The sequence below is a fragment of the Paramormyrops kingsleyae genome, chromosome 17 (genome assembly GCF_048594095.1).
Source record: "Paramormyrops kingsleyae isolate MSU_618 chromosome 17, PKINGS_0.4, whole genome shotgun sequence".
NCBI lineage: Eukaryota > Metazoa > Chordata > Actinopteri > Osteoglossiformes > Mormyridae > Paramormyrops > Paramormyrops kingsleyae.
In genome coordinates, this window is record NC_132813.1 from 13992055 (window position 1) to 14133574 (window position 141520).

The 141520-nt window shown below is 41.9% G+C and overlaps 17 protein-coding genes across 23 annotated transcripts; 10 read left to right on the top strand and 7 right to left on the bottom strand.

The window, feature by feature from the left end:
• Positions 1 to 2604: 2604 nt before the first annotated feature.
• Positions 2605 to 7140, top strand: LOC111841408 (THAP domain-containing protein 5-like). Of its 2 annotated transcripts, none has more exons than XM_023807112.2 (5): positions 2605 to 2736; positions 4730 to 4922; positions 5125 to 5933; positions 6039 to 6225; positions 6493 to 7140. In XM_023807112.2, exons 1-5 carry the CDS (start codon positions 2729 to 2731, stop codon positions 6652 to 6654), a joined length of 1359 nt encoding a protein of 452 aa, XP_023662880.1. In that variant the 5' UTR covers positions 2605 to 2728; the 3' UTR covers positions 6655 to 7140. The 2 variants fall into 2 exon arrangements, with proteins under 2 accessions (XP_023662880.1, XP_023662879.1); XM_023807111.2 differs by lacking the exon at positions 2605 to 2736 and adding an exon at positions 2978 to 3254.
• A 689-nt stretch (positions 7141 to 7829) lies between these two features.
• wdr62 (WD repeat domain 62) lies at positions 7830 to 26072 on the top strand. 5 transcript variants are annotated; one of them, XM_023807236.2, is made up of 33 exons: positions 7830 to 7897; positions 8184 to 8340; positions 8777 to 8868; positions 9096 to 9158; positions 9487 to 9544; positions 9987 to 10157; positions 15591 to 15728; positions 15820 to 16002; positions 16146 to 16306; positions 16806 to 16995; positions 17172 to 17324; positions 17432 to 17595; positions 17906 to 17997; positions 18077 to 18202; positions 18842 to 18912; positions 18993 to 19114; positions 19324 to 19399; positions 19493 to 19604; positions 19691 to 19754; positions 20067 to 20186; positions 20282 to 20436; positions 20683 to 20744; positions 20826 to 21101; positions 21494 to 21651; positions 21799 to 21941; positions 22062 to 22184; positions 22259 to 22397; positions 22505 to 22607; positions 22845 to 22917; positions 23177 to 23296; positions 23548 to 24333; positions 24425 to 24519; positions 24822 to 26072. In XM_023807236.2, the coding sequence occupies exons 2-33, from the start codon at positions 8215 to 8217 to the stop codon at positions 25065 to 25067; spliced, it is 4761 nt and encodes a 1586-aa protein (XP_023663004.1). In that variant the 5' UTR covers positions 7830 to 7897; positions 8184 to 8214; the 3' UTR covers positions 25068 to 26072. The 5 variants fall into 5 exon arrangements, with proteins under 5 accessions (XP_023663004.1, XP_072557329.1, XP_023663005.1 ...); XM_023807237.2 differs by having other exon boundaries at positions 7833 to 8340; positions 22068 to 22184; XM_023807238.2 differs by having other exon boundaries at positions 7834 to 8340; positions 22286 to 22397.
• Positions 26073 to 26727: 655 nt separating this feature from the next.
• On the top strand, positions 26728 to 42721 carry LOC111841480 (protein Atg16l2-like). 2 transcript variants are annotated; one of them, XM_023807233.2, is made up of 18 exons: positions 26729 to 27270; positions 27849 to 27918; positions 28271 to 28352; positions 29058 to 29131; positions 29830 to 30081; positions 30465 to 30521; positions 31271 to 31360; positions 31608 to 31661; positions 31883 to 31988; positions 34248 to 34353; positions 34667 to 34737; positions 35189 to 35260; positions 35663 to 35783; positions 36277 to 36382; positions 38005 to 38154; positions 38932 to 38979; positions 40012 to 40113; positions 40627 to 42721. In XM_023807233.2, the coding sequence occupies exons 1-18, from the start codon at positions 27180 to 27182 to the stop codon at positions 40718 to 40720; spliced, it is 1746 nt and encodes a 581-aa protein (XP_023663001.1). In that variant the 5' UTR covers positions 26729 to 27179; the 3' UTR covers positions 40721 to 42721. The 2 variants fall into 2 exon arrangements, with proteins under 2 accessions (XP_023663002.1, XP_023663001.1); XM_023807234.2 differs by lacking the exon at positions 31608 to 31661 and having other exon boundaries at positions 26728 to 27270.
• A 1369-nt stretch (positions 42722 to 44090) lies between these two features.
• On the top strand, positions 44091 to 63615 carry arrb1 (arrestin, beta 1). Its single transcript, XM_023807335.2, has 16 exons — positions 44091 to 44296; positions 53878 to 53908; positions 54733 to 54793; positions 55114 to 55158; positions 55414 to 55610; positions 55749 to 55808; positions 57245 to 57312; positions 58008 to 58143; positions 58748 to 58832; positions 58922 to 58994; positions 59319 to 59456; positions 59536 to 59619; positions 59713 to 59736; positions 59903 to 59973; positions 60361 to 60412; positions 60742 to 63615. Exons 1-16 carry the CDS (start codon positions 44277 to 44279, stop codon positions 60851 to 60853), a joined length of 1257 nt encoding a protein of 418 aa, XP_023663103.1. The 5' UTR covers positions 44091 to 44276; the 3' UTR covers positions 60854 to 63615.
• Positions 63616 to 67272: 3657 nt separating this feature from the next.
• On the bottom strand, positions 67273 to 68256 carry LOC111841451 (olfactory receptor 52K1-like). The gene has a single exon (XM_023807177.2). The coding sequence runs from the start codon at positions 68254 to 68256 to the stop codon at positions 67273 to 67275; it is 984 nt and encodes a 327-aa protein (XP_023662945.2).
• A 9595-nt stretch (positions 68257 to 77851) lies between these two features.
• Positions 77852 to 79339, bottom strand: LOC111841450 (olfactory receptor 52E8-like). The gene is made up of 2 exons (XM_023807176.2): positions 79230 to 79339; positions 77852 to 78825 (listed from the first exon to the last, which is right to left on the bottom strand). The coding sequence occupies exon 2, from the start codon at positions 78791 to 78793 to the stop codon at positions 77852 to 77854; it is 942 nt and encodes a 313-aa protein (XP_023662944.1). The 5' UTR covers positions 78794 to 78825; positions 79230 to 79339.
• A 2727-nt stretch (positions 79340 to 82066) lies between these two features.
• On the bottom strand, positions 82067 to 83008 carry LOC111841496 (olfactory receptor 52P1-like). The gene has a single exon (XM_023807272.2). It carries the CDS (start codon positions 83006 to 83008, stop codon positions 82067 to 82069), a length of 942 nt encoding a protein of 313 aa, XP_023663040.2.
• A 5814-nt stretch (positions 83009 to 88822) lies between these two features.
• LOC140579076 (olfactory receptor 52P1-like) lies at positions 88823 to 89764 on the bottom strand. Its single transcript, XM_072701413.1, has one exon. It carries the CDS (start codon positions 89762 to 89764, stop codon positions 88823 to 88825), a length of 942 nt encoding a protein of 313 aa, XP_072557514.1.
• Positions 89765 to 93110: 3346 nt separating this feature from the next.
• LOC111841449 (olfactory receptor 52K1-like) lies at positions 93111 to 94049 on the bottom strand. Its single transcript, XM_023807175.2, has one exon. It carries the CDS (start codon positions 94047 to 94049, stop codon positions 93111 to 93113), a length of 939 nt encoding a protein of 312 aa, XP_023662943.1.
• A 3867-nt stretch (positions 94050 to 97916) lies between these two features.
• LOC111841519 (olfactory receptor 52E8-like) lies at positions 97917 to 98855 on the bottom strand. Its single transcript, XM_023807323.2, has one exon. The coding sequence runs from the start codon at positions 98853 to 98855 to the stop codon at positions 97917 to 97919; it is 939 nt and encodes a 312-aa protein (XP_023663091.2).
• An 8481-nt stretch (positions 98856 to 107336) lies between these two features.
• Positions 107337 to 108311, top strand: or60a1 (odorant receptor, family 60, subfamily A, member 1). Its single transcript, XM_023807174.2, has one exon. The coding sequence runs from the start codon at positions 107337 to 107339 to the stop codon at positions 108309 to 108311; it is 975 nt and encodes a 324-aa protein (XP_023662942.1).
• A 3181-nt stretch (positions 108312 to 111492) lies between these two features.
• Positions 111493 to 112419, bottom strand: LOC111841447 (putative olfactory receptor 8G2). The gene has a single exon (XM_023807172.2). It carries the CDS (start codon positions 112417 to 112419, stop codon positions 111493 to 111495), a length of 927 nt encoding a protein of 308 aa, XP_023662940.2.
• Positions 112420 to 118090: 5671 nt separating this feature from the next.
• On the top strand, positions 118091 to 119014 carry LOC111841446 (olfactory receptor 4S1-like). The gene has a single exon (XM_023807171.2). It carries the CDS (start codon positions 118094 to 118096, stop codon positions 119012 to 119014), a length of 921 nt encoding a protein of 306 aa, XP_023662939.2. The 5' UTR covers positions 118091 to 118093.
• Positions 119015 to 124410: 5396 nt separating this feature from the next.
• On the top strand, positions 124411 to 125346 carry LOC140579210 (olfactory receptor 8I2-like). Its single transcript, XM_072701612.1, has one exon. The coding sequence runs from the start codon at positions 124411 to 124413 to the stop codon at positions 125344 to 125346; it is 936 nt and encodes a 311-aa protein (XP_072557713.1).
• A 3894-nt stretch (positions 125347 to 129240) lies between these two features.
• Positions 129241 to 130176, top strand: LOC140579211 (olfactory receptor 52D1-like). The gene has a single exon (XM_072701613.1). It carries the CDS (start codon positions 129241 to 129243, stop codon positions 130174 to 130176), a length of 936 nt encoding a protein of 311 aa, XP_072557714.1.
• A 3991-nt stretch (positions 130177 to 134167) lies between these two features.
• Positions 134168 to 135572, top strand: LOC140579212 (olfactory receptor 11H6-like). Its single transcript, XM_072701614.1, has 2 exons — positions 134168 to 134253; positions 134625 to 135572. The coding sequence occupies exon 2, from the start codon at positions 134628 to 134630 to the stop codon at positions 135570 to 135572; it is 945 nt and encodes a 314-aa protein (XP_072557715.1). The 5' UTR covers positions 134168 to 134253; positions 134625 to 134627.
• Positions 135573 to 139563: 3991 nt separating this feature from the next.
• Positions 139564 to 140968, top strand: LOC140579213 (olfactory receptor 1D5-like). Its single transcript, XM_072701615.1, has 2 exons — positions 139564 to 139649; positions 140021 to 140968. Exon 2 carries the CDS (start codon positions 140024 to 140026, stop codon positions 140966 to 140968), a length of 945 nt encoding a protein of 314 aa, XP_072557716.1. The 5' UTR covers positions 139564 to 139649; positions 140021 to 140023.
• Positions 140969 to 141520: the final 552 nt, after the last annotated feature.

Here is a 141520-nt window from a genome sequence, read left to right on the forward strand (position 1 = left end):
AAGCAAGAACCTAATAAAACTATTCATGCAACCATAGGAATATTCAGGGAGCAACGGACGACAGTCTGTGAAGCCCGAGGACTGAGTCTCTGATTGTAGGATACATCAGCAATGACGATTAGTCAGAGTACAGAGGACTAGTGAAAGGACGTTGTCTTTTGCAATACCGTCACAGACTTCATGGAAGACAGAGACAAAGAAGACATTCAATGGAAACCTTCATGGGTAGGGAAATCGTGCTGGACTGCACAACATCGGTTTGTAGATACCAGCATCATCTTGTGTGGAGAGTAATGGGGGTTCAGACTGTTTGACTAGAATTTGGCTCCAGGTAAGTCAACAGACGTCATACTCAGTGACTGTATGTTAAGTTTTGCCTTTTATATAACAAAGTTTTGTTAATACTCAATATTCTAGTTGTGACATGTCACAATCTGTAGCGTACCAGCCAGAGTATATGTCACCTTCACCATTGCTCAATGTAAGATACCTCCTGTATTACATCTTTCAATTTTCATAATGCGGGAGATTCCCAGCATCGCCCCTATCTCAGTCAAAACACAAAAACACACGCCCCTGCTTTCTCTGCATTTCCTGGTCAACATTTTTTATTCTGCAGAAAACAAAAGATTGATCTGTGATCCAGATGTAATAATGAATTAAAACTTTTCACCAGCCAGTACTTTGAGACCAGCTCTAATTGGTGAATGAGCCGATGAATCCCTTGTTCTACACAAGGGGAAATGGCTCATCGTCCAATTCAAGCATTTCCATTATTTTAGCAATGTCTTCAGCTCTAATGTGGCTTAAATTAAATATTGATATGGTTTAACAATTAGCCAGCAATAATTGGCTAAGGTCGACACATTGGACCGCGGCCAATACCTCTATCTTTAATGAATCATGGCAGATAGCGATATGTTAACTGACACTTTGTGCATCTTTAGTGGGCAGGTATGTATTTGTTTAAGGTTGACAGATATCTGATTAGGTTGGACAGTCCAGTTTTTCAGCTTGAAAATCTGGCCTAATGCTCATTTGTCCTCTTTTTCACCTTCGATATCATTTGTAAGGCATAATGTGCAACTACTTACCAAATAAATAATGTCATATACCACAATAAATGTTAATGATTTTATTACTAATTACAAAGTCCAGTTACCATTAATGAACACTCAGAGATCATAAAGCACTTCATTAAGACTGCACTCCGCTCTCTTCAATGCAAGAACTTCAGGTTCACATTCATCAGGAACCTCAAAGAATTGCATTTCCATTAGTGAAGGCTTGCACAGAGATGCAAAAACTTCCTAGCAAATACCAGAAGTTTTCCAAGACCTTCAAGATATCTGTGACTCGTCCAGAATCATGGCCAAATATCGCAATGTTCTTAATAATCAGAAACTCCAGCATCCCATAATCCACCTCTTCCCAGATATCAAGAAGGACCTTATGATGGTAATAGTCATTCTACGTTCTATATAAAATAAATCCTTGATCACATTTTTGTCACCAGTGCTACTTTTTATTTTGGGGTGGTTAGTAGTTTTCCATCATGTAACTCCTTATGCTTTTTCAAGCGACATTTGTGAAATTGATGCTTTGGTGAATTTCATCATCTTTACTGTACTTGTGAACCAGTTCTTAATGTACGATTTTACTTGTAGCATATATATATAGAGATATTTGAGTCTGCACTTTTGCATTTTAGTTTTTCATGGGCATGGTGGCTCTTGCAGTTATGATACAAACACCTGTTTAAATCTACCTACCAATGAGTGGGATCCAGTGGTGTTTCCATTTAACTGCATTTAAGTTCTAAACTCAGTTTATTTGAAACCATTTCAGGACAAGCCAACCGTATAAACATGTCTCGCTGATTTTTTTGCTGGTATGGCTTTTTTTCTTCCCATTTTAATTTCATGACCATCCAATTTTTTTGTTAATGATGGGATAAAACAGGACCAATGTGTCAAAGGTGACAACAAACCTACAGAACACAGCATTTCCATTTTTGGCATTCCAGGCATTTGGACCAGATACAGTCCAAAAAAACCAGCCTCTGGTTCTCTTCTTTTTTCTTCCTCTCCTTTTAAGAAACAGTTCGTTATTACTACATTCTATATTTGTCTTGCTTCTGAGTAACATATTTGATAAATCAAGCCTAAATGGGGTGAAACTCTTTATCTCTGTCTCAGCATTCAGTGACTCATTTCCGTACACTAATTTATTTTTGGTAAAACAAAAACATGACATCAGTGCTGTTGAAGGGGCAGTGGACAAAGAGCTTACCAAGAGGAAAAGAGATTTAAGTTCCCATGGTTGAAACGTGTTTTGTCAAGAGTGAAGGAGAGGCAGTGCCCAGGTTTTCCTTAAAGCTCCTGCTTTAGCAGTAGTTTTTTCTTTCCTTCCTGAACTCTCAGTAGTTTACCCTCTTCTAGCTAAGATGAGGATGGATGGGTGTCAGGTGACTGCATGGACTGCAGAGGCAGCAAACACTCTCACGAGCAGCCAGAGGCCCAGCCTTGTCATTGTCGACTTGGGGGTACACAGTGTGATTTCAAAATACAGCAGCATCTCCGCTTCCCTGTCTAAAACAGAATGCGTTCTTCTTCCCTCCTAGTCACTGACATCAGGCACCTCATCTATTGAGAGTAATGTGGACGAGCACCGGTCCCCTTTGCTGGTGACAGAAAACACCACAGCTAACGAGGGACCTTTCAGCTTCATGAAAAGGTAACCAATATAAGTGTGATCACAGTGGCAAATCTGTAATTAACTCTATTTAGATGTTGGATCCACTCTCGGTTAATAAGCTCCCCCATGGGTTCGACGTCTAAAAGTTATTAAGATTTCACCAGTAAATTAGTCGTTCAGTTGTACAACAAATGGAGTTGCAGGATTAGGGGTTTGTACCAAAGGATTTAGCTGGATGTGTCGGGTGATAGTTCCACTGCTGTTCCCCAGCTCACCTGTAGGTGGCACTCTAGTAGATTCCGGCTTGGCGGCTATGCGCAGACTCGCACAAACGTGGATACTATACCCTCAGACCTTTGACATTTCGAACGTTTGTTTCTTTGCGACACCATGGTATAGCCGTACCGGTTGACGTTTGCGTGACCCAGGGTACAGACTTGTGCTCCGGTTTAGTTCATTATTCGTCGTCCATTAAGCGAAATGCCTAAATACTGTACGGCTCCCAACTGCAGGAACGACGCTGGTAGCACCGGCTCAGACAGGAAGAGCTTCTACAAGTAAGCTGGGTAGATAACAGTGAATGTTTTTGCAAAACAACTTGTCTTTGTCCGCCATGCCGGGTGGTGCGTTTCGATTTCATACTAAGTTTGATAAGTTATATATGCAGCCTTTTATTCGCTGATGTTTCCCATGTGGCTTAATATGGAGCTTTACGTGCAGCTGAATGAGCAGCAATATGCGGAAGCCCATCCAAGGTGACATCTGCTAAGCTGCCTGAAACTCGGTCGTGTTTTTGGCTTAATGACAATGTAAATGCCTCTTCTTCATTCATATGACCATTATAGTTATGGATGCATGTGCACGCTTATTCACGTTCCACATATATTTGGCTCTAGGCGCTGTAATGGTTGTCGCAGAAGGAAAGTACAGTACCATGGCACGCGTTGTACAACAATAACAATGTGAATAGGTTGGACTTTGCTTATACGGTTGCCAACTTTGTCGGTATAAAGAAGTCAACAAGTATATTCAGTTTTCTGAATGCTCAGATATACAGTGTGTTCAGAAAGTGTTCACACCCCTTCGCGTTCTTCACATCTTATGTTGTAGCCTTATACTAAAATCGTCTAAATTCATTTTATCCACTCAACAACCTACATTTAATACTCTCTAATGACAAAGCAAAAACAGAATTTTACTTTTTTTTTTTCAAAAAATAAGGAATTGATACATCACATTGAAATAGAAATTGAGACCATATGCTATAACACGTGAAATTTGGCTCAACTGCATCCTATTTCTATTGATCAACTTTGAAATGTTTGTACCCCCTTTTGGGGTTAACATATGGTTAATTCAGTTGATTGTACCGGATAGGGAAAGGTGCACAACTGTCTGGACAATGGTCCCATAGTTTACGATGTATTCACCTTAGCATAGGGCTGCATCATAAAATATGAAAAAAAACTGAAGGGGTCTGAAATCACAAGATACATCTAACAGATTTTTTATGTAGGAGTTTCTCAGTGAAATGTGTGTTATTTTAATGAAATTAATATTATTTTCTGGTGCTAACTGAGGAAAGAGCTACCAAGTTGTTGCTTGTGTTTTTTGCATGTGTGAATGTGTTAGGTTTGGTATATGTACAGCACATCACTTAAAAAATACAAAGAAACAGTATATTATCTTCAGTCCTGTAGGTGGTGATCAATTTATGTGCTTATAAGTTATTGCTATATTTCACATTTTACATACACATGCCAGACGCTACAGTACTGGAAGCTGTGTTGGCCCTCACCATATTCACTGCGGATGGGACTGATGCTGTACATCTCGCCTGCACTACACAGAGTAGCAGTTCTGGGTCCAGGGTCTGTGTGTGTAAGGCCAACTTGAGATTTGAGATCTTGTTGGGTGTGCTGCATTCCACACAATGTGTTGAGTATCCACCCAACCTTGTATGGGTTTATGATGCCTGTGTGATTGTTCTGTCCTTAAGATTTTGTGTAATGAAGGTGTTGGTGGTTTCCAGGTTTCCACTGCATGACCAAGCCAGGCTGCAGCAGTGGCTGAAAAACATGGGCCGGGAGGGTTGGACGCCTTCACGGCACCAGCACATCTGCCACGAGCACTTCACACCCTCCTGCTTCACCATGCGATGGGGGATCCGCTACCTCGCCAGCGACGCCGTGCCGACCATCTTCCAGCTCTCTGAAAATGCAGAGGTATTAGGAGTTCTCTGCATGTCATTGCTGTAACCCCTGAAAAACAGCCCTCTCACTAGTGCCTACCGTGGTGTATAACTGCTTCTTTACTTCACTTTGTCTTGAGAAAACAGATCCTTCACTAGGTGCAGTTTCGGTGAACATGCAGGCAAAGCATGGAGTTAGGAGGACATGAGCTTTTCAGTCTCTCTTTCCTCAACAGAAACGTAGAAGCACCAGTAACGCTGACAGGAAAGCAAAGAGAATACGGCCTTCCAGCAAGAAAGCTGTGTTGACTGTGCCATTGGAGAAGACATCCAACTGCGATAGTGTGCACCAAGATGGCAATGTTGGCTCCGTGCAGCTGTACACCATTACGGTGGAGCCTTCTCTGCTGCTGGAATCAAGCACCATGGAACAGTCCATGGGATCTGCCCCCACTGCCTTAGCCCTACCAGCAGTTGACGGACAGGATAGCCTGGGAGATGATTTTCCAATGACGCTGTTTCAAGCTGTGGAGGATTTCAGCATGTCTGGCGGAGGGGAGTGTGCCGAAGTCATGGTACTGTCCAAGGGTGCATCGACGGACAGTGAAGATGCAGTGGAGGGCATAGCAACTGCTCTCTTGGCAGAAGGCCAGGAGGTGGTCATACATGATGCTGTTGGCCAGGGAGCAGTGGGCCCCTCCTCACTGGTTATTGAGAACATGGCCCTGGAGACAGTGGAGCCCCCTGCAGGCCAGGATGACCGCGGTATCCAGATCATTGCTTACTTCGAGACTATTCCCAGCGTCCTTCCAGCCGGCCCCACTCATTCTGGCCTAACACCCGACACAGTGCTGTCCTCTGCCCTCAGCCCTCAGCCCATAGTCTCCACTCTTCCCATTGTGTCCAAACACATGACCCCCTTGCCAGGCTCCCTGGTTCTCGCTTCAGAGAGGCCTGAGAGTTCAGAGACGGAGGTGGAGGGGCAAAGGGAGGAAAAGGAAGAGGATGGTGTAGAGCACCAGGGGAAACAACTGGATGAGCACCGGTAAGCATTGAAAACCTGGCCTTGCCCACTCTGCTCATACAGTTACTGGGTAACACTTCGCCATTAAGTGAATGGTCAGCGCCCGGCTCTTTGTCTCCTGGTCAGCTACCACAAGAACAGCCTGAGTAAGGAGCAGCTGGAAGTCATTGTGACAGAGCTGCAGAAGAAGGTGAAGGTGCTGCAGCAGAGGCACCGGAGGCACCTGGACAAGCTGCTGGGCCTGGAGAGCACAGTGAGCCAGCTGAGGCACAGCAAGCTGCTGAGTGAGGAGCGACTGAGCCTTCTGGAGAGGGTGAGCATGGGCCCAGCCTTCGCTCAGAACATCCTGCCCCGTGCATTCAGATGGATATGAGTGTGATGAAAGACGTTAAATCCATTCATATAATTTATACCTGATTGAATGGACCTATTTGTGGTCTTGAAGTGAATTCAGTAGTTTACAGATTCTCTTTAAGTTTATGTGTTTCTCAGCAATAAAGCAGCGATCTTGCTACCTATAACCATTCTGTCACAGGTCTCTGACCTTATTCCTTTGGTTTCTTTACCTGTCTCCATGCAGGCCTACGTTCAGACGAGTGCTGTTGTGTCAGATGCTGGGGAAACAGTGGCCATCATTTGTGAAGATGAGAAGATGGCGTACCTCTACTCTCTGCCGGAGTATGGCATCGGGGAGGGACTTGAACAGGACATGGAGGGTCCCGCTGCACTATCGGAGAGCTGACATCCATTCTGAGCTGTCCTTACCAAAAAGGGAGGGGGATATGTAGAAGCACTTAGTTTCTGTCTTCTGTGTGGTAGAGAGGACCAAGTGTTCTTCCTAAAACACTAAACAGACCTGCACTGTGGCACTGGTGCAATGAGATTGGAATTGTCCCCTTGGGGAATCATACTCTCCCCAGGGTTACACTGGTTTCTTGTTATTTGTGAATTTTCCTGGACTGGTGAACCCCCTCTGTGATTTATATATCTTTGCGACTGGAGCAGCTTGAAGTTCATCCTTTTCTCCTTTCCTGAACTGACTTAATTTTTCTGCGAAACACCCGCCACTGCTTAAATCCTGAGGTGGTGACCAGTGTTTAATGGGGATGAAGTTAATTTAGTGAATCGTGCAGGGAAAGAGGCGTGTGATTCTTGATTTATATACACTGCAGAATGCCTTTTGGAAATATGGAGCTGGAGCAGTAAAGTGTATTTGTACTTTGCCAAACCCTTGCTTGTCTTCTTTCACATCACAGGATAAACATGGTCCCACTGATGCTGTTAGCGCTTGTATTCTGTTTGTCCTCAGATCAGTCCTTGTCCTTATTTTAGTCTGCATTTTTGTTTGTTTTAAATTTCGACTATTAACTCAGGTGATAATTCTGCACTTATCCTTGTTTTATGAGCAATACTGAAACCAGCTACAGTTTAATTATATACAATAACATATACAGTTTAACAATATACAATATATGAACTGTATGAGATTCCATACCTGGTGTCTTTTTATGTACAGCACTTAAGTTTTCTAGGAAATCTCTCATAAGGAGTGAAAGTTTGCCATCAGAGGATAATAAATTACCAGAAAAAAATTTCCTAGTTCATTCATTATCAGTATTTTCGTCCCATCAACAAATAAGCTATTGGCAGTATTTTTGCGATTGCTCTTAATCGCATTGGACAAACCAAAGCAAACGCGGTTTACACATTACACGATGATTAAAAGACCCTCAAGCCGGAACTGAAAGGGATTCTTTATTTTGACCGGCGTGCCACTCAAGAACGAAGAGCCAATCCTGTCGTTCTATGAAGGCGGGGCTTCGCCTGCTTTGTCTGTTTTAGAGGTCCACGCGAATCAGCTCGTGGCTTGAGTTTTGAAAAGTGTTTCGCCGTTTCCAATGGCTACGACGAGGACCTGCACATGCGCATGCGCGTGTAGTTCATAAATCGCGCTTGCTATACTGCACTCCGCGTACGTTACTTAAGTGAGTGATTTGCTCTCTCATGCGAGACTCGAATTGCTTTATAACAGCAACAATACTAATAATAAACATATGCAAAACATGTACAAATATATTAAATAAAAACGAATGACCTTAAGTAACTTTGGTGCGAGTTCCTGGTTGCCGGGCGTAGTTAAACGAAGTTAGCTACATATATAGTTATCAGCTGGCTTTTTCGTTAGACTGGTAAGCTAACAGGATAGCGTTAGCTACGAAGACGAACCGTGGATGTGAACTTTATTTTTTATTGTTTTTTTTTTTTTTGAAGTTTTTATTTCTTGGTTGACATCACAATCGCCATGGCGGAGGCACCCTTTTTCGGGGGAGGTTTAAATGCAGTTTCCTTCAGTTCTCGGGTGAAAAAAGTGACGAGCCTTCGGAAAAAAGGGCGACAGAATCAGCCGAGACGGAACATCCACAACCGGGTGAGCTCAAGCTGATCGGGCGTGGGTCTGACTGCATGTCTTTGTCTTTTAGTTGTAGTGTGTCCGAGGTTAAATTTAGAATTGCAAATAGGTTTCCCTTTAGGAGATGTTCTCGGGCACACTTTCAAAAGTCCTGCCATTGCCGGGGTTAGGGTGCCCGGCATTTGGCTGTGTTTCATGGCAGAATGGGGCCCTCCCACGCCCGTCCACTTGCACAAAATTGTGAGCATAAAACTCACGAGAAGTCCCAGAAGGACTGTTTCGGCAACAGCGAACGGCCCCGGATTACTGACACTCACTTGCTCTAAATGAGACTGGTGCAGGCGGCTGGAGAAGTCATTTAAGTGAACGCCTATTCTGATCTGCCTGGATTGATAATCACGTTTGATGAATATAACTGTTAACTAGCACCAGTGTTTTGCCTTATCCTGTCTAGGTGTTTCTGGAGAAGGTCCTGGGCATCACCACATCTAGCAGTAGTGGCTTGGCCTGTGACCCAAACAGTGGATTGGTGGCTTATCCAGCTGGGTAAAATATTTATGCTTAAAAAATCTTTGATTTATCATGGATATGCATTGGGACGTTTCACTGGATTAATGAAAGCAAATGAAGTGAGTGTGCGTGCATGTTTACAAGATGAGGTAAAGCAGTGACTCACGTTTATAATTTTTGCATAATGTTGCTGGTTTCAGTATTTGGACAGGTTGTCACATGCAGAGATTTTTTTTTTCTTTCTTTTATTCATATCCTCCCAGGTGTGTTGTGGTCATCCTGCACCCGAGGAAAAACAAACAGAGCCACATATTGAACACTTCCAGGTTAGATAGCTCGCTTGCACTTGCACTCACATGTCTGGGGGACCTTTACAATTGTGCCTTTAGTATTGTCCTCACTGTCTGGTTATACTGTAAAACATTTGCTTTTTGTTTGTAATTAAAAAGAAATCTATCAATTATGTGATTATGCATGCAGAAGACCTTATTGAGCTTGGTCTTTGAAAATATATCTGCATTTTATTGTTGACAAAGCATTAGGCAGGCACTTTATATAATTTTACAGAATTGCTGGTAGCGGGATGAGTGTGCCCCTCTCTTCTCTATGAGAGCAGCACTCTTATTAAGCCTGTCCTGTGTTTGTGTTTCCCAGAAAAACCTTCACTGCTTTGGCATTCTCTCAGGATGGAAAATACTTGGTCACTGGTGAGGTAAGCACTAGAAAACGCAAAAGCGAAATATGGCTCACTGTGCTGCCATGGCTTGTAGTGCAACACAATTGAGCTGTTTGGTGAAGCGCCTTGATCTGCATGTGTGGAAAGTGGTCATGCTGCATAGTTTGGTTGCTGTGTTTTCCCTGAGAAATTGATACAAGTGCACCTCTATATAACCAGAGCCGCGGATGAATCGTGCTGCATCTTCCTGTTCAGAAGCAATTCTTTGCTCTGTGGTTTCAGCTGTAGTCAGTATGGTAAAGCTGCAGACTTGTCCCTCACACACAAGGCTTTAACTTCCTTAATGTTTGTGGTTTTGCTTTAGTCTACTTGAAGCACTCACCTGCATAATATTTACACGTTAGTATGTATTCTTTCGTTCCAAAATCAAAATGTCAGGGCTAAAACGCCCAAAATGTTTCTCTCTTTGCTTGTTCAGAGCGGTCACATGCCATGTGTACGAGTATGGGATGTGGCTGACAGAACCCAGGTAGCTGAAGAACAGTGCCATAAGTATGGGGTTGCCTGTGTGGCCTTCTCGACCAGTGGGAGCTACATTGTATCGGTGGGATACCAGCATGACATGACGGTCAGCGTGTGGGAGTGGAAGGTGAGCTATGGCATGTCTCTCACTGGTTTATTGTCATGTTATGCAAGTGTAAGATAAGATAAGAACTTTATTTATCCTGAGGGAAATTCTTAGTACTAATAGTACTGTAATGTGTGATGATATGATGATTTATCATGACCGGTTGCAGTTGTACAAGGGAGGCTAATAGAACAGCACAAATGTTTGTGCTGTTGCAGGGCTTGTCCTTTGAAAAATGCAGGCGCACACAAATTTGTGCACCTAAAAAGTGCTAGGTGCACAATTTTTTTTTGTGCACCCTAAAAGTGCTAGGTGCACAATTTTACCTTTTTTTGTGCGCCTAAAATGTGGTTGGACTTTGGTGCAATGGGTCAAAATGTACTTGTATTTGTACATATTTCTGTTTTTTTGTAGTCCTGGTGTTAGTTGAGAATTTTGTCCTAGTTTTAATGCTTTAACATATTTTGTAGAAACCAATTTAAAGTGAATCACTTTTTATTGGTGAATAAAATTTGCAATTCAGAATTCAGTCTTTTTTGCATCAATACTTTGGAGATTGTCCTCAATTTGCATAACACTTGCTGCAGAAGGCTCAGAGGGGAAGAGCACCATAATATTAAGATTATATGGGCCAAAACTTAGAGATGGCATCCAATAATTTGTATGAGCCAAATTCTGTTTCTCCACTGAAATTGCATTTGTTAGCCAGTGTCTTCTCTGAAAACTTCATTCTTGGATGAAGAACACATCAGCAGTCGATCCCAGCAGCAGCCAATCCTTAACATGTATACAGCAAATACTAACTAGTTATGAAGATGCCATCTCTTACAGTAAGTGCTTGAGTAGTTTTGAGTAGGTTGCCTTCCAGGATAGAATCTGCAACTAGACCACAGGGGTGAGTAATGACAGTAGCCAAGGATATTGCTGTTGGACTAGGACTAGGAGTGGGGATAGCTCAATATTAAGAGTTGGACAATAGGATTGGGTCGACAGACGATGCCATCGTCCATCGCCGATGGCCGATAGACATCACGATGCTGAGCTGACATCGCGATCCTCCGCCCCACCCCCGCCGCAGCAGCAACCAGCTCACGAAAAACACACTTAATCACACTATATAGCCAAATTAAATGCATGCTTTCAATTTCAGCATCTTTACTTATTTTATTATTATTATTATTATGAGGAAATAATAACAAGGAAGTTGTTAGCGATCACAATACAAATTACAGTGAACGCCAAACGAATTACACGAACTAGTTCATTTACATTAAATGAGGCATATAGAAACAGCAGAAAAAAAATCTAAATAATTTTAATTAAAATAAATTAAATAAACTACACCAAATATGCCTTTTTCATGGTTTTACCATAACGAACAGAACGTCTGCGCATCTTTTGCGCGGATAACTTGACCGCAAATCCTACACACCACTTCAGACGTATCTCGTGGCTGTCCTGTTTCATTTGGTCTAAAGCCAAAGTATTGCCAGAAAGGTGAATTTGCACCTTTTTTGCCAACCAAGTTTGTTGACGCCATTATAACGACACAGATCACTGTGCCTATTCATGCCAGAGTCCCGCGGAAAAAGTGATTGACAGGTGGTAATTTGTGTGTAACATCTTTATTTATTTATGGTTTGGTTATGGGTAAAACAAAGACCATGCGGGTCAGGTAGTGGAAACGGTAGGCTACAATTAATTAATTCGTTATGAATTAATTATTTAACACCAACCATCGCTCCCCTCCCCAAAAACATTGCATTCTGACACGGATGACCCTTGCTATCCATGCTTTTTTTCAATGCCATTGTTGTCATGAATAATTCCGTGGAGCGTCGAGTGGTCACGTGACAAATTATGAGGCGCGTATAATTTAATTCTTTTTTATTGATAGGCGCGCATTTCTTTGCGCAGCTCTTCACCATTTTAGGCGCGTGATGGCGTGCACGCGCAATTGCGCACCTTAAAGGACAAGCCCTGCTGTTGAAGAGTTGGCTTGGTGCAAGTGCTGCTAAACTGAGCCTCCAGTGAGTGCCCAGTTACTAGTGTGCTACTTAATACTATCCTTATGATGACAAAACATGCAACAGTATCACAACATAAACAGGCCTATGAGAAACAATGTAGTGTGCTGCCTGTATATCTCACTTCTTTGTCAGCTATCTCAGTGGATCTGAACTACGTCTTGAACTAAAAAATGTATAGAACTTTGCTAATCGGTTAGCTAAATGCCATTTCACACAGAGTCCCATTTTTGTGCATGATAAAACCAAATGACATTAATCTTGCTACCAAATCCAACAAGTATGCATCATCTGAATCATGCTTTTAATTTGGTTAGAGCTCAATATCAGTTTTCAGATGCATTAAAAAACTAACAGTAGTATGGCAGGTTTTACACGTGATCAGTTTTTTTTTTTTTTAATAGGAAAAAAATATTTAATTTAACAGTAGCGTGTAGTGATGGGTTATACCATTGATGTCAGTCGTATTCTGCTCTTTGATAAAATACATAAATACATATAAAAAACTTTATAGCATGCGCTGTCTCAGGAAAACCAAGAACATCCTGAAAGACCCCAGCCACCCTGCATTGGCACTTTTTACTTTCCTGCCATCAGGCAAGAGACTCAGGACAATTCTCACACGCACGACTCGATTCAGGAACAGTTTCTACCCCAGTGCCATCAGGCTATTCAACAATCAGTAATTGTGGTAAAATCCCTTACTGTGCAACTTCCTCCACACTATGCACTGTCACTGTATATTATGCACACTCAAACTATGCAACTTAGACTGTTTATTATTATTATTGCTGCTACACCACTTTGTCTTTGTCTTCTATGTCTTGTGTGTATCTTGTCTTATGTTCTGTCTGTGTGGGGGGGGGGGGTTTCAAGTAAGAATTTCATTGTGCTCTGTACGCTGTACTTGGTACACATGACAATAAACTTCAAACTTCAAAACTACATATTTTAATTTAATTTTAATTTTTTTTTTAATATTATACTCAGTTCTCAAAATGAAAACATTCAGATCAAAAATACACAACAGCCTACTTTACTCACACGTAGATATATGTAAATAATTTGGACTCCGTTTACTTACCGCCAATTTTGCATGCATAGATATTTTGATTATATTTAATGTCTGTAATGCATGATGTCTTTTCTCTGTCTTGACTGTCAAACTTGTCCCCTTTTCCATAGTCTGGCGCTAGGCAACCATGCATTTCACTGCACATTATACTCAGCGTAATTGTGTACAGTATGTGACAAATAAAGCTTAAACTTCAGTACTGATTTCTACATCCCTGCAAGCATGTCTTTCTTATATATAAAAAGAAGTATGTTAAGCTGTTGGAGCTTTTCTGGTCGCTTATTTTTGTTGGGTTTCCCTTAATTTTTAAAGGCTTTGTAATATACCTCTTAGATTGTATTAACTGGCTATTTATTAATATTTTAATTTTTGCATGATTTGTAGACCTATCTGTATACAATCAATATCCAATAAAAATATAAAAACAGTAAGCCCCGTTTTCTCCATTCCTGTAGTTAACTGATAGTCGATGTTGCTGCTATGTTGTCCATATTAACTTTGCTTATCCTGAAGTACCGTCTGAAATGATTAAGATAAATTTGAGATCTTGATACTTTTAGAATTGGATGTATCCATTGTGTTCATTTTCTTTTCACTTGTTTGTTCAAAAGAAACAAGAAACTCATTGTCACTGTTGCTAGTACTTACCGCCATTTGGCCGGTTCTTTTCAGTATGCAAACTTTTCTTAATCAGTTATGAAAATGTCACATCGTATTTGGTGTGAAAGTTTTTGATTAGTCAAATTCGCCTCTGAATATTTCACAAATTTGTGTAGTTTTTTTTGTGTTGTGTTCAGTGTGAAGCGGCTTTAACTTTTTTTTATTTTTATTTTTTGGAACTTTGTGTACCATTGGACTGTTTAAAAAATTGCATTTGTCATGTGGTAAACAACTCATTGTCAGTAGATGGGTTGTCTGTGATGTCCAATAAACGGTGTGCAGCATGGCAGATGAGGAACAATTGGTTCAAAAAAAGGTTCTACATTGATTGTGGGGAAATGGTTTGGATTTCTAAAATCTGATGTGGACTAATCTGTCATTTGCAAACTTTACATGCATACCATTCTAATAAGAGGTGGAAATGCATCCAGAGTAATTTATCTATTATCTTTTGTTTGTATTGTAAACTGAGTTCAGAAGTACATGGTAATTGTCCAACGTGATACATGTTCCTTTGTACTTGTATCCTTTGAAACTTTAGTGTTATCTTAAAAAGCACTTTTGCTATAATGAGTTGGGTTCTTTCACATGTACTGTATCTTGGATCGTGATTCTAAAAAAAATTATTGTGATATGACATTTTGGCTATATCTCCCACTTCATCTCTGCTGCCTGTTAACATCGGAGGACACAGGTAGTGAAAGTGATCGGGCGGGGGGATGTATCAACACACAAGGTATAGGATGAGACACTACTGTTTATTTCGATATACTTTTCTCGTGTGCTAAAATCAAGACTGACAAATTTAACGACTTAGCGTTAATTTTAAAGTTATAATGCATTATTTCTATGCATTAGTGCATATGGTATTTTGGGGGATAGGTATGAGCAAAGATCTTTAGTGGAGACCTATAGTATCCCTTCATGGTTATAAACGGTGCAGAAGCTTTAGTCGTGATATTGCACAGAATCTTAGATTTCAGAAAATCAAAACATTGACTTGGTAGAGGGGAAAAATGAGCGAACATTGTTACTTGGTTCATTTCATTTTATTGACGGATGGCTCAGAGGGTAGAAATATTGTAATTTTGATTTTTTTTTTTTTCTTTTTAAGGCTAATGCCTAAGAATTCTGCTTTTATCAGTTAGTATTGCATTCAGTTGTCAGGCTTTTGTGTTTAGAGCTATTTTCCAGATTTATATTTGGTTGTGTTTTTTTTCCCCCCTAACATTCACGTTCTGTTTTGAGAGCGATGTCATAACCGGAGGGGGAAAAGCATGTTGTGGACAGTGGAATGAAATGCTTTTATGTCATGGCTACGTTAAATGACCCACACTGATACAGGCATCATTTATTTTTGTCTTGATTTTGAGACTTCTGGTTGGAAAAAATACATTTCCTTAATGAATTGTTGTAGTTGTATATTTATTTGCATACAGCGAAAGAAACCCTGTATTTGCATTTGATTTTGACCACACTCTGTGTTAGTGTTCGTGTTTGCCATCTCGCAGGTAGTTTTCTCAACCCACTTCATAGAAAATACCCCAATGCATATACCGTGTATTGCTATTCCGTCTATAAATATCGAGATATGGATTTTGTCCATGCTCCCCAGCAATAGAAAATGATGAACCTAAATGTCATTTCCTTCTAGTTCATTCGTTTTTTTTTTTCCTCCCATTTTCAAAACAGAAGGGGACTGTTATTGCTTCAAATAAAGTGTCCAGCAGAGTTGTTTCCGTGTCATTCTCTGAGGATAACAGCTACTTCGTCACTGCGGGGAACAGACACGTCAAGTTCTGGTATCTGGATGCCTCCAAGGAGAGGCGGGTGAGCAGATGAGACGGTCGGACAGTGTGTGGAGATGGTCATATGAAGAGCTGTCGTGTTGTGCTAAATGAATCCCATTCTCTTTTTCCAGGTGAATAGCACAGTGCCTCTGATTGGTCGGTCAGGTTTACTTGGGGAACAGAGGAATAGCATGTTCTGTGGTTTGGCATGTGGATGGGGTGACATGGCTGGCTACACTTACTGCATCACAAACACTGGCCTTTTGTGCCAGTTCAACAGCAGGAGGCTCCTGGATGCTTGGGTCGACCTGAAGGTCAGGACCTCCATCTCAGTCCTTAGATTGCATTTAACCTCGATTCATTAATTTTCTTTTTCGACATTTGATGATACCATGATTTCTACTTTGCATGCAAAATGTCTGTCTAAGGTGTGGTACTGATCTTTGTCTGCCATTAGACCTCCTCAGCGCGATGTCTGTATGTAAGCGAGCACTATGTCTTCTGCGGCTGTGCGGATGGAACCGTCCGCGTCTTCAAACCTCAGAACCTGCAGTACATCACGACGCTCCCGCGCCCTCACTGCCTCGGGGTGGACATCACAAAGGGAGTGCACTCGGGGTGCGTGTTGTGACGGGGTCATCAGAAGAACGAGGTGCACAGGCACTCAAACACAGAGCTTTGCTTTCTCGGCTTCTGAATTTGTGATTTTTCTGCAGTCTCCTAAAGACAGTCTAAGGAGACTTTTTTTTTCTTCTCTTGAGGCCTTTTGGATTCCTAAGGTCACCCCAGTAGATGCAGAAAAAAAGACACTCAACATGTCCCTTTAGCTCTAAAATAATTTTTTGTCTTAACAGTTACCTATATATTTCTGTCACCTAAGACCATTACTTTGGCGATGTTGATAAATTCAGATTCTTTGTTATGGCACCTTTTGGGTGGTTCCCAAATTACCCTTTTTTTGGTCACAAGTGATTTTTATTTGCTGAATGTCTGAAATCAGTTGTGAGGATATAAATCTTTACCTGAATGTAAAGCTAGTTTCTTAACTGTGTAATATAATCTGCACTCGTGTCATATTATGTAAAATGCTGTCTCTCTTTTTTTTCTTTCCTCTTAGACACTTATTTTCCAGCAGTCCAGATGCAGAGTACCCAGATACCCTTGCTCTGACCTTTGACCCAGTGACAAGCTACCTGACCTGCGTATACAATGACCACAGCGTTTACGTGTGGGATGTCCGTGATGTCAGGAATGTGGGGAAGGTCTACTCTGCACTTTATCACAGTGGCTGTGTTTGGAGTGTGGAGGTGTGTATCACCCCCCCCCCTATTGAAATACAGTATCAAGTGTTATGGTTTGACACAGACCACTGTAATAGAAAACTTTGTTTTTCAAGTTATCCTTGTTAATGTTGAAATTTGCAGATAGTCCTTGCAGAAACTGGCAATGTGTGGTGTCTATATATGTATATTTAATCTTTCAGACCTACCCTTGTGTGGTGGAGCAGTCTCCATCCTGGTTGAGCCCTGGTTCCTTCCTCACCTGTTCCTCTGACACTACCATTCGGCTGTGGCACGTTGATCCCCAGCAGAACATAGGCCCAGACTCCAACTATGGTCGGAACCTCTATAGCAATGTAAGGGGAAACATGTTGCCACCTCACTCTTATTGCTCGTGTCTGCACGGGTGACACTTTGTAGCCCACCACCCTTCAGACGGCACACGTGTGCCTTTGTGTGGCAGGATCTTATGAAGATTGTGTACCTGGGGAAGGACATGCAACATCTGCAGCAAGAATGCGAGCGGGGAGAGGGTGCAGGCTCCGAGGCAAAGTCTGGTATCCGTGTCCTGAGGATCAGTCCTGATGGGCAGCACATGGCAGCTGGAGATCGCCATGGCAACCTGCGGTGAGCAGTTGATTCTGCTTTGGATGGCATATAAGTTCACGAGGAAAATTTCTAATTGAAGTACAAATCGGAAGTAATATACACCCAAATAAAATTACTCTATATTGCTATAAACATTGCCTGGGTTCTAATCCTGTGGCTGACAGTGTGATTTCCCGGCTGGGTCCTTATGCCCAGTTGCTCCAAGGGCTCTGTCTGATCCTAAATTATATGTTTCTATGGATATGTAGCGTCTGTTACATGCTTAAATATAGATGTAAACTGTAATCTAGGAAGTCATGCATAGAATATGACGGCCTCTCTCTTGCAGTATTTTTGGACTGCAGTCTCTAGATGAGCTGTTGAAGATTGAAGCCCATGACTCGGAGGTTCTGTGCCTGGAGTTCTCGCCGACTGAGACCGGTAAGTGCAGCTCGGTTGGGTAGATACACGCTTGCGGGAGGTGGGTATAACTGATGCTGAGCGACCTGTACCCATGCAGGCCTGCGCCTGCTGGCATCAGCGAGCCGAGACCGTCTCATCCACGTGTTCAACATGGAGAAGGGCTACAGCCTGGAGCAAACTGTGTATGACCACTCAGCTTCCATCACCGCCATTAAGTTCACAGGTGTGTGCTGTATATGCACCCCCTCCCCCCAGATGGAATTCAATGCAGCATGCTACTGTGCTTGCAGTAGGGAGGGGTGATAACACTATTTTTAATTTTGGTCCAATTCAATCCAATACAAAGGTTTGATGGTAAAATTTGCTATGCTGGGGGGTGCTAACGATAAATTGCTGGACAGTTGGGGGTGTGGGGGAAGATGGATCGATCAATCGAGTGATCAGGTACCCAATTTCCAATTCTTCATGTTTGTTTCATTCACAGAATCGATTCTTTCAGTATCAAAACAGGGTACTGCAGTCATAGAAAACCTGGATAAGTTTTGGAATTCCTGGATAGAGAGGAAAAGTTTTGGAAACTAGCCTTGTTCATTTTTGTTTCCCGCTTCGTTACGCAACGTGGAAATGTACAAAGCCAATAATTAACTACCTTCTACAAATACTGTTCTATCTACTTTAGTTTTACAAACTTGTGGGTTTTGGAAATTTTTCTTATGGTACTGGAAAAGTCATGGAAATTTATAATGCCAGAATTGGGGCAACCCTGTCAGAATAATCAGTGTTTCAGTATCGATTGGCACAATCTTAGCTTGCAGCCCTGTGACACCTGTGATGGGGATGTGGGGGATGATGTCATCTGCAGGTGAGGCTTCAGATGTGCACATGGTGAGCTGTGGGGCTGATAAGAGCATCTACTTCCGCACAGCGGAGAAGGTAACCCTCCTTCCCTGCAAAAGTCGCTTCTCTCTCAGGTTGCAACGTATTCAAATGAACATGAATGCATTTCTCAACAGTCCACGGAGGGCCTGACGTTTTCCCGCTCCCACCACGTGGTGGAGAAGGCCACGCTGTACGACATGGACCTGGACGCCACACACAGTCATGCAGCCATTGCCTGTCAGGACCGTAACATCAGGTACTGTGATGGGGCAGCATCCGATCTATTATTTGATGCCTAATTTCAGGCTTCAAGATAATCCCGTTTAGAGGAAAATTAATTTCTTAGCATTTTCTTCACACTTCGGTTGCTGTTGGTGAATTATGTGATAAGACTTTTGGGTGGAAAGTTGTACGGTTTCCTAGCTGAAATTAAGGTGACATTTGGGTTCTTACTCTGTTTCCCAGGGTGTATGATGTTAAAAGTGGCAAGCTGAAGAAGTGCTTTAAGGGATCCTTAAGTGACGACGGTACGCTCCTTAAGGTAAGAAAAGGTTTCTCAGGGTGTCTTGGCTTGTGTTTTGGCTTCTGCCAGCTCCTGCATGTGTGGTTTGGACCTTCGGCTCTTTGTTCTCAGGTCCAAATGGACCCATCTGGTTTGTTCCTGGCCACCAGCTGCTCAGATAAAAACATCTGCATCTTTGACTATGAAACTGGCGAATGCGTGGCTGCCCTGTTTGGGCACTCTGGTAGGTGCTGCCTGCCCTCGCTTAACCTCCACAAGCTCTCGGCAAGAGGCAACTGCTGATTGCCCCCCTCTCCCCACCCTACACAGAAATTGTGACAGAACTGAAATTTACCCCGGATTGCCGGCACCTCATCACTGTGTCTGGGGACAGGTAAAAGCTATTGGTGTCTATTCTAGCCCTACTGCCTGCTTTGGGCGCATACATCTTATGGCTTATGTAGTAGTGATGGCCAAATGAAGCCTCATGAACCATTTGCTATATTTTTTAAACCCACTAGATGGTGCTCTTGACTTGCTTTGGGGTGCATGATTTGAGACTTTTGTTTTTTTTTTGAAAAGACAGCACCATCTAGTGGGGTCGGAAAATACAGTAAGTGGTTCATGAGGCTTCATTTAGCCATCACAAGATCTTGGCACCAGTGGTAACCAGGAGTGATTTGTAAGTTCGCTCTCTCTGTGTTAGCTGTGTGTTTGTATGGAGACTGGATACTTCTATGACCCATGCCATGCGAAACAAGCTGGCAGAGCTGAGGTTGCAAGCCGGACTCCGTGGGCCAGCCTTCACCAAGTGCCCCCCCATCAGGTTCGTCACGAACGTTGTCATTTGGGCAAATTATGCATGTCATTGTCTACTTTGGATGCTAGTGTCTCGCTGCTCATGTGCTGTCTTCCCTCCAGGAAGGAGACTTATATCAGTATACCTAGAATCATGCTGCCAGAAATGGGAGAGGAGGAGCAGGTTGTGGAGGAGGAGGAAGAGGAGGAAGATGGGAAGAGTGAAGAAGAACACGAGGACCCCCCCAAGACGCCTGCCCGGGAGGACTCCCTGCAGGGTGAGCTGGCAAAGGATTGACAGTGCTGTGACTGCTGGGGGGTCCCCTGACGGGAACTTTGGACCAGGTCCAGGCTCTTCAAATCCTTTTGTTCTCACAAACTAATTCCCTCTAGTGTCTATTGTGAGCATCTTTGGGTTTTGATAAGTGCTGTGTAAATTTAATGTATTATTACTGAATCTACCTCCCCTCCCCCCACTTGGGCTAATTTAAGTCTATGTTCATACTGTGCACATGTTCCTTCAGATGCTCTGGATCCCATGTTCCTGCAGACCAACGGCAAACTGCCCATGTGGGCCAGAAGACTGGTACGTTATCCTGAACCAGGCAATTGTTCGTCTGGATCGTGTTCTGTGCACACAACTGAGGCTCCGTGCTGCTTTTCCTAGGGAGCAGCTGGCTCCTCTGGAACAGACCCTGTTGGTGCCGCGGAGGTTGGCCCCTACCAGCCGCGGGGGCGCTGGGCGGAGCAATCTGACCCCCAGGCCATTCGTTCAGTCTTGGAGAGTCGTAGTCTGCAGCTGCCCCTCTCGCCCAGTCCCAGACAGCCTGAGAAGGATGTGGAAAAGGAGCCAGAAGAGGATTCCTGCTTTCACCCGCAAAGTCTGGACAGCCTGCTGGAGCAGGAAGATGAGGAAGAAGAATCCGAAGTGGAGGAAGGCGAGGTCAGTTTCAGGGATTTCTCTGCTCTTGGTTTTGTAGTAGGAGGAGGGGAATGTGACTCCAGACTGCTGTGTTGACTGAGCTGCATGACAATTGTATGAATTCATGAAACTCTTTGGAGTCGGTCCTGGCAGGTCACTGCTGCCATCTGCTAATTGTGTGTCACCAGAGGTTGGTGACAGACTGATGAATATGAACTGGCAGCTGCTGTGTTTAGGACATGAATGTACAGGCAGATAGGCTGAATAGTTCTGTTGTGGTATGAGAGAGCATTTGGTACAGTACCAAACTTGCCCAAGTAAGTCGAGAGTTGTAGATGGTGGGTCAAAGGCTGGTGGAACCCTGCTTGTTGGCTTCCCAGCGACATCTGTAGCCCATTCTGTGTTCACCATAGCTGCCGGACAGTGAGCTCCTACCGGACCACCAGAGGCCAACCTTCCTGCCGTTGTCGGGCAGTGAAGAGCTCTTCGCGCCAGGGCTGGGCTCACCGGAGGCGCAGGACTACATCCTGTACCCTGCCAACAGCACCACCCTCTCTGCTGGCGGGGAAGGGTAAGACTAACACAGGGGACACATCCATGCAGAACTATGTAGATAAACTCCGACTTTATTGAAAATGAGCTACAGCAGCCTACAGGCTGTTCTTCCTGGCAGTGTGTAGCAGTCAGCCAATGTCTCAGTGACCACTGTCATCCCCAGGGAGTTTGACGTGAGGGAGCAGTGTGAGGCCATGCCTGAGCGTCGCCGTGGAGCCTGGGGCGGCGAGGAGCTCAGTCCTGACAGTGCCTGCTGCGTGGGCTCTGCTGAGAGCCAAGCCTCCAGCCAGGACCCCCCCCAGGATGGTACGTGTTATGCGGCCTTGGCTCAACTTTGAACAAGAAGGCCTTCAGATGGATGTTCCAAAGCATGTTTAAACAGGCCATGTTTGTGCTTCCCCTGTACCGTTTCCATGCTATTGGCAGATACAGACTCCCTCAGTCAAGTGAGCTCCACAGGCAGCTCTGGGGTGGAAGAGGAGGACGAGGACCCAGGGGTGCTGTTGAGGCACCATTTTGACACTCTGGCTGACAGCCTCGCTGCGAATGGTGAGGTCCGGCTGCCTCTTGCTGTGCTGTGTGGAGGGTGCTGCTTTTCATGTGTCAGTATGACTATCTTACAGCTCTTCTCCCTTCCCTGTTTCCTTCAGAGAAGTTTGATACAGACCTCAGGAAATTACAGCCACCCACAGAGAGCATCTTCCTAAATCCGCGACTCAGCATCTCCACACGTTTCCTGTCCCGCTTCCAGGGTCGTGCAAAGTTGGTACCTTTTCCCTGTTGGATTTCTGTTCACTCCTTGAATATTAATGCATCTATTCATTTGAAGTGCTGTTGTGTGTTTACCCGACTGTCTGTTCTTACTTCAGTAAACTTGGAATTTGCCTCCCGCTTCGGCCTGCGGGGCTACCTGCCCTGTCTGTCCCTGTGATCACAGAGGAGCCCTCTGGCAAACTGACTGGTGCCCCTGAGGTATGCAAGTGTCCTGTGGATCCATTACCTTTGCATGTAAATGCTGTAGCATGACAGAGGTTAAATAGTCTGAGTTGTGCTGGAGGACGCTGCCCTTTCAGTTAAGATGCTGGTCTTGCAGACGGGTTTGTCTCCTGTCCACTGTGATGTTTGTTGATATGTATGGTTCGGTGTGATTCCTGAGGACCCTTCCATCCGCTGTCTGTCTTTACTAATGTTTCTCTTCTACCTGCTTAGGTGACGTCAAAGCTCTTTTCTGATGAGGCTGTATCAGAATCTGTCACTCCACAAGAGGAAGGTGGAGAAGTGGGTGAGCATTAATTCAGACTTATAAAAAGAATATCGAATATCCCCTATGACTGTTATTCAGATGATAACGTTTTCTTTCATGATTGAGAACCAATATCTTTCACTGCACACATGCAGCCTCCATTGGTGCGGTCTACACTGCCCTGGCCTTCTGTTTCATTCTCCTGTTTCTACAAAACTTGTTGTGTAAACATACAGCCAGTGAGCTTCTTGTTGGTATTTTACCACTGTGACATGAGACTCATTCTTGGCCACTGCAGTGAAAGTGGTCAAGTCTCGTTCACTGGTGAGAAGTTCCTCGGTCTTGGCTCGGCGGAACCAGAGGCCTGTACAGGGTCGCAAGACCATAGCAACCTACCAGTGGCAGGGCATTCTGGGAGGTGTGTGTATTATAACAGCAAATGTGCTGTTACAACCCATTGTGGTGTGTTGTCACTGGTGGGGGTGTTCTGGACTGTGGGCTCATTCTACACCTTAGCACCTTACTGGAATTTACCTGGCTGGGTTGTATTATATCTCTTTGGATTGGTCCCTTCTATCATGGTCATGGATTTGGTGAAACTTTTTCTGTGACATGTTCCCTCTCATCCTTGGAGTCCCTGACTTGTTCTTTCCTGGTACCTCAACTCAGATGTGTCAAACAGGATCCAGCTAGAAGAGTCCACCCCTCAGATTTCTGTCCAGAGCAGTGCAGAAGCCAGCCTCCAAAAACAGGCCCTCTCTGGGCCCAGCAAGTTCTGCGCACCAACACGGCCAGCTGTCCGGCCTGGTCGCCAGAGCTACATGTGCACCACTGCCAGCTCACGTGCAAAGATGTCTTCTGAGAACCTTAATGTCACACCAACAGATGAGCAGCCCTCCAAGACCCCGCCTGGTCTGAAGGGTTCCTTCCCCCAGGACCTCAATGTTCACCAGGAGTGTAAGGAGAATCGGCCTCATCCACTGACAAATCGCCCCACTGGACCCACAGCCAAACCCCCCAGCACATCTGGCAGCCAGCCCCCACTGCCACCAGGCAACCACAGCGCCAGGGCAGCCCTGCACCTTGACCTGGCTGGGCCAGAGCGCACTACAGGCCTCAAACTGCGGAGACGCTCTGCAGACGTTACCCGCCTCCTCACCCTGACCACACCCACAGAAATGATGTCCCTGGGTGCAGAGGGGAAGAGTTACATCAGCAACATTGAACATAGTCTGGTGTCTCAGGGCATCTCCCGAGGAAGGAGCCTGTCCGCCTTGGGCAGTTCCATGATGCCTGAGAGTGGCACTGCCCCTGTGGACCAGGTTCCTGCTGTCCCCCCTGTGAGGGGCACTGAAGGGAAGCATCCCCCATCTGTGTCACAAGAGCTGCCCTGCAGGCCCGGGTCTCCTGGTCCTCTCAGGGACAAGATGGCATCCTTTCCGTCACCGTCAGAAGGTATCGCCCTTTCGCACGCTGTTCGTACTTGGAGGGTTCTTGCATTTGTAATCTGAGTGTATTTGATGCTCTGCTTGTCTTTTATGTGCAGATGTCATAATTGATCCAGTGAGCATACAGACTTGTAAGGAGATCGTGAGTGATCTGCAGCAATCAATGAAAAGAGCACTTTCCTTATACAGCAAGGTGAGATGCTGGAGGAGACCAAATGTGGCTGAAGTTGGTCGCTGTGGTGAAACTCATCCCAAAAAGCAAAATACTGTCAGAATATTAGACATTTTTTTTGCATTGGCCAGTGTGGTGGGGAATGGAAGACAGCTTTATATAAGTGGCCTCAGGTCCTGTTGGGTTCTAGAGGGTTAAGAGTCTCAGATTGTGCCACAAAAGACAGTAATAAGACTGGTCCAGGATATGGTGGTGCTTACTGTGCCTGGGTAGCTGCATCTGAACTTGGCAGCCTGTCTAACCTCTTCTCTGTCTCTCCCCAGCTCTGCTCTGTGGAAGATGGCACAGAGCAGCAGCTACACATGAGGTCTATCCTGACGGATGCCTTTGCGGCGGTCCAGAGTGAGCTGGACTCCGTGCAGGGACAGCGCCCCCCACCAAAGGCTATCTGCCCATCAGCAGAGGAGTCTCCTGGTCGACAGCTCAAGGACGACCGCACTGTGGCTCTATTGGAGAAGTACTCTGAGATGCTGCTGAGGATCGCAGAGAAGAAGATGGACTGTAACTGAGAATGTCGGCACTGTTTGTGACACCTGAGTTACCTGTGAGAGACTCAACCCCATGATCATTAAAGATGCTCAGTATTAGTGTTGGGAGAGTGCAATCATGTGCTGAGTTTGCCTGATTTAACCCAGTGGGAAATGGGCTAAATCTGCTGGACAGTGCACAGTAATTCCTCCTTCCGTTGGTCTGGGAGAAGCTCTTCCTCCCTCCATGATTACATAGTACAGTATGTAAAGGCTGTGCTGGACTTTGACAGCCTTGGGTCTCTGTCACCAATTTGCTCCCTGATTGACAAACCATAAACTGATATATTCACACCTAGACAGCAATATACGGACAGACAGCAAATCCAGTGCTCGCATCCCTTTTTGAAAGTGTTAACTTTTTTATTGCATGGTTTATTTCATCTGTATTTTTTTAAACGTATTCATACATGCATTACCATGCAATAGTCAGCATCCCCCACTAATGCATGGTGTATGATTTTAGATGGTATTCTGAATGAAACCAGCACCTGAAATTCTTAGTGTATCTAGTCACATACACTGAGGTTTTAATGGCAGTCATGAAATGCTTTTTCTTTTAAGAGTAATGAATGCGTGGAGTGGTACATCTCTGTTAACTACAGCCTTGTGGTTTACATCACTCACCAGTGTTCTGTTGCAAGCAGTCAAGCACGGTGTTCTGTCTGAATTCAGGTTGTGAAGCTGGATGCTACAGGCGTGTAATCTGAATCTGCTCTGTTCAGTGTAGCTTTATGTAGTTGCAAGGTGTTCAGCAAAACTTTCCTTATTTGCACTAGACAGTTTTTTGCACTTGATGGTTGTCTTTTGAGTTGTTTTTGTAATCACGGATATACAGATGTGCAGTGTTTTTGCTTTTTTGTGTGAATATTTTTCATATTCATTTGTAAATATTTTATGCTTTGCAGTACCCATCACAATTGTGTCTCTGCCTTTTTTTTAGTAAAGTAAAACGTGTTTTATTAAAATATTTTATGTGGCACAATATATAGTGTGGGTTTATCAATCCACAACTGCCTTCTTCACCCTCCTTTATTTCCTCCCACTGTTGACTGGGGCAGTTCAACTGGAACATAAATTAGTTGAAGCTATATATAAACATTGTGTTGGTAGTGTTGCACTCAGGCATATCACTGTACTGCACATCTCAGCAGCCCTCATCTCACAGATTCTCCTCTGATTTTAAATATTTATTTTGGAGCAGTTTGCAGGGATTCAGAGTTTGCCCAAGTGTGCTCTCAAGTGAGGTATGTAAAGCTTCTGCAAACCAAAGCTAAGTTGTTGTTCCCAGAATGCTAAATGTGAGTGCTACCTGAAACCTCCACACATACCACGCGGTCTTCCGGTTTTAAGTTTGTGGATTCCTTCCTCATGTAAAAGTATGTCAAAAAGCACACCGGGTTATATTCATACTCATATGCATTACAGGGAAGACTTCCAACCTGCTGCATGACTAGCCTCTCATGTTAAACGAAATCTGAATAATCTAATAAACAGCTCTGACATGTCCCCTGGGAAAGAGGCATATTCGCACCAAGCCTATCACGCTAAAAATGTCATTCCACCTGACCTGTGGACTGTGGATTTCAGTAATGCGAGTCCCCCCCCCCACCGCGTTAACGACGTGGCACATGACTCAAATGAAGGGTTAACCGGTGCTCCGCTAAGTACAGAGTTATTAAACAGACAAAGAGAAACAGCAGCGTATTTATTATTTATTTTCTAAAACCCAAAATGTCACGCTTACAGCACTTACACAGCATCGCACACAGCTCGACAGATACATTTACTGCATAAACTACAAAAAGTGCAACTAACATGGCGTGCGTAGGCGACAGGACGGGCGTGTCCCGGCGTGTGTTTTTAATGCAGCCGATGACGCTTCTCTCTAGTCCAGAGAAACAAAAAAAGAGAAAAAAACAAGTCTTGGTGGTTAGTCAGGCAGGCTGGTGGGGCTGCTAGAAGCGCCTGGGTGTGCGCTGGCAGCGACGGGCATGAAAGGCGGCTGCACGGAGCCGGAGGAGCGGAGGCTGTAGTCAGGATACGGGGCACCGCAAAACGGGGCCCCGGCCTCGGGGCACGGGGGCGAGGACCATGGCCGATCCGTGGAAACATCACATCATCCATCAACTAAAACTTCGGGACAGGACGCAGAAGATCATGTTTCAGGAGGTCATACGGTCATGTAGGTTCCATAATTTATCCTACCGTTAAGATATGCTGTTGAGGGAAATTACTTATTGCTTTGTTCAGTAGTTTCAGACAGATCAGCATTTTTTTTAGAAACCGAAAATGGCACGAGAATGACAAAGCTACTAGAGGATCGTCTTTAAATGTCGGGTCTTACAAATGCAGGATATGTGTCAGTTTCGGCTTTTTGGTCACCCTTATACTGCACGCATTGCAAAAATCCCAGTATTGACTCCTGCATATTAAATCCAGCGGCTCGCTTGCTTGCATACATAAATGTGGGCATCTGCTTTTGTTATGCACCTGCGTTTGTTATTAACATAACCATCTCTGACACCTTATTAAAAATAAGCGACGGAGATGCCATGGCACCGTCACTCGAGATGGCGTACAAAGTGCCCCACTGTGCATTTCAACAGATCGCACACTGATGTATCTCGTCGCGAACAAGTACTTTTGGATCTGAACCAAGCGGCACGGGGAAAACTCCCCTTCTGTCAGTCTATATACTTGTGATCTGCCTTTGCGTGATTTGTTCAGCCCTGTGCGATTTGTGTTCCCCTTTATTTTCAGATGTCACACTGCTAGAGAAGTCCAATCAAAGGATCTTGATCGCACAAGGCATCTTGGGGTCTGCAGCAAGGTAAATCAGGCACAGGAATGCATGACAGTCAGCTTCATTTTATACCGGAGTCTGTATTTTTATCTACAGTTTACTTCATTGTTGTATGTAAAACATAGGGGTAGTGGGTGTTAGGAGACAGACAGCTTAACACATTTAGCTGAAGTTTGAGGAAGTATGTACCATGTCGGCATTTTCTTGTCAACGCATCCAGGAAATTGTTGCAGTACCTAGAAAAAATTGAATGGTTTTTGTTTGCTCACTGATGAGAAGATCTGGCACTCAGAATTATGCTGTCACTCAACAGTTATCAGTTATCAGATATCAAGATCTTCATTTTTTTCCATGTAACTGCTATGTATGGATATTACAGGGTCCCTTCATATACCTCAAAAGAGTCAATAGTTTCTGAAGATGAGAATAAAGTAAAGGACCTGAAAAAAACAAATGGGGAGGTATGTTAAAATTTAATCATTAATAAAATTGTGACACCATCTTCTGTTTTTGTCACTGTACTCAGTTTCCTTTACGTTACATGTGATTTTTTAACTACAAACGTTCCCCTTACTATAGAGCAGGGGTGGCCAATCTTATCTGCAAAGGGCCGGTGTGTGTGCAGGTTTTTGGGGTAACCTTTAGATCAGTTGTTCAATTCAAGGTGTAAGGACTCTTCAGCCAATCATTCCTCTAATTAGCAATCTAATTAGGGAGTTGCAGCGAAATCTCGCATACAAAGTGGCCCTTTCTGGATAAGATTGGCCACCCCTGCTATAAAGTTATAGTCCTGTTTCATTACTTAAAGGTTCCTCCAAGGGTCATGTTTATTGGCTTCTCTGTGATGTCACTTCCTCTGACGGGAAGTCCAGGCAGCAGTTATTGGTTATGTATCCGAATCTCGGAATAGCTGTAAGATGTCTTCTTCACGTAGCACCACTTTGGAATATCATGCAGATTTGCCCCAGTGCTTGATGCATATCCAAGCTGTTCACACATCGCAGTGATTGATATGCTTTGTGGTTTGATACTTCTGTCAAACAAGATAAGCTGTTAAAATGGCATGAAACTCCTAACCTGACAGTAACTTTATGTTTGCTTTATTGAAAGTGACTTCATGGCAGGACATGAAGCAGAACCATCCAGTCTCTGTTTCATTTCTCTAGTTGGCCTACAAGGTTGTGGAACTTCAGCAGGAGATCACAATCAAAGCCTCCATCCTAGATGAGCAGTATACCAAGTGAGCTTTTTCATCTTCCATTTCAAAGAAAGGTTTGACATCCCTGCAGAAGACCCTGTCTGCATTAATATCTGCCAAGATGACTGAAACAGGTTGGAGGAAGGCTGTTAGAGTGAATGGGGTATAACGTAACAGGAATACTTTTCAGTATTACGGTTCAATGCAGCAGCTCATAATATTGGTTAATTGATTCTTAACCCATGGGTTGCGACCCAAATTTGGGTCACGGCAAGGTCTGAAAAGGTCGCAAGGCAGTGCTGGAAATGTAAACATTTTCAAACCAAACTCCTATGCTGATCCACAATCAGATTTCCCAGCCCCAGTCCTAGAATTAACCTATATTAATGGGTCTTGGGTCTGCAAATGATTAGCGCAAAACTAATGAACACTCAGCCAATCCAAGAAGCCAAACGACAGATGTTTAATTTAAAATTCACTGGCATATCCAATCAGATTTGTGTGATAGGCATTGATTGGCGTAAATTGCAGAGTGCACTGCGTGCTCGATCATAGCGTTAATTCACCTGATATAGGGTCGCAACTACAGTATGCTGCATGGTAAAAACTTGGTCGCGGTGCAAAAAAGGTTGAGCACCACTGATCTATACTTGAGACACGCATATGTGAAGTGTGGACAGTAGCCGGCCCGGCTTGTGAAGAGAACGGCTCATGGTCCTCGGTCTCGCACCACTCTGCAGGATGAGTGAGCTAAAGAAGCAGCTGGAGGCTGCAGAGTGCAGGTTTGGGAAGCTGCAGGCTGAGGTGGTGGAGGTGCGGGACGGGAACAGCCGGCTGAAGCAGGAGTATGACGCCCTGCTGAGGCAGCACCACACCATGGACGAGAAGTACCGCGAGGAGAAAATGCGAGGCACCGAACTGCTGGAGGACATGATCCGGCAGAAGCAGCTGGCCGCCGCCAGGATGAACAGCAGGAACGAGAAGAGAGTCCGGTAAGTGACCCCACGGCAATTACCTCTCTGCCGCAGGCAACCTTGGTGACCATGCAGTGACGCAGTGACGCATGATCACTGTCCATCCCATGTGGGGGGGGGGGGGGGGACTGATATTTTCACCGTCTGTGTAAAATGTTACAGAGTGTCTGTCAACTTTTACAATCACAAGATGAAAAATGAAATGATTAAAATTAGGAGAAAAAAATGATTAAAGTATGATTAGTAATCAAAATACACATTAATTGCTAAGTGTATAAAATACTGTGCTGTTATATTTTTGGATGCTGCGTGTGTTTATAGTCAGTGTGGTATGCAGCCTGTGAGTGTGTATATGTGCATGTAGTCTGTCATCTGCTTACCTGAACTCCCCCTACAAACAGCGCAAGAGTGGCTGGAATCCAGAAGACAGTAGCCAAGGAGAAAGTGCAGGAGTGTGTGTAAGTGGCGGGTGTAACGCTGGGGTTCCTGATTAGCCAGCCCGGGGGCAGCTAGCGGGGGCTCTGGGGAAATCATGCGTAATTGAAGGCCCACAGAGACTAGCTTAACTTCTTAGCTCTGGGGGGCAGAAATTCACCCTGGTAATTAGATGAAGGCACCATGAGGTGAACAGGACTCGGCTGTGCCTTGGTGGGGAGGGGGAGCTTTCCAAAGGAGCTCACGCCCTCACCCATCGTCGTCTTCTCTTTGGGAATGTCAGGTCTCCTAGTTATCACTCGACAGCGGCTATTCACGGCTGTAAGATAACCGTGGTCAATTTTTACAAATACCTGGGGGTACATATTGACAATAAACTAACGTGGGGTGCCCAGGTAGACAAAGTCTGTGTCATGAGCTGTCCGTAAGGCGCATGTTCTCAGCCCAGGGCTGCCTGTATAAGACAAATGTTCATGTCATATGTGCCACCTTATCTGTTGTTGGTTTTTATCAATAGCAATTGCAGGACGTGTCCAAAACAAATTTCCTGCAGGACAATAAAAAGTTATTCTCATCGGGGTCTCACCTGTTTTTCCATCTGTCCATCCGTCTTCCACGCATGGTCAGGGTCACGCTTGGTCAGCCACGTGTGATGAGCTCAGTCGGAGTCCTGATCTGCGAAGGTGCCTTAGGACTGCAGGGCGTTCCATTTGTCGCTCTGACATCGTACAGTTTGTGCCGAATGCACTCACATAATGTTACTGCTTTGCAGCGGCCCTTCTGACACCCTGCCAACAGCAACAGCGCCCCCTAAGGCTAAGATGGATGAGCAGCCGAAGAAAACCCATCCGAGGCCCTTTAGGTAGGAATGGACATTCACAGCATTTTAACGTCACTGTGTTCGCTGGGTCCCACATTGTGCTTCAGAAATACATATATGTGTCTTTTCGTTAATTCTGTTATCTATTTATCAGACTAATCAGAGATTATCATATTTAATTTTCACCATAATTTTCTTTGTTTTGGGACACTGTAATTAAGCTTGCTAGCATGGTGTGTGTGTATGTTTTTTTTTTTCCAGTGCAAACTAATATCTGATGCCTTTCCAGGTCCGCCTCAGCCTCATCACCTCGGATTCTCGATTCTATCAAAGAACTCTTTGAGTACGTCACTCCAGAAATATTAAAAATACTTTGTTTTTTTCACATTTTTGAGCTGGAGAGTGATGGGCGGCGGCAGTGTCACCGTCTCTCTGTTTTCGAATAGCTAGAGGAGCACAGCACACAGCCATCGTTCAGTCCTCCAGGCGTCTCCGTTCCGTCGTTATTGTACACTTTGCATCGGATGGCAGTGAAATGCTGAACTGTGGTTGCTCTCTCCCCAGTAAGAAGAGGCGCGGTAACTCAGTCTGCAGTCTGGAGGAGGACTTCTGTGCCCCCATGAGAGTCTGTTTGGTGGCAAGGGTACCCTGCAGGTCCTTACATGTGCTGGTAAGCATGCCATCCTTCGGTGGTTCCCCCCCCCCACACACAGACACACACAGACACACCTTCCTGAACAAGTTTTTCAACTTTTGTCATGCGTGAAAAATGAAAATGACATGCGTGTCATGATTTTCTATTACTTGTATGTGTGTCATTAGTTTGCACTGATTGGGCTTGTGTGGTATTACAGCAGGGGTCTCCAATTCCGGTCCTGGAGAGCTACTATCCAGTAGGTTTTTTATCCTACCCGGCTTCTGATGAGCCACACCTGCTCCTGGTATTAACCTGAGAACTAGTGTGGCTCATCAGAAGCCAGGGAGGACTGAAAACCGACTGGATAGTAGCTCTCCAGGACCGGAGTTGGAGACCCCTGTATTACGGTATAGCGATGATGTAGTGCAGTGTTAGCGATGTTGTAGTGCAGTGTTAGCGATGTTGTAGTGCAGTGTTAGCGATGATGTAGTGCAGTGTTAGCGATGTTGTAGTGCAGTGTTAGCGATGATGTAGTGCAGTGTTAGCGATGTTGTAGTGCAGTGTTAGCGATGATGTAGTGCAGTGTTAGCGATGTTGTAGTGCAGTGTTAGCGATGATGTAGTGCAGTGTTAGCGATGATGTAGTGCAGTGTTAGCGATGATGTAGTGCAGTGTTAGCGATGATGATAAGATAAAAAAACAAATCAAAGAACAACATGCAGGCTTTGGTTAATGCCATGAAAACAAAATGGTCCAGAACAATCTTCTGGGGGATGTTCTACGAAGCAGTATTTCTCAGTTAGCTGGGTTTACTTAAGCTAGAAGTCTTGATTGTCCAATAAGAGTTTAGCTAAGGATCATTCCTATTGGACGATCATGACTTCTAGCTTTATTAACCCAGCTAACTGAGAAGTCCTGCTTCGTCTAATACCTGCCTGGGGACTTTTCTGCTGTGGCGTGGTTACCTCTCCTTTTTGGGGGAACAAACTTTGGAATTTGAATGGTGGCAAACAGAGATCATAGGTGTTAGGCAAGAAAATATGTTAGAACTTTAAAAATGGTAAAAGTTAAGATGAGAGATCAGGAGAGTTACGTACTTTGGGGGCCGATGGCAGGTGTCGGTATTTTAATAAACTTTACGGTGGTGATCAGTGTCCATCGGAATGGATTAATGATCCCACTCAATGGCGGGAGGTCTCGTCGTATCCTGATGTTTATAACTACACCATCGAGTCTCCGGCTCATGTCGATTTCTTGTTTTCTAGAGAGTTAAATGTAGCTGCCTTCTTAGTCTCTCCACGTTGTTTACTTTACTGCGGTTAATGTTCAGATCTAGTTTAGCAGCTTCTTTATTTCATAACCTATTGTGTACCTGTATTGCATAATTATTTAATGTTGACATATTATTTACCAGTGTTGAAGTGTTTGCTGTAGACATAAACAAATTTGCAGTCAGGGTCCCCTAGGTTTCCTTAAAGGTCCTCCCTCCACCTGGAGCCGTAACATTTCTGTCATAGTCTCCTGGTCTGTCTGGTCTTGGTCTCCTTTTCCCTACTTGTTAGCAGGGAGAATGGAATGTGTGGGTGTATTTTACTATTGTCGGTGCAAGACACAACACAGCGACTATTAGGCATGATAAAAACCCATATCTCCTGTTAGCTGCCAGTCAGTTTTACTGCTTTATTTTTCCACAAAAAGGGACGTGTCCTCCAGAGCCACTTCAAGCTGATGTGAAGTTGCCGTGGTATCAGACTGCTGGGTCACGCGCAGCATACGTGAAACCTAGTGCGCATGCGGCCACAAATCGGGCAGGTGCTCAGCTCGGGCAGTGACAGTGGTGACAATAAATGAAGGGTGATCTTTTAACTCTTCAACAAGGAGTTGTCTCCACATTTTTTCCAGCGCTCAGCTCCCACACTAATGAGCCCATTTAGGTCCCCTCTCAGATTCTGGAGTTTACAGTAGCCTAGGTCATGTACTTTTTAAAAAAAAAAAAAAAATGTTTAAAATCATCATATACCTTATACTGGGGTGAAATGTCCAAAAGGTATGACGGTATGAAAAAATAGATACCGTCCAAGCCCAAACCTAGCCAGAATGTTCTGAAAACAAAAATTTTAAAGTTCTGTGTTTAAGTTTCCATGTCCCCACCCCCCCCCCCCCATGTGTTGCTGCATTTTCTTCTGCTGTCTGGAGCAAGTGTGGAATCACTGGATAAATGGTCTGAACTAATTTTTGCGTTACTTCCTTTAGCTTTGATGTTTTAAAATGATTCCTGCCTATTGGTCTCTAGGATGCACATGAACAGGGCATTAATGCTGTGCGATTCAGCTCCAGCTCTAACTTGCTGGCTACCGGGGGCACAGACAGAGTTATCAAACTCTGGGACATCAGTGCAGGTACTGAGACACCGTATCGTCCAGCAGATGGCAGTATAGTCGCGCTGTCCGAGTATCTGTAAATTGGCAGTATAGCTGTGAAATATAGATGTCCAGCAGGTGGCAGTAGAGTACATTAACATTTGGACAGACCAGTAATAAGAGAGTATTGTGTAGATTAACTAACAAGGAAAGTCTAATGTTACATAACAACAGTAACTGTATGAACAATGTCAAACAGTATTAGGTGCCCATATTAAATAATGCTTTTATATACCAATAGCAGCATATGTCAGACATTTCAACTATTTAAACACATTGTTTTTGGTCACAGGAACGTTACAGAACCGAGGAACTCTAGATGGCAGTAACGAGGGAATAACAAGTATTGAGTTTGACCCAACTGTAAGTATTTATTTATTTATTTATTTTTTACAGGCAGTCCCCAGTTTAAGAACGTCCACCTTACGGATAACTTCTACATATGCACGGACTGCCATAAATCCATATTACATTAAAAATTCAGGTTAATGGTTATTATTATTACAATTATTTTTTTTCCGACTTACCTAGAAACTCGACTCGACAGACATACTTAGGGTATGGATCTTGTTTGTAATCTAGAGACTGCCTATATATTCTAATTTAATAGAACACGTTCACTGAGTTACATATTTGGTACAGGTGATGTCCAGGTCAGTTAATTAAATTTTTGCGTAGCACTTTTCCCATCCACTGAAATATTCTGAATCAATGGCCATTTACACAAAATGTACTGAACATATTTAATTTCTCTACATTTATTTTGGGAGGAAAAGCAAATCATTGGTTGTAATTCCCGTTTTTTTAATTATAGGGTACCAAAATTCTAGCAGCATCATACGACAAGTCTGCCCTCTTCTGGAGGCTGGATAGCTGCTCGCCCAAGGTAACCAGCTGCCCAGTGAACAAACAGATTCAGTGCTACCTGTTGTCATTGTGTGCAGCCAGCGTCCTGTGTGGAGGAAAATGCTGATATTGTGTGGAAAACAAGTGGTTGCTTTGAGGGCAGCATGCCGTGCATTGTCCTGTTTCCATCACTGAAGCATTTTTTTCCTTCTAGATCTTAGTCAAGGATACAGAATTTATAATTTTAAAGAACATGCAAAGTTTACACCATAGAGTCACAGCTATAGAACTGAAATTTTCTGGGAGAATATCAAGAGAAGGGCTGCGGTTTGTCTGTCTTTGTATTGTTGTTTTTCTGCGCGTGTCTGTAACTGAAGAGGTGTAGCGGGGCAGGTCGCTGTGTCTGCACCCTGGTTCTGAGCACGTCGGCCCTGTCTTGCAGTTCACTCTGACTGGCCATTCGCGCAAGGTTACAGCCGCCAAGTTCAAGTGCAGCCTGCGGCAGGTGGTTACGGGCAGCGCCGACAGGACCGTGAAGGTGTGGGACCTCCAGCGGGCTGCCTGTGAGTCACGCACCCGCTGAGAGGTGCTTTCTGACCCTCAGTATGACTTCAACGCTTAACACTGTGGTGATTTGTTCTGTAATGATAAAATTAGGTATGAAATCAGCTGAAGTTAGTCATTTTCTGGTAAAAACATTTGTGACTAATTATGCACGATGTAAACAGTGCATTTTTAATTAAAATTAAAAAGCAGCATGTATTTTAATATAAGAATCCCTGATCCTATCTGTGTGCCTATCTGGCCTCCAGTCTGTTCCCCTGCCAGGAGCCGTGTGATTCCTGAGAGAGGTTCCAGGGCAAATCTATGACTGGGAGATGGATGGATTGATGGTTTTAGTTATTTGAATAGTGGCTATTTTCCCCTCCCTCATAAACCCACTCCCCCCACCCCTGGAAAGCACAGGGTGGGGTGTTTTACTTGGGCTGGTACCCTGCATGTTGCCCTTGTGTCTCATGCGGCCGCGTCGTCTTTCTTCCCCATGTCTCTCCGAAGGCATACAGACCATCGAGGTTATATCCTACTGCAGCGACGTGGTCTGCACAGAGTACTTTATTATCAGTGGGCACTACGACAGGAAAATCCGCTTCTGGGACAGCAGGTACGTCAGGCTGCAGCGGACAAACGGTGTGAAGACATTGATCCCTTGATGAAATTGAAAGTGTAGAATGAAAAACGTTCTTAGGACACTAGCATAGAAAAAATAGCAGGCTAGAGATGACAAGCAAAGATAACCCCTGGGTGCTCTCTGTAGATCCATTTTAAGGAACAATCAATAAACGATACAGATTAATTATATGCAGTAATCCCTCAATTAAACAGTTTAAGAAATAAACTGAAAATAATGGAATAATGGATTTGCATTGAAATTCAGCTGTTTAAGTTATAGTACAAGTATAATGACTCGACGGGCCGTCCACAGCCAAGGAAGTAATTCAGATAGTGCGAATGTGTTGTATGTCGTGTATGAGGGATGATTAATTCCATATTATAGGTAACTTAAAGACAAATGTTTTTGCTTTTGTATTCATAGGTATAGTTGTACTTCTGGTTGTGCTAATTCTTTTTGTCAAATCAATATTTCGCAATGTATTAATCAAAATGCAGTTCCCGGAGCAAAATATGCGAGTTAAATGTTTTAGATGTCGCTGCCGCGACCAGCGGTCCCTGTTAAGCACTCTGCGGCTGATTTAGCAGGAGCCTAAAAGCCGTCCTACTTTTCGGGTCATTAATTGCCCAGTTGTCATGTGACCTCACCATTAACGGGTCATTAATCGCCCAGTTGTCATGTGACCTCACCATTAACGAGTAGACGCTGCCATCCGACCTGTCCTGGTCACTGAGGCTTTTCATATGGAGAGTAAACTTAAATCACTAATGGTGCACATATTCGTTACCTCCTGATGTTATTGGGACACCTACGTGCACGATAATGACATCAGCACTCCCCAGGAAGAGCTGGGAGGCTAACATCCTGAAGCACTGTTACTATGTAACAAAATGCTACATGTCCTTAGCACATTTAATACATCTTAAATGACACTCTTCTGCGTTGCATTTTATAAGTTGATAAAAAAAATCTTCATTCAGTACTACTATGTGTTCTTTGTTAAAATATTAGCATTTTTTTCTTACTAGAATGGTACATTGGAGTTGAGTTGGCCTTACACATGCATGCGGAATATGCAGAGACATGTCTGAGCTTGTTTATGGCACCCGGCACTTCAGTAACAGAGTATCACCCTCATTGCTGTTTGGGTTACCGTGTGTGTGTGCCGGTTCTCTGATCGCGTACCATACCCTAATAAAGATAAAGCCTTCGTTTGCCAGAAGCTGCTCTCATGAATCCTACAGTGGCCGTCTCAGCCCTTACATCCCATGGTTGCCTAGCAACAGCCGGCCTACATAGCTGTCCCTGCACTCCCGTCTTAATGGGATTCCTCAGTATTTCGCAGCGTATAGAAATGTGAGCCTGTTTTAATTATAAGTATGTCTTCATTCATTAGCGTGAGTCGTAGAATTTTTAGATCGTAGGATCTTCCGATTTTTGTGCCTCCCTGTCACAGACTTTGGATAATATGGCGTAATTAAGGCTTCGCTTTACGCATCTCACCTCAGTGTGTCTCTGAAATCTGAAATGGTGGGAAGCTTTGCTATTCTTCTAATGCGACACGCACACACACACACGCACACACGTAATCCCAGAACCTGCTCTACTCCCAGGGCGGCCAGCTGCACCCAGGAGATCCCGCTGCAGGACAGGGTCACCTCCATGGACCTCTGCCCTGACCACAGGCAGCTGCTCAGCTGCTCCAGGGATGAGAGCCTGCAGGTGGTGGACATCAGGATGAGCAGCTCGAGGAGATCGTTCAGGTAGCCGGAACCTGGCCACGTTGATGTCTGCAGTGTAGAATAACGGCTACCTCCCACACGCAGCCTGCTGTCAATCTGTGGGTTATCAAATGATCAATAGAGACCCGAATGGATGGAATAATCCTTTTCACTGCTTGGGGGATCTCTGTCATTATTAACATGCAGTTATGTAACCAAATAAGCATGGAGAAAATTTACTGATTCTGAATCCTAAGCCAAACATGTGCACATAAAATAGTGTCAGAGTAATACAGTAGAATACAATTACGATACAGTACGAAATTGTTATTAGAGGAACGTTACTTTGAAGTAACGGCGAAATCCAGCCTGAACTTGAAGACGTGCGTGTGACGTACTGGCTGTTCTCACAGTGAATTAATTGGCTGGTGCTGTGGACTTAATTTCAGAGGAGAATGTAGGAAGCTGATAATGTAGGAATCTGATAATGTAGGAAGCTGATAATGTAGGAATCTGATAATGTAGGAATATGATAATGTAGGAAGCTGATAATGTAGGAAGCTGTGACTCTCCCCAATGCCCTGGCTCAGCCACCAGCTCACATAACATTTCCCCTCAGTGTTGAAGCTCTTCTGTGAGATTTTGTGTGCTTTAGTTAAGTCGAGCGTTATTTACTTCACTCTCCAGTACTGTTTGCCATCATGTAAAACATAGCTTCTGTTTGTTTGCTCCCCTCTGAGGAGTGTGGCGTCTCTCTCTGACGGGGTAAAGCGTAGTGCAGAATTTGTGCTCCGCCCATAATATTTTTGCTTCTCTTAGGGCCGACGGGTTTAAGTGCGGCTCTGACAACACTAAAGCGATATTCAGGTAAGCAGGCATGAGTTCTCAGCACTTGACCTTTCAGACCGAAACGGCCCCCCTTACACTGCCCCCCCCCCCCAGCCCTGTGGTGCTGATTTCCCTTTTTATGAGATTCTTTGAGAGCTTTCCGTGTTTACAGTTTATTACGGTATTTGAGTTGCACTGAATTTCCAGCCATGCATGCAGTTTCTCTAATAGCGTATCTCTGTGCTGTACGTCATAGTATTCTGCCCTCTACCTAAGTTTACCTAAGTTTGCGGACCTCCTGGGTCGCTGTCATTTGGCAGTCATTCTGTATTGCAGTATACAGTTCATAAACCGTAAATAGGAACCCCAGCAAGGCATATCTTACAGTGCTTGGTCAGATCAGGTTGTTACCCATCACAAAACTGTTGTATTGTAGGATGGCTCTCTAGCTCGTAGGTCTTAACTCTGCCCCTTTCTGTCTCTCTATCCCGTCCACATACAGTTAGCTGGAATAGAGAAGAGCTTATTTTTTAAAAATGAAACTGTTCCTTACGTCTATGCACCATATCCACTCAGTTAGTATCAGTGTCTCCCAGGAGCAGTCCTGGACATTCAGGACCCTGCTGAAAAAGCTCATGATAGCTAACCAGCTTAATGTGTGCTTTCGCAGATTGGTTTGATGGTTTAGCTGGTGATACCAGCATATGATGGCCATTCTAGCCGACTTACTTGATCGTACCAGCATGACCAGCTTGCTAGGCGGGCCACACCAGCATGACCAACTGGTGACCCACCCAGATAAACTGTCAAAGAGCAGCAAGAGCTGGGACATGATCTTAGACCAGCTAAAACCAGCTACCATAAGCTGGTTTTTAGCAGTTTTTTGTTCAGCAGCGGAATGAGATCCCAGTGCATCACAGGAAACTCACGCAGTAGACCACTCACGCTTTCAATTTACTCAATGTATCTTTTTCATAAACGTGGAGGAAGATGATCATGCTGGTGTCCATAGTGTTGGAAAACCATTGGTTAGACTGTAGACATGACCTCTACCCTTCCTACTCCCCAAAGCCCCGATGGGAGCTATCTGGCGGCCGGTTCGGCAGATGGGGCGGTCTACATCTGGAATGTGAACACTGGGAACCTGGAGACATGTCTTCCTGACAAGCACAAGTAAGTGGTCCCTCGCAGGCCGCGGTCCCGCCATGACATCCGCTACAGCAGGAGCATCTTCCAGGAAGGCCTCGCAGATGTTCTTCAGAGCCCGTTGTCCCTTCGGCATTCCGGCCTCGTCTTTGCGTGTCCCGTGGCTGCATCCTGCCCCCTGAGCGCTTGTCAGCTTCCTGCTTTGCCTCCCACCCCCATCTTTCCTCTCTGGCTTGTGTGCTTTCAATAGGGACCCTTCTGGATGGCCGCCAACCAGGCGGGCATCCATTCAGTTAGTTAGGATTCAGGGCGAACGCCGTGCCGGGGCTTCCGAAGGACGGCCGCATCCTTCCCATTCCTAGCTTGGCTGTCATTCCAGACTCATCACATCACTTACCATTAAACAGCGATGAATTTCGAATCATTCGGTTTAGTTTGAAATGACAAGCCGAGGTCGCGGGCGTACGCTACGTACTTTGCAAACCCGTGACTGATGTGCTTGTATGTGGTGAGCGAACTGACATGCCCCGCCTCCCACAGCTCTTCCATCAACGCCGTGTCCTGGTCAGTCTCCGGGGAGTACGTGGTGAGCGTGGACAAAAGTCGCCGGGCGGTCCTGTGGAGCGATATCTGATGGGTGGATGCGGCCGTTGCTCCCCTGGATGATGTTGGACAACCCTGATGTCTCGTTGGTATCACGCACGCCGGACTCCTGCCTCAGATAACCAGCAGTGTTTCTCTCTGCCACCTTCAAGTATACAGGACAGCCAATAAGTTGGGTTTGATGGTCATGATGGCAGTGCGGAAGCTGCATGTCCGACTCCGTAAACCACGAGTGCAGCTGCTTTATTAAGAAGCAGCAAGGACACTTCACCCTTTGAAGTTTCCTTATGCCTGCAATTGGAAGCACATGATGTTTTCACTTGTGCAGCCTTAAGGTCATGTTCCTTTTGGGCAAACAGAATCTTTCTCAGCTGCTTGTTTCCCGTGTGTTTTCCTGGAAGACATCGAAAATAGCACATAATAGCTTTTCTTTGTGACGTGGAAAGGAGCTGCATGGCTCAAGGCCGAAGTGATGGTCTTCAGCATCTTTTCTCATCGGGCACTTTGTCACGGTATAGAGACGACCTCGCCATGGGTCAGATTTTCTCTTGCTGTGATGCCTGCAGTCGGTTTTCCCATAATACACTGGGACACAGACTGTGACACAAGTGCTGGTGGGACATACAAGCTCTGCACAACGACGCATTAAAATCCACCCACGCCGAAGGACAAAGCCGGTTAATCATTACTGTCGAATGGGCCCTTGGTTACCCAGTAGGAGTCCAGAACCTGGGCTGTACACATTTACACATTTACACATAACACATCCATGAGTCTGATGCAGAAAACAGTTTACTAATTTACAGCAAACTGAACCAGGGTAGCAAACATGTCAGAAAACAAACAGGACATGTTACATGTCGACTAAAACTAAAATGATTCCCTAAAAAAGAGCCAAGCCAGCGCGCAGCCAGCAAACTCTTGGCGAACAAGAGACTTTTCTGTCTAGGCTTTCAGGGAAAGCGTGTTGAAAGGGTGTTTCATAAAAGCACTTTGCTTCTTTCAGTTTTTTATGCGTGTAAATAAAAATACATGCACAACGGAAACCTGCCCCTTATAGAACGTGGCCTTATAGAAACCTGTCAGCTCTCTAGAACGTGGCCTTATAAAAACCTGTCAGCTCTCTAGAACGTGGCCTTATAGAAACCTGTCAGCTCTCTAGAACATAGTCTTATAGAAGCCTGTCAGCTCTCTAGAACATGGCCTTGTTCTGTCATCTTTATGGATTTTTATGGGGAACCGCTTCTTAGGTTTACAGTCAGATTTGCTCTGCAAACTGCATCAATTAGTTTGATTGTAAGAATTTCTTTTCCCTAATAATTTTATTATGCTCTTTTTTCTTGTGGTAACTGTGGATTGATTGCCTCAGAAACAGAAGCACAGCTGACACACTGTGACGGTTCCTTGGCTCTGGGCTGTAAACTGCATTAATTCTAACAGCATTAAAATATAAATAAAACAGCACTTAGTCCCATACACAGTTCAGTTTCATTTTGGAGATTGTTTTTTGAAGGGACAGTAATATCATTTGTGTTTATAACTAACAATGTTTCTGGTGGAAAAATAATAATAAAGTATTGATTACAAATTTAAAGTAATTTGCTACAATGTTAAAATGAGAATATTTTACTTTTTTTTTTAGCAAAGAAATATTGTTTTGGTTTTTAAGTATGAGTAAGTATCTGTGGAGAAAAGCCATTTTGATTATATCTCAGCTGCTAAGTGATGCTTCACATCAGCTGTGAGTCGAAAGTTAATATTCTTTTATTGGATCTTTTTTTTGGCTAATGTGGTCACGTCGTAGTCATCAGCAGTGCTGAATTTTAATAAACAGAGATGAGAGTTTTTCCTTTGGTAGAGTTGTGGATTTATAAATTTGATTTTACTTTTTAAAGAAATGTATATAATTACACAATACGGTCATTAAACAAGTGCCTTCTTTGATTTAGTGTAGGGGAAAAAACATTTGGACTTGGATTTTCTTTTCTTAGAAACTGCGTATGTTGCACATGAATAAAATACTTTAGCAAAACCTGTTTGTCTTGCATCTGTTCTCGATTTTCATTTTGTTTGGTCCATTTCACATATAATTTATACTGAAAATAGCATGACCTTCTGAAAATCAGGGAGATAAGCGCACAAAAATGGCTCATAATCCATACAAATATTTGTACCTTCAACAACTGGTCTCTTATAAAATATATTCATTGACCTCAGGGCTATATGTGGATGACATTATTGTGGAACAACTCTATCCATAATAAATGGCTGAAGGATGACTGGACGGGTAGGTGGATTATTGTGGCTCAAACTGTCTGATTGACTTAGATCAGGAAACATACAATATAACAGAAACAAATCATATGCCATTTAGTTACATGACTTTTTTAGGCCTAGTGTTGAAACCAAAAGGCATCATGACGAATTTACAGTTGCCTTTCTCCCATATGTTCAAACATGCAAATGGGTAGAAAGTGGATGAAGCTTTTAGAGATCAGTTTGTGTTCAGCGTGTGCTGTGCTCACAACAGCTGGCGTGCGTCGGTGCAAAGACACTTCTTTCGTAAAAATAGCATTTTGTATAATTTGCTCTGTCTCTGAAGAAAGCAGCTTAGGAAAGGGAGACAGTTTTAAGTATTTATCGTAAATAATTATCTTGATGTTCTTTTCGCTCTTAAATCACACATCCTCCGAGCATGTGGATCGTCGCCTCTTTACATCTGTTTTCATCTGACGTCTTGATCTCAAGACACCAATGGCTCACATCTTCAGCACCCTGCCGTCTTGGTAACCGCGATAATTCTTGTTGTTTTTGTGTATGTGGGAAATCGCAGTATGATGATGAATTTGTAGTTGCCAGTTGTTTGTATGGTTTATAGTAGTATCCTGAAGAAAGTTACGTATTTAGGAAAGTTCGTTGCTTTTTGAAAAATGTTATTTGGAACGGATAATTCATGTATTACAATGAAATCATTGGGTCAGTCCCGGTGAGGGCTGTACTATAGAGATGTGATTTGAAATTGTCATAGACGGGGTGTATCCCCCCCCCATCTGTTTTCATCTCAGGCCATTAGGTTTTGAGATCAGTGAAGCCTGGACTGTTTGTTTCTGGTAGGGTGACAGTTTCATATTCATTTAGACGCGCAGACACACGTGCCAGATTCAATCAGTGAGTAAGCAAGGGAGACAGCAAGGAAATGAGGGAGTGACGAGGAAGAGAGAGGGAGAGAGAGAGAGAGAGAGGGAGAGAGAGAAAGCCATAGAGACAGGCAGATCGCTGGAGCAGCACTGTGATTCCTGTAGACGGGGATCTCTGGCTTTTATCATCTCAGGATTCCTGATCCCCTATCCACAGCTTCCTTTACAGGAAACAGATTTACTGTGCGGTTTCTTCTTGGAGCGAGCCGCTGCTGATCAGCCTGTTCAGCACATCTGTGAGAGATGCCTTTTTAATTCGTCCGGACGGGTCAGAAGGCAGGCAGGGAGGCAGCCACCACACACGACACTTTCACTCTGAGAGGGAACGCTGCCTTCGCTTGTCCCTCGCCATCTCCTCTCAGCTGCGCCCAAATCCGCACCGGCATCGCCATGGGTGACAAAGGCACGAGGTGGGTCAGATTTTTCATCCAGAAATTCAGCGATTTATGGTACGGCGGGATCTGACACACCGGCTGTCGTTTCTGTCTGCTGGCTGCGTTCTGATAGGCTGTATTCCTTTGTTGATACTGGGTCTTGTCCTGCGTGATATTTCATGTCTCAACATGAACTGATGCATCCACTCTGAATATGCTGTTCAAACCAGCAAACATTAGCCTCCTCTCATCTGTTAGTCTCCAGCACCTCAGCTGTCTTCAGCAGAAAAGGATTTGTGTGGTGTTGTCGAGACAGGGGGTCTTGGGAATTCTTTACTCCTGGTTGTTACATTCACAGTTAGAGGTCTGTGTGCTGGTTTATATATATATATATATCTACACACTGGGCAAGGTATGAAGCTGTAGCCTTTTTGCGTTTTACAAATGGTAAGGCTCATGTAATGTATATCTTCGGGTTTCAGCCCTTGAAAGCATGTTCCACCATGCGAGGAATGGTAAGGGTTACCCTAGCACATGCAGAAATTGTGTGATTGTCGCCGTACTTTTTCAAAATGTACATGGAAGACTCTTCACAATATATAAATATATACATATATTTACTCAATTGACACTCATGTCAAACTGTAGTTTACGCTATACTGTAGTAATTTCCAATTCCAGGAGTATTTACTGGTCTGTACAGCTGTATGTTAACCACAGCCCCTGGGATTATCTACTAAATACATTTTCCAGATGTGTCCTTCTAGGCCTTAGAATTATTCACTTTTTTTGAAGACTTATATAGAAGACAGTTGCTTTATCTTAGCAACCTGAGGCAGGAGGTGCTGGGGAACCTGGTGGTATCCCTTCGTAAATCACCGTTGTCGTGCTGAGGTCTTGCTGTTCCAGCATGTTCTCCACCCTTCCCAATTTCCTGCTTTTTGGTATTAATCCAATCTGATTTTCAGCAAAAGGTCAACACACCCTTGGGGGGGGCAAGCAAATATAATTTAAGCATAATAATTTAATGAAATATTGCTCCAGTATGTTTGTTTAATGTCATATTGGGGGATGCTTGTCTTTTTCAATTGTAAACTTCATGACTAATCTCAGGCCTTGTAATTAATTTCTTGGTGCAAAGGATTAAACCTGGCGATTAACTTTCCTATTGTTTTATTCTCACACTGATGCATATTGGGTTAGACACTACTGTCGTTATCTAGTGCTCTGCATTGTGAGGGATTTCCAGATTTGTGAGGGCCCTTTTGTTTCTGTAATGCAGTGTATGTCATGGGAGTTGACATATGGCCCTGAGATAGCTTTCTATCTAAGTTTGCGTATGGTTTAGTGTCCCACTGGTCCCGAGTGATGGCCCATCTTAATGAAACACACCAAACATGATTAATGATCTGTTTACTGTAAAGCAACCCCAGGATAAAACGGTGACTTAGTATGACGACTGGTCATGTTTAATGGTAGAAGCTGTGCTCAATGTCGCTTGTGCTGTGTGTCTCTGGACTGTGCTGTGTGTCTCTGGACTGTGCTGAGTGTCTCTGGACTGTGCTGTGTGTCTCTGGGAGTCTCAGCACTGGCCCAGATGCTTGTAGTTTCCTCCCTGACCTCTGATTCACCATTCCCAATTCCCACGGTTGCCATCTCTCACATATCTGTATCTGGCGTGACACTTACGCTTTTAGACTCTCACAGAAGAAATCTTACGCCAAATCTATATTATTACATTATAGACCTAAAATTAACTACATCAGAAGTGTTGGGGTAGTTTGCAAACCCTATAGACTATTTACAAGGTAGTAAAATTGTTACATACATGTAAATGTATGTGCACACTTGTCTCAAATTGAAATTCTCGCTCCAGCCTGCTGACCAAATTTGGCAACCCTAGATTCTTATTTTAATTTTCAGATGAGTGACTTTGCTGTCTGGATTTGTGCATTCCTCTAAGCTAAGCATGTCACATCACATGATCCCAGACCCAGAGGTCCTCCAGGTCTGGGCTTCGGGGCCACCTGCTCCCTGCTGTGCTCTGCCTGGGCCTGGTAGAGCCAGCTAAATGAGTGTTGTGGGACTTTCAATTAATTCTACTCCGCAGCCTGGGACCACATGTGCACACCTGTGAATATGGAGATACCCCCCCACAGAACAGGTGGCCTGCAAGTACAGCCTATTCTTTAGCTCCAAGTCTCAGCCAAACCAAGCAGAATGTGATCTGTCCTCCTGATGTCTCCATTGGTATCTCTTGGTATTGTTACTACAAGTCCAGCTAACAATGGAGGAGATAATTGGAACATTTTGTCTATATCATACTATTCAGGCATTTAGGAATGAAGGATGGAGCTGCTGGATTCAGCGGAGCCTGTGCAGAAACGCTCTCCATCATGTTGTTTAAAAATTCATAGGTGCTCGGCAATGTTTAATCAGTCATGAGACTTCGAGGTTCTTGAAACCTTAAAGGCAGATGAGGGTACGCATTGGTATTCACCGCACATTAGTTCCAGCAAGAAGAATTATATTATCGTATGTATTTCACGGGTGTTAAGACCTAATCACAAGTGTTAGTGCAAAATTAAGTGTTCATGCAAAAGTAGGAAAAATATTGCAGTAAAGGTAAAAAAAAAAATAGATATAAATGGTGTCAGCTTCTCTCAGCAGCATAGAAGAGAAGGTAGTTTTATCATGGTTATAAATGTTTTATGTACCGGAAATGCAGAAAACAAGAATCAGTATTAGAGCTCAAGAATGGTGGTCTGCCTGTTTATATGCAAATAATGGATTCTTGTTGAAATTATGCCATTTGGGTGGGAAATGTTGCTATTTGAGTTGGGAATGTTGCCATTTGGGTTGGCTTTTTTAAAATGGCACTCAACTTTAAGTTTACAGAAAAACTGAAAAACCAAGTGAGTCCTGTATATCAACGTGCAGTTAAAGCATCATATCCACCTAGCAGGCTGGTATGGGATAGGGGTTTGATGAAGATAGATAATTATTTTTGGCTGTTTCTGTCCTTTTAAAATTCGGCAGAAATTTTGCAGCTGGCATGGCCTCTGGTGGTCACTTTCATGTTCAACTGAACAAAAACATCCACTGTTCCACAAAATTTGTCCACAAGTTTGGACCTGAGAAGCTGAGAAACTGGAACTGACGTGTGGCTCAAGTGACAGAATCTTATTTCTCAACAAACAGCGAGTGAAAATAGTTTGACTCACATGGGTGTCGGAGAGTGCCCAGTGTTTCTCACAAAGGGTCCCTTTCTTCCATTTCAGACATTCTGCAGACAGTTTTCAACCTGCGTTGTAATTACTAAAATGAGCACCTAATTGATGTGATGCGCGTTTTGTAAAATGTTGTGTTACTTCATATTGAACGTTTACAGTGTGCTGTTTACGGTGTGCAGATCAGATGCAGTGTTACTGGGATTCATATGGATTAGATACATCATATATAAAGCCTTATGAAAAGCCCCCCCCCCATTTACAAGCCATGAACATGCCTGAGGTACTCAGTAAGCTAAGGCCATCCAAGCCCTCAAACTCAATCAGTGAGACTTCAACATCTCTTAACATTTTTGAGTCTTCAAGTCTGACAACTTGTTTTCATGTTATTTCAATGTAGATTTGCACTGATTTCCTATTCCATGGTCAATATGTAATCAAACTTAAAAAAAAGTCATTTTCAGCATGAATCCCTCAACCTTGCCAGCACTGACTATATTGTTGTTGTTATTATTATTATTATTATTATTATCATTATACACAATTCTTGGTGTGCTACACTAATTTGCTTCTTAACTGTTAGCTGTTCCTCACAGTTCCTCTATGGAAACTAACTTTGTGATTACAGTCATTAACAAAATTGTATGCGTACCCGCTGACTGCATGGCATCTATGAATCAAAAGGCCTTTTCCTTTTACAATTCTAAGGTATCAGTAATGAGCTGTGCAAAAAAGCAGCTCTGCTCTTCATGTTTAATTTGCTAAATTATTCTCAGTGTTATGATTCACTGGCATCCCGTGGAGGGTGATTCCCTGCTTTATGTCCTATACTGCCCAGGACAGGTACCCCTGTGACCCTGTACTATTTAGCAGGGAAAAGATGGATGGATATAATCATTTGTGCAATGCTGCAGTATTAAAAATAATGTGATGATGTAAGTCTTTAATTTCACACTGCCGTCACAAAACCAGTCCCGTTACAATAAACAACAGCGGCAACTTCAAAAACCCCACATCTCACGACTCCCTCGTGCTTGCTGGTGTGCGATAATTAACAGGAAGGGTTATTGCTAGATATTTGGAGCAGTTGGTCCTCGCTACACGAAACGGTGTCTCCTCTGAGTGGATTTTTAAACTGCACATTAGTTGAGAAACGTGTGTGATGTAGCAGGGCTCTGTTGGACATTTCAGAACCAAAACACAATTTCTCATCCCACGGGGGTACATTGTCATGCCACAAAGTGCTTAAGATGACACAATTGGACTGCATAATGTCACCTGAAATGTTATTTCAAAGACATTTTAATGGATGTCATGAGTTTGTTTTAGAACCACTGGGGAAAGGGAGATCTCTTTCTGAGTTGAGTCACCATGGTAACGGTTCTGAGGCCCACTGCAGGTTTTTAGAGTTTGTGTGCCTAAATGTGAGACCTGCATCAAGACTACAACCCTGAACATGACCACATTCAATCAAGAAATAATGCAGTTACACTATTTTAGTTTCTAGAAAAGTTGAATCAATACACTGACAAATGTTTCTATAAGGTACTTAGTTAACGTTGCCAATAAATGTTAGGTAATGTTGCCAACAGCAAGAGCCAATGATTTTTTTGATGTTAAATGTCAATAACCATTTTTAGATTTTTACAGTGGTGGGGAAGGCAAGTTAATGGATGACTGAAAAACCAATTAATCAGAAAGCAAAACAAAATATTAAAAATCAAAATGCATGGACAGACTGTCAGGAAGGTAGATCTGCTGAACAGTAATCAGACCAGATTCATTCATTTTGTTCCATAACCTAAATGAGTTCTTCAGTCACCTCTTTAATAGCTAGAACATACACTGTAGACATTGGAGAATGTGTAATAAAAATAAAATCGGGGTGAAACAATGATTTACGTTTGTTCATTTGCAATGCCAAGAAACCTAAATCTGAAGGTGAGCACAGTAGTTGGAATATTCTGAATACTCTGAAGTATGATCTATCTATCTATCTATCTATCTATCTATCTATCTATCTATCTATCTATCTATCTATCTATCTATCTATCTATCATCTTTAGGATGATAAATAGCTTTATGTGCATGTACTGTAAACATTCTGCAAAGTCTTAAGGCCCAAAGTTCATGCCAAAGGGAGTAACTCTCACCACAGAAATCACTCTTCTCTAATCTATCTGAAATGCCTCATTGGAATTCCAGCCATCACTTCCGTGACATGGTGAGATCACCTTGTAACACAATCCTTATTGGTCGCAAGCTTGGCACACCCTCACAGAATTTTTTCTGACAAGGGTGGAACATGTAGGGCAAGCTGACCAATCGGGCAAGCTGACCAATCAGCACACTGGGCTCTTTGGGGGTGGGGCTTAAAGCTTTAACACAGCATTTCAGTTAGTCAGGGTGAATAAAGATATACAGCATGAGGAAAATAATGTGTTTTTGGAACATTGGAACATGTAAATCTGTTCTAGTGGGGGGTCATAATAAAATTATGAAGAGTGAAAATGATCATAATAGGGCCCCTTTAATTATTTTCCAGTGCTGAAGTGCACAGAGGGAACATCTTTCCAATGTTTTAACTCAGTATTAACATGCCAAGTGTAACAGTTTCATAAAACCCATTTACACACAACCTAACATACTCCACTGATGCATTTAATAATTTATTTATTTAGAAGACAGACGCTATTAAAGGGGAGCATTCAGACTGCACCCTGATTTTAAAATCGTCGTTTCTTCACTAGACGGTTTTGGAGCTGAGGGGCAAATGGTCCAGGTCGGCTCCCTAGCAGCAGAGCCTGAAGGCCAACTGTGTGATCCATGCAGATAAGCATTACCAGTGTGTTATCAGTGTGTTATCAGTGTGTTACGCTTGTCAAAACTGGGACCAACAGGAACAAGTGCTTTCCTGTGCTTTCATGGTTTGTTTGTTGAACTGTATAGATATCGACTGTATCACTTAATGATCTACTGTACCACATGCTTTTATTGTTAATAGTTTATTATTTAAAAATCTATTTACACTGGCACACATTTTTCTTGAGACACATTGAACGATGAGACTATAACCATCCTTATAACTAAATGCAACCAGATTTTGAACTGGTAAGATTTGGGTTCCAGATGCTTCTCCCAGGTCATCTTCAGCTGCATTTACAGTACGTGAAAAGAGGAAATAATTAAGTTCTAACAAGTATATCTTAAAGTGAGAGATTCACTTTAAGATATAGAATCATTTATTAGAGACTCATGTTTTGCATTCTTCATTTCTCCCTTAGATGTGCCATGACAGGTTTTGTTATTTCACACGTTATAGCCATGAGAAATGCATGCTGGGAGAAAGTCACATGGCACAGAGGCTTGCTGTCATTTGAACATCTGGCCCAGACAGGGTCCCTTGGAGACATTATTACCCTGGGAAGGGATCAGGGAACATTCCAGTCAGCTGTTTGCATTTCCTTCATTGACAAAATATATATTCACTAATTCTCCCTGTTCATGGTCGGAAGTTTTTTTTTTTTGTCTTATGTTTATTCATTATTTCTTTTTACAAATTTAATTATCATTCTCCACTTCTCAGTCTGAAGTGTTATGTATAAATTCTTTGTATGTATTCAGTCAATCTGTGTGAAAAGTGACATCTGTCAAGGTTTCCCAGCCATATTGGTTGCATCCACAGTAAGTACAGTGTGGTGTTTGGGAAATCACCAAACTGGCTTTCTGTCATTCCTGTAATTGCAGACACATGTTTCCCTGGACATTCAGCTTTCTGACCTGATCAGATAATCACATCCTTTATATGTGTAGGCTGTTGTGTATGAAGACAATGGCCCAATCTACAGGTATTGACTAGCGTATGAATAATCACAGTTTGAAGCTGCAGAACTGTCAATGGGTTTTAGTCATTGTCAGGATAATTAACAGTGAAAACTATGTTTTCATATATATCCTTTTCCTCTTTCCCTAAATTGCTTGCATAACCTGTCATTTGCATATCAAAGACACATTGTTGCTATAGTAATTAGTGCTGAAGTATTAAACTGCAAGTACTCTCTTTGTTGCCATGCCAACCTTATTCAAAAGCTGGTTTCTTCACACAAAATCATTTTTTTTAAGGTTGTGTTAGTCCAGGTTGCCTCCAATCTGAAAAGATATCCATGAACGGAAAACAAACAATAAGAATTTTTCATTATTAAACTGCTTAAAGATTAATTTTTGTATGACTGTCATAGTGGAATCACTGTTATTGATTTTGTTACTGATGCTGTTGTTGATATTGATTAGTTTATATCAATACACTAAGGTAGGGGCTCCAAAGATTTTGATGAGCACAGACTGGCATATGTTGTTATGTTGTGCAAAACTGTGACCAGTAAAACTTGCTGGGGGAGGAGGGGGGGTGTCACAATAAACGATGTGAATTGAATGATCAACCCCTCCCCCAAACACCATGCATATTGCCTATTAATCCATTAATTCTACCCTTTGTCCTTTGAATGGACACAGTGCAGTTATCTTGAAACACAAAAGTACTGCGAGATCTCGTTAGAAATTTTGTGAGATAACACAAAAGGGCTCATTATTTTTTTCCCCTCCCATGTCCCCTTAGGGACACCGTATATTTATAATGTTATGACAGCTTTAAAATATAATGTTTTTTTATATACCTGTAGAGAGTTGAAAGACTACTCTTTATTTTGGGTCTAAGTTCATGCATTGATTTGTTCTGCAAAAATCTGAGACACTCGACAGAACTGTTTTCAGTTTTTACCACGGTAAAATACTGTGGAAAATGAATTCGGACTTCCTTGGGGAACATTTTACTGCCCGAGTATTAGCGCACGGAAGTACATTGATCAAGGCTACATGATGCGCAGACAGTTTCTCTTTAATGGTCCGTCGTTAAAAATTCATTTCAGAGTGCATTTCGGCACAGCTAAGTCATCATACCCACAATTATCTGTTGAAATAATAGATTATTAGCTCATGAAAGCCCTTGGCATTTTATGTCACAGTAAATAGCAAGCTTAGGGTACAGAACCGTGCCTAAAAACTTGTCAAAAAAAATGTGATATCAGAACTGGATGACCCAGTTTATTAGGCATAAATGACTTTATACTAAGCTCAATGCTTATTTATAAGTAAAAACAAATAAATCACAGATACAACTTATCATAACATTAATTGGTTCATGTATTTATTTTCCCTAAGAATTGCATCTGAACATCATAGGATATCAGTTAATGTTTCAGAAAATTCTGAGCTGTTTTACATCCTTACATATCCTCATAAATGAGCGACCTGGAGTGCTGACTATTACCAGATGTCTTTTGGGATCACGATACGCCTCATTAACATCTAATTGGTGCGTGCCTTTGTTTTGCTGGAGTACCATTTGCAGCGTCTGTGCCATAGCTCACCCAGATCAATATCAGAGGTCATACATGTTTAGCTGATCAGCTGGTCTTTCTGATATATTTATGTGTGTGTGTGTGTGTGAGAGAGAGAGAGATATAATGCTACTATTGAATTAACATTTTAGATGACATTTTGCATTTTGTCTCCAAATAAATTTGCTGAAAATGCTTAAATGTTCTCATGCATGGTGCTGATATGTCCTACCTTACATACATATGCAGCTGTAGGGTAAAAGTTACACAAAGCGAAATGGAATTTGACAAGAAGGTCCTGGATGATATGGTAATAATATATCGTGTGAATCTCTGTTATCTAAAGACAAATTATAAACAGATGTACTCTTGTGTCTGAAATACATGAATTTAAATAAGTCTTTTTCCCTTAGTATTCAATATGTATTTTATGGTCGTCATCAACATTTGTCTGGAAGATGGCCCTGCTCATTACAGGATTGCCTTCACTGGAATCTGCTGGGGCATCTGACGACATTGGGGTCTAATTTATGATGGCATTAAGACCTGACAGATGGAAGCGCAGGCCATTATCCAGTGAGCCATGTAAACTGGTCCTTTTAGTCGAAGACTATAAAAGACCACCTGTCCTTTGATGTGATAAAAAATGTTTTCTCATCCAAAACATCCATGGCAAACCCCTGGATTAATTAAAAACTCATTTAAAGCATGAAACAAATTCAGGTTCTGTGATTTAGTTTGCCACTCAGATGACGGGTCTAATACAGTCAACAAGTTGATGGATTCTGCTCCATGCGATTGCCTGCCTTCAGCAGCACTGATAAAATACATTCCCATTGGTAGCTGAAATTCATGAAATTGTATGTTTGGAAAACAGTATTTATTCTCTTAGATGCCTTTCTTGCTGTAAGTGGCATTTCCACCGATATTGGATTCACCTGTACTGGTATTTTAAATACTCAAGTAATTAATTCTCTTTGATGCTTTTCAGAGTGTTTAAGAAAGCAAGCCCCAATGGCAAAGTAAGTTTGTTTCGATTTTTTTCTGTGCCATTGCTTACTGGCTTGCAATTTTGTCCACAGAAAAACAGATTTATATGATAACACTATAGCTTATGGTCTGCTCATTAACTATTAATAGACTGTTACCAATCAATTGATAACATATTAATAGATAGAAAGATTCATTAACAAACAAGTTTAGAAATATATTAAGATCATGTCTTGCTGCTGGTATTTACACAATAGCCTGTAAATTCCTTGTAAATATAAAACAATGGATTAGCAAGCATACTCAGAAATGAGTTAAAATTGAAAATTTAAAAGCTATTTAGTAAATATTTTGTGAGACAAGAATAAGATGTCTTAAATATAACTCTAATTTTGATTTTAAGTGAATTGTTTAATTCCTAATATATTATCAAATGATAATTTATGGAGCAGGCCTTAAACTAAAGCTGGGACTGAAATGCACACCTCTGGCACAGTGTTTCCCAATCCGGTCCTCGGGGACCAGCAGACAGTCCATGTTTTTGCTCCCTCCCAGCTTTCAGTAGGGAGCAAAAATGTGGACTCTCTGTGGGGCCCTGAGGACTGGATTGGGAAATGCTGCTCTAGGGGTATAACAGTGCAAAAAGCATCCTTTAACAGTTTGAGACTCCCTGTGATTCGTCCAGCATGTAAGCTGCAGCTTATAATAGCCCCACACTGGAATGAATGTATCTGTGCTTAACAAGGCAGCAGTCTTGGGCTGCATGGGTCATCTCAGGTCATGCTCAGGGCTCTCCTGACAAATGATCATTAATTATGCCAACAGCCAATCAGCTTTCTCTTTTTTTTCCCCCTAGCTTACTGTGTACCTTGGGAAGCGGGACTTTGTTGACCAGGTTGACCTTGTTGAACCTGTTGGTAAGTCAATGCTTCACCTTCATTTGTAGCTGTATTGATTCTACTGGAGGTCTGCTTCTGAGGAACAATATCATTCAGTTCTGATCAATACACAATTGATGTGAGTTTCATTTATATAGATAATATTACATGACATTTGTAACTTTGGACATTAAAAATTGATTCATTGCATAACACAGTTTCATTCACCACTGCTCATGGTTTTTTGATGATTGTCCAAGCAAGTTCAAAGGGCTGTTAGTTCTTTGAACCTGATTTTATATGTCCCCAGACACATAAATATTTAAACCATATCTCACTTTCAATTCTGTGCCTTCCAGATGGTGTGGTTTTGATTGACCCAGAATACCTAAAGGAAAGAAAAGGTGAAGAGATTTGAGTTTCCCAAATCCATATGTGTCAAGCCCATGTTTCAGACCTCTGCTATTGCCACGTTATTGGAATGGGCTTCTGCCATCTTCAGAGCTTTGGGTTTTCAGTCATTTGTACTGCTTTCACAAAGCTTCCAATTCTGATATATTTCTGATATGTTTGCCTACTCCTGCAATGTAGCCATACGGCCCAAAGAGCTCAAGAAAAGTGTGCTGCCTCTGTTTTCAGTGGCATTTGTTCTCTTCCAGTTTTTGTGACCCTGACATGTGCTTTCCGCTACGGCCGGGAGGACCTGGATGTCCTGGGCTTGACGTTTAGAAAAGACCTCTTTGCCGCCAACATCCAAGCCTTCCCTCCAGTGCCGGATGGGAAAAATACTTTAACCCGTCTTCAGGAGCGCCTCATGAAGAAGCTTGGGGAACACGCACACCCGTTCACTTTTGAGGTGACAAGGCTTTAATTGGTCATGGGGGATTCAGCCCATTGTGAAGAATGTGTTGGGGTGACTTTTGTGGAGCATCGATAGCTGCTGTAGTTATGCATTCCTAGTGCATATTTTTACACATATAAGCTTTTTCTGCAGATTCCTCCCAACTTACCTTGCTCAGTCACCCTTCAACCAGGACCAGAAGATACAGGAAAGGTAATGAAAACTGAACGTAATAAATCAACACATATTGCATGCTGAAAACAAATGATTAATAAAATAATCTTGGTTGTCCATTAAAACTCATTCCCTTTTGATCCTTGAAGTTGATGTAGTCACTGGCAGGAATGCCATTAGGCTGTATCGCATTCTCGTGAATATAGGCTATTTGGTAACGCTTTACATTAACTGCACCTTCATAATGCTTTTATATTGCATTCATAAAACGTTCAGTGCACCTTCATAATGTATTCATTAAGTATTGATAAAACATTCATAAACATCATGTATGAATACCATAACCTCCTAACATTCCTTAACAGCTGTAATAAACATTAATAAGAAACATTATATAATAATAACAAACATTATAATTGTATAATCATGTAATGTTTGTTATTAATGTATATTAAAGCTGTTAAGAGATGTTAAGGTGTACTTGCATGCTGCTTATGAATGTTCTATGAACGCATAATGAATGCATTATGAAGGCGAACTTAATGTAAAGTGTTACCGGCTTTTTTCATACATGGATCCATGCATGTGAATGTCTGGTGCCTAATTCACATTTAGTGCAACTAGTAACAATTACAGATATTTTAAATTCATGGGAAGAGGTGACAAGATATCGTTTTTGAAATATCAAACTAAATTCTTCAAGGCTTATAACAATATGTTATATAATAATGCAGCCTTGGTAGTAATTGGACAGAATGTAACACTGAATGATGATTATAACAATGATGGTAATGATGATGATGATGATGATAATAGGGTAATGTTGCAATATAAAATTATAACGTAGTCTATAAATTTGTTACATTTTATTATTACATAATGCAATGTTACATGGTGTGTGACGACATTATGTAATAGCATGGCATTATGTGATGAAAATTTATTACGGTTTGGCGAGTTATTACATGATGTGGCATTATTACATAATGCATTGTAACAAGGCAAATACATAGTCTTTGGAATATATGAATAAATAGAAAATCCATAAATCCTAGTTCACATTTTAAGATTTGCTGTTTTTCACATGAAGCAATGGGCTGATGGTATGAATTATTGGAATGTGTGTGGTCATTCCGCTGCTTTACCTCAGGTTTCCTGCTTTATGATGGGTGGTGCCTTTTCCTGATTTAGTCCAAAATGTTGCATATACCTGCCTCTGAGTTTCCATAAATATTTGCATTTTTTTCTCATCAAGTTTTGCTTGATAAATCGAGGATTTTGCATGTTGCTTGTGCACATTTTGGGCATCTTTTGTGTGATTAATGAGGCCCTAGGACCCTGCATGAAATGATGTGTATGTACAATATAGTGTGAATTGTTGATTTGTGTTGCGCCTGAAACAGTGAAATGTCAAACTAAGGGTAATATGATGTCACCCATAAATTATATAAGGTGCCCTTTTATTATCTTTGAAGGCCTGTGGGGTTGACTTTGAAGTAAAAGCTTTCTGTGCAGAGAACGTTGAAGAAAAAATCCACAAGAGGTAGGTGTGCCATGTATGAAACTGGCTGCCGTGAAGCTAACAAGCAACCAAAGGCAGAAATACAGAAAGTGACTATTTACGCTACAAGGGCAAGACTCAGGGGATGAAAACAGGGCTGTGGGAAGACCGAGGCAGAAGTTTGCCTTTGGTCATGTCAAAAATAACCTGTCACATGACCAGGGCTCTATCTGTAAATGATGGTGTCCTTGAGAATCCACTGCAAGTCAGATAATACCATCATAAACAGCAGTCATACTGTGACCTTTGGATAACAGTGTGTTACTCAGTTCTAATCTGGGAAAGCTGTGCATGCCACTGCATATCAACCGCATACGATGTGTCATAAGCAAATTGCTGTCTTTGGACTGACTGCTGTAAACCCCAACATCATGTTTCAGTTTTGCATTCTTCACATTAACGACCGTTATGGCATTTCCTGTACCCATTCCTGACTGGCTTTAGAAACTCCAGACCTAATACCTAGTAGAAATTCCAAATAAGTAACCCTCCAGGCATTCCTGAAACACATCATATTCGGGATTTTGTTTGCTTCCTGGAATAATTATTCCTTGGGTAGAAGGATGGGGCTAAAGTTTTATGGAAGGGGCAACAGGGCAGTTTGTAGCCAAAAACACAAATGACAGGAAGTACCCTACATGAGATGAGAGCGTAACCCATATGTATCTGCCACACAGGAACTCGGTGCGTCTTGTCATCAGGAAGGTGCAGTACGCTCCAGAGAAGCCAGGCCCTCAGCCCATGGCTGAGACAACTCGCCAGTTTCTGATGTCAGACAAGCCGCTTCACCTGGAGGCCTCACTGGACAAAGAGGTGACGGAGCGAGACAGTGAGACACACCTTCAGCTGGAGAACATGCAGGGGGTCACAAATGGAGTCATATATATATTATATTATAACTATATTTAGTGTACTACTAAATGAAGTGTTTATAGTCTTCTGGTTTCAGTCATGATTGTAAATAATCCTTCTGTTCAGAGACATCTCTTTCTTATAGTCACATTGCATTTGAATAGATTCATTGAGTGGTGGCACGGTGGTGCAGATGTTAGCTCTGTTGCCTCACACTTCTGGGACCAGGGTTTACGTTTCCACCGTGGCTCCATGTGTGAAGGGCTTGCATGTTCTCCCCATGTCATGGTGAGATGTCTCCATGTTGTAGGGAGGTTTCTTCTGGGTACTCTGGTTTCTCCCTGCAGTCCAAAAACATGCCGAGGTTAATTGGAGTTTCCATATTGTCCATGGGTGTGAATGGTCTGTGTACCCTGTGATGGGTTGGTGCCCCATGCTGCCTTGCGCCAGTAGACTCTGGGATGGGCTCCAACCCCCCCCCCCACGACCCTGAACAGCACAAGCAATTACGGAAAAAGGATGGATAGATAGATTGATTGATTTGGTCTTTGTTCTCTTCCTTCAGATTTACTACCACGGAGAGCCAATCAACGTGAATGTTCACGTGACCAACAACACGAATAAGACTGTGAAGAAGATGAAGATCTCAGGTTACCGACAGGCTCGACTTGACGTGTGACTCTGGGTGGTGATGGGTGATGCTCTGCGGAAAGCTGATGTTCTGTGTCTGTCCACACAGTGCGTCAGTATGCTGACATATGCCTGTTTAACACTGCGCAGTACAAGTGCCCCGTGGCAACAGAAGAATCAGAGTAAGACGTCTCCCGCTAAATTAACCGCACTCATTCTTTGGTGTTTGTGATACATAACATTTTCAACAAACCAATCAATTCTGTACAGCGCTGTATTCAATTAGAATTACTGAATTAGGATTTAGGGGTAATTTATTTGATATTTGACTTTTTATTGGAATAGTTTGAAATATGACCTTTTTTAAAAATCCATGCAGCCTTTAATTAGAGAAGGGGATGAAAAACAATTAAATCAAATTAGTTAAAATGTCTAAGGCTTTAAGAACAGATCTTATGGGTCATTTCTTCAAGATCTGGTAGACATACTTTCCTTTCTGCCCACAGTGACATGGTTGCTCCCAGCTCCACGTTTTGCAAGGTGTTCACTCTCACACCCTTCTTAGTCAACAACCGAGAGAAACGCGGCTTGGCCCTAGATGGGAAACTGAAGCACGAGGACACAAATTTAGCCTCCAGCACCCTGTAAGCGAACCCGTCTCTGAGTGAAGCCAGCCCGTGGAGCGGCAGAGCAGTGAAACCTTACCATGTGGCTCTTCCGCAGGCTGAGAGAAGGGGCTAACAAAGAAATCCTGGGGATCATTGTGTCCTACAAAGTCAAAGTGAAGCTGGTTATTTCCCGGGGAGGGTGAGTGTTTCCCATCTCCCTCCCTGGGGTGAATGAAATGTTCTCCTGCATTTCGAAATCTGCATCAATCTGTGTCATTTTCTGCTGTTTCAGGCTCCTGGGAGACCTCGCATCTAGGTAATCTTTGTTTTGCGTACTGCTGATTATCTTTAGATTAATTCAGTTTTCTGTGGTGTGTTATTTATTGTATACATCTTGATGCAGACGTGGTGCTAAGCCCACAGTTGTACAGTTGTGGTTTTGTAGGCTGAGTAACATATTTTTCTTTGTGTTTCCCTCTCAGCGACCTGGCGATTGAACTTCCGTTCACATTAATGCATCCCAAACCTGTTGAAGGCTCTTCCTACCGAGATGGTATGCTTGGTACTTCAAAACAAAATCTTACCCCTCTGTTATGGCTCATGACTGTCACCCTCTACAACAGGGCTGATCAAATCACAGTCCTCAAGGGCCAAACACTGCTGATTTTCCCACCTTCCTTTATCTGTGAGCCAGGTGTGAAGCCTCCATCACCAGTAATTATTAAACTAACTACCTGGGAGAACTGAAAAGAAGGCCTGAATTTGGAGACAAGGGCCAGATTTCAAGAGTCCTGCTCTTGAACAATCCCGCCAGAGAATTTTTGTCCACATCCATGGCTGAAAGTTGTCGAGATCTATAAACTCATTTAGCTCAACACTGTTGCCTCCTGTTTGCTTTACCATGAACTCATGGTTTGCTGCCTGTGTTTTTTTGCCTCAGCTACAGACAAGGACGCACCAGTAGACACCAATCTGATTGAATTTGACACAAAGTAAGCCGACCGCTGTTCCATCATCTCTTGCTTTCTTCATACACCGTCTCCAAAGCTGATGTCCAGCCCGCTTGTTCACTACTGTTCACTCGTACCTCATGTAAATTTCAGATGATAATCATAACTTATGTCACGCATAAAAATGCTGGCTTAAAACTCACTTGATATGGTTCTGTGGTTTTAAAAAAAATGTATTATCATTTAGCTATATGTCAACGTTATGGTCAGAAGTGGTAGAAATCTGACTGAATATATGTCCTTTTGGTTGCATGCTGGGGATTATTAACTGTAGGTCAGAAGCCAGTCACTCAAACTCATGTTTCCTATAGTGACGACGACATCGTCTTTGAAGACTTTGCGCGACAGCGCCTCATAGGAGCAAAGGAAGAGAAGGATGAGGACGAGGATGGGGCCGACTCGCCGAAGCTGAGTGACAGATAGGCACCGGGTTGTAGGTGTGAATCTTCATTGAGCGGAGGCCTGCGGGTTTAGCCTGGAAGACTCTGTAACAGTCTTGTGCCTGTGCTGTCGTCTTGTTATTCTTCACTTTAGTCTTTTTCCATTTCCACGGGAATGCAGAGTTAAGAGCCCAGCTGAGTCTGTGCACAAGGCTGAAAGTGGTGGTGTTAGATGGGGTTAGGTCACCCAGCTGGCTCTGCTTGAGAAGCGGGTGATGGAGGCAGAGAAAACTTGCCCTGTGACAGCTTCGGATCCTTTGATAGATCGATGGATTAAAGTCGTTCCTTCTAGGATGAAACATTAACTAAAATCGCACCCTAAGAGTATAATTACCTATGAGACTGTGAAAATGTCCCAGAATAAGTACAAAAAACGGAACTTTCTTCCACTTGCTGTCGCTAGTGATTTATGACACTATAGCATTTCACCAAACTTAACAGTGAGTAGTTTGTGGAATTTTTTTTAAAGTTTGGGTGGATTAACTTAGACGCGTTAGCAACGTACCCTCAGAACAATGGCCTTAAATCATCACTCATTCGTAAATTATGGTTCCAGTTTTTATAGGATACTTTCAGCTAATATCATATTAATCTATTTATACCTATGGATATTGGTTACTAAATTCAAATGGGCAGTGAACCTTTATCTGTTTGAAAGAATATTTTTTAAATTAAAAAATATATATAATTTTGTAGCAGTCAGTGTTTACAGTTTATTGCCCATGTACATACTGTATGCTGGTTTTGATGACACGCATGTTCCACTGTCTTTTTCGCACAAGATCTCAGGTGGGTCTGTTTGTAGGAATTAAAGACCCCAGGATGTTTCGACTGTGGGGCGAATGGGGAGGCACTGCATTGATAGATTTGATAGTGAGTACACGAAACCTCAAGAAGAGTGGATTTAAATGTCCCTATTTTGCATGACACGTGTCAATAATGCTCTCAGCATGCACGACCGGCGAAATGCCCAAGGGAACACCGGCATGATGCTCATGGCGTGTGACCAGCTCGTCAAAAACACGAGTAGAACCATGACACTGGCTGGAACATCCGCATGTCTCACGTATGTTTAATTTATTTTCCGTTACTGAATTCGCTGTTAAATGGTACGTAATGTGGTTTGTATAGCTGTATAAGACGCCTGCCCACCCTGTTTCCTGACATCGCAGATGTAACAGATTAGCTGTTCAACTTCCTACTGAATTTTAAGAACCCGGTGAACTGTTTGAACCAGAGACAGAAAAAGCCATAATGCCCGTATTGCTGCTGCCTTGGCAGGTGTTGCTTTCCATATAGTGCAGGAAAATTATTAAATTGTACAGGCGATTTGAACAAATGACCAATGGCATTTGTCACATTCACCTTTATGGTGGAATTCATGTTGACATCATTTCTATATGGTAATTATACTTGACACAATTTCCTTTTCTCTTCTCTTACCCGGCCCTGTTGAGCAAATCAAATTAATCTTTTACTGAAATAATGTTGATCGTACCATTTAAGTCAGACCCACTGTGAAACTATTTTACAGCTAATCATTACCTCTTTACTATACATTTGGTTTGTTTTGAAACTAAAACAGCTCACTTATGAATATTTAACAGTAATTTAAATGTTTTCACGGAAGGCTTCACCATTCAAGAATAAAATGATTATATGTGTGTGCTTATTAACATGAAATTTAATGTGAAGCACACTTGATTACCCTGGATACTATTTTCATCTCTTTTATCTGACTAATTCTAGTGAATGATGTTAAAGTATAGAATTTCTGCTGAATATGCTGGTACTGACTTAGCTATGTCTGAAGAAGAAATATTATAGCATCTGTGCCGTAATTCTGAAGTAATCTGTATATTTAAGTTTTATTCTTAATTACTTGATATGCCAGATTTACGCAAAATGTCTCACTCAAATCGGCAAGAAAACATATAATGTGTTGAGACTGACAAAACTGAATGTTTTTATGTTGTGCATCCAAATATTAAAGACTTTTAGGGATGTTTCTGTAGAGCTTCCGGTCAAGAGGGAGGCAGTCGTTAGTACACAACCAGGGAACCCCGGCGAGAATTCCTGTCTCTGTCCACCACAGTAATTAAAAGTTTAGTCGATATAGTGAATCAATATCAATTTGTCCGTGCTGCTTTTTCATTTTATAATCACTGGATGAAGAATTCAGGTTAAAGGGTGCCGGAAGAATTGTTTTTCAGCGTTAGCTAAATATTTAGAGGGTCTTTGTCTTTCATGTTCGACGTCTCACCTGGAAATGAGGCATGAGACCTTAGGCTGGATGCAAAGCCTGCAACAGATTTCACACCCAATCTGAAGTGAGGGAGCCCAAGGCGCCCTCTAGTGGTGATCTCAACGCTGCTGTCCTCATAAGGACCACATTATATAACTACAATCTCTGGAAAAATAACTTCCGTTAGTCCTGAACCTGGACACATTATCCAATTTGACACCCTTTGGGGAAATAATTGAATCCAAATGATGGTGCAGAAGTCTGAGCACAATGTGAGGCAAGGAAAGTCAAGTGTGACCCAAAATTGGATTCTTGTGTGTAAAACTTGCCTCTCATTAACACCCCCTCCCCCCACCTTACATTCTGGATATGTTGTATTTTGTGGCAAAAATCTCCTATTTGTTCCTATGATTTCTGTATTTGTTGATGTAAAATGTTTAAAACAAAAACTTCTTTGTGCTTTGGTGAAGCATGTAATAAAGCGATCTGGTTTCTGTGTGTATCTGCTCCACGCTGCTGCTTTGTGTAGGTCACGTGTCATTCCTGTAGGACTGTAAGCTGGTTCAGAAAATAATGACATGAGTTACAAACGGAATTAGCAAAACATAAAAAAATACACGACACAAAAACAACACACGATAACTCCCCTGCTTACCATTAGTTAAAAAGCACCTATGACTGTTACATGCCCAGATTCACAAATGTGAAGGCAGTCATTAAGGTGAGCATTTCAAACGGCAGCTTATAATGACCACACTTATTTGCTCGGATCAGGGTTCCCTTAGTGGCCAATTACGTTTGGCCATTAATATTGAAAGCTTGAGGCCTCATTGCAGCTGGACTGATTAAGAACCTTGTTGTTGATGTTTATTTGTATCTTGTGGGACCTGAAAGCCCTCACAGGTCATTTATTTGTACTCTCCAGCACCTCTCCGCTCATTAGGTGTTAACGAGGGCTTCAGAGCAGGTCTTACTATCAGCCACGGGATCTCCATCTTCTCTGTGTCAACAGTAGCTTTTTGGTCATCGTGTACCTCCAACACGTTTATCGAGGTGCCGCTTTACTGGACTGCCAGTATGTTTAGTCTTTTCCCTTAGCTCTTTGTTATTAAAATGTCAGAATAAACTTTTCAGAATTCCATAACTTGATTTTTTTGCTAGTTAATGGCTACATGCATTTATGTAATATTGGCTTGGATAAAAATATCAAATGCAGTTACACTGTAATACATAGGAATAAAATTTGAGGTGAATGTGAAGTTAATGAGTTGAACACTGACTGTTATTCTCGCTGTTATTTTTGTGTCTGTAGGGTGCAGATTTAGCTCTGATGGTAACACTGTGGCCTCATTCCACCATAGCTTTAGGTTTGATTATTATCCTACATCTATTTGTAGTTTGCTTGTTCTTCTGCATTTCTCTCCAAAGACGTGGTTTGGGTAAATATGAGTTGTCCATAGTCTGTGTGCCTTTGAATGGACTGACATGCCGTGGAGGGCAGGCATACCAGGGCGGGCCAATCGGGAGGCTTGGCAGAATTCCTGGTGGACCGCTTAGCTATTGTTCTGGTCAACAAAATAATTTGAATGGTTTAAAGTTGCGTTGTTCTGAAACAACACACACACACACAAACGCAACAGACCACAATTGTTCTGCATAGAGAACTACATGGCACGTGCATCAGTGTGCTCCCTTGTTATTTAGAACAAATTGAGTGCAGTGTGCAGTTACGGAGGTGCTTGCTATCGCTAATCACTTTAAGTTTCTCAAACGATGGATGTTAGAAGGAGACCAGGCGGGGCTGACAAAGTCAGACTGCTTCAACAGTTCAATATGCTATTTGGTATTTATTGTCTTCTTGAGATGTCAGCAATAAAGTTATCGGGATAATAAGACTTGAACTGTGGCATCACATATCAAAGTTCCCCCAGAACGAAGACAAAATGGACTGGTCCAGGGTTACAAATAATAAAATATACAGTAAAGTTGAGTAATATTTTCCTTTGATGTTCTTTGGCTCTTTATAGGCTAATACGCTAGGAGGCACACAGTCAGCTTCACGTCCTCCATGCACACCACAGGCTACCGACACCAACTGGTTCTGAGGTTAGGATCTAATCCTCATGCAAAACAGATGACCCTCCTCCCCATAGTCTGGAAGTCAAGCAAGCCTCTCCCCTCTGCCATGTCACACAGTCGCCCTTGGTAATTGATTGCTCACACAATCAGACATCATGTCGAGCCGGTAAATAGCAGAACTGAAAAGTGTACTTAATTAATCAACTCTCTGATTTGGGACTCACATTAATTTCTGCAGCACCAGGCTCCCCTGGATTAGCACACAGGCTGAGATTATTACAACCTTAGAATGAAGCTGATTTCAGTCACTGGCCAGTCGTGAGTGCAGCATACTTATGGTGTCTTATAAATAAATAAATCCTTTATTTGCCATTTGCCCATGTACGAGTGCAGCTGAGAGGGAACGTTCCCAGAACTTTAACCAACGCCATGTAAAGGTCTTCTCGAAACTGGCAGTGAATGTTTTTACTGTAACATTATTGCTATGTTTTACATTTTAATAAAGTTTCTGTCAATGTTAGCGTTATATGAGTATTACCTGAACAACCTTTGTACCGTAATTTTGAAAAACATTGTTTTATAATATAAATATTATTATAATAGTGCTATATACAGTATGTATACTGTGAATGTGCCATCCAGCCTCGAACCCCTGACCTTAGAGGTGTAAAACTGCGGTGCAATGTCCTTTTTCTACTTTTGCATTATTATTCTTAGATGCAGAAGTAGTAGCAGGGAACTTCAGGAAAACTGGACACTTTGAACGTTTCCATACCTTAACATGCAGCAAACGTTCCTAGAATGAAAAATTGTTAGCTGGATGGCTTCAGGGACAGGGCTGTGATCCCCAAGGGCTCAGACTGACGGTTCCTTTATTTAGCATCTGTTGTTGAGGCTGATGTTGTCACTTATTGGTTTTAGTGGTTTCATCCGAACTGATTTCATTGGTCAACAACACAAAGCAGCTTGTTCTCCACCTATCAGCCACTGACCTTTCACCTCCAGTCGGTTTGCTTCTCTAAAGGCTCATTTCACCTTCCTTAATGGTTGGTTCACCTGGGTTTTCCTGCTAACACCCCAGGCTCTGACCCACCTGGGTCCCCTGATGTTGCTACTGTACCTTGTTAGCTAAGAAAGCCGCTCGAGGATGATGAGGGTAGACACTATGATCAAAGGGGCAGTCGTGTGCATGGAGGTCCAAAATGATGCAACATTGTTTTTGAGTCAATATAAATCATAATCTAATAATCTAACACTATCCCACATAAAAAAAAAAAATAAATAAATAAAAACAAATAAATCCCAGCACGACTTCCTACCATGAAAAGACAATGTCACAATATTTAAAATTAATAACTATAACAGAGATGGTTTTAGTTAGCATTTTTTTAAGTGAGAGCCATTCGATTGTAGTGAACTAAATGGAGATCTCATACATTGTGCCCTGCAAGGCTAATTCGTCATAAAATGTATCACAGAGCACAGCAATCGAAATCGACCGCAAATATCCTTTAATATGTGCTTAATCATTGTGATTTCTTTGGTTTCTTTTCAACGATGTTCATAAATACCAGATAAAAAATTGTTCATTTTATATTAGCTTCAACCCACCTCAGGAGATCAGCGTGTAACTGGCAAGTTGCGAACTGACAAAAACAGCAATCTGTCAAGGCACTGAAGGGCTGCTGTGGGAGAGAGGGAGGGAGGGAGCGCAGTCATGCTCTGACACCCTGAAAGAGTGCGAGGCCAGACTCACATCAGAGAGACACTGACACTGCACATGCATATTATCAACAACTTAATCAGTCAGCATCATCAAAGCATTAATCAAATTTATTTCAACCAAAATTCCATCTGGCAGACTTCTTGAAAACCAAAAATGGTAATGATGAATGACTTTCTTATTGAGTTAATACATAAAATATTCACAGAGAAATATTCAATTGTCCATTTTGTCACACTGAGTGGAATGCTTTTCATCTCCTTCTCCCAAAAATACATTAACGATCAAATAACAGTCCAACAAAGATGAGAGCATAGAGACATCAGGTAAAATGTACGGAGCACCAGATCCTGAATTAAACTTTCAACGTCGTCACATTTACAGTGAAGGTTTTATTTGTCCTCATATTAAACATTTTCAAAGCTGCATTCCTTATTTCCTTGGTACGGACACCATAGATAACTGGGTTTATGGTGGCGGGGAAGATGATGTATAGGACTCCCAAGAATGTGTTCACGTCTGTTGTGATGGGGATGCCGAGATTATGCGACAGAAACGTGATGCTCCCCACCAGGTAGAAGCTCATCATGACCATCAGGTGTGTGCCGCAGGTGTGGAATGCCTTCCAGCGATCTTCCCCCACCGCTGCCCGCAGGACGACACTCAGGATCCTGACGTAAGAGAAGGCGATGATGGAGATGTCGATGCCCACAAAGCAGATGATTACCACGAGTCCTATAGCATTGTTGCTGCTCTTGTCGCCGCACGCCAAGCTGACAAGGGCCATGTGGTCACAGTAGCAGTGGCTGATGACGTTTGAGCTGCAGAACTTCAGAGGACGTGCGAGGGCGACAAGAGCGGACATTATCGAGCCGCTCCGTATCAGCGTCAAGATAACCAGTTTCACCAGCATGGAAGTGTTAACGATTTCACAGTAGTGCAGTGGATTACAAATGGCCACCAGTCGATCCAAAGCCATAGCCAGGAGGATGGTGGATTCCAGGGATGAGAAGAAGTGTGTGAAGAACATTTGAGTTAAACAGCCCTCTAAGGAAATTTCATTCCAGTCAAACAGGAAGCTGAAAAGCATGTTAGGTACAATAACAGTGGGGACGATTATATTGACAACAGCCAAGCTGCATATCAGTATGTACATGGGGCTGTGCAGGTTCTCGCACTTTCTAATCACATAGACCATCAGTGAATTGGCAGCCAGGGCCAGCACATATATTATGAAAAATGGCAAGAAGAGTAAACGTCTGTATTCGTGTAGTTCTGGAAATCCTATAAAAATGAACGTGGTGTAGGTGGAGTTGCTTTGTAGTAGATCTTCAGCCATGGCACTTTGGACTAACCTGAAATTCGAATAAAATGAAAAAACGTTAGTACAGTTTGTCACATCAATAAAAGTATTTCATTAGCTACAGACTCATACAGACCTATTTCTTTGCAGTTGAATTTGGAACATTTTTATAAGATACCAAGAAAATAAACATGGCTCAGAGTAGACAACCTCAAGATTTTTTACCCTCTTTGTTATCATTAAGGTCTTTAGGACCGAAATCCATACCTGCTGGGCTTCCGCTTTATTTTCTCTCCTGTTGTTTCCGCAGAATAACACTTTAAAATTCAATAATAAGTTAACCAGCTAGAGTGTCTGGTCCATTCTAGTCTACCCTCACTGCAAGTGTGGTGGATTTATAGGGTACATAGCAGAACAGTCATTGGTCTCCTAGGACCTTCTGTAGCTTCAATTATCTCCCCATTGATTGCTGTGGCTAAAAAACTCCCTGTACACAACTCAAAGGTGACACACAACCCTATTACTAATAGCAATGCAAATTTGTTTACTTTGTGTGATGGGTATTTGTCTCTTAAAATCAGTTTTGATGCCTTTAAAATTCAAGTTTATCTTTATTCGTATTTAATACAATGAGATGGCAAAGTGAGTGGTTTGCAAACGGTGAGAAGGTTCATCTGCAGTGCCTTTGGATCTATAATTAGCATATGTTGAGAAGTGTACTGCTTTGAGGGTAGAAGTCTCTGAATCTTGTGCTTCACATGTTAATGTTTCTGTGTCATCTGCCAGAAGGGAGCAGAGAGAAAGGCAGCTGTATAGGGTGACCTGAGGCCCTTGATGATGCTGACTGCCCTTCAGCACGTGGTGACAGTGTCCTGATGTGAGGCCACATGCGTGGTGGGGAGGGGCCTGAACAGTCTGGAGGCCACAGTGTAAATCATGGCATGAGGAAGGATTCCATCATGCATGGTGATCTGTGGACCTTCACCGGCGTTAGGACACTTTTTATTTATAAAGCACTTTAAAAACAACCGTCATTGACTTAAGTGCTGTACAGAGTAAATAAATAACAAATAAAATATACATACAGTCAGGCCTGCTACAGCACAACTAATGCATTCCTGAAAGACCTTACATTCACTGAAATCACACATTAAAATAGGATTAGGGGAATGCAACTCTGAAACATAGTAACTTACGGCAAACAAAATGAATTAAATAACAAAAAGTGATACCAGTGGCCATTAATGTAATTATATGCATTTAAAATAATAAATAATAAATATGCATTAATAAACTATAGCATATACATCTCCTATGGGCAAAATGCAGTACTACAGGTTACAGGAACGCGACTCCCAAACTTTGTACAGTAAGTTACACACAGTGACAATGAAATAAAAATCAAAACAGTGTTAACGGTAGACAATAATAAATGTTATAATTATGATAAACTAGCTGTGTGTTTTTATATTTTAATTTCTAGATTTTTGCAATCTAAGACTCTGATCTGTGCAATGTGTGGATGTACAAAAAAAAATCACATTATATTCTTTTAGATTTGCAGTCCAATTCAACTAATTCACGGAAAGGAACTGGTTCAAAAGAATGATTTGTTCATGAATCAGACATCACTATCGTTCACTTGGATAGCTGCTTTGTATGCAAGTACGCCTACTGTTTCTTACTAAGACTGTATTGCATTGCAGTTTGTGTAATGAATGCTTTTCTCACTGACTGAAAACTGTACTTATACAAATGCGATTCTGCATTGTATTGGACTTGAGTACTAATACATGAATCACGTTTAAACGGATTTGCGGTGTGTTGTACCCGGACTGACTGTACATATAAAGAGACAATCCACTCACAAACTTTTTTAAATCCCCAAAGGCTAAGGGAAAATAGGCTTTAAATTGAATTTTAAAATGGGAAACTGAAGATGCACCACTAGCGTGGGAGGACTCATCGCTGCTTCCGCAAAAGTGTGTCACCCTTTGATTTTTAACCTCAGCCCAGGAACAGTCAGGAGAAGCTGCTCAGATGACCTCAGAGATCCCGTGGTGGTGAGCGGTCAGAGTGGATCTGCTCTATAGGAAGGGGCTGAACCATTTATGGCTTATGATAGTAAAGAGCAAGTTGTGGCTTCATCGTTGCTCCGGATGTGGTGCCTTGGTGGTGTAAGGTCACCTTTGATCTTAGCACAGGGCTATTAAATTCAGGCCCTCGATTCTAAATCCAGGCCTTGTTTTCAGTTCTCCCAGGTAGTTAGTTTAATAATTACTGATTCTGATTGGTCAGAGGCTTCACACCTGGCTCACAGGTGAAGGAAGGCTGGAAAATCAGCAGGGCTCGACCCTTGAGGACCGTGAGTTGAATAGCCCTGTCTTAGCATAATCCTTTCTTTATAAAATAATCTAAACATTGTTTCTGCTCAACAGTGTTTATATAGTCAAGGAATATATATTTTGGTAAAATTTTTGTCTAATGAAAGCCCAGCTTTGTCCTGGTAGACGCGGTGATACCTGTATCGTTAACAAGGTCCCACCAGACACAGGGCTGCAAACAACACAGGACACACATGCAACACTGATGCCAGCCACCTGAGCATAATGGATTTCCATACTACAAAGGACTGAAATCATCCCTGGAGGATGGCGGGTAGGTTGTTAAGAGAGCACATATATCTCTTTCTCAAGTTAATTACTCAGGTAGATATAATTATCATTTTTGTATTATTCACTGTCCTTGAAAGAATTTAATGCATTGACAGTTTTTTGACGCAATAAAACTAATGGCACAAGAATGATGTAGTTAGGGTTACCAAATTTGTTCAGCTGGCTGGAGTGAGATTTTCATTTCGAGACAAGTCTGCACACGCATTTACATGTATGTAACAGTTTTATTACCTTGTAAATCGTCTGCAAGGTTTGCAAACTACCCCAACGCTTTTGATGTAGCTAATTTTAGGTTTATAATAGAATAATATAGATTTGCCGTAAGACTTCTTACGTAAACGTGAGAGTCTGAAAGCGTGAGTGTCACGCCAGATGCGTGAGAGTTGCCAGCCCCGATGTAGCATCAGAAAACTAATGGGATTACAAGAAATTTATGAACCTATTTATATTTAAGGGATAATTTTAGGTTTTGTGGGTCATAGTTCAACACATGTAATTTGCCGCATTTCATCAGTAATTAACTCTTATCTATCTGGTTCTGATGAAATTTTGTGGTTGCAACATCCAGGGATTGGTTAGATCAAGCAAGTTAACAGCTTGGACTCCCATAGGAATGACACCTTTCACCCGGTAACCGGGGCCTGCAGCAACATGTCATCGAATCGACTTAGATAATAGCCAGGAAGCAGAGAAAAGTATTTTGGATTGCAGGACCCAGCCGTGTGTTTTACCTCTTTTTAATGCTCTTTTTAATGCAAGTCTGGGTGACCAAATAATCCATGTCAGGGAGGGCATTCTGAGCTACTTCAGGTTTTATAAACTACTTTAAAACTGAACGGCTCCTGTGCTTCGCTAAAGAGTTCAATTTTTCATGAGCTTTTACTGGTTTGTTTCCTTGATTGAAAGACCCATCCAGCTGTTTAGCATCAGTTACATTAGTGACACATACTTGATTATAGGAAACTGACCAATCAGCACACAGCAAGAACTCGGTGCTTAAGTCAAATCCAGGTCCTTTAGATTGAAATGGCAGTTTACAAATCCCGTCCCAGCTCAAAGCGTCCTCCCTGGCTTGGGTTATCTGCTCACCCTAATGCCACATGTCTTGCGGCTTGGAATCCGAACCTTCCCCTCTGTCAGATACTTCACTTCACCTGCACTTACCCCGATGCTTCAGGCAGTCCTTCCATCCACTCCTTAAATCCACTTTTCTGAATTCCCCAGACACAGGCCATCTTGTTACACAAACCCGTCCACAGAAGTAAATCAGAACCTGGTTCTCCAGGCCCAAATCAGACCAACCATGTCACTTTGTCATCTGGAACATGTTGTGAAGGGGGTGTGAAAAAGACCTTAATTTTCTGTTAAAGTACCTAATTTGTACCCCAGCCCATTTCTGGCCAGTGCATGAAACAGGTCAAGTTGCATGGGTGTAAACAGAACACTGATTACCACCCTCTTTCTTGTCTGGCTGATCAAACATAAAAGGACAGGCTTGCAGTGACTTTTCTAGGGATCTGCCCAAATCCTGCTCTTTTTCCTTCGAAGGCCGAGGACTGACGCTGCACATTTTGGCGTCTGACCCCAATCCTACGCGTGTGGAGTTTATGTTTCCAAGCAGTGCTTCTTCCACATTCTCCACTTCTATCCCACTGCAAGAAGAACATCTTCCTATGGGTGAAGTTCCTGTCAGATTTTTCTTACACTCATTTTAGTGTTTTATTTAGCATATGTGTGAAAAGTGAGAAAGGGAGTTCTCAGAATAGAGCAGTACCTGTAAGAAAGACCCTTTTTGCATTTTTTTCTCATTTGGACTATGAATGACATTAAACTGAGAGTGCATGAAAATTCCTGAGAAATATGTTTACTTATTTAACAAATGCCTTTGTGGCTTACAAGTAAGGAAAGCTTGCAGAGAACAATGTCAGCCAGCAATACAGTAATATATGGGGTTTTTTTACGTTGTGAGGACCATTTTTCATGTCCCCGCAAAGTTCTGTGAATGCAATCAAAAATGCCAAAAGTCTCATATTCTGTTTCGATACCTATGGTTAAGGTTAAGGCCATCATGTTGGGATTAGAGTTTTCTACATAGAAATGAATGGATAGTCCCCACAAAGATATAATTACAAACCTGTGTGTGTGTGTGTGTGTGTGTGTGGATTAGGTTTATATTTCTTTGTGGGGACCATTTTGTTGAGCATTCTACTTCAAAGCTCTTTCACTCTGGCATGTGTTGCTGTCAGGTATACAAAATGTGGTCACAAATGCACACATTGATCAGAAAAATTATATTTTAATTACCAATTACAAATGGTCGCTGACTGAGGTAATCACAAAACAAGGAGTAGTTGTATATGAATGCATGAATACATCAAATCAATTTTGGCAAACATTGTCATTTAACAGGGATAAAGAATGTGAGAATAGTACTTTGGATGGTAGGAATCAGCCAGTCCCAGACACAGTGCAGGCCCTCTGGTTAAAGAAACATGTCCACAGAAATAACTGAGAGCCCGATTCGCTAGGCCCAAATCAGACCAGCCTTTGCTCGAACGTGTCGCCACGGGTGACAAAAACATTTTAAAATTTAAAATACCTTAAAATTTAAATGGGAAATGAAACAATGAAACATGAAATGAAACACAAATGAAAGTTGGATAATATATTATAAAATATATAAGTGTTTGATATTGGAAGATAGATGTTATCTTGTAAGTCAGAGTTTAAAACATGAATGGTGTTAGATAGAACTGGTGTCTCAGCCCTTTAGTTCACAAGCCACGTGGCCTAGTCCTCCAAACAGCTGACTTCCTATCTGAGCCTCTGCTCATCTTTCATAAGTACAGGAGACTTTAGCATCTGGAAAAGTGACAGTCCCTCAGCCCACTTTATGTAGGAAGTCACAGGCCTCATTCACTGCGGTCACACTTCTAACCTGGAAGATCAAATGGGACTCCAAAGCTGTGATACTGTAGCTAATGACCATCCATCCATCCATTCATCCATCTTCTGGCTGTTTATGCTGATCAGGGCCGGGGGGAAATAATGATTGTACTCCCTCATTTTCATACTTTTCAGTGGTAAGGTGCTACACTTGCACTGGAAATTGCTGCAACGAAGGGTCTGCTTTTAGTATGCGGAAAGGTGCAAACTGGTCTGAGAACAGTTAGAAGCTCTTGATCATCCTCCTACTTAATGGATCTTGTACCCACAAAGCTATGATAAGAATTCTCTGTAGGAGATACATCTTAAGATATATAATCTATAATGAAGAATCTACTTGAAAGCCCAGCTTACAATCTACTGATCATTTCAATAATAGACCTACAGTGTCTCAGACCAGGGACTTGCTGTCCATCTGCTTTGCTGTGTCCCAATTACATCAGTGATATATGACAAACCTGCGGCATTTCTTTATTTGTGGAAGTTCCTTTGTTACTGAGCTTTTCCGCTGGAGGGACCTTTTGGCCAGTGTAGGTCACTGTCTTATGGAAAATGGCCCCTCAGAGAGGTTTCTGCTGATCTGGGACCAGAGCAGAATCAACAGGTTCAGAAAGTGATGTTGTTGTTTAGTAAACCATGGGTCATCCTTGGGTGCTCTGTGTGGCCCCTCTGTTCCTCTGGTTACGTTTGCAATCCCCCCCAAGGATTTAATTAGCAGCATGGAGTTACCTACCACTGTTGCGCTAATGACACACAGCGGCCTCTATGTCTTGCACATCTAGAGAAGTCAAGCACAACACTTTCATTTATTGAACCAATTTCTTGCTTTCCACTTGGGGCCCCCAGTCTGCAATCGCAAAGTCCCAGTGTTTATAAGCCGTTATCAAGACCCTCACCAGTAAGAGCTTATTGATTGATCCATTTTAAAACAGCTCAGATGCTCTGGATATGTCAATTTAAATATGAATAGGTTCACATAGCACTTAATCGCAATATGCAGCACTTTCAAATCATATTTTACTGATGCTAGTGAAGTTGTTTGTGATTATAATCAATATATGTTTTGATGGTAAAGTTACATGACATAAATGTACAAAACAGGTTCATTCCTGAGACCTGGAACTGGAAGAGTTTGATATGTTGTTGCACAAGAGTTTATCTGATTAATGAATGTGGGATTTTGTCGGTTGAATACAAAGCTTGTTCTAAGCCGGAACTAAGGTCTGTGTCATTAACGAGGCGCCATAAACCTAGACCATCTCCCCAGGACCAATTTACAGAGTGTCCTGCTAAAAAGATCCCCAGAGCTGACTTTCTGGGATGCAAACTAATTAGGAAAGGACACTGTTCTTCTAGATTAATTACTGCAGTCAGCAAGTACCAATTAGATTCTTCATAATACCAATATAAGTATCAAATCTACGTATGTTATAGTTTACTACCCTGAAAAACATATTTAAGAAACACATTGGTTTCTTAGTCATATACATTGACTGTTGACTAATGGTCAAATTTTCAATATATATACAGTATATATATAATTGGGTGACTGTAATAAAACCTCAAAATATATACATTTACAAATATGAATGCTTTATTTAGTTATTTTCAACATTGGATTGGATTTCATATCGTCAGGATACTCTTTCATGTTTAATATGATGTGTTTTGTTCAAACAAAAATATGACATATCTTTTTGTTTTTCTTCATAGTCAGAACTGCCAATTTGCATTTTTAGTAATAATTTTAAATCAGACTTATTTAGTTGTCATTTGCATCACAGTGAAATTTCGTGGAGAACGGCTTTACCTAAATTCTTGATGAAAATAAATGAACAATAAACCATGAAGATGCTGTATCTCAGAATCTAGCCTCAAGAAAAAAATTAAGTGCTAACTTCTGCCTAGGGTCCGTCTTCACAATAAATAGGCTAATGTGTTTGTAATATTGCCGAAATCTCAATGCAACGGGATTCCACCGTTGTTAGCATTTAAGTTCATTTTGCTTCCAGGTCAACTGAGAGCTTACTCGATATTTTTAAGTAAATGTGTGCACGAGCCTTGCAAACGTCGTGTGATGATACTGACTGGCTGCTGTATATTGAAAGTTGATGCCTTTTCTTTGACTTGGTACTCAACTGCAACTTGCAACTTTGGGTCATGCATACAGTGCATTACGGGGCAAGCATACAAACCATGACGTACTATATTGCTATGTCTGAAATATCAGAATCCTCCACTCTGTTGGATACCCAATACATCATTCAGTCCTTCCTTCTGTTGCTTAAATCCACATTTATAAATTCCCTTGACAAAGTGCAGGGCCTCTGGTTACACATCCACAGAAGTAAACAAGAGCCCAGTCCTCCAGGCCCAAATCGAGGAGCTCTGTAACTCTGTGTTCTGGAAATACATCCTGAGGGGGAAGGACAAGACCTTTTGGTCCCCATTGTGAAGGTATGTGTAAAATAGGTAAAAGATTACATGTTAAGTTTGGAACTGGGGGAAGACCTGTGGCCTTACTGGTCTGAAGTTCCAGTCCCCAGCTGTGTGTGTGCGGACACAGACCTGAGAGTATCTCCTTCTGGTTTTGGGCAGGGATTCACAGCCTTTTACTCTTATGAATGGTTACTGGAGACAGAAGGGTGTTATACGTAGTAAAGCGTGAACCTGAATAACATGCAGAGAATATGTGGAGTTGATGGCTGTGGAATCTTATGTGGCACCCTAAGCTAACTTAACCGCCACCCCCCTGCAAAGTTCACTGGGGTGGGACGTGGGTGTTAGCTGGCAGCAGCGGTTTGCCAAGTTGCAGCCCCATCTGGAGATGATGCCCAGGGAATGACCTCATCTTGTCCTTGCCAGGATCTGCCACTAGATGGAGTGTTTGAAGGCGTTTTGCTCATGATCATGGCTGCTGAGACCATCAGTCTGGACATACTGAGCAATGGCAATTCTGGGAAACTGCAGAGCAAAGCCCTGTACTGGAAATACCACCAAACCCACCTGACCAGTAAATGTGTTGTTTACGTTCCTTTATCTATGAAGTTAAATTAACAACCTGTGTGTCACAGTAGAGGGGGGGGGGGGGCACACCATGGAAGACTCTGACCACCCTATCATTTAAACCTCATTTAAATCACTGCTTCATGGTACTGTGCATAGTACATGCCCTGCGATAAACCGGCCTCCCATTCAGAGTCCCCATGCTGCATAAGTCAGCCTACAGGTCCCACTGCACCCTTAGCAGGATAAGAGACACAAGAAAAGGTCCCCAGAGAGAAAATATTTTACTACATTTGTGTTACTTTGGACAAAAATCCGTCAGGGGACAAAAGTTTATGATACAGTATACATTTCATTTTCTAATGAATAATGCTAAAATTCTGACAGAGATCAGTTTCAGTTTCATCACAATTCAGTATAATCTTTAATGTCTTATGGTGTTATATTAATATTACATACATGATAACATACATGTAATTACAACCATTAGGAAATAGTATTTTCCTAAAGCAGGACTCCCCAAATCCAGTCCTGGTGGACCAGCCTGCAACACAATTTCCAGATTTCCCTGCTCAAACGCACTTTATTCATCCTACAAGCTAATTTCCAGGTTTAGTAAATGCATTTACTGGGGGCAGCGTGTGGCTCCGTGGGCTAAATCCTTGAGCAAGGCTCTTAACCCCCAGCAACCTTGGTACCCCAACAGGTGGCTGCCCTTCACAGACATCTTACTCTACAAAGAGCAAGTTGAGGGAGGTGTGAAGACAATTTCCCCATGGGGATCAGTAAAGTATCAATTATATTATTATTATTATTTGAGCAGGGAAATTTGCAAACTGTGTTGCAGAATGGCCTCCAGGAGCCCTGTCCCAGACGATTCAATAGCCCTTAAATTAAAAGCACGTTAAATTTAATGTTTTTCACTTTGTTTTTTTGTTTACGTAATACTTTTCATTTTTAAGATATTAATATATCGATAATTTTTCCTGCATTTTCGTTCAGTGTCATGAGACGACTTTTCCGCAGTTCAGAGTTTTCATTACTTGTTGTCTAATTTCCTTAGTTCTGACCCCATAAATTATTGGATTGAAACAACTGGGGAAAAGTACATACATCATACTGATTACAGAATGGCTGTTCGATGACATGTTGTAATTTATCCTGTAGGAAAGAAAAGCAGTTAAGGCTAAAATTAAAGTTACAAATATGACAATAATATGAGTTACGCAGGTGTTGAGAGCTTTTCGGCTGGACTTCCCCGACTTAAACACAGAGAAAAATATTTTAACATAAGATGCAGCGATTAACAGGAAATCAGCCATCGGGACACAGAAAACAGTCGTTAGCCCTACAATATTATTCATGCGTATGGTCCCACAGGCCAGCGTGACCAAAGCCATGTGCTCACAGAAACAGTGGTCGATCTCATGCTGGCAGAAGGACAGAGAGCCAGCCAGGCAGACTACTGTTAAAACTAAAACAGCATTTCTCAGCACGGGAATAATTATGAACTTAAGGAAAGCAGAGAAAGCCATGTAGTCATTGTAGTGCAGAGGAGTACAGATTGCATAGTAACGGTCCACAGCCATCCACAGCAAAACTGTTGACTGAAAGCCACCAAAAAAATGCATAAAGAACATCTGTACCAGACAACCCAGTAGAGAGATGTGTCTCAGATTGTACAGTAAGCTGACTAGCAGTTTTGGAACAAAGAAAATTGGTATAGAGAGATCCACAAAGGCCATTGCACATATTAGGAGGCACATGGGGGAGTGCAGGGACCTCTGTGACAGAATTATAAACATCAGAAATAAGTTTGCAGAAACTGCAATTAAGAATATGAGTAGAAAAGGGATGAAGAGCAGTTGTCGCCACTCCTGAGGTCCAGAGAAACCAACTAAGATGAAGTCTGTGTAGGTGGTGTTTCTGTCTGGGTTTTCCTGCATTTTGACGGAAGGTCTGGAACCTTCAGAGCCACCTGGAAAGAACAAAACAAAGGTTCTGTTTTGGATACTAAGGTTGAAGGCACTACATGACATATAACTTACAATGTGTGCATAAACATGATAATTGTTTAATTTCTATTATATTTGTTACCACACAGAGAGAAAAGATTAATATACTTGAGGTAAACATTAAGCTGCATTTTTCCTTTGCTACAATACCCAGTAAAGCACAAAGTTTTTATTTATTTTTTAACATTACGAAATTGCAATAGAAAATTTCACTGTATAATGCTTTAAATTAGGCTACATTTTCCTGAATCTTTCTTATGCAGTTAGATTTTTGTATGAGACATTTTGCAACATTTATAATTATTCACTATAATTATAAATTATTATCTTAATTATAAGATAAGAGTGAAGAAATGAGTAAAAGTACTTTATATTTGTGATGTAATCGCTTGTAGAAGCTGCCAGAGAATCCAGGCTGGGTCAGTGGCTGGTAGAATGTTCCTCTGCTTCTGACGCTCAGTACTTCACCTGCTCCTGTCCCCGGCTCCTTAAATCCACTGCTCCATATTCCCCTGATGAGATGCAGGCCCTCTGATTAAAAATATACTTTCACTGACGTAAACACAGAGTAATTCTCAAGGCCCACAGCAGGCCAAAGATGCAATTCTGGACGATGGCCGATATTCTGCAGGGAGAGAGGAAGCCCGGTTATTGGACCTCAGGGTGTGGGTGCCCTTCAATCACACATTAAACAATTCTGACACTCAGTTGTTTCCCAAACTGCAATCTTCCACAGAATCGTCTGAAGTTAAACAAAGTTTTTGAAATTGTGTTATTTCAAACCTATACCTGGTTATCAGATGCTGTTATTCAAAGCAACATGCAGTTGCAGGGTGTCACAACTACGACTCAGAGATTTCAGAAAAAGCCACTCTTATTGGCTCTCTCATAAGCTGAAACGGAACACCCCAACCTGGGCCATGCATCCATAATGCCAGGATTTATTCCCACTGCCCCATGAGACCTTAAGACAGCTCACTTCTGGAAACAGGTAACCAATGGAACTTGGGGCTTCTGGCCGGAAGGACAGCTCCAGAATGTGGTGCACGAAAGGCAGAATCACACCAGAGGACTAGTTGGGTTATTTTTAAAATACAGTTGTGGGTAAATAATTGGCTTCTAATGCTGAGTAATACTGAATCGCTAGGCACCCAAAGTCAGAGGCAGACGTACACGGAAAACAGGGCAACCAGCTGACCCGCATCTGGCGTGACTCTCACGCTTTCAGAGTCTCACGTTTACATAAGAAGTCTTACGGCAAATTTATAGTATTCCTTTATACACACAAAATTAGCTACATCAGAAGCTTTGGAGTAGTTTGCAAACCGTACAGACTATCAACAAGGCAATAAAACTGTTACATACATGTAAATGCGTGTGCAAACGTGTTTAGAATTGAAAATCTTATTCCAGCCAGCTGACCAAAGTTGACATCTTTGGGAAAGGAGAGTCTATGTGACATCAATGTCTTTAACTGTGATTTTAAAATGTTGAACATTTGAAAATGATCCACATGAAAAATCCTGGTTTATTTCTTTGGGTTTTAAAATATTGGGCTAGTTTCAGCATCCGTTTGGGCGGATTTTAAGCAGAGATATTTCCTGGACCTGGCAACACTGATGCAAGGATGAGTGTGCTTCTGATATAACCTGTACTTCCACACCCAAACAGGTAAGTTGACTAAAAAACAGGACCCTGGCACTAGACAAATAATAATAATACCTTACAGTTAACATTAATTCTTAATGGCAGTAAGTAGCGACTTTAGATTTGGTCGGCATGGGATATGAGTTTTAACTAGCCGTGGCAGTTAGAATGGCAGGCGCTAATGTAAAGGATGCAGCTTGTAAAATTAAAAGATAATCTGGTACCTTTTGTGTTAGACCTATAATTAGTTAGGGAGTGAACGATTCATATGCAGAATGCTAACCGCTAGCTCAAAGTGGGATGAGGGTACATGCGAATAAACTAATGTGTTTACTTTGCTGTACAAATCAAACAGTACTGCAAGTCACTATTTAGATTAATCAAAACCAGCTGTTAAAATTAGAATACAATAGAAAAGTAAATAGATTATTCATCTCTGTGAGGAAATCTGGTAGCTGTTGAGTATCCCATCTTACTCTCCCTTGGAAAGGCAGGAGTATATACAACCGCCACTGGAGTGAGGGTACAAGGTCAGCCAGCATCCAGCTCCCCTGGAGCATTTGGGGTTAGGAGCCCAACAGTCATGAAATTTCTGTGCTGGCTACAGGCCTTCAGCTCATGAGCTTCAGAACCTGGGCATAGATTCCTGATCCTCTGAGCTACACATCATCTTCAAAGGGGCATTTAACGCTATTGTTCGGAGACCTTAAAATATGTCATTAAATTGGTTATCGTAACTATATGTGGCACTTTTTATTTAAAAATGAACACATTTTTTAAAGACTTCCTAAATGCAGAGACATAACATCAAACACAGATTTAAAAGAATGCAGAAGTGAGATTAAAGTATAGTAATGGCTATGACATCTGGGTGAGACATGATGCTTGGGAAATTATTTACAAGCTCAGCTAGAAGACCGAGCATCCGGATGGGAGCCTGGGCAATAACATACTACTGAACATTCAGGACATGTATTTATAGTAAGATTTACACAGAGGGAAAACATTTCACCAGTTATGTGTTTCATAACTGTTTTTGATTTATAAAATTGCTTTAAAACACAACTATAATTAAAAGGTCAGTTAACGCAACTCAGTTAAATTTTAATACAAACCTGATTTTGTATCCCATTGCCCACAACTGTTTTATTTATAAGATGACATCTACAGTAACTTTCTTAAAGAATTTACAGCAATTACAAAAAATGGAAATGTGTTCATTAGTTACACACAAATGAAGCATAAAATGTTATTTTTTCTGTTCCTGTGTCTCTCTGTACACTTAATACTGTCTCACATTTAAGCCCCCAGGTCTTAACCAGGTCTTGTCAATCACATTATTGATACTGTCCCCTTCATTAAATTGCTTATTTTTAAAATAACTAGTAATGTGAAATGTTAGTTAATTTTTATTCAGGTGAATATTTAGCTTTGAATTTTATTTTTAGCTCTTAAAAAATGACTGAGGTCCGGACCTCATATCTGCCTAAGGCTCTGCCCACACATGACATGTAAGTGTTACCTTGTTCATTTTACACTGGAGATTTTCGTTCGGTGTCATGGGACGACTTTTCCACACTTCAGAGTTTTCATTACTTGTTGTCTAATTTCCTTTGTTCTGACACCATAAATTATCGGGTTGAAACAACTGGGAAAAAGTAAATACATGATACTGATTACAGTGCGACTGTTAGATGACAAGTCATTCCTTATCCTGTAGGAAAGAAATGCAATTAACGCAAAAATTAAACTCACAGTTATGACAATGATATGAGTTACGCAGGTGCTGAGAGCTTTTCGGCTGGACTTCCCCGACTTAAACACTGACAGAAATATTTTAACATAAGATGCAGCGATTAACAGAAAATCAGCTGTTGGGACACAGAAAACACTAATCAGTCCTACGATGTTATTCATGCGTATGGTCCCACAGGCCAGCGTGACCAACGCCATGTGCTCACAGAAACAGTGGTCGATCTCATGCTGGCAGAAGGACAGAGATCCAGCCAGGCTGACTATACTTAAAATAAGAACAGCATTCCTGACTGAAGGAACAATTATGAACTTAAGGAAAGCAGAGAAAGCCATGTAGTCATTGTAGCGCAGAGGAGTACAGATTGCATAGTAACGATCCACAGCCATCCACATCAAAATAGTTGAGTGGAAGGTACCAATGAAATGTATAAAGAACATCTGTACCAGACAGCCCAGCAGAGAGATGTGTCTCAGATTGTACAGTAAACTGACTAGCAGTTTTGGAACAAAGAAAATTGGTGTAGTGAGATCTACAAAGGCCATTGCACATATTAGGAGGTACATGGGAGAGTGCAGGGACCTCTGTGACAGGATTATAAAAATCAGAAATAAATTTCCAACAAGTGAAATTAGGAACATGAACAGAAAAGGGATGAAGAGCAGTTGTCTCCACTCCTGAGGTCCAGAGAAACTAACTAAGATGAAGTCTGTGTAGGTGGTGTTTCTGTCTGGTTCTTCGTACATCTCGATGGAACCTTCAGCAGAGACACCTGGAGAGAAGAAAGCAAGGCTTTTGACTGATATTTTTCTTGAGAAATATATATTTTAAATGTTATTAAATTAAAGATGCAATTACATAATTTGTATAAATTTTTCTCAGTTTAAGTCAAAATTGGAACTGCTCATTAAAACATCTTACAGTCATTCACAAATCAATGAAGAAATGAGTAAAAGTACTTTATATATGTGATGTAATCGCTTGTAGAAGCTGCCAGAGAGTCAGTGGCTGGTAGAACGTTCCTCTGCTTCTGACGCTCAGTACTCCACCTGCTCCTGTCCCTGGCTCCTTAAATCCACTGCTCCATATTCCCCTGATGAGATGCAGGCTCTCTGATTAAAGATATACTTTCACTGACGTAAACACAGAGTAATTCTCAAGGCCCTCTGTCAGGGATCCGGATGGCTCGGGCACGGGAACGAGGCATGGTGCACAAAAAGGGCGGACGACCCACTTGCGGCTCCAGGAAAACAAGACAGGGTTTATTAAATTAAACAGAAAACACAAGAAAACCAAAAGGACCACGAGGGGTCAAAACTAAAAAGGGATTAACAAAAACTAAATAACAAAACCCGAATACACATTGAACACTGAAAATCTCAAAACCATCAAACAACAACAAGCACCTTACACAGTCAACAACACAATCATAGACAATCATAGACAATGAACCACCAGATACAATAACTAGAAACACTAAGGAGCAACATACAAAAACAGGAGGCAGGATTTGAACACAGGACAGAAGGGTACACAGACAACCACATGCTCAACACATAGGGCCACATGACTAGACAGGTAACTGGGAAGAACAAAGACTAACATGAAGGACGGGATGACCAGCAACAATATACTTTCACTGACGTAAACACAGAGTAATTCTCAAGGCCCACAGCAGGCCAAAGATGCAATTCTGGACGATGGCCGATATTCTGCAGGGAGAGAGGAAGCCCGGTTATTGGACCTCAGGGTGTGGGTGCCCTTCAATCACACATTAAACAATTCTGACACTCAGTTGTTTCCCAAACTGCAATCTTCCACAGAATCGTCTGAAGTTAAACAAAGTTTTTGAAATTGTGTTATTTCAAACCTATACCTGGTTATCAGATGCTGTTATCCAAAGCAACATGCAGTTGCAGGGTGTCACAACTACGACTCAGAGATTTCAGAAAAAGCCACTCTTATTGGCTCTCTCATAAGCTGAAACGGAACACCCCAACCTGGGCCATGCATCCATAATGCCAGGATTTATTCCCACTGCCCCATGAGACCTTAAGACAGCTCACTTCTGGAAACAGGTATCCAATGGAACTGACCGTGGAACTGACCGGAAAGACAGCTCCAGAATGTGGTGCACGAAAGGCAGAATCACACCAGAGGACTAGGAAGCCAGGAACAGGAACCAGGACCCAGAAGTTGGAAGTGCTGCTGAAACACAAAATCAGGAGATTCACAGAAACCTAAGAACAAAACAACAGCTGCCCTGCACATGAGCTTAAGTGATTCAGGACCAGGAACAGTTATTGTTCTGGGTGTGGGTGCTCATAAATCAGCCCTCTAAGCAATTTCACAAAGTGACATCTTACGCAGAAAGATCTTAAATTAAGCAGATTGAGAGCCCATCTGCTTCAACAACTCATGGTGGACTTCAATAGGTACAACACACAGTGAATCTCGATGCACTGTATTACAGCCTGGGACTCCAGTTGTTCTGCTGCTGACCAAGAAACACACAATGAAGACAGTTGCACACACCACTGGCCTAGAGATGCCAGACTTTGAGGACATTGACGAGCTGCCTCTGGAGGATGCTCAGGAGCTGCTGCAATGCTGAGCTCCATCTACCATCGCTAGGCCCACAGGCTCCTGATAGTACACTGCCTCACCGCCCCCCCAACCCCTTTAAGAATGAAAACTACTGTACTGACTGACCCTTTGCTGTTTTGTTATTACACGTTGATCTCCTCAAATCACAGTGCAAGACTTTCATACACCATATACAGGCCATATGGTTAACACTTTCTATGAATGCCATGTCTTTAAGAATCTATGAACACATTTATAACACATTATAATGCATTCATAAAGCATTATAAACATGGCTATACATATTTATTAAAAGGCATAACAAATTATAGCCATGTTCATTATGTATTACGACTACCTTATGACGCTCTCATCCATATTGCACTATAGATACCTTCATGATGCAGTGAAAAGCACCCTTACTTATACCAACCATTATAATGCATTATGAAGGTAATTACAGTATAGTATAGATGAGAGCTTCATTAGAGATTATGAAGTATTATAATCAACACTACAATGCTTAATGTCCTTCAATGGCAGATGCTGTAATGCTTTATTAATTCTTATACCGAGCATTATAATGCATTATGAAGGTATCTATAGTGCATTATAGATGACAGCTTCATGTCACCACCACATGCTAATACTGTTACTTACATCGGCAGTGCAATATGATACAGCAAGCCAGATCCTGGCAGGGGCAAGATGGGTAACTTCCCAGGCAGCGTCTTCTGAATGGGCACCGACTTAGCAAACCCCGCCCCCCCCCCTCGACCCCAAAGAGACACTCTGGCGGAGTTACTTTTTTAAGTTTGCTTAAGTGTACAAGTCACAGTAAACAAATGAACCGTTAACATTTTTAACCATAACATTTTTTGTATAAAATCTACATTAACAATCTAAACGGACCAGAAAAGGACGATTGAAAAAAACTGTCAATGGCAATGTGAGAAAATGATGCACATCTCCTGCTGTGACTGCAGCTGGGCGGGGCTGCTGCGCGCGGACTGGCCGCCTGTGAGTGCTTTGGGACAGGAGAGGAGCCCACGGCTACACCCACTGCCCGGTGAGAAGAGTAAGGACGATACGTGCTTTCACGTCAGAGTCTCCAAAAGTCTCCAGTAAAACCAGAAAAAGTTGCTAGATTTGTCGCTAGTCGCTTTTTTGAAAACGAGTCGTTAGAGGGGTCTAAAAACTCGCTAAATATAGCGACAAAGTCACTAAGTTGGCAACACTGGTGCGAGGTTGAATGCAAACAGAAGGCAGGTGACACAGCTTAGCTGTTTTTGAGGGTGATGGCCTGAGGGAAGAAGCTGCTCCTACTGTATGTCTGGTGGTCGGGGTCTTTGGTATACAGAGTTCTGTAGTGCCTTCCAGAGAGGAGAAGCTGGAAAAGATTGTGTCCAGGGTGTGACGGATCTGCAATGATTTTGATGTAGACTTACTGTGAACCATAGCTTGTTGTTGTTGAATTTGCGGAAGGTCTTGGAAGGGGCACATGTGTCTTCACAGAAACTGATATATGACATCACAGTGTCAGACCAATCGTCCAGGTTGTTGGTTGCAGCTCTAAAAATGCTCCAGTCAGTGCAGTCAAAGCAGTCCTGTAGTTCCTGCTTTGCCTCATTAGTCCATTTCTTTATTGTCTTGACCACAGGATTAGCCGATTTCAGTTTCTGCCTGTATGTCGGGATGAGATGGACCAGACAGTGATCAGAGTGCCCTAGAGCTGCCCGAGGAACAGAGCGATATGCATCTTTAAGGACTGTGTAGCAGTGGTCCAATGTTTTATTGTCCCTGGTGTTTTATTGTCCCATATGCTGTCTGTATTTTGGTAGTTCATGGTTTAATTTAGCTCTGTTGAAGTCCCCAAGGATGATGAAGAGGGAGTCTGAGTGCTTCTGTTACTGGCTGGATATCTGCTCGACCAGGGTTTGCAGTGCATCCTTCAAGCTGGCCTGAGGTGGAACGTACACACCGACCAGGATGAAGGAGGAGAACTCCCAGGGTGAATAAAATGGTTTGCAGTTGATGAACAGGGTCTCCAAGTCCTTGTTGCAATGTTTGGCTAGTACAGTGAAATCTGTACAACAACCTTCGATTATGGGGATGTTTTGTTGAGTCAAATGTATTTAGTTGACCTAACTATACATATGGAACAGTTCTATGAGTATTCAAATCACACTAATATTTTAAATGAGGGCAAACTTCAATTTCAGGAGCATGAAATATCATGTTAACCATTGGGTAAAGGAAATTATTATAATTGTATTGTGAGTGGAAGCTGACTACCACACCAACACCAAAAAAGTGATATCCTCCTGAGACCCAAGGAAAAAAGTGTCCTTCAATTTTAGGATATTTGTCTTTGGAGGAAATAAGACATCTTACCATGTAGTTTTTTACAAATTTGTTTTTATTTTTAATTTCGCAGCATGTCCTCTTTAGTGTACAACAGGAATAAATACGTTTCCTTACATCAGTGAAAAGATAGATGCAGAAACAAAATGTCCACTACAATGCACATAAATGAATGGGTGGGGTCTCAGGAGGTTACTCTTCAGTCTTTCAGCTTTGTCTGGTTTCTATTCTCCCCCAGAGGACACCACCACAGAGCAGGAAATGAGGAGATGGAGGGAATTTGTCTAATGCTAGTCAGACTGTATGTGACACTTATAGGTGTGATGTGACCAATCCATCCATCCATCCTTCCATCCATCCATCCATCCATCAATCCATTTTCTGTGCCTGCTTGTCCTATTCAGGGTCAAAAGCTATTGGTGTAATTATGTTGAATAATAAGATTAATGATTTTTATGGCTATGTGAGAATAAATTATTCAGTATGTTTTTGCTGTACACATACAACTGTCACTGCTAGGCCTGAGCACGGAGCCGGGAAACATAAACTGGAGTCGCAGGATCAGGGAATGAGAGGTTTATTCAGAATCAATCCTTCCAGGGACACAGGAAACACGCAATGTCAATGACTGGACCGGGGACACATACTCGAACGCGGACTGAAATACACAGGACTAATGGCAGGAAACAAAGAACAGCTGGTAAACGTAGGGATTTCACACGAGTTTAACGAGGGAGCGTGGCACACAGGAGGATCAGACGAGCCGGGCGTGACAACAACAATACTGCAAGTCACTATTTAGATTAATCAAAACCAGCTGTTAAAATTAGAATACAATAGAATAGTAATAGATTACTCATCTCTGTGAGGAAATCTGGTAGCTGTTGAGTATCCCATCTTACTCTCCCTTGGAAAGGCAGGAGTATATACAGTACAACCGCCACTGGAGTGAGGGTACAGGGTCAGCCAGCATCCAGCGCCCTGGAGCATTTGGGGTTAAGAGCCCAACAGTCATGAAATTTCTGTGCTGGCTACAGGCCTTCAGCTCATGAGCTTCAGAACCTGGGCATAGATTCCTGATCCTCTGAGCTACACATCACCTTCAAAGGGGCATTTAACGCTATTGTTCGGGGACCTTAAAATATGTCATTAAATTGGTTATCGTAACTATATATATGTGGCACTTTTTATTTAAAAATGAACACATTTTTTAAAGACTTCCTAACTTTCTTAAAGAATTTACGGCAATTACAAAAAATGGAAATGTGTTCATTAGTTACACACAAATGAAGCATTAAATGCTATTTTTTCTGTTCCTGTGTCTCTCTGTACACTTAATACTGTCTCACATTTAAGCCCCCAGGTCTTAACCAGGTCTTGTCAATCACATTATTGATACCGTCCCCTTTATTAACTGCTTATTTTTAAAATTAATTAGTAATGTGAAATGTTAGTTAATTTTATATTCAGGTGAATATTTAGCTTCAAATTTTATTTTTAGCTCTTAAAAAATGACTGAGGTCCGGACCTCATATCTGCCTAAGGCTCTGCCCACACATGACATGTAAGTGTTACCTTGTTCATTTTACACTGGAGATTTTCGTTCGGTGTCATGGGACGACTTTTCCGCACTTCAGAGTTTTCATTACTTGTTGTCTAATTTCCTTTGTTCTGACACCATAAATGATCGGGTTGAAACAACTGGGAAAAAGTAAATACATGATACTGATTACAGTGCGACTGTTAGACGACATGTCATTCTTTATCCTGTAGGAAAGAAATGCAGTTAAAGTAAAAATTAAACTCACAGTTATGACGATGATATGAGTTACGCAGGTGCTGAGAGCTTTTCGGCTGGACTTCCCCGACTTAAACACTGACAGAAATATTTTAAAATAAGATGCAGCGATTAACAGAAAATCAGCCGTCGGGACAAAGAAAACAGTCATGAGTCCTACAATATTATTCATGCGTATGGTCCCACAGGCCATTGTGACCAATGCCATGTGCTCACAGAAACAGTGGTCGATCTCATGCTGGCAGAAGGACAGAGATCCAGCCAGGCTGACTATACTTAAAATAAGAACAGCATTCCTGACTGAAGGAACAATTATGAACTTAAGGAAAGCAGAGAAAGCCATGTAGTCATTGTAGCGCAGAGGAGTACAGATTGCATAGTAACGATCCACAGCCATCCACATCAAAATAGTTGAGTGGAAGGTACCAATGAAATGTATAAAGAACATCTGTACCAGACAGCCCAGCAGAGAGATGTGTCTCAGATTGTACAGTAAGCTGACTAGCAGTTTTGGAACAAAGAAAATTGGTGTAGTGAGATCTACAAAGGCCATTGCACATATTAGGAGGTACATGGGAGAGTGCAGGGACCTCTGTGACAGAATTATAAAAATCAGAAATAAATTTCCAACAAGTGAAATTAGGAACATGAACAGAAAAGGGATGAAGAGCAGTTGTCTCCACTCCTGAGGTCCAGAGAAACTAACTAAGATGAAGTCTGTGTAGGTGGTGTTTCTGTCTGGTTCTTCGTACATCTCGATGGAACCTTCAGCAGAGACACCTGGAGAAAAGGAAGCAAGGCTTTTGACTGATATTTTTCTTGAGAAATATATATTTTAAATGTTATTAAATTAAAGATGCAATTACATAATTTGTATAATTTTTTCTCAGTTTAAGTCAAAATTGGAACTGCACATTAAAACATCTTACAGTCATTCACAAAACAATGAAGAAATGAGCAAAAGTACTTTATATATGTGGTGTAATCGCTTGTAGAAGCTGCCAGAGAATCCAGGCTGAGTAAGTGGTTGGTAGAACGTTCCTCTGCTTCTGACGCTCAGTACTCCACCTGCTCCTGTCCCCGGCTCCTTAAATCCACTGCTCCATATTCCCCTGATGAGATGCAGGCCCTCTGATTAAAAATATACTTTCACTGACGTAAACACAGAGTAATTCTCAAGGCCCACAGCAGGCCAAAGATGCGATTCTGGACGGTGCAGGATATCCTGCAGGGAGAGAGAAAGCCCAGTCATTGGACCTCAGGGTGTGGGATCTCTTAAATCAGCACACTAAACAATCGTAAAATTCAGCTGTTTCATAAACTCATCTTCTACAAGAAGTTCGGCAGAAAGTTCCTAAAATGCAGCAATTTTGAATGTATTGAAAAAGAACCTGGTTTGTGCAGTGCTAGTGAACCATTTAGGGGACATAGGCATTTGCATAGGCTGCCACTTTCTGAGGAGTTGACTGACCACTTAACTTAACTCTTAATTTAACCCTTCTGTGGCCTGAGAGAATTAAACCTGAGCTACCTTCACTTGGAGTTGAAGCTATCAGTCAGCTTTAGGAATGGTAAACATCTTCACATTCAACACAATACTAAATGCAAATATACAATGAGTCATTTTATGGCTGTCTGGTTCACTGAAGTAACAGAAGTGTCAATCTCACAGTAAAACCACAAGATCAAGCAGATTTCAGATCTGTAACATTCACATACAATTACAGGCCGGGGTTTTGCATGACACAGCAGAGTCAATGTACAGTTGCACAGGGTTTCCCAGGCTTAGGCTCAGGGATCTCCCGGGGGCTCAGCTCCAACCAGACTCCTAATTATTCAGGCCTGATTCAACTGATAGAACACAATCCTCTAAGTGTCATTGTTAATCACACGGTGTTGATCTGAGGGATTTTATTGGGGTGTTTTCTTGAATCAAATGTGTTTACTTGACCTAATTATACATACAAAACAGTTGTATGAGTTAGTATTAAAATAACTAATATTTAAAATGAGCGCAAACTTCAATTTCAGGAGCATGAAATATCATGTTAACCATTAGGATAAGGAAATTATTATAATTGTATTGTGAGTGCAATCTGACTACCATAACTGCACCAAAAAAGTAATATTCTCCAGTCTTTTAGCTCTGTGTGGTTTCTATTCCCCCCCACCCTGAGGACACCACCGCAGAGCAGGAAATGAAGAGATGGAGGGAATTTGTTTAATGCTATTAGGACTTTATATGACACTTACAGTACAGGCGTGATGTGACCAATGGTCAAAAACTACGTTTGTGATATTTTACTGTAAACATCATTTCAAAAATCCAGTAAAGGTGAAATAAGTATGAAGTACGATTTGATGGAGAACTCAGGTATGTGTGAGTGATTCTTGGTTTAGCCTGAAGAAGGAATTGCGAGTGTAGGGCCCCCTCTCAATAGAGCACCACTGTCACAGGTCATTACTGACACGGGCTGAACACAGTCAATTGAAGATTAAACTGAGCGTGTGTCTGGTAATTGTAGAGGAAGACCTGAAGGTCACCAGAAACCCAGTAAGGAAAGAGTTGATTAGATTGGGGGATAAAATGCTTATTCAAGAATGGCTCTGGTGTCTGTATGGATATCCTTCAGGTTTCACCACAGCCTCCAAAAAAAGTCCTAGTGAACTGAACTGGGGAGATATTACTAGCCAGTGATTCATGCTAAAATAGACCCTGTTTGTTCAGAACCTCTTTAATGTAAATAGGTGCTGAAAAACATCACATTTTAAAATCTGAATATAAAATATCTGTATTTATCATAAATCAATAGTACAAAAAGTGATATTCTCCCTCAGAAATGTCTCAAAATATAAATGATTTTCAATTATCAACAAAAACTTATGTTGGTAGTGATTTAAGATTTTTTTGTTAAAGTGCTTTTTAATGATTCTAAAGAAATATCAGTTTAAATATGAAAGACGCTGTGTTGGGTGGCTCATTTCAGGTCCCCCCCTGCAGTGATGTGTGATCCCAGACTGGAATTGTGGTCATTTAATAATATGGATTGATAAACGAGTCTGCTCTTCATGGCCTGTATCTCTCTCTGTGTCCCTGAGCACCACCATGCAAAACCATTTTACACTGGGGGGTCCCTCCATACAGGAGAGGAGGCTTAATGTCAGAGCTGCACTTACAAGCCGACCTTAAGCTTCCCACTGGGTAACACCAACCAGTTCAACCATGTTTGTCACGGCGCATTTCAGGCGAGCAGGCAAACAAGCAAGTGGAGCCGTGAATATGGGCAAACAGGGTTTATTGACGGGGAATAGACTTAACTCACAGGCAACATTAATGACAAACCTAGGGAAATGTACTCGAACGTGGACTGAAATACACAGGACAAGTCGGAAATAACATCAAACAGCTGGGAACAATCAGGGTTTCACACGAGGTTAATGAGGGGGCGTGGCACACAGGAGGATCGTACGGGTAGGTCATGACAAAGTTAGTACAGTCAAGATTTACTCTGAGATAAAACATTTCACCAGTTACGTGTTTTACAGTTATTTGGAGTTTATTATATAATACTATTACAATACAATGTAACAACATATTGTGTAATAACACCACATTATGTGATAACTCGACCAAGTGCCAAGGAAGGCATCCATTTTTGTTATTACATAATGCACAGAATTACATTTTCATTATTAAAAAATGCAGCTCCCGCATTTTGTAATAACCACTGCAATACAAAGTAATTTATTACACAATGTGGTATTCTTACATAATGCGTTGTTACACACAACTTTAGTTAAAAAGGCCAATTAACATTGTATTTCAGTTAAACTACTGACATGATGTTGTATCCAGTAAACCACAACTTGTTAAAATTTCACTGATACCACTGAAGTTTAATTTATCATTAGAAGATTACATGGTGTAGTAATCATCATTACAAAAATGGAAAAGTGTTACCTTGTTTTACACTAATAAAGTTCTTTTTTCAGTTTCTCTGTACACAATACTTTTTCACATTTGAAGCCACACACATAACACATAAAATGTTACTTGGTCTTTCTGACAACATATGTACACTGTAAGATTTTGTTCGGTGTCATGGGGTGACTTTTCCACACTTCAGAGTTTTCATTATTTGTTGTCTAATTTCCTTTGTTCTGACACCATAAATTATTGGGTTGAAGCAACTGGGGAAAAGTACATACATGATACTGATTACAGTGTGACTGTTAGATGACAAGTTGTAATTTATCCTGTAGGAAAGAAAAGCAAATAAGGCCAAAATTAAACTCACAGTTATGACAATAATATGAGTTACGCAGGTGTTGAGAGCTTTTCGGCTGGACTTCCCCGACTTAAACACTGAGAAAAATATTCTAACATAAGATGCAACGATGAACAAAAAATCAGCTGTTGGGACAAAGAAAGCAGCCACGAGTCCTACAATATTATTCATGCGTATGGTTCCACAGGCCAGCGTAACCAAAGCCATGTGCTCACAGAAACAGTGGTCGATCTCATGCTGACAGAAGGACAAAGATCCAGCCAGGCTGACAATGGCTAAGTTGAAAACAGTGTTTCTTAGCACAGGTGCAATTATGAACTTAAGGAAAGCAGAGAAAGCCATGTAGTCATTGTAGTGCAGAGGAGTACAGATTGCATAGTAACGATCCACAGCCATCCACAGCAAAACTGTTGACTGGAAGCCACCAAAAAAATGCATAAAGAACATCTGTACCAGACAACCCAGTAGAGAGATGTGTCTCAGATTGTACAGTAAACTGACTAAAAGGTTTGGAACAAAGAAAATTGGTGTAGAGAGATCTACAAAGGCCATTGCACATATTAGGAGGTACATGGGGGAGTGCAGGGACCTCTGTGACAGAATTATAAACATCAGAAATAAGTTTGCAGAAACTGCAATTAAGAAAATTAGTAGAAAAGGGATGAAGAGCAATTGTCGCCACTCCTGAGGTCCAGAGAAACTAACTAAGATGAAGTCTGTGTAGGTGGTGTTTCTGTCTGGGTTCTGCATCTTGGTGGAAGTTCAGCAATCTTCAGACCTAAAAATGATAAAGCAAGACCTTTCATTCAGGAAATTATGCATTTTTGGTCAATTCATAATAAATAACATTATACCTGAACATGTCTACATAATTATTCCTACAGAAAAATACATTATAATGCAATTTTTGTATCCTAAAGGAATGCTTTTAACTAAATGTGACAGAAAAGTTTAATAGGTAAATTCATACTGGCATGCCTGACTAACGTAGGAAAATCTATATTTGCTAAGAATTTGTTTATGAACTAAAGCATTTTGTCACGCCCACACGGGCGGGACCAAGCACCTGCAAACAATTGTCGGCTAATTGCTCCACTTCTTAAGCTGGCGAGCCCAGAGGCTCAGTGCCGAGTATTGTTGCCATTATTTCTGATGTGCCTTAACAAGCGATTCTCTGTCTTTTGTTCTCCCCGACTGCCCTACCTGCTGTGTCCTGCCCTGCTGTCCTGCCTGCCCTGCCTGTCACGCCTGCTCCATTGACCTGCCTTCTCCTGTCCACCCTGTCTGCCTGCTACGTCCTGCCCTGCTACCCCATCCGCTTCGTTCCTCCCTTCCCCTCGTTGTCCTGTCCAGTCTCTCCTCGTAGGACTGACTCTCCCGGACACCGACCTCTTGCCTGCCCTCCGACTACAATTTTGGATTTCCCCTTTGGCTTTGATTACGTATTAAACCTGTTCACTACCACATTACGGGATCTGCCTCCTCTGTCCTTGCCGGCCATCACACATTTATTTAACATGTAACATAGTTCAATATTAATTATAATTGTGACTAGCTTTTGTTCCTCAGTTTCAAATCAAAGTGGGATTTTAATATGTGTTGCATTTCAAAACATTTTACAATGATTCTCTTAAGGTTTAAGAAAATAGTACAAGTACTTTATATTTGTGATGTAATCTCTTGTAGAAGCTTCCAGAGAATCCAGGCTGAGTCAGTGGCTGGTAGAACGTTCCTCTGCTTCTGACGCTCAGTACTCCACCTGCTCCTGTCCCTGGCTCCTTAAATCCACTGCTCCATATTCCCCTGATGAGATGCAGGCCCTCTGATTAAAGATATACTTTCACTGGCGTAAACAACAGCATAATTGTTATGGCCCAGCTCACCTATGCCATTCTGGATGACGGCGGATATTCTGCAGGGAGAGAGAAAGCCCAGTTATTGTACCTCTGGGTGCAGGTGCTCTTAAATCAGCACACTAAGCGATTCAAAAATTCAGCTGTTACACAAACTCAGATCTTCTACAGGAAGGTCTGAAGTTAAGCAGAGAGTTCCTAAAACGCATCAGTTTTGCATGTGTTTAATGAAAAGTAACTGGGTCGTGCAGCGTCAGTCAGCTGATTACGCAACATAGGCGACTGTCAAGAGTGCCAGTTTTTGGGCGGGCGCTAATTGGGGGGGGGGGGTCGCTGGCAGTAGAACTTGCAGGAGGGCACTCTTGCAAATCTGACAGCCAAGCCCAAGATTTTCACATGGGGGTGCAGGTGCAAAGCCAGGGGATCTATACCTTAGTTGCAAATAGATGATTCAAGACATCAAAGCCAAACCAGACCTAAAACAATACAACACACTACCCAGTATTTCAGGGCAGCAGCACGCCACAGAAAGCAGGCGGCCCGCCACCTGTGCTTGCACCGCATGTCTTAATCGTTTAGCACTGCACAGGCAGCAGCGTTCACCAAATGCACAAAAGCAGCTGGGGCAGGTGAGTTTGACGTGCAGATTCCTCCCTAGATCTCCCTGGTTCATAGCAGCACAGACCCAATTGCCAATGGAAACCTCAGGAACTGGGAAGCGGAATGCCAAGCGAACTGGGAGCCGTCGCACTAGACGGGAATCAGAGTCGGGGATGTTTGCGAAGGTCGGAAGGCCAGAGTGTCTCTCTAGCATGTGACGGGAACGGCAGGAGCACATGCAGGCGGGGGGGTGGGTACAGACGCTCACACCAGGGGAGGGGTCAGCTCACCCCCACCGGGCTGCAGTTCAGGAGAAACACAGACACAGATCCACACAGAAGGGAGCTGAAGTGGTGAAAAGTGGAGCTGAGAAGTACGAGGGGCCATTTAGCAAATATTTCAAACTATTGTTACACAAACACACATGAAACACGTGCCAATTCACATGTGAAACTTTCACACATGCATCCATACTACTGAAAACTCACACACATACAGTGTATGTGAAACGCTCATACAGACACATGTTAAAAATGTATTTACACACACATACTTATGAAATGTTCATACAGAAACATAAATATGAAGGGTGAAACATGTCATAATTCATTCTGGCCCTGTGGCATACGAACCTTCTTCTTTCACATATATACTGTATATATATATTTTTTTTTTTTCACTCCTGCATTAAAGTATTTTCATTCTTTCACCCACACATTTTTGTTCTGATATTTATATATTTTAATTCACACATTCATGCATTTTGCTCTCAAGCACAAGTATTCATTGTATATATTTAATATCATAAATAGGAATGTTTTTATGTGTAAAGACAGTATAAGTATATTTAAGTATATTATATGGGCAAAAGTACTGGGACACACCTCTTAATCACTGAATTCAGGTGTTTCATTCAGACCAATTGCCACAGGTGTCTAAAATCAAGCCCCGATAGACATGCAGTCAGGTTTACAAACATTTGTGAAAGAATGGGTCAGTCTGAAGAGCTCAGTGAATTCAAGCATGATATTGTCATAGGATGCCACCTCTGCAATAAGTTAGTCTGTGAAATTTCTCCCCATGTGCTCTGGCACTAACCGCTGCTCAAAAACTGCACTGGGAGCTTCATGGAATGGGCTTCCATCAGGGGCCGATCTAGGATTTTTGGAAAGGGGGGGGGGCGCAGCCACTAGAGCGAGTGCCATAGGCGCGAATCTCTAGGCAACAAAAATTGTTGTTGATGGAAAAATAGGGGCGACGTGCGGCGGGTGCGCCCCCCCCCCTGGAACCCCGCCTGTCCATGGCAGCTGCATGCAAGCCTCACATCACCAAGCGTCGGATGGAGTGGTGTGATAAAAAAAAAAATCATTTTATTAAGTTTTATTACATTTAGTTAGTCATTTAAATGTGAGTCGATTTATTTTTAAATGATGCTTTAATAGGCTAGTAGTTTTTAGCATTTCTGGGTAATTATTTTTGGGGGGGTTACAGACAGGGCTAAGTCCCCCTGCCCCCCAATATGTGCAATCTCTTCAGTGATGTGTGATCCCAGACTGGAGTTGTGGTCATTTAATAATATGGATTGATAAACGTGTCTGCTCTTCATGGCCTGTATCTCTCTCTGTGTCCCTGAGCACCACCATGCAAAACCATTATACACTGGGGGGTCCCTCCATACAGGAGAGGAGGCTGAATGTCAGAGCTGCACTTACAAGCCGACCTTAAGCTTCCCACTGAATGCTGAACATTTAAGGCATGTCAATACAGTAAGAATTACACTGAAAGAAACCAGGCATGTTTCACAGTTGTTTGCTTGAATTTTATTTAATATCTAAAATGATTAATATTAAATTAATATTTAGTGCAGATCTGATGTGTTTAGCTAGTCATAACTGGAAAAATTCAGTGAAACCACTTCTACTTTATTTACTCATTACACTGTATAGTCACAATCCTAAAGCATTCACATTTAAAACTGGAAAAGTCTTAACTAAGCATAGGTAATCATGCTAGTCATACTAATAAAGCATAAAAAATTTTGTTTCCAGTTTATATTTCTATACTTAATACTTTTCATTTTCAGATTTTTAGCACAACAGTTAACATACAAAGGTAACCTTGGACATTTTCATAGCATGTTTCCTCTGAAGGGTTTCGTTCGGTGTCATGGGGTGACTTTTCCACACTTCAGAGTTTTCATTATTTGTTGTCTAATTTCCTTTGTTCTGACACCATAAATGATTGGGTTGAAGCAACTGGGGAAAAGTACATACATGATACTGATTACAGTGTGACTGTTAGATGACAAGTTGTGATTTATCCTGTAGGAAAGAAAAGCAAATAAGGCCAAAATTAAACTCACAGTTATGACAATGATATGAGTTACGCAGGTGTTGAGAGCTTTTCGGCTGGACTTCCCCGACTTAAACACTGAGAAAAATATTCTAAAGTAAGATGCAACAATTAACAGAAAATCAACTGTTGGGACAAAGAAAATAGTCATTAGCCCTACAATATTATTCATGCGTATGGTCCCACAGGACCGCGTGACCAAAGCCATGTGCTCACAGAAACAGTGGTCGATCTCATTCTGGCAGTAGGACAAAGATCCAGCCAGGCTGACAATGGATAGATTGAGAATAGCATTTCTCAGCAAAGGAAGTATTATGAACTTAAGGAAAGCAGAGAAAGCCATGTAGTCATTGTAGCGCAGAGGAGTACAGATTGCATAGTAACGATCCACAGCCATCCACAGCAAAACTGTTGACTGAAAGCCACCAAAAAAATGAATAAAGAACATCTGTACCAGACAACCCAGTAGAGAGATGTATCTCAGATCATATAGTAAACTGACTAGCAGTTTTGGAACAAAGAAAATTGGTATAGAGAGATCCACAAAGGCCATTGCACATATTAGGAGGCACATGGGGGAGTGCAGGGACCTCTGTGACAGAATTATAAACATCAGAAATAAGTTTGCAGAAACTGCAATTAAGAATATGAGTAGAAAAGGAATGAAGAGCAGTTGTCGCCACTCCTGAGGTCCAGAGAAACTAACTAAGATGAAGTCTGTGTAGGTGGTGTTTCTGTCTGGGTTCTGCATCTTGGTGGAAGGTCTGGAACCTTCAGAGGTACCTGCATTTGGAAAATCAGCACTTAGCATTTATTAAATCTATGTTATGCGAAAATGTGTAATATATACCTCAGTCACATTTGTTAAGCAGCTACACTTGTCCAAAGCATGCCAGTCAACATTCAGCAGCCCTGAAGCACTTTGGCTTAAAGGCAAATGGTGATAGGGTTACTTTGCCCGTCAGGGGATTAGGACACATAACCTACTGGATGTGAGTACAGATCTCTGGATACACAGAATTTTATACTTTATTTTTATAACTTTTAGAAATGGCAAATTACCATTTGAACATGGAAATTATCTAAACACAGACACTTTTAAATGATATGACAAGGTTTGCATAAACTGCCCCATAGTCTGTATTTTCAGAATCAGAATCAGAATCAGCTTTTATTCGCCAAGTGTGCTGGGGCACACAAGGAATTTGTTTCCGGCAACTTGAACAATGGCAATGTACAGAACCGGGAAAAAATAGATTAGAATTCCATCCATCCATCCATTTTCTTTTACTACTTGTCCTGTTCAGGGTCACAGGTGATCTGGAGCCTATCCCAGAGGTTATGGATGCAAGGCAGGGAACAACCCAGGATGGGGCGCCAACCCATCGCAGGGCACACACACACACCAGTCACTCACACACCAGTCACTCACACAATATGCTTAATATAATTGATATAGTTTTATTTCTGCAGAATTGCATGTGTCTAAAGCCTTTTGTTTTTCAATATTTATTTCAGAATCATTTATTAAAAACTTTGTTAAAAGCTGTATTTTTAAAGGCTAAAGTACTCACCTCCTGAAACATAGAATAAGATGTCAGAACAAAAAATACTTTCCTAATTGTAATTTTAAAAATCATGTAAAAATTTTAAATGATAATTCTAATACTAATTAAATATTCAGTTCTGAGAAATATGTAAATGTAGAAATGAGTAAAAGTACTTTATATTTGTGATGTAATCTCTTGTAGAAGCTGCCAGAGAATCCAGGCTGAGTCAGTGGTTGGTAGAACGTTCCTCTGCTTCTGACGCTCAGTACTCCACCCGCTCCTGTCCCCGGCTCCTTAAATCCACTGCTCCATATTCCCCTGATGAGATGCAGGTCCTCTGATTAAAAATATACTTTCACTGATGTAAACAACAGCATAATTCTCAAGGCCCACAGCAGGCCAACGATGTGATTAGATGTGATGAGAGAGAAAGCCCAGTTATTGGGCCTCTGGGTGTGGGCGCTATTTCACAAGGTGAGATCATCTACAGAAGAGCAAATTTCCAAAACTAACACAATCCACAGGATATGTTTTTGGACAATTTCTGTGGAGTTTTGGAAATTTAACTAATGTTTTTTTTTATTGGAGACACAAGGTCTGATGGGTTTTGGTTCCTAATACTCTAACATATAATACAGATGTTTGATTAAGGTTATCGGCGACAAAAACAAATAGAAAAGGGCCCAAGTTCATTTTGGGAAATTTGTTCTTCCTTTTACTTAAATTGTGTCAGTGCAGCATCTGGGCAAAGTTTAGGAGGATGAATATTGGGTTCTAGTGAAGTACTTAGTGGACTGATGCAAAATGAGCCATTTGCATCTCATCCTCAGTAAGATGAAGAAAGAGGTGGTGGATTTCATGAAGGCCATATCCCCACCACACATGGGGGAGGTGAAGACCTATAAGCACTATGGGCTGCATTTAGACAACAGACTTGAATGGAGGACAAATGCCAATTCATACTTCACTTTTCCACGAGTGCTTTCGGTTGACCACTGCGATCTGGAAGACAACTGGGATCAGAGAGCGACCTGCATACGGCAAAAGATCTCAGGATCTAGAGGTGACCCTGACCCTTGTTGTGCACAGTCTCTTTGTTAAGACCAATTCATACTTCACTTTTCCGTGTGTGCTTTCGGGCTGCGGACGGTCATCTGCGCGGCAGCTTGTGTTCATGCAGTATTACATTTGCCTGTGGATGCGGATGGTTGCGGTCGGTGCATGCATACCGCAGCATGCATACCGCAGCATGCATACCACAGCGATGTTATGCCAGACCAGCAGAGGGCAGATGCATTGCAACAAACACAAATACAAAAAGTGATGTGAAACGTGTAAACTTTCATCAACGGTTTTAAAGTTATTATTCTAGGCTTGGGCAGCTAAAAATATTTTATTGGCAACATTTCAAATGTCGGAATAGTGTTGCTCTGAGATGGTTGCACTGGCTCCCAGAGTCGATTTCAGAGTTTTACTTATTGTATATGTCGCTTAATGGATTGGACCCACAGTACATTTCTGAAATGCTTGATGACTAGCCGTCCTCTTATATCAGCAGGAGTTGGTCAGCAAACAGGGTGAAATGGCATTTAGCTACTAAGCTCTCCAACGCTGGAATCAACTTCCCTTTGGACACCAGATCTGCGCCATCTGTTGCCAGGTTTATAAAGAAGCTTTTTTCTCAATTGCATTGGCACATTTCGGGAAACATACTTATTCTCACAACTATAAAAGCATTTCTCAAAACAATTCATGCATATAGCACAACACTATGGTTTAGGGGCAAAAGGGCCATATCTCACCTAAAACAATTAGCTCACGTATCAAAAGCAAATAATTATATAAATGAATTAGTCAGTGGCACCAAAATGAAACGTACAATCTGCATCATTTTAACCATGACAGTGAAAATGCTTAGATGTCAATGTAATTTTGTAAAATGTGTAAAATGTCAGTGTAAATATGCTCCTGAGTCCCACAATTCTGAATGACAGTCGTTTCCCACTTCCTCACTGTCATTGGCTGATCCTTTTTCACTGGTGAGAGAAAGCACTCGCATGCACATGTAACTAATTCAGATCTCAAAACACGATTACAGTAAATAAATTACATAAACCGTTTTGACCAACAAGATTAAAGAAACTGAAAATTATGCCAAATTATGACAATTGTACAAGATCATTTGCATATTTGTGCTAAAACATTTGCAACTTGTGTGAAGCAATGAGAAATTGTGTTCTGCTGTGCACAAGTGACATAATGGTCTGGGGATTACACTTCTTGTTTTGCAAATGTTACTTGTTTTGCAAATGTTTGAGACATGCGGCAAAGCAATAAAAAAAAAACTGTAAAATGTAGCTGTTTTAACAGCTTTTGACTAGCTTAGATGTGTTTAACTTGCACTATTTAAACTTTTTATTCTCTCTTTATCTGTATTGTATTTTTTCTGTTTTTAATCTGTAAAGCAGACCTTTGTGTTGGCTAACATGCTATATAAATAAACATGCCTGTAGGCTAGTGGTTCCTTGGCCTGTCACAAGGGGTTAGAGTTGCCACCCATCCTGTATATTATGGAATCACGTGCTGAGCTGCTAGACCAGGGCTCTCCAACTGCAGTCCTTCCTGGCTTCTGATGTTTCTGATAGAAAACCTACTGGATGGTAGCTCTCCAGGACCGGAGTTGGTGACCCCTGCACTAGACTGAGAAACTGTGTGAAAAAACATAGATCTTTGCTGCCATCCATAGGTCACAAAGAGAAAAAACATGCAAATAGTTGTCGGTTTTGACTAACATAAGTAATCCGTTCCACAAACCCTTAACTCGCAAGACAATTTTCATTTAAGTCGAATTTCCCATACCATTCACGCACCTTATAGTATTAAAAAAATAAACCAATAGTACCACGTATTAAAGATCACATTTCGAATTTACTTACTTACTTCTATGTTGCCTTTTTTTTTTTGCATTAGCACTCTATAACCACCAGAGGGAGTGTGGGGCCAAAATCAAACTCATGTACTGCAGTTCTGTATTATATTTAATTGCTGAATTATTGGGTAGAGCCTAACTGTATCTGGTTAAACTCCCCGTTTGTCTCCTCACAGCACTCAATGCCTAGTTTTGTGTTACCCATTTGCTTTATAGGTTTGGGCATTAATATATGCATATAGACTGGTTCAAGGTGATAGAAAGACAACAGAATCCCAAATAACCACTGATACAGGGCTCAGCAAAACTAGACAATGGAAGATTGGAAAAATGTTGCCTGGTCAGGTGAGACTCAGGTTCTACTGGGTCATTCAGATGGTATAGGGTCAAATATTAGTGTAAAAACGTGGATCGATCCTGCCTTGTAGCAACAATTTGGGCTGGTGGTGATGGTGGAATGATGTGAGGGACATTTTCTTGGCACACTTTGGTGCCCGTAATACCAGCTGAGCATCATTTAAATGCCATAGCCTACTTCAGTATTGTTGCTGACCATGTCCATCTCTTTATGACCACAGCTTATCTAGCATCTAATTTACTTACAGCAAAATAATGTGCCGTGTCACAAAACTCATCAAACATTTCTTGAACATGACAATGAGGTCACTGTACTCAAATGGCTGCCACAATCACCAGATCGCAATCCAATAGAGCACCTATGGCAGAGCAGGAGATCTGCATCATGAAGGTGCAGCCAAACAAATCTGGAGCAGCTGCTTGATGCTATCATGTCAACTAGATCACCAACTAGATCACAATAGACTAAATCACCATGGACCATGGGTCTCTGAGAAATGTTTCGCCAGATTGTTAAATCAATGCCATGAAGAATCAAGGTAGTTCTGAAGGTCTAACCTAGTAATAGCAAGGTGTACCTGACAAAATGAGCAATGAGTATGTTTGCAACAATTCAGAAAAAGATTAGATCTTTCGAAAATCGGATCGCAGTGACATCTGGTGGCCAAATAGTTTTTAACAATAATACATTTTCACAAGTGTAAGTGAAGCATGTTGGAATTTCAGGATAAACGTGTCTTTTGACAAATATACCTCCATTTTTTCTTTTTACCGCTTATCTGCATACTAATTGCAATGTTATAGAATGTTTGACCGTAAGAATCGCTATATTGTATTGTTACAATACGCGGTCAAAGCAAGCCTTTTACTCAAGAGCATCTGATCACATACAGCAAAACCTGGGTCGTTTTCCGTGTCATGAATGTTATTTTAACACCATGTAATACATATATTGGACCGAATCGCACAGTTTATGAACACCATATACATATAAAAATATCTATTAATCTTTGCAACTAAGACATAAACTAATTAATATGTGTAATGTGGACATATGGACACAAGGTGGCGGTACAACCTTATGATTGAATCCTCGTTGTCGTTCTTTAGACTCGTCTAAAGAACTCATCTTGCTGCACTTAAACGGACTTCCATAAAGCAAATAGTTCGAATATATGTATGTTTAGAAACTACATATTAAAAATAATTTCAGCAGTATTGTTTTTGTTGAAATGAATATGGCTTTAAAATGATTTTGAAACTCTACCTGAAACAAACTGTACTCAACTGAGTGTTTAATTAAAAGAATACTTTTGTAACGATGAACTACAGCTCCCATTTCTTTCACGTCATACTTTATATGAAAGGTTGTACAAAGGAGTATTAAATGATATTAAAAGATATGTAGATGAAAAGATGAAGGAATTCTGACTGAGGTCCTGATGTAACCCCACAGTGTCGACAGCTGGATGGGAGATTAACTTCGCTGCTGCCTCACAATAGAATGAGGCGGAGAGGTGCACTGCCAGTTACATTTGGACAAAATCCTAATTCTCTTTTTCACCTGATATATGACCCCAAAGGTTGGGACAGATACCGGCTGGACTTGAAGGGCAAGGAAATATCATGGAGAAACAAAGACCTTGGTCTGCTCCACGTTCTCTGCAGTATTGATGGTGGTCATGAGTGTCTAATGTATTGGCTGGATCCTGTCCCCCCCATCCCCCCCCAACCTTGACAATGAGAAGCAGGAAACTTTTACATTACATTTTTCGTCATATTGATTGTTATATCACTTTTTGTTGGACTTATAGGTACGAATTTTTATAAATATAGATTTTTATATCATCTTAATAATATGCTCTCAGCCATCCATTTCCATGGTTACGATGTCCGTGGTGAGTACTAAATACTTCATGCACTTCCTCCACACTTGGCCTGCTGCTGGAGTATAGCTGGAGTACTGTATACTGTAATTCATGTGGCCCTCCCCCATCTGTAACAGACACACAACATCAAATAGCTGGCCACCAGGTGCCGCAGCCAGAAGGTCAAAGGAAATGATGCTTCTGGAACCCGGGTTTGAGCCTCCGTGTGTGGAGTTTGCATGTTCTCCCCAATGATGCTTCTGGAACCCGGGTTTGAGCCTCCGCCAGGGCTCCGTGTGTGGAGTTTGCATGTTCTACCCAACTGCCTGTAGGTGTGCATGTGTGAGTGGGTGGTGTGTGATTGTGCCCTGCGATGGGTTGGTGCCCCATCCTGGGTTGTTCCCTGCCTCATGCCCACAGTCTCCAGGATAGCCTCTGGACCCCCTGACCGTGCCTAGGACAAGCGGTTACAGAAAATGGATCGATAGATAGTTTCTGCATATCTTTTGACATACTGTATACGTGAACATATTTAAAGGAGAGTGAAGCTTTGGGGTTAAGGTGTAGGGTCAACCATTTAGGGCTAAGGCTCACGAAAGGTTGCTCCTGTTGCTGAACTTTTGCACAGATTACCCTCGAACCCACAGCAGATGTCAGCTATGGGGCCAAATTAAAGGCCTGTCAGATTTATACTGCAGGAACTAAATGACACAATCATGAGTGTGACAGTGAAGTGTCAGAGAAAAGCAAAACATACATTTATAATATACTGTAAGCATATACCGCAAACCATGGATATGTCAAGATTGCTATTGGACCCAGATTGGCATAGGAGAATCCAGTGTAAGCAACAGGCTAGAGGGACATACATGCACTTTTTGAAATATTAATCTTTAACTCTTCAGGAAAGGGAAAGATGCTGAATCTTCTCAGAAGCATATAGCGTTTACAGTGTAATAAGACTTTATTAACATATAAACAGCCTTTACATCAGTCTTCCAGCAGATTCCTGGCATCCCTGCTATCTGCTATGATGCAATAGAGAGCAGAAACCCACAGGGACCTACACTCTGCGCTGAATGATCTCCATCCATTTCTCCAGCGCTCAGGCCACCCCGTGACCCCGGCACGGTGCCTCTGAGACCAGCGAGGAGGGTTAGTTACTGTTAGTCCTCAGCTGCCTCTGGAGAGTCCACTGATAGGCCTTTTACTCGGGCTGATAATATTTTTATCTGTAATGATACTGAAAAAAAACCCAAGAATAACGGGAACATACTTTAATGAGGCCACCTGGGGGCCCATTTCAGTCACTGTAAACAGGATTCTGTTAAGCCTCTGCAGCATCAAACTGAAGGCCGCTGCTTCAGTACCTGCCAACATGTAATGTTGCACTAAAGTATTTAATTAGGGTTAAAAAATAGAATTCAAGTAATATGATGATTTACATAGATTCACAAATTTAGTGGAAAGCTCAGTATGACTGTCCACCCATCCATCCATCCATTCACCCATCCATCCATCCATTCACCCATCCATCCATCCATTCACCCATCCATCCATCCATTCACCCATCCATCCATCCATTCACCCATCCATCCATCCATTCACCCATCCATCCATCCATTCACCCATCCATCCATCCATTCACCCATCCATCCATCCATCCATCATCCATCCATCCATCCATCCACCTCACATGATGTATGTCATCCCATAACAGGCTTTACAAACGCTTACATTCACATAGAATGAATAAAAATGATCTTTAAATAAATGATCTTTGTTCAGGGTCAGGTTTGTCAATTTATTCTTAATTATGTTCCTGTATGTGAAAAACACATATGGAGACGACTGAGGAAGAGTTTTAAGGAAGAGTCCATCTTTCCCGTTGTTGGGGTCATCACTTTTGCATATAGGCCAGAAAGCTTTTTGGCTGAATATTTAGAAGAGAGCGAATACATATGTTCATAGGACCAAACATCAATCTCTAATTTCTGACCCAGTCAGGCATCTCATATGTATTTTTTAGCAGAAATCTGGCTACCAGCCTCACATTGGCTGGCCAGCATTACAGGCCATTTTCTAAAGAGCATCATGTCTAGTCTGGTAGCCAAAATATACGGCCTAAAATTTACAAATCATGACAGGGGTCACCTGACTTAAAGGGTAATAAAAAAACAAGAAGTAATTAAGCCAGCAGGGAGTTTTCTCCGGCTGACAAAGGTTAATATAAACCCTCCTTTGGCGTTGGGGAGGACAAAGCTGGGGCAGTCTGTCAACAGCTTCACAGGCCACGTTAGCATGTAGACTGAGAGCAGGTAAGGAGACCTGGGGTGTGGCCAAGACTACATGGCAGTCAACTTCAGCTTCTTTCTTTGCTTCTGAAAGTTGCCTATCTGTATAACCATCATGTGAATAGTAAGTGAATATGGGGCTGAAGAAAGCATAGATGCATACATAATTACATGAGATGTTTTCTTTTACAAATGTGATATATTTATGTTGACCTGTGTTGTCTCCCTAGCAGAATGAATCTGATCTCTTCGAACATCACCTTGACCTTCACGGTGTACGGACCTCCAGGCCCCCTGAGTTACATGCTCGCCACTTTGCTCTTTCTGATCTACCTTTTCTCAATATGTGCGAATATGTTTCTCGCCCTGGTTATCTACTTGGAATCCAGTCTCCACAAGCCCATGTACGTGTTTCTCTTCAACTTGGCAGTGAACGGCGTCATTGGGAGTTCTAGTGTTTGCCCAAAGATCATGGTCCATCTGTTTTCAGGTGTCCAGGAAAGCTCCTACTATGGGTGTCTGATTCAGGTGTTCTTCGTCAACTTCTACGGAATATCTGCCTACGTGATTTTAGCAGTAATGGCTTACGACCGTTATGTCTCCATATGCAAGCCGTTGCTCTATCATGCCATAATGACTCCTGCCAAGGTAAAACAGCTACTGCTCGTCACATATTCCTTTCCCATCTTCTCTTTATCAGCCCAAGTGTACTTGACGTCAAGGCTTCCGTTATGTAGACATACCATTACCAAGCTGTTTTGTGACAATCTCGCAATTGTCAATCTGTCCTGTGTGAAAAGTAACCTGGACAACATTTTTGGAATATTTATAGTTCTGAGTCTTGCTGTGCTTCCTCTGATTTGTGTGGTGATCTCCTACATACAGATACTGAAGGTCAGCTGGAAGACCTCCAGAGACGCCCAGCAGAAAGCGTTAAGCACTTGTACTCCTCATTTAGCCGTGTTTATAAATTTCTCGTTAGCAACACTCTTCTCCGTCATTTATAATCGCGCCAGTATGTACATTTCAAGTGAGGTCAACATATTCATGTCCCTGCATTTCATCCTGATTCCCCCTGTTCTGCACCCAGTAATATACGGGATCAGAACAAAAGAGATCAGGCGGTGCATCATGAAAATACTGAGAAGGAGGAATCTTTTTACAGTTTTGGTAGATACTGTCGAAGTTAAATCCACATTTGCATGCTGAATAAAGAAAAGCACTGGACGGAAACTGGAATGTTTTGGGTCCCATTGGGTGTGTTTGATTTCTTGGGGGATGCTGAGCATTCAGAGGGCAGGAGCCCAGCAGGATGGATTATCTAATCAGCCACCAGCTGCCTCTCGCTAAAAGTTGCTTGGGGACATCCCTCGCAGCTGCCCTGCCTCTGTGACACTTTTGTCACCGTCTGGGGATCAAAGCCACTGAAGGCCATGAAGCCACCATCAAGTTAGGGGGAGATCATCACCAAACATTTCCACAAAGGCTTCGTCACACGTTTCAGCTTATGGTCTCTAAGTTGTGCTAACTGCTATACTAACCATTATTGGGCATTTTCTGTGGTTTAGCTCTTATTAATTCATATTGTAATGCAGATCTTCACACAGTATCCTAGTGACTTTACAGGTTTGTTGGTAACAGGTGAATGAATGCAGATAATCTTCAAGGGTGTTAAATGACAATGACCCCCCCCCCCCATGACTGTGAATACGTCCGCACTGCGTGTCCATACATCTGCTGTGAGCAATCAAGAATAAAACAGCGTCTGCTGAAGATCCTTACATCACGGTGGGCTCGCATGCACCTGAAGCTGAGCTGGGAGAATCACCAAACAAGACACCCATGAATGTAACTGCCAGTAGGAACATCTCTCTTATACTGTAGCTAATTGTGGCTGTGAGATGATTGAGAGATGGTTACAGCCAGTCATAATTGGCAGTTTGGGAGCATTTTGGCTGCCGAACAATATAAACCAGCATTGGAGAGAGAGTAATTGATAAGACAAAGGCTTTCTTTCGGTTCTCTTATACATCATATATGTCATACTGTATATATATTGTATATGTTGCTGAATCATTCAACACACCATTACCTGCATGAGCAGAGCAAAGAACAAACAGGCTACAGCAGATATGCAACCATACTCAATAACAGAGCATGGGATTTAGACAGGACTTTTATGATGCTGTATTTTTTTATTTTAAAGTTATGTTACGTATTTATTTTTACAATCTGCAAATACTGTAAGTGTCTCAGATTTTGTTATTTTGACACATCAACAGAGGCATTGCCTTTGATTCACAGCTGTAAAATATATTATAAATAGCTGTTACACACACATATGTGTATGTATGTAATTATCACATAATGGAAATAGATGTGGTTTAATAAATACGAAGCCAAACATTTTGTGTGTATTTTTCCCTTCTCAAGATTCTTTTAATTGTCACATCCATAGTCATACAGGTACAACATGCAGTGAAATGTATCTGCACCTACAAACTATTGCACCATGAGGAGACAGTGCTTGGTATATGATTTCAATTCAATTCAATCCAATTTATTTTCAAATGGCGCTTTTCACAACAGAGTCTCCCCTAGGCGCTTTGCATGGGTGTGTTGTGATACAATCCTGCATCATTCATACTTACCAGCGCACTAATCACACCTCCCTAAATAATAAATGTTCAGGTCAAGGAAATTAAGGGAGGGTTTAATTTTATCTGTCTCTGTTGAGCTTTGACATGGCAGTTTGATCAGAAGTCTTTAGGATTTTTTGGGCTTATATGATATGGATCAGTTATTATACTGTATGTAGGATATTAAACTTACAGTATACTGGGTTGTTGGAGCTCTGCCCATCGGTCATGCTAAACTTTATTGCTAAACCTTTGGCAGTTTATCGTGGGGATGGGTGGGTAGGGTCAGGGATACGGTTGGGGTGGTAGTATGTGTGTGTGTTGTGGGGGGGAGGGTGGTTTCCTGTGTTTCTTTAGGGGCCTCAGCCCCCCAAAGGGTAAAATAGCTCCTGGGTATGCCTCTTGTCGATGCAGAGTTAATGTGAGATAATTCTCTCCATTAGCAGATAGAGTTCCCCTTTATTTCCTCATAATGACTGAAGTTTACCTGTAACCCCATGGAGCTGATGTCTGGGGAACATTCAGCCACAGTCTGAGCTGGATAAGCTGGTGTGGCCCGTGTGCCAACGAGCTTCATAAACTCACTGTACGTACTCAGCGTCTTTATTTAAAAACACATGCAGGGCCATTAGCGGAATATTTCGCCATCAATAGAGACAATAATTGTTATTAATTATTTTCAGCCTTTATGAGCTTTTTAAAGGTGTATAAACCTGCCAGTTTTGATCCCTTCATTATAAAATGATGGAATAAATAATGATCGTAAACACATACAGATGGCTGAAGTTGATGAGAGTATGAAGCTTAAAGGACAGAAGGGGGAGTTAAGAGGGAGCCAGTAACTACAGAGGCCTGTATGTGAGGCACATGGGCACAGCTGTGAGCTCAGCGTCACTGTTTACATCATCATAACATCATCCTATAAACCAAACCTACGTATGATGTCACCCACATTTGGTTTTCACATATTCACTGCACTTTTATGATCGATATGAAGTGAGTCTGTTTTAAAGACTTTATTTCAGGAAATAACAGCCCCCATGCCGTTCAAAGCCTCATCACTCCATTTAGCCAGATCACAGCACTGCCTTTGCCGAAATGAGCCATGTTCTTCGATGTGGAATGAAGAACAGATTGGGTCAGCAGGGTTTAGAAGCAACTGCAGCCTAACGCAGATGTGCATGAAGGTAATTACTCCCAGTTAGGGGGAGACACCGAATCCCACAGTTAACAGTCAGTCCCAGGGTGACGTCATGTGGGAACCAGGATGAGCTTCCATCTGCCAGGCAGAATCCACCTGCTGTGGTGGTTGCAAGGCGACATAGACGGGACGAGGACTACAGCACCAAAACCCATCTGCAGTCTGAATCGAGAATCAAAAACGTATAGGAAATCCCCAAGAGGCGCTTTGGCAGATCACCCGAACATTTCATACATATTATCAAGCCATATATGTTTTAAGAACCTTATTGATTTTGGACAGCTTAGTGAGACATTTGGATGAATCGACAGAGAAAGTTATGCAGGACATCTATGAAAACTGTGGGTGAAAAACGTAAAACTAACGTAAATACTATACAAATATGCTGTCCTACCACCGCAATTCTGTCATGAATATCCCAGATATCTGAGGGTAATGTGGCTGTATTGAGGTATCCAGGCCTATTTTAAACTAGGATGTGCAATCTTTCATTACATGTAACTACAAACATCAACACACAAAGCAAAACTTTATTTGATTATGTTTCCATTCACTTTTTACAGCAAATATATTTAATGGCTTGGACTCTAATGGCATGGACACTTATACCATAGATAAGAGGATTTAGCAAGGGGGGAAATGTTAGGTAGTAAAGGGACAGAAAGAGGCGCGACTCAAAGGAAAGGCGGTTCGAGTCGAACCGGCTTTGGATGACTTCAAAAAAGCAGCCCACAGAGAAATTGATGGCAGCAATCAGGTGAGGCGTGCATGTTTGGGCAGCTTTGGCTCGGGATTCTTTGGAAGCTTTCAGGCAAATCCTGAATATGTGCATATATGAAAAGAGCATCATCAGGATCTGGGGAACGAGGTAGAAAACTGTAGCCACGAGGCCGACGATGCTGTGAACGTAAGTGCTAAAACAAGACAGTCTGACTAACTCAAAGTTCATGCAGTGAACTTTAGGTATGATGTTTCTGCAGAAGGTGAGCTTTGTGGTGAATATGAAGTAGATGCCAAAAGCGACGAAGGGGTAAATCCAGGAGAGGACAACCAGTACACACACCTTGCGGGGAGACATGATGATGTGGTAATGTAAGGGGTAACAGATCGCAATGTATCTGTCATAGCTCATCACTGCCAACACTGAAAACTCTGCGATGACGTATGTATGTAAAGAGTAAATTTGGGCCAGGCAGCAGCCCAGAGACATGATGTGCGTGGGGGACATCAGCTGTCCCAGAATGGAGGGCACTAAAGACGTGCTGCCGTACATCCCATTCACTGCCAGGGCGCACAAAAAAATGTACATGGGGTCGTGCAGACTCCTCTCAGCACAGATCACACAGATGAGAAGGACATTCGCAAAAACCGTCATGATGTACAATAGGAAGAAGACTGTGAAATACAGGTACTTCAGATCCTCCATTTCGAAGTAGCCTGTTAGAATGAAGGACGTCACCTCTGACATATTGTCCATGGCTTTCTGGTTTTGTTAGGAGCTCTGTAATGGAAAGAAAGTCTTTGTTATTATTCTGTTGAACAAATTAAATCATCAATGTAACACAGTAATACATATTCAATTCCTGTAAAATATTATACATGCAATTCTGCTTAGCATATATGATTTGGTTGTTTAACCACTGAGAGACATTTTTGCAAAGGATTTTCTAAGAAGTAAACATATAGTACAAGACTAGTACCTGCTTTGGAAAGAGTAATATTGCCAGGTCGTCTGCTTCTGAGTCAGACCAGGCTTGTTGTGCGAGCTCCGCTCTGAATGCCTCATTTTGTAAGTCTTGATGACAACCTTGTCACATGATCTTAGTAAGATGGTGATGTCACCCTTAGATATCATTATCGTACTACAAAATTGCACATTATGAACAGTCTGAAGTTGAAGATAATTTATGAAGCTGATTTATCAATCTTATTCAGGTGGTATTGGCACTAGTCTTACTGCACATGTTGTTTTTAACATTTAAGAATGAGATATGTAAGTATTATATAAATGCTGTCAGTCAATCCAGTTTCTCGCAAAGCTGAGTTCACCCCTTGTTTAATTTAATTCCACAAAACTATATGCACCCAGATGAGTCTGAACCGGATCCAGGTGAAATATTGTTCGGAAGTTGCCACAGATCCGTAAACTGGATCTGGCCCAGTGTCTTTTTGCACAATGGATCAATACTGGTCTGAATCCGCTCTCTGGATTTGAAACAGATGAGGGCCATATACAGGCCAGATATACATTGAATGTTACCAAATCTGACCTGTATTTGCACCAGAGTCAAAAGTTAAAAACAGATCAGGCTCAAATGGGGGTAATGAGTGGTTTGGTGAGCTGAGTCTCTGGGCCTATAATCAGAAGACTGCTGGTTCAAGCCCTACCCTTAGCAGAAGGCACTGCCTGTGCAGTGACACCCCCTACCCCCTCAAGATATGAGTGTAAGATGTGGCCAGCAAAGGGAAGCCTTCTAATGTACTTGTGCCAATAAAGCATGTTTATTTGTTAGCATATGTGTGCCATGACCAGCTCAGTGGACTACGTGTCTGTGCTTGCAAGCAGTAGGTCACTGGTTTGAACTCCAGCCCTGCTGGAATTGTTGCATGAAGAGCAAGAGGTATCAGTGAAGAGAAACATTCCAATTTACCTGTACTTGTGCAAATACAGTTTGTTTGTTAAATGTGGCCCACAGTCATGTTTTCCAGACTGACTGCTGATTAGTTCTGCTCCAAGATCCAGCCTCAACATATGTGGGGTGTGAGTGGTGCAGCAGGTTAAGTCCCTTTGCTTATGAGCAGCAGGTTGCTGGTTTGACCCTCGGCCCTAGTGAAATGGTTACATGTCTGTGGGCCCCTGAGCAAGGCCTTTAATCCCCAGCACTGGGGCTGGTAGCTGATGCTACTGTAGCTATGGAGAGCAGAATGTTATGGGGTGAAGAGAAATGTGCTTAATTTCTGCTCCAGAACACACACAAACTTAGGATCCTGGAGCACCTTAATAAACACTTTTAATTTGCACAAGTACAGCAATGCATTTCGTCACCATAGGCTGAGCACAGGGTTAGCCAACACACAGCACCCACCCAGAGGTGGGGGGTTAAAGGCCTTGCTCAAGGGCTGACAGATATATAGCCATTCCAGAGGGGCCAGGGCTCGAACCAACAACCTTCAGCTCATAAGCACAGAGACTTAACCTGCTGAGCCACTCACAGCCCACCAGGACACTAAAGACTTGGACCTTCATCCTCCTGCAAAGATATGGGGAGCACCAGACACCCCTTTCCAGCGACCTCATGACCCCCCCATGCTCCGTCTACTGACTTTGTGAATGTTGCTGCCAAGGTAAGTGAACCTCTTGATGAGGTTGACATTCTCTCCTTGCAGACAGACACACTGCTGATGGCTATGCCCAAGAGGTCATTAAAGGCCCGGATCATGGTTTTTGTCTGGTCCATTCACAATCCCAGTCACTTAGACTCCTCACTTAGTCTCTCAAGGGCCCCAATCAGAGCCTCCTTTAACTCAGAAATGATCAGGAACCAGGATCCAGTGATCCGCAGCCCATGACTGCAAAGTTAAGGCCACTTTCATCAAAGTCGCAAGACCCATGGGGACCGACACAATCCTCATAGCCAGCCCTGTAAGTGCCGTGATCACATTGAAATCACCCATGACCAGAGGATTGTCACTTTGTGGGCATCCATCCGTCTAGCCATGCATCCATAGTCTAACCACTTATCATGGTCAGGGCATGAAACTTATCCCAAAGGACAAGGATGATGTACACTAATTGGACGCACAACAATTATCATGAATACGTCTATCTTCTGTCTACCTATCCAGTGCATGGTCATGAGAAAACCCAGAGCCTATCCCAAGGAAGCACAGGGCATCAGACTGGGGACAGCCTGGACAAATGCCTGGTGCATCACAGGGCACACACACTCACAGTGGGTCAACAATGCAGTTTCTATAGTGTATGAGGATACTCGTGCAAACAAAAAGGGGACATGCAAACACCACAGCCAGAGAGTGGGGTGAGGATTCCAACCACCAGTCTGGGAGGCTTAGAACTGCAAGACTACCTACTGCAATGCGGTACCACCCTGATCTCAGCATACAAACGGACAAAGGAAAATGCTGACCGTCAGAGCCCTCAGCTCTGTATGCAAAGTGCAGCTTCACTAACTCTGCTCAAATAATCTCCAGTTTGACTTCTGCTTAGCTCTTAACAGAAGACATGAGATGCAGCCTCAGACCTTAAAGTACCACCCATACACTGTAGGTGTGTGTAATTTTATTAATTTGTAAATGACAGACAGTGTGTTCTTCATGTTTTTGACTGTTACTAATTGTATCATACTGCACAAGGCCTCAATACACATGTACAAGACCTACAGGTCTTTATGCAGCAAACCATTCAAACCATTCATTAGTCATGAACAAGAACTAAAGGCCTTTGTGAAACCATCATAAATGAACAAACCATTAGACACAAAATGATGCAATTTTTCAGGTGCCGGCCATGTGTGCCTGACCTTGTCATGTATCTTCTTTAATTAAGCACCAATAACAATGAGATTCTCTTGACACCCATGGCCTACAAACCCTATGGGTGATGTGAGAGCTTCAAGTTCATAAACATGTTAATCAGACCATTAGCCATTAGCCATTAGGTCATTAGTCCATCATATTACTTCCATCCCCAGGAAACCAATTTAAAACCATTTACCCAGGAGACCAAAAGGACACAACACACAAATGAAGTCCTCTGTGGGTCTGGCCGGGAGGATGGAGTGAGCTAACCTTGGTGGACCTCGGGGAGACCCTGTAATGTAATGACCTCCCTTCTGACATGACTGTGACTTTGAGCGTCAGTGACCCTGAGGAGAAGCTGCTAGACCACTTTCTCACAGGTCAGGATGTGGCAGATGGAGTGGAAGTCAAGGCCTCGTTGATCAGGCTGAAACCGAAAAATTACGTAATGTTTAAATGTATATTGTGTTTATTTCCTCTGCATATGTTGTGAAGAATTGATACACTAGACCAGGGGTCTTCAACTCCGGTCCGGGAGAGCTACAATCCAGTAGGTTTTCTATCCTACTTGGCTCCTGATGAGCCACATCTGTTCCTGGTATTTACCTGAGAAGAGGTGTGGCTTCATAAGGAATGACTAATGACTAAAGTGACTCAGTGCTAAAGTCTAGCCTGTACTAATTGGTGAATCTGAACTGCCCTTTTGTGTAGCTATCTGCTGTAGGACGGGACTGGCATTCCATCCAGGGTGTACCCCTGTCATGCACCCTATATACTGTAGCCTGGGATGGGCTCCAGGCCTCTTGTGAGCCTGCTCAGGATAAGGGGTTGGAAAAAGGGCAAATAAAAACTGGTTATAATCAACAATGAGATGAAATACATACGCCAAACAGCCATAATATTAAAGCCACCTGCCTAATATTGTGTTGGTCCCCCTTGTGCCACTAAAAGAGCACCAACCCACTGAGGCCTGGATTCCATAAGACATCTGAAGGTGTCCTGTGGTATCTGGCACCAAGATATTAGAAGCAGATCCTTTAAGTCCTATAAGTTACGAGGTAGTGCCTCCATGGATCAGACTTGTTTCTGCAGTACATCCCAAAGATACTCAGTTGGGTTGAGATCTATGGAATTTGGAGGTCAAGTCAACACCTTGAACTCTTTTTGTTCCTCAAATCATTCCTGAACATTTTTTGCAGTGTGGCAAGGCACATTATCCAGATGTAAGAGGCCACTGCCATCGGGGAACACCGTTACCATGAAGGTGCAGAGTTAGTCTGCCACAATGTTTAGGTAGGTGGTACCTGCCAAAGTAACATCCACAAGAACACCAGGACCCAAGGTTTCCCAACAGAACATTGCTAAGCTGAAGGCCATGTCACTCAATACCAGTATGGAAGACACGCTTTCAAAGCCAAAAATGAAGTTTACCAGACGAGTAAGAATCAGTGACATTTTTTTGTATGAGGCAACATATGGAGTTAGAATGTGCTATGACTGATAATCAAAATGGCCTGCAGGTGTGAGTCCTGACGAAGTGGAACACCAGTGTTTAACTCTGTTATATAGAACAGTTAATTTTGCAGTTTGATGTCCCTCTAGGGCCAATAGCTGACTACTGAAGTCAACATCAAAGTCAAAGTGAACTTTATTGTTATCTATATGTTGCTAAAGAAGTAAATATGTCTATACCATGGTAACCCCACGCAGGATCGTGTTCATTAGTCTAATTGGATAATTCCCATAAACCCCAGGTTCAGCACCGCCTTTGTTCCTATAAAAGGGACAAAAAAGTTACATGTGACAGAGACCAGGGATACGCAGTGACAGACACCAGGTAATTATTATTATATTTATTTATTTATTTTTTACTTGCCCTTATATTAAGGAAACAATGGACCACACTGTTATCACTGTTTCCTTTGGATTACCAGTTTTCCTGTCCTCCAGTTTGCTTTTTTCCCCCACAGACACATCCTGGCACTTGTGAATAAGAGACTGCAGCCTTTTGCTGACAGTCCTCTGCGATTAACTACCTCCAGGTCAACAGCGCTTCATGATGCCAGTGTTTCGTACTGCAACAGAAGCCTGGGATTTATGAATGAATGAATCTAATTTAAGATAATAATAAAAAAAAGTTTTAAAATATACAAACAGAGCAGTAAAGGGAGAGAAAAACTCACATGAATTTGATATAATTTGCAGGGGTGGCTGTAAATCTATGGTGGGATTTTGATGTTGGATCTTTAAAAAATTTTACGAGAAAGGTGAAACCAAAAAAAACTTTCAAAAGGTTTAGAGCTAAATTAACAATTTTTCTGATCTTTGTGTGTACTTTGGGATATAACACATTTGGAAAATTGCATATAGATGTTTCTGTGTTTAAATAGAATGTGCAGTGATATTTCTGGCACTGCAAGCAAGGAAGGTATTTGTCATCTTCCAGTTTGTACAAAGTTCATGCCAATTGGCATGGAGCAACAGCTTGGATTAAATGCATGTGGACATTTTCATTTGTTGAAAGCAAGACACATCAAATGTAAAACCCTGCATTAACTAAACCACACCTGTGTCTTTTTCCTATTGCAGACACACAATTGGCACTGGAGGTCATGCCCAACTCTACAGTGTTTACTCTGTCTGGGATCAACGCCAGCATGGAAAGCAGATACGTTTTCTTCTGCATAACGTTTCTTTACTACCTTGTCATCATCGCTGTAAACCTGATAATAATTGTCACAGTCGCCCTGAGGAAGCCGCTCCACGAGCCCATGTACGTGTTTCTCTGTAACCTCTGTGTCAACGGACTGTATGGGACGTCGGGGTTCTACCCCAAGTTCCTGTATGATCTGCTCTCTGACGTCCAAGAAATCTCACGGCCAGGATGCTTCGTTCAGATTTTTGTGATTTACTCTGGTGTCCTGTGTGACTTTTCCACGTTAACAGTGATGTCTTATGACAGGTCTGTGGCCATATGCAGGCCGTTGGAGTATCACGCAGTCATGACGGGGGGGAAGATTTTGAAGTTTATTGTGTTGTCATGGATAGCCCCCATTATTTGCATGTCTGTTTTGGTTTTTGTGAGCTCTGGACTAACTCTCTGCGGATCACACATTGAGAAACTTTACTGCGAGAGCTGGGCTATTGTTAAAATGTCTTGTTTCCCAACTACACTGTATAATGTTCTTTCCTATATTGTAATACTCACATATGCGGGAAATTCACTTTTAATTATGTTTTCCTATGTAAAACTGGTCAAAACCAGCTTGAAATCATCAGAGAATCGAAAAAAAATTATGCAGACATGTACTCCACATTTACTGTCGTTAATTAACGTGACAGTGGCCTTGCTGTTCAATATGATGTACAGTCGATATGGATCCAGAGATATTTCACAGGCATTACGCCACTTCCTGGCGTTAGAGTTTCTCATAGTACCTCCTCTTCTCAATCCCTTGATTTATGGCCTAAAATTGAGTAAGGTCCAGAATGAGGTCTTGAGGTATGTGAGAAGTAACACTGTAAAGTTTTAATTGTTCACAAGACGCCTTCGAGCTGGTATCAGATTTTTTAAAGCCATTCACTTTCCTCAGCCTTTCTGACCTCATGTGTACTTCCTGTGAAGGTCGACTTTCATTCTCTATTCATTTACTGACTGATGAAATTGCAGCTACTACATCAGGATCATTTGCAGGCTCTTAGGACTTCCTGTGTTAAGTCCTGGTTCTCAAACTGAGAGCATTGTTGTTAAAAAAAAATAATAATTAGGAGCTCAATCTGATCACATTAATAGTTAAGTGAGGATTCTGTTCTCCTAGTTCTAAATTGATGTTATTGATCAATATAATTAAATCAATGAAAGCCTTCCACTTTGGAGAGGCAGATTTTTCCCTGGTTACCTTCTACTTAACTCCATCTGGTCTAAAGCTTGTTTTCCATCTCATTATTACTGAACTGAAAATGCTTCTTCATTACCTGTTATCCAGTCTCACCCAATGAAAACATGTTTCATCTACACATCCTTCAGTGCATGTGCACATAGATTCCCTCTGTATAACTCTGTACCTGGCTGTGTTAACCTAATATACATGTAGTTTTCCTCACCGTGCTATTTGCAGTGGTTCTGAATGAAGGCCAGCAGTCTGGGGTAGACAGTTATCTGAAACACTCTCAGGTGTCTGTTAGCTGTCTTTTCATTTGAGAGATATTGTGCCCGTTATTCTTCCTTCCGTGTTTCAAGGGCAGTATCTCTGCCTCACTTGTGAAGGAGACGGGCTGCATCACATGACTAAACTCCTCACCTGACTCTGATGGCCTGTTGCACACACCTGTGATTAGGCCTTCAGATTTATCTGCACTGCCTCATCACAGCTGGGTCCCTCACATGCAAAGAAATTGTGGTTTCTCTACTTTTATTGATTCCCTTCGCATTTCAGTTAGTACCATTGCATGGAGCTGCTGGTCCTTCCTTCCATTTCCATAATGTTCTGCTTTCTGCTGAAGAATTTCATGGAGGGTGTCACCCGAGAGGCAACACGGCGACCAAAGCCGGTTTCTAACAGCAAACAAACCTACAACCAGGTCTTATGGGGAGTTTTTGAACCGTGTAGATGTAAATTCTGGATTATACTTAGAGTCTCTGGGAAAATGAGACAACGAGAAAAGTAAATAATTCATACAGTAGTGATTTCAGCCAAATCATCGAGGCCTTCGCCTCCACTCCATCTGCCACGTCCTGATCTGTGAGAAGATGTCCCAGTAGCTTCTCCTCAGGGTCATTCAGTGACGCTCAAAGCCACAGTCATGTCATAAGGGAGGTCATTACATTACAGGGTCTCCCCGAGGTCCACCAAGGTTAGCTCACTCCATTCTCCCGGCCAGACCCACAGAGGACTTCATTTGTGTGTCTTGTCCTTTTCGTCTCCTGGGCAAATGGTTTTCAATTGGTTTCCAGGGGAGGAATGGAATATGACGGACTAATGACCTAATGGTCTGATTAACCAATAAGGTTTGTAGGCCATGGGTGTCAAGAGAATCTCATTGTTATTGGTGCTTAATTAAAGAAGATATATGACAAGGTCAGGCACACATGGCCGGCACCTAGAAAATTACATCATTTTGTGTCTAAAGTTTTGTTAATTTATGATGGTTTCAGAAAGACCTTTAGTTCTATTGACACCCATGGCCTACAAACCCTGTGGGTGATGTGAGAGCTTCAAGTTCATAAACATGTTTATCAGACCATTAGCCATTAGCCATTAGGTCATTAGTCCATCATATTACTTCCATCCCCAGGAAACCAATTTAAAACCATTTACCCAGGAGACCAAAAGGACACAACACACAAATGAAGTCCTCTGTGGGTCTGGCCAGGAGGATGGAGTGAGCTAACCTTGGTGGACCTCAGGGAGACCCTGTAATGTAATGACCTCCCTTCTGACATGACTGTGGCTTAGAGCGTCAGTTACCCCAAGGAGAAGCTGCTAGACCACTTTCTCACAGGTCAGGATGTGGCAGATGGAGTGGAAGTCAAGGCCTTGTTGATCAGGCTGAAACCGAAAAATTACATAATATTTAAATGTATATTGTGTTTATTTCCTCTGCATATGTTGTGAAGAATTGATACACTAGACCAGGGGTCTTCAACTCCGGTCCGGGAGAGCTACTATCCAGTAGGTTTTCTATCCTACTTGGCTCCTGATGAGCCACAGCTGTTCCTGGTATTTACCTGAGAACAGGTGTGGCTCATCAGAAGCCAGGTAGGATAGAAAACCTACTGGACGGTAGCTCTCCAGGACCGGAGTTGGAGACCCCTGCACTAGACAATAGAATGTCAAATATACCTAACTAAACTAAATACATTTCATAAGGAATGACTAATGACTAAAATGACTCAGTGCTAAAGTCTAGCCTGTACTAATTGGTGAATCTGAACTGCCCTTTTGTGTAGCTATCTGCTGTAGGACGGGACTGGCATTCCATCCAGGGTGTACCCCTGTCATGCACCCTAACTAGCCTGGGATGGGCTCCAGGCCTCCTGTGAGCCTGCTCAGAATAAGGGGTTGGAAAAAGGGCAAATAAAAACTGATTATAATCAACAATGAGATGTAATACATACGCCAAACAGCCATAATATTAAAGCCACCTGCCTAATATTGTGTTGGTCCCCCTTGTGCCACTAAAGAGCACCAACCCACTGAGGCCTGAATTCCACAAGACCTCTGAAGGTGTCCTGTGGTATCTGGCACCAAGATATTAGAAGCAGATCCTTTAAGTCCTATAAGTTACGAGGTAGTGCCTCCATGGATCAGACTTGTTTCAGCAGTACATCCCAAAGATACTCAGTTGGATTGAGATCTATGGAATTTGGAGGTCAAGTCAATACCTTGAACTCTTTATGTTCCTCAAATCATTCCTGAACATTTTTTGCAGTGTGGCAAGGCACATTATCCAGATGTAAGAGGCCACTGCCATCGGGGAACACCGTTACTATGAAGGTGCAGAGTTAGCCTGCCACAATGTTTAGGTAGGTGGTACCTGCTAAAGTAACATCCACAAGAACACCAGGACCGAAGGTTTCCCAACAGAACATTGCTTAGAGCATCACACTGCCTCTACTGGCTTGACTTCTTCCCAGAGTGCACCCTGGTGCCATCTCTTCCCCTGGTCAATGCTGTACACGCACACAGCCATCCACTTGGTGTAATAGAAAACGTGACTCATCAGAACAGGTCACCTTCTTGCATTGCTCCATGATCCAATTCTGATACTCACACGCCCATTGTTGGCACTTTTAATGATGAACAGGGGTCAATACTGATGAATACTTCCTTAACATGTTCCTAAGCTGAAGGCCATGTCACTCAATACCAGTATGGAAGACACGCCAAAAATGAAGTTTACCAGACGAGTAAGAATCAGTGACATTTTGTTGTATGAAGCAACATATGGAGATAGAATGTGCTATGACTGATAATCAAAAGGGCCTGCAGGTGTGAGTCCTGATGAAGTGGAACACCAGTGTTTAAGGCTGTTATATAGAACAGTTAATTATGCAGTTTGGTTTCCCTCTGGGGCCAATAGCTGACTACTGAAGTCAACATCAAAGTCAAAGTGAACTTTATTGTTATCTTAACATATACCAGTATACCGAGAAACGAAATGATGATGCTCAGTGTACACATAGTGCAAATAAGACAAGACATTGGGCGCAGTCAGGACAGTGCAATATACAGCTGGTTGGCATTTTGTCAGTACAATTAACTATCATAAAATAAAATTTATTTGGTCAAACACTCATCACCATCATTATTTGGGGGAATAAAGCAACAGCTGTGTTGGAGGCCCCCTGCTGGCCACTGTGGTTAAATTTATCTCATTGAAATGTATGGACCTGCATTAGGTGTATTTTCAGCACACTGGAGGGGCAGCACTGTAGCCTGACACCTCCTGCACTGCAAAGAGATGCAGTGAAGCTAGATGGTGCCTAAACCGCCTGTGGGGTTTGAGCCTGCGCATGTGCGTGTTCACTGATGGACTGGCACCCGATCAAGGCTGAAGCCCAGCATTGGATAGACCTGAAAGCTGAATTATATCTCTGCATAGAATCTCCACATCGGAAGCCACGTAGTCACATGCTCTACACCGTAGCCTGATGCGTACCTGCCCTGAAATGTAACTACAGGCATCAGGCTATGGTACGCGGCTATGTGGCTACCAACGGCGTGGATCCGACGCAGAAGAAAGAATCAGCCTTAAGCCCTAAGCCTGGGACGTGTGTGTTTATATATGTGTAACATTGTGTCTATTAATTACTTGTTCAATCTCTAGTATTATGTAACTATATGAATCATGAATTGGCAATGGAGCCAGAAAATGCAAAGGCATGTTGCTAAAGAAGTAAATATGTCTATACCATGGTAACCCCACACAGGATCGTGTTCATTAGTCTAATTGGATAATTCCCATAAACCCCAGGTTCAGCACCGCCTTTGTTCCTATAAAAGAGACAAAAAAAGCTATGTGTGACAGAGACCAGGGATACGCAGTGACAGACAGGTAATTATTATTATATTTATTTATTTATTTTTTACTTGCCCTTATATTAAGGAAAGAATGGACCACACTGTTATCTTATTCCCACTGTTTCCTTCGGATTACCAGTTTTCCTGTCCTCCAGTTTGCTTTTTTCCCCCACAGGCACATCCTGGCACTTGTGAATAAGAGACTGCAGCCTTTTGCTGACAGTCCTCTGCGATTAACCACCTCAAGGTCAACAGCGCTTCATGATGCCAGTGTTTCGTACTGCAACAGAAGCCTGGGATTTATGAATGAATGAATCTAATTTAATATAATAATAAAAAAAAAGTTTTTAAATATACAAACAGAGCAGTAAAGGGAGAGAAAAACTCACGTGAATTTGATATAATTTGTAGGGGTGGCTGTAAATCTATGGTAGGATCTTGATGTTGGACCTTTAAAAAACATTTACGAGAAAGGTGAAACCAAAAAAAACTTTCAAAAGGTTTAGAGCTAAATTAACAATTTTTCTGATCTTTGTGTGTAATTTGGCACATAACACATTTGGAAAATTGCATATACATGTTTCTGTGTTTAAATAGAATTTGCAGTGATATTTCTGGCACTGCATGAAAGGGAGGTGTTTGTCACCTTCCAGTTTGTACCGGACAGTTCATGCCAATTGGCATGGAGCAATAGGTTGGATTAAATGCATGTGGACATTTTCATTTGGAGAAAGCAAGACACATCAAATGTAAAACTGTGAAATAAACCCTGCATTAACTAAACCACACCTGTGTCTTTTTCCTATTGCAGACACATAATTGGCACTGGAGGTCATGCACAACTCTACAAGTTTAAAAATTCACTCAATGAAAAGAATTGTTTTTCTTTGCAGACGACGTCCACAATGGCATTGGACAACATGCCCAACTCTACAGTGTTTACTCTGTCTGGGATCAACGCCAGCAGGGAGAGCAGATACGTTTTCTTCTGCATAACGTTTCTTTACTACCTAGTCATCATCGCTGTAAACCTGATAATAATTGTCACAGTCGCCCTGAGGAAGCCGCTCCACGAGCCCATGTACGTGTTTCTCTGTAACCTCTGTCTCAACGGACTGTATGGGACGTCGGGGTTCTACCCCAAATTCCTGTATGATCTGCTCTCCGGCGTCCAAGAAATCTCACGGTCAGGATGCTTCATTCAAGTGTTTGTGATTTACTCTGCTGTCCTGTGTGACTTTTCCACATTATCAGTGATGTCTTATGACAGGTCTGTGGCCATATGCAGGCCGTTGGAGTATCACACAGTCATGACGGGGGGGAAGGTTTTGAAGTTCATTGTGTTCTCATGGATAGCCCCCATTATTTGCATGTCTGTTTTGGTTTTTGTGAGCTCTGGACTAACTCTCTGCGGGTCACACATTGAGAAACTTTACTGCGAGAGCTGGGCTATTGTTAAAATGTCTTGTTTCCCAACTACACTGTATAATGTTCTTTCCTATATTGTAATACTCACATATGCGGGAAATTCACTTTTAATTATGTTTTCCTATGTAAAACTGATCAAAATCAGTTTGAAATCCTCAGAGAATCGAAAAAAAATTATGCAGACATGTACTCCACATTTACTGTCGTTAAGTAACGTGACAGTGGCCTTGCTGTTCGATGTGATGTACAGTCGATATGGATCCAGAGATATTTCACAGGGCTTACGCCACTTCCTCGCATTAGAGTTTCTCATAGTACCTCCTCTTCTCAATCCCTTGATTTATGGCCTAAAATTGAGTAAGGTCCGGAATGAGGTCTTGAGGTATGTGAGAAGTAACACTGTAAAGTTTTAATTGTTCACAAGACGCCTTCGAGCTGGTATCAGATTTTTTAAAGCCATTCACTTTTCTCAGCCTTTCTGACCTCATGTGTACTTCCTGTGAAGGTCTACTTTCATTCTCTCTTCATTTACTGACTGATGAAATTGCAGCTACTACATCAGGATCATTTGCAGGCTCTTAGGACTTCCTGTGCTTAGTCCTGGTTCTCAAACTGAGAGCATTGTTGTTCAAAAAAAATAATAATTAGGAGCTCAATCTGATCACATTAATAGTTATGTGAGGATTCTGTTCTCGTAGTTCTAAATTGATGTTATTGATCAATATAATTAAATCAATGAAAGCCTTCCACTTTGGAGAGGCAGATTTTTCCCTGGTTACCTTCTACTTAACTCCATCTGGTCTAAAGCTTGTTTTCCATCTCATTATTACTGAACTGAAAATGCTTCTTCATTACCTGTTATCCAGTCTCGCCCAATGAAAACATGTTTCATCTACACATCCTTCAGCGCGTGTGCACACAGATTCCCTCTGTATAACTCTGTACCTGGCTGTGTTAACCTAATATAGTTTTCCTCACCATGCTATTTGAAGTGGTTCTGAATGAAGGCCAGCAGTCTGGGGTAGACAGTTATCTGAAACACTCTCAGGTGTCTGTTGGCTGTCTTTTCATTTGAGAGATATTGTGCCCGTTATTCTTCCATCCGTGTTTCAAGGGTAGTATCTCTGCCTCACTTGTGAAGGACATGGGCTGCATCACATGACTAAACTCCTCCCCTGACTCTGATGGCCTGTTGCACACACCTGTGATTAGGCCTTTAGATTTAGATGCCCCAGTAGCTTCTCTTCAGGGTCATTCAGTGAAGCTGAAAGCCACAGTCATGTCAGAAGGAGGCCATTACATTACAGGGTCTCCCTGAGGTCCACCAAGGTTAGCTCACTCCATCCTCCCGGCCAGACCCACAGAAGACTTCATTTGTGTGTCTTGTCCTTTAGGTCTCCTGGGCAAATGGTTTTAAATTGGTTTCCAGGGGAGGAAGGTAATATGACGGACTAATGACCTAACAGCTAATGGCTAATGGTCTGATTAACATGTTTATGAACTTGAACCTCTCCCATCGCCCATAGGGTTTGTAGGCCATGGGTGTCAAGAGAATCTCATTGTTATTGGTGCTTAATTAAAGAAGATACATGACAAGGTCAGGCACACATGGCCGGCACCTAGAAAATTACATCATTTTGTATCTAATGGTTTGATCATTTATGATGGTTTCAGAAAGGCCCGTAGATCTTCTATATGTCTAATGAATGGTTAGTTCATTTGTTCCTGTTCTGTAAGGGCCTGTAAGAGTTTCTACTTTTTGTGCACTGTCAGACAGTGGCTCATGGCTGAGTTCTGGGGGCCAGAGAGGTGTACTGTTTTGTTCCCACAATGTTTGTGGTCAAATGGATCAGTACTATCTGTAGTCAATGGGGGCTGTGCTTAACATGCAGTTCCCAGGCTCAGTGTCTATTTGGGTTTGGCAGGTGTTTTGAACAGGAATAACGGGTCCAGGAAATGGTCCAGCTCTGGTGGAATTCATTGCTTTATGCCTGATAAAGTCACATCCAATCACATTTACATCCATAAGTAAGATACACTGACTGAGAGCTGCCTCAAAGTAGATGTAGTGAGACTTTAACAGGGTTATCACATAGTGTAGCACTTGCAGGAGAATGTGCAACACTGCCAGTCGTGGTCTATAATGACCCACTGTCCATATCTGATTTGTAATACTCTGGACCCAAACCTGGAGAACCTGAAAGTGTGGCGGAAGAGTGGACTGGTAGTAACCAGTGTGCAGTCTTGCATTTAAGGATAGAGACATACAGACAGGGATGTTTCCCACAGATAGTCAGGAGTGCCGGGCTATTTATAATTCTGACTGAAAGCCTTAAAAATGTCTATCAGCACTTTCTTTAATGTTGACATAGACTTTGTGGCACAGATTTATGATTATGTCAGGGGTCTGTGTCATGCCACCTGTTGTTATATTCACACCAGAGATCTCCTATTAACTGAGCAGTTGTAACTAAATATCAAATTTTCCTAGACTATCAATAGGATTTTTTAGAAATTCACAACATTTGTATGAAATACAGTTAAATTCAACTTTAGAGTTAAATGCATGATTAACCCACAATATAATAAATATAATACTGAGTCTTGATTGTGAACACGAGGCCTGGAGTGTCTGTGGTTTACAAACAAGCGCAACCCCAACTGATACCAACACAAAGACCTAATCTGTACCGATGAGCAGAAGGTCACAGGCCAGCTGCCCCTTTTGACAGTGTGCTGAAGGCTTCATTCCTCTTCATGTCCCAGATGGGATCTTTCTGTCAGCTTCACACCTTTGGCACCTTTTGAGAGCTCCCTGCCTAACAGCTTCTCTTTGGGTGGTTTGAAGGCCTCTATGAAATAGTCACTAGATCTGCTGTGTTCCTTAATGGGGTTTTTGGAGAATGACGGTGGCAATGAAATCTCAGACTGTCCTGCTGTTTTAGAATGAAAAGCTCTAATTGTTGGGAAGCCATTATTGTCCTACCTTAGTGCAGGGCCCCTCCCTCTTCATCACCATTAGGGTAATTGCATAATTCCCACAATTCCCGGTTCTCTTTCTGCATCCTATAAGAGGAAAGATAACAGTCTATGAACAGATAATGTGAGACAGATCAGGGATGGGCAGTCACAGGTACCAGATACTAATAATAATAGCTATTGTTTATTTATTTATCTACTGGTGTTTATTTATTCAATTCACAGGCATTATTATTTAGATTTAAGCCCAAATCATTATATCGGTAAACATGCCTATGAGGGCTGATTTTGATGTATTAGTAGAATATTTATTTTAATTTAATAATATTTGGTGCCACTTTAAAACACGCCATTGATATTATGTTAGCATATAGCTGTAAATAACAGTAAGTGACCAGCATACATCATTTGGCTTTTTATATTTTATAGAAGCAGCCATTAGTATAGTATAAAGAATCTGCACTTCTGGGTTTGCTGGTTGTACCACTGAGAAAAGGCAAGTAACTGAAATCGCTTCAGAAAGACACTGGGGTAGGAAAGATGATTAAATCTGAGCAAAGACAGAGATCAGCTAAACAAATGCTTCATGTTTATATTCAAGAAGTTTTCATTTACGATGTGATATTAATTGGTATTAAAATCTGAATACATACTCCTCTCATAAAGAGACGTTCAGCTTGGACACACTCTGCATGTAAGTTTGTATACTTTTAAAAAGAAATAAAATGATTTTTACTATTTTAATGAAAAGAAATCAGTTCATATCCATTTAAAAAAGAAACAGCTTTTCAACAGACAACGATAAAAAAAAAAAAAACGTAATTATATTAGGGAAAAAAAGTTTAACTATTCCTGCAGATAAATACACATTTTCTCAACACAGAGGTATAAAGTAATATCATGAAAATATGTATTTCCACTGAATCCCTTTTAGGATTTTATGGTCCAGCCGGACATTACTGAATTGATCTTTTGGTCTTTTTACGGCTCAAGCTGTAGGGGGCGCCGTGACCTCACTTAGTTGGGCCGGATTGAGGATCTAACAGAATGAATGTGAGAAATATAAATGAAAGCATTTCAGAATGATCAGTGAGAGACAGAGCAGTGCCTCTGTGTCCAGAAAATCTTCTTTGCCTTCACAGCCGTGCTTTTGAAAAAAATATAATGCACAGCTTTTCGTGCAATACCACTGACTTGATGTTGTGGAAGTAATTGACCCAACAAAAACATTTGCTGAAATTTAACTCCATGCAAAATGTTGACCATATTACAAGTTTAAAAATTCACTCAATGAAAAGAATTGTTTTTCTTTGCAGAGGACGTCCACAATGGCATTGGACAACATGCCCAACTCTACAGTGTTTACTCTGTCTGAGATCAACGCCAGCAGGGAAAGCAGATACGTTTTCTTCTGCATAACGTTTCTTTACTACCTTGTCATCATCGCTGTAAACCTGATAATAATTGTCACAGTCGCCCTGAGGAAGCCGCTCCATGAGCCCATGTACATGTTTCTCTGTAACCTCTGTCTCAACGGACTGTTTGGAACCTCGGGGTTCTACCCTAGATTCCTCTATGATCTACTTTCTGACGTCCATGAAATCTCACGGCCTGGGTGTTTCGTTCAGATTTTTGTGATTTACTCTGCTGTCCTGTGTGACTTTTCCACATTAACAATGATGTCTTATGACAGGTCTGTGGCCATATGCAGGCCGTTGGAGTATCACACAGTCATGACGGGGGGGACCGTCTTTAAACTGACTATGTTCTCATGGATAGCCCCCATGTTTTGCATGTCCATTTTGGTTACTATGAGCTCTAGACAAATTCTGTGTGGATCACACATTGAGAAGCTCTACTGCGAGAACTGGGCTATTGTTAAAATGTCTTGTTTCTCAACTACATTGTATAATGTTCTTTCCTACACTGTAATACTAACGTACGCGGGACATTCACTTTTAATTATGTTTTCGTATGTAAAACTTATCAAAACCAGCTTGAAATCCTCAGAGAATCGAAAAAAAATAATGCAGACGTGTACTCCACATTTACTGTCGTTAATTAACGTGACAGTGGCCTTTCTGTTTGATACAATGTTCAGTCGATACGGATCCAAAGATTTCCCACAGGGCTTACGCCACTTCCTGGCGTTAGAGTTTCTCATAGTACCTCCTCTTCTCAATCCTTTGATTTATGGCCTGCAATTGAGTAAGGTCCGGAATGAGGTCTTGAAATACATTAAAAGTAGCACTGTAAAGTTTTAATTGTTCAAAAGATGCCTTGGAGCCAGCATCTGATTTTTAAGCCCACAGCCTTTCTGACCTCATGTGCTGTGAATGTCGACTTTTTTTCTCTCTTCATTTGCTGACTGATGAAATTGCAGTTATTGCATCAACAGGATCGTTTACAGGATCTTCAGACTCCCTGTGCTTAGTCCCATTTCTCAAACTGTATGGTTGCTAAAATATCGTAGCTAAATAAAAACATATGGGGCTTGTTCCGATTCATTCAGGGCCTCTGCCCCGAATACCCCAGCCTTGTGATATAGTTTTATATCCCTGTTTTTAATCAGTATAATTAGCCTGAGGACACTTTGGTAGGCACATTTTTCCCTTAACTCCAGTGCTTAAGTTGTAAATCAGGCAATTCCGGAACATGAAGGCACATGTGAGCAGGGGGTGGGGGGGGGGGGGTAGCAAGGTGGGACGCATGATAAAACATATTGTGCATTTTTAAGAATAAATCTAAACTAATAAAGGACATGACACTGCAAGAAAATGTATCTGAAAAGTACAATGCATGCTATTTTTTATATTTAATTTTATTATATTCCTGCAGGATCTGGCACAAGTAAAGCCCTGTATATCTCCGTCTGGTCTTGTGTTTGTAAGGCATTCTTGACCAGCTACTTTTCACAGGACTGAAAATACTTCTTCATCACTTGTTATCCAGCCTCCCCCACTGAAAAAATGTTTCATATACACATCTTTCAGCGCATGTGTACACAGATTCCCGCTTACATCATGTGACTAAACTTCCCAGCTGACTTTGGCGGCCTGTTGCACACACCTGTGATTCAGCCCCTAGATTTAACTACATAGCCTCAACACAGCTGGGTCCCTCACATGCAAAGAAATTGCTGTTTCTCTACATCGAGTGATTCTGTTCACATTTCAGTTAGCACCATTTCATGGAGCTGCCGGCCCTTCTTGCCATTTCCCAGATGGTCTGCTTTCTGGTGAGGAACTTTACGGAGGGCATCACCCAGGCAGACAACGTGGAAAAGCCCCTTTTTAACTGTACAAAATCTACAACCAGGCCTTAGGGAAGTTACTGAACCGTGTAGATATAAATTCTAGAATATATTGAGAGTTTCTAGGAAAGTGAAACAAAAAGAAAACTTAAATAATTCAGGTAAATTATTTCAACCCAATAATTGAGGCCTTCATCTGCCACGTCCTGACCTGTGAGAAGATGCTCCAGCAGCTTCTCCTCAGGGTCCCTTCAGTGAAGCTCAAAGCCACAGTCATGTCAGAAGGGAGGTCATTACATTACAGGGTCTCCCCGAGGTCCACCAAGGTTAGCTCACTCCATCCTCCCAGTCAGACCCACAGAGGACTTCATTTGTGTGTCTTGTCCTTTTGGTCTCCTGGGTAAATGGTTTTAAATTGGTTTCCAGGGGATGTAGGGAATCTGATGGACTAATGACCTAACAGCTAATGGCTAATGGTCTGATTAACATGTTTATGAACTTGAACCTCTCCCATCACCCATAGGGTTTGTAGGCCATGGGTGTCAAGAGAATCTCATTGTTATTGGTGCTTAATTAAAGAAGATACAATACATGACAAGGTCAGGCACACATGGTTGCACCTAGAAAATTACATCATTTTGTATCTAATGAATAGTTTGCTCATTTATGTTAGGGCCTGTATGGATTTCTACATTACAAACTACTACACTGCTAAGTGTGGGACTGCAATGAACTGGCATTGCTCTGTATTGTCAGACACTGGATCATGACTGGGTTCTGGTAGCCATAGATGAATGCTGTTTATCCGAATATTATTGTGGGCTGGAGGGTCATTGCTGTCTGCAGTACAAAGGGGCTGTACTTAGCATGCAGAATATTGGGTCGACATCTACCTGGGTTTGGCAGCTGTGTAGTACAGAGAATTTGGGTACAGGGAAGGGTCCAGCTTTGGTGGAAATCAGGAGCGAATAGTTAATAATTATTTGTGCGGGTGAACATTTTCCACTCAGAACCAAAAGAAAACTTTCATAATAACCTACTGAAAAGATTTATTCCATCTGGCTTCATTAAACAAAACCTCTAAATGATTCATTATCCATTTTTTTGATTCCAGTCTGACTCCATAACTTTGTCTCTGTCCTCAGTAAAGTAACAGAAAGTGCACTTTAGGGACACCTTGGAGTGCGAGGCCTTGGTGGACACCGTATGCATAATGCAGAGTCACAAGGCCAGCGGGCATTGAGTCAAAGGCCCCCCCAGCTGGGAAAATGACACAGCAGTCAGAATCCCCACCGGGGACAGAAATCCTCAACAGCTGTGACTGAAATGTAACAGACATTTTTAGTAAAATACAAACTTATCCTGGTCATGGAGGCCCTGGAGACAGAGACTGCCCCAGACAGCACAGGGCACAAGGCTGGGGTACACCACTGATGGGATGCTAGACCATCACTGGACTCTCTACATGTTTTCAGACTGTAAGCATACAGCAGGCTAAGTGGTATCTCTAGATTGTCCATTGTCACACACACACACACACACACCAACAGACACTACAGGGGTCTTTCTGTCAGCTTCACACCTTTGGCACCTTTCGAGAACTCCCTGCCTAATAGCTTCTCTTTTGGATGGTTTGAAACTATGAAATAGTCACCAGATCTGCTGTGTTCCTTAATGGGGTTTTTGGAGAATGACGGTGGCAATGAAATCTCAGACTGTCCTGTTGTTTTAGAATGAATAGTTCTACTTGTTGGGAAGCCATTATTTTCCTACCTTAGTGCAGGGCCCCTCCCTCTTCATCACCATAATTCCCATAATTCCCAGTTGCCTTTCTCCCTCCTATAAGAGGGACGATAAAATTCAATGAACATTTATTTTCAGAAAGATCAGGGATGGGCAGTAACAGGTACCATACATTATAGTTTTATATATGTATTTATTTATTCATTCATTTACTTTGTAAACATTAGGCTACTTATATTTATGCTGAAAACATGTTTGTAAAATTCCATATGAATACTGGGTTTCATATATTCCTTCAATGTTTCATAATAATTTTAATTAAAAAAAATGTGGTACCAGTTTGAAACATTAATGCTTTAGTATTATTTAATAAGTAAGTAAGTGACCAACATACATCATTTGGCTTTTTATATTTTATAGAAGCAGCCATTAGTCTGGACTTCTGGGTTTGCTGGTTGTACCACTGAGAAAAAGGCAAGTAACTGAAATCGCTTCAGAAAGACACTGGGGTAGGAAAGATGATTAAATCTGAGTAAAGATAGAGGTCAGCTAAACAAGTGCTTCATGTTTATATTCAAGACGTTTTCATTTACGATGTGATATTAATTGGTATTAAAATCTGAAGACATAATCCTCTGCTAAAGACACGTTGAACTTGGACACAGCCTGACAATGCATGTAAGTCTGTGTACATTCAGAAAGAAGTGAGGAATTTTAGTTCATATCCATTTAAAAAGAGGAATTGCTTCTCACCAAGAAACAGTTAAGAAATAAGTAACAAAAAGGTAAATATATAAGCAAGTATGTTAAATAATTTCTGCAAAACACATACTTCAGTAACATGCAGCTTACAGTAGGTAAAATCATGAAAAAGATGTATTTGCATTGAATCACCTTTGGGATTTCATGGGCCAGGCGGCTATTAGTGATCTTTCAGTCCTTTCATTGTTCAAGCTGTAGGGGGGCGATGTGCCCTCATTCAGCAGGGTCAAAATAAGGATCTAACCACTGAGTGCTAATGTTTGGGCCGACTGTCCTGAAATTAACCATAAACTAAAAAAGACAACCCAGCTGTGCCTTTAGATCTTATTTGTAGGACCAAGAATGAGGACCTCAAGCTTTAGAGCAGGGGTCTCCAACTCCGGTCCTGGAGAGCTACTATCCAGTAGGTTTTCTATCCTACTTGGCTTCTGATGAGCCACACCTGGTCCTGGTATTTATCCGAGAACAGGTGTGGCTCATCAGAAGCCAGGTAAGATTGAAAACCAACTGGATAGTAGCTCTCCAGAACCGGAGTTGGAGACCCCTGCTTTAGAGGAACCTGAAAGGAACCAGACATAGGCAGGTATGGGGGTGCTTCCATGTAGAGATGTCAGGGCTCCAATCTCTCCTTCCCAAGGGCTGTACTGTGTGCAGGATTTAGTTCCAGCCCTTATCAAGGAGTCTAAAGCACTTCACAGAGTGGATCACGGTTTTACTCTGAATGTGAGAAAAATGATTGAAAACACTTCAGAAGCAAATGTAGAAGACAGAGCAGTGCCCACATATATACATACTGTAGATGAATCTTCAAAATTATTTTAACTTGTTAAAATTGATTAATGATGTGGAACCAACTGATCTAACAAAGACATTGAACCTCACGTCCATACAAAATCTTCACATTTTTAAAAGGTTAACAATAAACCCCGTGAAACTAATTGTTTTTCTTTGCAGACGATGCCCACATTGCCCCTGGAGGTCATGCCCAACTCTACAGTGTTTACTCTGTCTGGGATCAACGCCAGCAGGGAGAGCAGATACGTTTTCTTCTGCATAACGTTTCTTTACTACCTTGTCATCATCGCTGTAAACCTGATAATAATTGTCACAGTCGCCCTGAGGAAGCCGCTCCACGAGCCCATGTACGTGTTTCTCTGTAACCTCTGTCTCAACGGACTGTATGGGACGTCGGGGTTCTACCCCAAGTTCCTGTATGATCTGCTCTCTGACGTCCAAGAAATCTCACGGTCAGGATGTTTTGTTCAGGTGTTTGTGATTTACTCTGCTGTCCTGTGTGACTTTTCCACGTTAACAGTGATGTCTTATGACAGGTCTGTGGCCATATGCAGGCCGTTGGAGTATCACACAGTCATGACGGGGGGGACCGTCTTTAAACTGACTATGTTCTCATGGATAGCCCCCATGTTTTGCATGTCCATTTTGGTTACTATGAGCTCTAGACAAATTCTGTGTGGATCACACATTGAGAAGCTCTACTGCGAGAACTGGGCTATTGTTAAAATGTCTTGTTTCTCAACTACATTGTATAATGTTCTTTCCTACACTGTAATACTAACGTACGCGGGACATTCACTTTTAATTATGTTTTCGTATGTAAAACTTATCAAAACCAGCTTGAAATCCTCAGAGAATCGAAAAAAAATAATGCAGACGTGTACTCCACATTTACTGTCGTTAATTAACGTGACAGTGGCCTTTCTGTTTGATACAATGTTCAGTCGATACGGATCCAAAGATTTCCCACAGGGCTTACGCCACTTCCTGGCGTTAGAGTTTCTCATAGTACCTCCTCTTCTCAATCCTTTGATTTATGGCCTGCAATTGAGTAAGGTCCGGAATGAGGTCTTGAAATACATTAAAAGTAGCACTGTAAAGTTTTAATTGTTCAAAAGATGCCTTGGAGCCAGCATCTGATTTTTAAGCCCACAGCCTTTCTGACCTCATGTGCTGTGAATGTCGACTTTTTTTCTCTCTTCATTTGCTGACTGATGAAATTGCAGTTATTGCATCAACAGGATCGTTTACAGGATCTTCAGACTCCCTGTGCTTAGTCCCATTTCTCAAACTGTATGGTTGCTAAAATATCGTAGCTAAATAAAAACATATGGGGCTTGTTCCGATTCATTCAGGGCCTCTGCCCCGAATACCCCAGCCTTGTGATATAGTTTTATATCCCTGTTTTTAATCAGTATAATTAGCCTGAGGACACTTTGGTAGGCACATTTTTCCCTTAACTCCAGTGCTTAAGTTGTAAATCAGGCAATTCCGGAACATGAAGGCACATGTGAGCAGGGGGTGGGGGGGGGGGGGTAGCAAGGTGGGACGCATGATAAAACATATTGTGCATTTTTAAGAATAAATCTAAACTAATAAAGGACATGACACTGCAAGAAAATGTATCTGAAAAGTACAATGCATGCTATTTTTTATATTTAATTTTATTATATTCCTGCAGGATCTGGCACAAGTAAAGCCCTGTATATCTCCGTCTGGTCTTGTGTTTGTAAGGCATTCTTGACCAGCTACTTTTCACAGGACTGAAAATACTTCTTCATCACTTGTTATCCAGCCTCCCCCACTGAAAAAATGTTTCATATACACATCTTTCAGCGCATGTGTACACAGATTCCCGCTTACATCATGTGACTAAACTTCCCAGCTGACTTTGGCGGCCTGTTGCACACACCTGTGATTCAGCCCCTAGATTTAACTACATAGCCTCAACACAGCTGGGTCCCTCACATGCAAAGAAATTGCTGTTTCTCTACATCGAGTGATTCTGTTCACATTTCAGTTAGCACCATTTCATGGAGCTGCCGGCCCTTCTTGCCATTTCCCAGATGGTCTGCTTTCTGGTGAGGAACTTTACGGAGGGCATCACCCAGGCAGACAACGTGGAAAAGCCCCTTTTTAACTGTACAAAATCTACAACCAGGCCTTAGGGAAGTTACTGAACCGTGTAGATATAAATTCTAGAATATATTGAGAGTTTCTAGGAAAGTGAAACAAAAAGAAAACTTAAATAATTCAGGTAAATTATTTCAACCCAATAATTGAGGCCTTCATCTGCCACGTCCTGACCTGTGAGAAGATGCTCCAGCAGCTTCTCCTCAGGGTCCCTTCAGTGAAGCTCAAAGCCACAGTCATGTCAGAAGGGAGGTCATTACATTACAGGGTCTCCCCGAGGTCCACCAAGGTTAGCTCACTCCATCCTCCCAGTCAGACCCACAGAGGACTTCATTTGTGTGTCTTGTCCTTTTGGTCTCCTGGGTAAATGGTTTTAAATTGGTTTCCAGGGGATGTAGGGAATCTGATGGACTAATGACCTAACAGCTAATGGCTAATGGTCTGATTAACATGTTTATGAACTTGAACCTCTCCCATCACCCATAGGGTTTGTAGGCCATGGGTGTCAAGAGAATCTCATTGTTATTGGTGCTTAATTAAAGAAGATACAATACATGACAAGGTCAGGCACACATGGTTGCACCTAGAAAATTACATCATTTTGTATCTAATGAATAGTTTGCTCATTTATGTTAGGGCCTGTATGGATTTCTACATTACAAACTACTACACTGCTAAGTGTGGGACTGCAATGAACTGGCATTGCTCTGTATTGTCAGACACTGGATCATGACTGGGTTCTGGTAGCCATAGATGAATGCTGTTTATCCGAATATTATTGTGGGCTGGAGGGTCATTGCTGTCTGCAGTACAAAGGGGCTGTACTTAGCATGCAGAATATTGGGTCGACATCTACCTGGGTTTGGCAGCTGTGTAGTACAGAGAATTTGGGTACAGGGAAGGGTCCAGCTTTGGTGGAAATCAGGAGCGAATAGTTAATAATTATTTGTGCGGGTGAACATTTTCCACTCAGAACCAAAAGAAAACTTTCATAATAACCTACTGAAAAGATTTATTCCATCTGGCTTCATTAAACAAAACCTCTAAATGATTCATTATCCATTTTTTTGATTCCAGTCTGACTCCATAACTTTGTCTCTGTCCTCAGTAAAGTAACAGAAAGTGCACTTTAGGGACACCTTGGAGTGCGAGGCCTTGGTGGACACCGTATGCATAATGCAGAGTCACAAGGCCAGCGGGCATTGAGTCAAAGGCCCCCCCAGCTGGGAAAATGACACAGCAGTCAGAATCCCCACCGGGGACAGAAATCCTCAACAGCTGTGACTGAAATGTAACAGACATTTTTAGTAAAATACAAACTTATCCTGGTCATGGAGGCCCTGGAGACAGAGACTGCCCCAGACAGCACAGGGCACAAGGCTGGGGTACACCACTGATGGGATGCTAGACCATCACTGGACTCTCTACATGTTTTCAGACTGTAAGCATACAGCAGGCTAAGTGGTATCTCTAGATTGTCCATTGTCACACACACACACACACACACCAACAGACACTACAGGGGTCTTTCTGTCAGCTTCACACCTTTGGCACCTTTCGAGAACTCCCTGCCTAATAGCTTCTCTTTTGGATGGTTTGAAACTATGAAATAGTCACCAGATCTGCTGTGTTCCTTAATGGGGTTTTTGGAGAATGACGGTGGCAATGAAATCTCAGACTGTCCTGTTGTTTTAGAATGAATAGTTCTACTTGTTGGGAAGCCATTATTTTCCTACCTTAGTGCAGGGCCCCTCCCTCTTCATCACCATAATTCCCATAATTCCCAGTTGCCTTTCTCCCTCCTATAAGAGGGACGATAAAATTCAATGAACATTTATTTTCAGAAAGATCAGGGATGGGCAGTAACAGGTACCATACATTATAGTTTTATATATGTATTTATTTATTCATTCATTTACTTTGTAAACATTAGGCTACTTATATTTATGCTGAAAACATGTTTGTAAAATTCCATATGAATACTGGGTTTCATATATTCCTTCAATGTTTCATAATAATTTTAATTAAAAAAAATGTGGTACCAGTTTGAAACATTAATGCTTTAGTATTATTTAATAAGTAAGTAAGTGACCAACATACATCATTTGGCTTTTTATATTTTATAGAAGCAGCCATTAGTCTGGACTTCTGGGTTTGCTGGTTGTACCACTGAGAAAAAGGCAAGTAACTGAAATCGCTTCAGAAAGACACTGGGGTAGGAAAGATGATTAAATCTGAGTAAAGATAGAGGTCAGCTAAACAAGTGCTTCATGTTTATATTCAAGACGTTTTCATTTACGATGTGATATTAATTGGTATTAAAATCTGAAGACATAATCCTCTGCTAAAGACACGTTGAACTTGGACACAGCCTGACAATGCATGTAAGTCTGTGTACATTCAGAAAGAAGTGAGGAATTTTAGTTCATATCCATTTAAAAAGAGGAATTGCTTCTCACCAAGAAACAGTTAAGAAATAAGTAACAAAAAGGTAAATATATAAGCAAGTATGTTAAATAATTTCTGCAAAACACATACTTCAGTAACATGCAGCTTACAGTAGGTAAAATCATGAAAAAGATGTATTTGCATTGAATCACCTTTGGGATTTCATGGGCCAGGCGGCTATTAGTGATCTTTCAGTCCTTTCATTGTTCAAGCTGTAGGGGGGCGATGTGCCCTCATTCAGCAGGGTCAAAATAAGGATCTAACCACTGAGTGCTAATGTTTGGGCCGACTGTCCTGAAATTAACCATAAACTAAAAAAGACAACCCAGCTGTGCCTTTAGATCTTATTTGTAGGACCAAGAATGAGGACCTCAAGCTTTAGAGCAGGGGTCTCCAACTCCGGTCCTGGAGAGCTACTATCCAGTAGGTTTTCTATCCTACTTGGCTTCTGATGAGCCACACCTGGTCCTGGTATTTATCCGAGAACAGGTGTGGCTCATCAGAAGCCAGGTAAGATTGAAAACCAACTGGATAGTAGCTCTCCAGAACCGGAGTTGGAGACCCCTGCTTTAGAGGAACCTGAAAGGAACCAGACATAGGCAGGTATGGGGGTGCTTCCATGTAGAGATGTCAGGGCTCCAATCTCTCCTTCCCAAGGGCTGTACTGTGTGCAGGATTTAGTTCCAGCCCTTATCAAGGAGTCTAAAGCACTTCACAGAGTGGATCACGGTTTTACTCTGAATGTGAGAAAAATGATTGAAAACACTTCAGAAGCAAATGTAGAAGACAGAGCAGTGCCCACATATATACATACTGTAGATGAATCTTCAAAATTATTTTAACTTGTTAAAATTGATTAATGATGTGGAACCAACTGATCTAACAAAGACATTGAACCTCACGTCCATACAAAATCTTCACATTTTTAAAAGGTTAACAATAAACCCCGTGAAACTAATTGTTTTTCTTTGCAGACGATGCCCACATTGCCCCTGGAGGTCATGCCCAACTCTACAGTGTTTACTCTGTCTGGGATCAACGCCAGCAGGGAGAGCAGATACGTTTTCTTCTGCATAACGTTTCTTTACTACCTTGTCATCATCGCTGTAAACCTGATAATAATTGTCACAGTCGCCCTGAGGAAGCCGCTCCACGAGCCCATGTACGTGTTTCTCTGTAACCTCTGTCTCAACGGACTGTATGGGACGTCGGGGTTCTACCCCAAGTTCCTGTATGATCTGCTCTCTGACGTCCAAGAAATCTCACGGTCAGGATGTTTTGTTCAGGTGTTTGTGATTTACTCTGCTGTCCTGTGTGACTTTTCCACGTTAACAGTGATGTCTTATGACAGGTCTGTGGCCATATGCAGGCCGTTGGAGTATCACACAGTCATGACGGGGGGGACCGTCTTTAAACTGACGGCATTTTCATGGTTTCTTCCTATTTTTATTATGTTTGTTATAATTGTCCTGAGCTCTGGTGTAACTCTTTGTGGATCACACATTGAGAAGCTCTACTGTGAAAATTGGGCTATTGTTAAAATGTCTTGCTCTTCAAATTTAGCAAGTGATGTGTTAGGGTATTCGGGATTAGTTACATATTTGGGACATTTTTTGTTCATTCTTTTTTCATATGTTAAACTGTTCAGAACCAGCTTGAAGTCAGCAGAGATCCGCAGTAAATTTGTTCAGACGTGTACTCCACATTTACTGTCATTGATCAACGTGTTTGTGGCCTTGCTGTTCGATACAATGTACAGTCGGTACGGATCCAGAGATTTTCCACAGGGCTTACGGCACTTCCTGGCATTAGAGTTCCAGATTGTACCTCCTCTCTTCAATCCCCTCATTTACGGTCTGAAACTGAATAAGGTCCGAAATGAGGTCTTGAGGTTTGTGAAAAGTAACGCCATAAAGTTTTAATGGTTCACAAGAAACCTTCGAGCTGGTATCAGATTTTTTTAAGCCAATCATCTCCCTCAGCCTTTCTGACATCATGTGTACTTCCTGTGAATGTCTACTTTTATTCTCTCTTCATTTACTGACCAATGAAATTGCAGCTACTGCATGTGAAGATTCTTATCTCTTAGTTCTACATCCCTGTTTTTAATCAATATAATAAAACTGATGAAAACCTTCCACTTCAGGGGAAGCAGATTTAACCCTGATTTTACGTCTCCTTCACTGCATCTTCTCTTACGTTCCTATGGAGTTATTACCCAGATCTTTGTCACAGGGGTGAAAATGCTTCATTACCTGCTATCCAGCCTCCAGCAATGGAAATAAATGTTTCATATATACATCCTTCAACACATGTGCACACAGATTCCCTCTGTATAATTTTGTACCTGTCAGTGTTATGGTAATATAGTTTTTATCACTGTCGTAAATTGCAGGGATTTAAAATGAAAGACTACAATCTGAAGTACACAGTTATCTAAATCACACCCAAATGTCTGTCTTTGGGAGATGCTG

What these genes read in the sequence shown, in the direction of transcription:
- LOC111841408 (XM_023807111.2), top strand. Translation starts at nt 3,178, where the DNA reads ATGCCTAAATACTGTACGGCTCCCAACTGCAGGAACGACGCTGGTAGC. An exon ending in GACAGGAAGAGCTTCTACAA is followed by an intron (nt 3,255 to 4,729) that starts GTAAGCTGGGTA and finishes GGTGGTTTCCAG; the next exon opens with GTTTCCACTGCATGACCAAG. An exon ending in AGCTCTCTGAAAATGCAGAG is followed by an intron (nt 4,923 to 5,124) that starts GTATTAGGAGTT and finishes TTTCCTCAACAG; the next exon opens with AAACGTAGAAGCACCAGTAA.
- wdr62 (XM_023807236.2), top strand. Translation starts at nt 8,215, where the DNA reads ATGGCGGAGGCACCCTTTTTCGGGGGAGGTTTAAATGCAGTTTCCTTC. An exon ending in CACATATTGAACACTTCCAG is followed by an intron (nt 9,159 to 9,486) that starts GTTAGATAGCTC and finishes TGTGTTTCCCAG; the next exon opens with AAAAACCTTCACTGCTTTGG. An exon ending in ACTTCCGCACAGCGGAGAAG is followed by an intron (nt 18,913 to 18,992) that starts GTAACCCTCCTT and finishes ATTTCTCAACAG; the next exon opens with TCCACGGAGGGCCTGACGTT.
- LOC111841480 (XM_023807233.2), top strand. Translation starts at nt 27,180, where the DNA reads ATGGCCGATCCGTGGAAACATCACATCATCCATCAACTAAAACTTCGG. An exon ending in ATCTTGGGGTCTGCAGCAAG is followed by an intron (nt 27,919 to 28,270) that starts GTAAATCAGGCA and finishes TGGATATTACAG; the next exon opens with GGTCCCTTCATATACCTCAA. An exon ending in AACACTAAAGCGATATTCAG is followed by an intron (nt 38,980 to 40,011) that starts GTAAGCAGGCAT and finishes TACTCCCCAAAG; the next exon opens with CCCCGATGGGAGCTATCTGG.
- arrb1 (XM_023807335.2), top strand. Translation starts at nt 44,277, where the DNA reads ATGGGTGACAAAGGCACGAG. An exon ending in GAAGAAGATGAAGATCTCAG is followed by an intron (nt 58,833 to 58,921) that starts GTTACCGACAGG and finishes CTGTCCACACAG; the next exon opens with TGCGTCAGTATGCTGACATA. An exon ending in GTGGCAACAGAAGAATCAGA is followed by an intron (nt 58,995 to 59,318) that starts GTAAGACGTCTC and finishes TTCTGCCCACAG; the next exon opens with TGACATGGTTGCTCCCAGCT.
- LOC111841451 (XM_023807177.2), bottom strand. Translation starts at nt 68,256, where the DNA reads ATGGCTGAAGATCTACTACAAAGCAACTCCACCTACACCACGTTCATT.
- LOC111841450 (XM_023807176.2), bottom strand. Translation starts at nt 78,793, where the DNA reads ATGCAGGAAAACCCAGACAGAAACACCACCTACACAGACTTCATCTTA.
- LOC111841496 (XM_023807272.2), bottom strand. Translation starts at nt 83,008, where the DNA reads ATGTACGAAGAACCAGACAGAAACACCACCTACACAGACTTCATCTTA.
- LOC140579076 (XM_072701413.1), bottom strand. Translation starts at nt 89,764, where the DNA reads ATGTACGAAGAACCAGACAGAAACACCACCTACACAGACTTCATCTTA.
- LOC111841449 (XM_023807175.2), bottom strand. Translation starts at nt 94,049, where the DNA reads ATGCAGAACCCAGACAGAAACACCACCTACACAGACTTCATCTTAGTT.
- LOC111841519 (XM_023807323.2), bottom strand. Translation starts at nt 98,855, where the DNA reads ATGCAGAACCCAGACAGAAACACCACCTACACAGACTTCATCTTAGTT.
- or60a1 (XM_023807174.2), top strand. Translation starts at nt 107,337, where the DNA reads ATGAATCTGATCTCTTCGAACATCACCTTGACCTTCACGGTGTACGGA.
- LOC111841447 (XM_023807172.2), bottom strand. Translation starts at nt 112,419, where the DNA reads ATGGACAATATGTCAGAGGTGACGTCCTTCATTCTAACAGGCTACTTC.
- LOC111841446 (XM_023807171.2), top strand. Translation starts at nt 118,094, where the DNA reads ATGCCCAACTCTACAGTGTTTACTCTGTCTGGGATCAACGCCAGCATG.
- LOC140579210 (XM_072701612.1), top strand. Translation starts at nt 124,411, where the DNA reads ATGGCATTGGACAACATGCCCAACTCTACAGTGTTTACTCTGTCTGGG.
- LOC140579211 (XM_072701613.1), top strand. Translation starts at nt 129,241, where the DNA reads ATGGCATTGGACAACATGCCCAACTCTACAGTGTTTACTCTGTCTGAG.
- LOC140579212 (XM_072701614.1), top strand. Translation starts at nt 134,628, where the DNA reads ATGCCCACATTGCCCCTGGAGGTCATGCCCAACTCTACAGTGTTTACT.
- LOC140579213 (XM_072701615.1), top strand. Translation starts at nt 140,024, where the DNA reads ATGCCCACATTGCCCCTGGAGGTCATGCCCAACTCTACAGTGTTTACT.